This window comes from Hippoglossus hippoglossus, chromosome 14 (genome assembly GCF_009819705.1).
Source record: "Hippoglossus hippoglossus isolate fHipHip1 chromosome 14, fHipHip1.pri, whole genome shotgun sequence".
Lineage (NCBI taxonomy): Eukaryota > Metazoa > Chordata > Actinopteri > Pleuronectiformes > Pleuronectidae > Hippoglossus > Hippoglossus hippoglossus.
This window is the reverse complement of record NC_047164.1, coordinates 13,783,388-13,905,336: the sequence shown is the minus strand read 5'-3', so window position 1 is coordinate 13,905,336 and position 121,949 is coordinate 13,783,388. Positions and strand designations below refer to the sequence as shown.

The following is a 121,949-nucleotide window of genomic DNA, read 5'->3' as shown; positions in this document are numbered from 1 at the left end:
GTTGAGGCTAGAGTAAGTCTCCAAGAAACCAATATAAGTTAATGTAATATCCTCTGAAGTCATGGAGACAAGACTCTGGTGTGTGTGCGTGCGTGGCCGCCCAAGCAAAACATGACTCTGCGTTTCCTTTAATGGTGCAACGCCCTCTCTTGACTTCCAGGGGGCGACAGAGTAGCGCAGGTGAGTGACAGCGCCCCTGCCGGTCGATCCAAAGTTATGAAAAGCTCAGTTCAGAGGCGACTCCTCCCTGTGATGTGAGACAGACGCTGTCATCGATGTTTTAAATTAAAAAAATTCCGTGGCCCGCTGCATCCATCAAACTCGTGCACGGAGCCGCTGTACACACAGATGCAGGTAATGGATTATAGATCAGTCGTGTGTCTGACAGAACTTGTAAATACTCCAGAGGAGCTGTGCACTCCCACATCAAAAGTCCTCACACACACACACACACATACACACACACACACACACACACACACACACTAACATCGACGATCCTGCCTCATTATCATGACGCTCACATGAAGGCAATGGCGCATGGCTGCAGCTGCGCACCACGCTGAAGGTTTATTTTTGGAGAGCTCATTGCGCACGGAGGAAAAATGCGTTGCTGTAGACGTGACACGTCCGAGCTCATGGATTCGGACAGCAGGTTTTCTGGAAGTGGGGCTGCACTGATGGCTCGGATCGAAATATCCTCATCAGGCTGCTGCATGCACTGCTCAACTTCTCTGTGCACACACACACAGGAGCCTGCGTCCATGGCTGATGTATGTGCATATATATGCAGCAGGGCCACACAGGTATCTCACATTCAAAGCTCCTCCTGTGTTTCTTCTGCAAAACACGAGAGAGCCTGTAGGCGTGAGTCAAAACAAGAGAATATACGTGAACTAAAACAAATTATGTCCAGAATAAACAGACCACACCACACATTCTGCACACTAGAGGGCGCCAGTGACACATTAAATAATCTCAGTCGCTCTATCAGGTGTGTGTGTGTGTGTGTGTGGGGGGGTTAATCCTCCTATTCTGGGTATAATATATATTTGGAAAAGGGGCTTGTGGGCTTTGCATAGCATATCATTGTATATGAGCTGTGTCAAATTGGAACCTGTCCAGCGTTGATTACAGTTATTTTATTTCTATAATCTGATCACATTCATAGTGCGTACACACACACACAAACACACACACACACACACACACACACACACACACACACACACACTTACTCATACTTTGTAAACCTTGTTGTATTGCGTCCAGATGATGGTTAAATCATATCCATATGCTGCCTCCTCAGATTTCTTAGTGGACGACTCTGCACATGGTGAACAAAGGTGCAGGGACCTATAGGAAGACACACACACACACACACCCTTGTACTTCCATCATAGTGAGGACACTCATAGGTATAATGCATTCCCTAGCCCCTTAACCTAACCTTAACCATCAAAACTAAATGCCTAACATAAACCTAACCCTAAAAGCAACACTTAACCCTCAAACAGCTCTGCACAACCTTAACCTTAACCTAACCTTAGCCTAAACCGAACATTAAAACATGTCTTGACCTTAAAATTGTGTGATTTACATTATGGGGACTTGCTTTTTGTCCCCATAAGGACGGCAAGTCCCCATAATGTGACTATGTAAACAGATTTATGTCCCCACAACATGAGTAATAGCTGGACCACACACACAGAGTGAGAGAGAGAGCGCGAGAGAGAGAGACAGAGTCTTGATCGCCCTGCGGACTGTCATTATGTGAGCCCAAAAAACACAGTTTGCTCATGGGGTCAGTACCAAACGTGAGTGGTCATGTTTTTACAGTATAATCAACCGTTCTGATGGAGTGTCATTTATGCAAAGGAGGAGGGTTTGAGGGGCCACAGGCGAACAATGGATGTGTGTGTGTGTGTGTGTGTGTGTGTGTGTGTGTGTGTGTGTGTGTGTGTGCCACTCAAAAAGTTCAACTTTCTGTGTCCCTACCTAGTGAGAAAGTGCAGCAACTTGTGTGTATGATTGTTTGACTCTTAAGTGCTTTCGACTCATTTGCTTGATGAACATGTTTGAAAATTGCTCACTGAGGCTGCTGCTCGCCAAAGAACAATTTACATTCAGGAAAACAAGCAGAAATGTCTCGTAAAAAGTAAACAGCTATACGACCACAATACAAATATGAGCCGCAGACTCCACTGTGTTCATGAAAAACAGACAAATCTGTAGATTTTACTGTGGAAAAAGGGAAAAAAAGAGATGAAATGTTTAAAAAAGAGGTTTGGTAGTTTCTCCAAACCCTGAAACTGTTATAAACGTTTGCCTGATTAAAGAGGAGCTCAGAAACGCCTGGTGAAAAGACTCCGCGTCTCGGTTTGTTGACCAGATGACTTTTGGTGGACGCACATTTTTTCCACTGATGGCAAAGATTTACAGTGTTGGGGTTCAGGGGGCGAGAGGGAGCCGGGCTGAGTTAGGACCTGAAGGTGAGGCCTGGGAGCGAGGTTAAGCACAACACTGTGGCGTGAACCCATCAATCTGAGTTCAATAACCCATCTGGTGATCAATCACGCTGAGCAGGAACATCTTTAACATGATGTTTGCCATACCTCATACTTCAGACACACACGCACAAACCTTTTTGTCTCAAACAAAGAGTGTCTACTTCTTCTTTTCGACTTTTACCGCAATTTGATATTTTTCTTCTACGTCTAATTTTCCCTCTAGCGTAAACTGGTCCCTGACTCATGTGGATTGAGTTTCAGAATATGGGTGATTCACAGGGAGAGAGGATAAGAAGCAAGAAGGTCACACTCCTTTCATTTCCTCACAGAAGGCAACGGGCACATCTTAGCGGAGTGGAAAACAAAAGGCTGCCACTGGGGAGATGGATGGCTGCTGTGCGTGCGTGTGTGCGTGTGTGCGTGTGTGCGTGTGTGTGTGTGTGTGTCTGTCTCTGTGTGTGTGTGTGTGTGTGTGTGCTGAAAGCTGAGACAGAGCAGGAACCAGCAAAACACCTTTGCAGGGGCCGGTCTCTCGTCCTGAAGGTGTTGACGTCCATATTCACATTCTTCATGCCGCTAACGCCTCAGTCGAAAAACATGATATGTTCTTTGAAGCCTGATGAAGGAGAAGTGGATACCTGCTATTACATGTGACTTATGGCTGTTTTGGAGTCATAATGTATATATCGACAAACCATTTGGCTCAGAGAATGATCCATTTTTATGAGCAAACAGACGCACAAAGGAGCAGGAGGAACATGGATCCATAACTGTGGCTGGGGCCAAAATACATTCCTCAATTTCTGATGCAGACATTTCAAATAATGATAATGAATGGACATGATCCAAAAATGACATTGATTTCGAACATGACAGCCTCACAAAGAAGTGAAAAATGTCCCAATATTTGAATACCCCTGCTGCAACAAATAAAAAATAACAATAAGGGACAGCAGGGGCCTGTCATCTGAAGGTTTACGTTGATTTAAGTGGATTAGGCTCATCATGAAAAGTACAAGACTAATTCCAAGTCAAACTGCACTGCAGCACGATGGAATAACCACACTCTCACAACCCTATATTTGATCAGGTGGGTCAGCTAAGAACACACTCGTATTTGCAGCAATGGCCTGCCCTCACAGGCTGCAGCAAAGTCAACAGATGTATTGTAGAGCAGCGGGGAGCGACAACTTTTCCCAAGCCATCACATTCGATACGAAACAGAGCGGGAGCGCAATGTGCCTCCTATCTCTCCACACCATCACACGGCGGGCACAGCTGAAAAATAATCTCAGCTGGCTGCTGGGTGGATTTTCACCAGAAAATGCTGGGCCATTTGGAATCAAATCGTCTGCGAGTCCTCTCCAGGAGGGAAATCTTGGCACAGGAGCGACAATCTCAGATCTAACTTTCCATCTTCGAGCCGCTGCTGCACAGGAAAATCAAAAGCAACTCTGCAGATTCAGAAAGAAAGTATTAAATCAGTCAGAAAAAAAAGAATCTTCTTTTATATGTTAAAGGGGCATTCCAATAACTTTACGATTCAGTTGGCTTAGGAATAGTATTGAAAGTGGTGGTACACTGGAAACTGATTGATATGTCCTCAGACCATATTGGAGAGCAAAAGTGCTTGAAGCTGTTTCAATAAGGGTCACACTCAAATGTAGAGTGATAAGATATGATGGTCGTTCCAATACAGGGAGAAAGGTGCACACTTTCAAATTCATATTTAGTGTTTCCCTCGTTTTACACAAACACGGAAAAAAAGAAGTGAAGATTAATCATCGGACGCAGCTCCGTCGGGGGGAGGGGTTTCTGAGAAGCACTTCTGGTGGTCACCTTGGATATTCACATCAATAACAAAGTGCCAAAATACAGAAAAATTTTTTTTTTCTCTTGTGCGTTTGTTATTTTCTTTTTATTGTTTTCCTTTTTTTTCACTTTTATGTCTTTATTACATGAAATATATTCAAGAAATAGATATAGAAGTGAAGGTGGAAAGGTTTATCTTCTTAATTAAGGATTGTATTAATTCTACTGACTAAATAAAGTAACAAACTAAATTGGAGCTTAGTGGAATGCATAGATCAACCAATGCCCAACAGTCCCCTTATGAATCCACATTTAAATTCACTTGATCCAGATTTTTATTTGGATCTGCACCAAAATACACACACACATAAATATCAGTCCCCTAAAAAGCCAGATTTTTAAGAAGATCCTTGAGTTATTCTCTCTCAAATCAAGGAAAATCTTGATCCACACTAAAATTGTATGGCTTTTTTTCCTGATCCGTACCACATCTTTCCAGTAGTTTGGGTGTAATCCTTCAAACAAACAGACAAACAAATGCAGACGAAAACATAATCTCCTTGACGGATGGATGTCGGAGCAGACACCGCTCATCTGTTAAAACATAAATAACCCCGACGCTGAAGTCGTCAAGTTTGACATGATTTAGGTTTGAGACATAAATATATTTTTCTAACAGAAGACCTGCATCACAAAATGGAGAAGGTTTGGAAATGAATCAAACAACAGATGGCATTGAGTTGCATTATGGGAATTGCGTGATCCAGTCTAGAGTTTGACCCATACTTGGAGCTAAAATTCAGCTGTTTGGAATTTGACAATTAATCGGTCTCTTGTGAGCCCCCTAAAATTTATGGAAGCGCAAAACTCTCAGTGGAGTACGTCGTCAATCAATACACGTTTAATGCAGGATCACACTCTGACTTTCCGCCGTGTTTACTGCTCCAGACGGACTGAAACCATTTCACATCACATTCACCCTGCCCCCCCTTTGTTTTCAAACACACAGGTACCTGTCCCAGTGGTTAACCCCCATCCACCACTGCCATGCACCCACCCACCCACACACCCGCTCTCCACACTTGAATGAACACAGGAATGCGAGGGGAATGACACAATCCCACCAAATGCTAAAACCTGGCAGGGCCCGCTCCGCTCTCTCCCGACTCGACAGCGGCCCTAATGAATGGCCATTCAGAAATGCAGACAAAGCTGAGCCTAGATTTGTACTATACGCTGGGGTCAGGGGTCACGCAGAGCAGTGACAGAGGTAGAAAGCAGAAATGAATGCCCATCTCTCGCTTTCAAACACCCAGAAGAAGAAAAAAGAGATTCATACAAACTAAAACACTCTGCAGAGTTAAAGAATGCTCAGAGGAAGAATTGTTAATCATTGTTATTTTATCTCCACCACACAGAAGCTCCACTTGTGCTCGTCTGTAGTTTGTGGACCACACGAGAGCAACAGAACAAGAGTAATGAGTCAGTAACACAGAGATAATCAAAGTACATTAATCAATGAATCTAAATACTGACTTCAAGCCCCGGCTGCTTAGCCTGCATGCATGCTTAAAGTAGCTTTGGAGATAGGAGGAGAGAGAAAGGAAGTGTGTGTGTGTGTGTGTGTGTGTGTGTGTGTGTGTGTGTGTGTGTGTGTGTGTGTGTGTGTGTGTGTGTGTGTGTGTGTGTGTGTGTGTGTGTGTGTGAGGGAGGGAGAGTTTAAGCTTATGCTGCGCTATAAGCTGCTCTCAGCCCGAGGCACAGGAGAAGAAAAGAACATCTCTTCATGATTAAAAAGAGCTGAGGACCAGGAAGGGAAACATAGGAGAGGACAAGCTCCAAGGCCCTCAGGGGTAAAAATGAAAAAAGAAGTGTCTCTGGAGGAACAGAAGGCAGGAGGAAATGCTGCGAGACGGCAAAGCTGCAAAACAAGAATGGGGACCGAGGTACGACTCTCGCCCTCGCGGTCTCAGGTTTCCTTCTCATTCTGAATAAATGGGGCGATGGGAGAGATGAAAGGCGCGCTCGCGACAAAAGCCACAAAGACGACAGAAAAGGAAAAAGAAAAACCCACCCCCGTTAAGATGTTTTACTTCCACATTTGTGCTGTGATGTTTGACAGTCCAGGCAGAGGCCTTATCTAACCCCAGATAAGAACAAGACGACCAAGGACCACTCTGTTTGGTGCAATCTGTGAGCACTGATAAAAAAACTCAAGCAGTCAAAGAAAGTTTTGAGGAAATCTAGAAACGTCCTTGTGTGATGGTAACGGTGGAGCGGCTTTGTGGTGAGCCATCGTTTGATTCAGGACTGACACAAGACAGGTAGATCTCATGCTGTTAGGTCAAATAGGGACTCCCTTTTATATACCATGACAATATGATGATGTACATTCATGCTTTGTCAGCTTTGGTTCCACTTGACATTAGAATTCAGTTGAGGCTGAATGTCTTTGTGCTTTTCACATTCAAAAGAAGCTGAAAGAATTGAGTCCTTGGTGATAATCACTGCTGTGCATCTTTATTATGAATACTGAATACAGATTAGCGTACACACAGGATGGTAATCAAAACATACTTTTATATCTATTCATGATTTCATAGTTTAACTGAGGTCTTCAATATGAAGACCGCATTTCCCACAATCCTTGGGGGAATCGCTCCCACTCTTGCGCGACAATACCAGTGTTTCTGATTAAGGCCTTACAGCAATTTGTTACAAAAGGAAGAGAATGGATGATTTTGGCATCACACGCATTTTGATCACATTTGGTCTTTTTTTCAAGTAGCAGCACAATCATTTTAAAGCAACACTATGCAACTTTTTCACCTTAAAATAACAGCACCAAAATTCATTTGATGGTTCACTGACTGGTGCCACCTTCGTCCCTACTCCTCACCCTGAATGCTTGTTCTGTGTGACCTCGGTGAAGCAGGTACGATCTCCTGCGAGACTGGGAATATGCAGAATCTGTCAGGCTAGTTGGACCAATCACGTTTGAGCAGGCTTTTGGTTGCCAGATTTTAAACAGACCGTGTGGCAGAACACATTGACTGAAATATATCTGGCTTTTTAATTTATCTGCATTCATATGCTGAAAGGGGTTAATAGAGATTCGCAAAAATGTCATCTGGAGCTAAAACACATCTAAAAAGTGATAAAAGAAACTAATAGGACTGTAAACAATGTCATTCATAATTCACCGTCATAGAATAGCCAATGGGCTCAGAGATTGCTGACTGATAGTCGCAGTTTAAAAAGTCAGATTTAGACACAGCAAGTTCAAGAGGAATGCTGCACTGTACATATAATTACTACAGTACAAGTAATTACAAAACAGTGTTTATCTCCAACATCCAGCGTGTAAACTTTTAAAATATGAAGGATTCTGAGCAGAGTTTGGCGGAGCACTTATGGTTCATGGGTATTGTTATTATTATATCATATTATATGAATTGTTGTTGCTATCATTAATAACATCTTTACACTCTTGTTTTCATTATAACTAGTCAGAGCTGAAACCTGATGTTGCACAACTGTTCCTGGTCTCTCGCTCCTCTCTCTCCTCCCCCTCCCCCCATCTCTCTCTCTTCTCTCCCCTCTTTTCCACCCATTTCTCATCTCCCCCCCAGTTTCACCACAACCGGTCAAGGCAGATGACTGCCCACATTGAGTCTGCTCGATGTTTCTTCCAGTTAATGAGTTTTTTCTCCACACAGTTGCCTAAGTGCTGCTCATTGTGGGAACTGTTGGGTTTCTCTCTGGTTTTTAAGGTCTTGAGATAATGTATATGGTGATTTAGAGCTATACAAATAAAATTGAATTGAATAATGTCCACCGTTCTGTTGTGGTTCAGTTCAGTGAGTGGTACAACACAATCAGAGCTCCGCTCAACAAATTGATAGGCTTTGGTTTTTCTTTGCATGAAAACCACTCAATCTCTTGGACACAACACCTAACAGAATTAATCACCACATGTGCCTACAGAGGGTGCTATTGCTCACTAAAAGTTACACAGTGTTGCTTTAAATTAGCATGTGCAGCGAACATTACATCACAAAACCTTTGGTGTGCATTAAGGGGATTTGAATTTATGCTATTCATCACATTTGATTGGACTTAAATGTGTGAAAATTGCACCTTAAACCTCTTGAAACTTATTAGAAAAAAAGTCTGAATAGGAAAAAGGAAAGTTAACAGAACGATCAACCATAAAACAAAGCTTAAAGAAAAAAAAATCCACACTGGCACAAAGAGGAAACCATTGAGAAGAGTGTTGCAATGCATTTTGTATCCAAAGTGGCTGCTTAAGCTCCATTTTCCTGATTCACTGCAGGTCTGGGAGCCACCCGGGGAAAATTACACCTGACCCAAATGTCAAAAAGGCTGGTATTATCCTTCAAGAGATGCAAAGTCTTTGAGAAATACTTTGACATTTTGAACTCCAGTCCATTATTCTTCTTCACCAAGCGCATGTAATAATGTGAGTGGGGGGGGGGGGGGGGCTCCTGTTTGCTAATCAAACAGGAGCTCAGCAGTGTTGTTAGCATTCCAGCCTGAAACCAATGGATACTGCTGACAGAAAGCTAACCCGTTACCCAATCTAAATGTCAAGAAACAATGTTTGTACAGCTAGCTGAGCAAGAGCAGATACATTTCATAGACGGCATGGCAAACATCTGATGAAGGAAAATATACGCTAAACTTCAAAATGTCAAAGCAAACCCTTTACGGCACATTTACATGAATCACCCACGAGATTTCTGCTTTAAAAAAATTGGCATTTAAGTCCACAAAGATGACTGAATGGCACTGGAAGATGGAGAATACAGAGTTTAAAAATTGTATTAGTTAACAAATGTGCGAGGCCAGATTGCTTCCTTGGTAAAGAAAAACCAATTCGACAGTGTTCTCTGGTCTCTGAGTCCACTTGGTCCTTTGTTCAGTCTGATTATAATAAAAACGGAGCTGCCGGCAGAATCACAGGCAGTGGAAATAACCGAACACACTCCGAGTGAGAAGCGTGGAGTTACTTAAGAGATTACAATTAACTCTGAAATGACAAAAGTGCTGATATGTGTCGCGTCTCTCTCTCCGCTCCTCACTGGCTGCTGAGCTTGGAGAGGGGAGAGCCAGACTGAGGAAGATGAGAGGAGTCTGATTAGGACGAGTTCAGCACTCTCCAGAGTCTGCATTACACATCACACCTGAGCAAAGAGGAGGTAATGTGGAAATCAAATGGAAGAAAAAACTAAAAGTACAATCCGACTGTTAAAATGTTCAGTTTTGATGTAGTTGATGGAAGTAATAATGTAATCCAGATGGATTTAATGTAAGACACCCAGAGTAAAAGCAGTCCTCATTCATAATTACACAACAATATGAAAACAGATGAATCCTTGAATTGTCACTGGCATTTTTTTCTTTTCAGTCTCCTTTGGTGAAGCAACGTTTTATTGGGTCGAGAACCCGTCAACTGCCAGTTTTCAAGACGCCAAGATACTAGAGGAATTTGTAAACACTGATCTGTCTCTCCTCTTGGTTTAGCGCGTTTATTCTCTAATCTCTGGTAGATATAAAAACACTGAGCACAAACTTTAAAAATGAGTCATTCTGCAAATCATCAGCTTCTCTCCCTGGTCACTGTGGGTGACAGGGACTCGCCAGTCTCCAGACGACTCCCTCATCCTCTGGGGGGGGAAGTCATCTTGAGCTAGATATTTTTTTTTAAATCTCTTTTTCATCCTGGTCATGAATAAATTGTGCCAATCTCTCTTGGAGTCCGTGTTCAAAGTGGGTCACAGGAGAGGATCCGGAGTGCTCTCAGTACATGGGCTGCACCTGCGTGCTGGTGTTCACGTCCAGGTTAGTGAGGGGTGAGCTAGAAGGTCACAGTCGCAGTGCTCTTGTTTCGAAAGGTCATTGTCTGGATGCTGGAGAGGATTTTCCTCTGATGGCCGGCCAGAGTCACACCCATGTGGAGGAGATCCCTGAACAAAGACGAGGGGAAAAAGGACTAATTAGGAAGGAAGAACATACAGAAATGAAAGATATGATTTAATGGACATAAAAGGGATATTTCAGTCAGGAAATCGTTGCTCTCTGGGCTTCAATAGTCGTTCACACTTAACTTAAAATCGAACTTCAGGGAATCGTGGTCAGTTTTTCAGGAAATTAAGCTGAGTTCACGCTACACACCTAGATTTGCTGTCTTATTATCGATAATCTCACAGTGTTTGTGAGTTCATACTACATGACTGAGTGGTGACAGGGGGGGTCCCCCGCTACACCATCTTTCACCAGGAGAAACCCTCAACTATCTGGGCACCGAGCTACATTTAAACACGACGAAGAGAAGAGAATCGGACTGATCGTCCTGTTCCTCTGTGTCAAGCTGCTACAGAATGACACATCCGGCTGGGGGAGAGGTGAAACTCTTCAGTGGTAAAGAACAGAGAGCAAGCCAGGCCTCGTTTTTCTGTCTGAGCCCAATGCAGTTAATTCAAGCTGCCCTGACTTTGTAACCATGTCCCTCACGCACATGGTTATTGCTTCGATTTCCATGATTACACACGTGCAGTTTAAAATCAGGGGGCACCTCACCCCTACTTGGACCCTCACCACCTTCACCCTGTCCCTTGCTCTGATTGTCTGGATTTGTCACCTACTCCGACTGGAGGTTGGAAATCTGATCAGAGTCCGGGAATGGCCCCTAATCGTGTCTTTGAAGAGTGAACACACAGCCAATGGCGACTGAAGATCAAACGAAAGCAGCACTTTCGTCTGCGACTTGCAAAAACTCGGGCCGGACTGAATAAATCAGGCTGAAAATCCCAAAGTGTGAGCTAGGCTTTAATTACTGTCGCCACCACAAGTGGGCCTGGCTCTCTGACCTTGTGGGCGAAGCAAAAAATGCTCCTCCAGAGATATTGTAAGTCTCATTTTAGATAAGAAAACTCTCAGTAGGTACTGACTGTGTGGTGATCTGGGCCAGCTGGTCCACGGAGTTGAAGCCGGCCTGCAGGAAGCTGTCTTCGTAGCGCTCCATCTTGATGGCCCTCAGCCATTCCCCCACCGAGGCGCACGACGAGAGGGCTAAAGGTGCACGCTGGTCCAGCAGGCTGTAGGACGGCCTGGGGGAGCGGAGAGGGGGAAACAAAGCAAGGACTTACACACACTGTCAGCACAACAACAGTGAGGAGCTTATACATATATATCCTGCAGCAACATTCCTGCTGACACACAGGGGTATAATCTGACTGTGAGTGACTGACAGGGACTAACAATGGGATTTGTCAGGGGTGGAGGCTCCTCTGCTGTATGCGTCCAGCCCGACAGGCAGAATGTGGAGGGAGGGAAATGGGCACAGCAAGAGGCTGACAGGTCCCAGCAGGACATTAAGAGGGAACATAAGATTGGGCAGTAGGAGGGTCTGGCGTCTGTCCCGTGACTATCAGGAGAGACAAACCTGGTTCCTCTTTTTTACTGCTCATTCTCAATCTGCATATTTACTGTCACCGTGACCTCATTGTCTGTCAATCAACCACACACATCCGCACTCTCACCCTGCTCCCTCCTGGGCGACTATTTTCAGTGACGCGGGATTGCGGATCAGCTTGTCCAGAGCGCTGACGAGGTCCGTGAAGCGAGGGCGTGCCGAGCGGTCCTTCTGCCAGCAGTCCAACATCAGCTGGTGCAGGTGGGTGGGGCAGTCGGGGGGTGGGGGCAGCCTGTAGTCCTGCTCTATGGCATTGATAACCTAATGGAGAATAAAAAGAAATACAAATCAATGCAACAACTGAATGGTATTTAATTCAGTACCGAGTAGCTCGGTGGGCCAGAAGATTAGCAAACGTGCAAAGGGAAGAACAAATAGAGAAGAGGAGAAGGCTGAAAATCCTACTTAGATTAGCACTGTACAACTGTTGGCAACAAGAGACATGGTGAATCCGACTGATCCTGCTGCTCTTCAGCTTGATGTGTCATCCTGCTCACAGAGTGACGCATCAAGCTGGAGGAGCGGGGACACGCTTCAGTGGACATCACAGTTGTAAAGAATAGAGATTTTTAGCAGCTTGTAAATGGGATTGGAGTCTGTGAGGTTTTTGCGACCCATCGGCCTGCGACTCATTTAAATGAGTTCACACAGCGACTGGTGACTTTCAATCCTCTTGCAAAACTCGTCGGCAACTGGCAAATCGGCCTGAAAATTGTTTACTGTGAACTAAGCTTAAGACTTACAAAAATGTTTACTTATTCCTTGTTAAAAATCATTACACAAGCTGTTGTTTTGGGAGAAGCTCAGTTTCGTGTTGTGTCCAACTAAACCCTGAACTTACATCCTGGTTGCTCATGTCCCAGTACGGCCTCTCTCCAAAAGACATGACCTCCCACATGACGATGCCATAGCTCCACACATCTGAGGCTGAAGTAAACTTTCTGAAGGCGATCGCCTCCGGTGCTGTCCAGCGAATTGGGATCTTACCTCCCTGGGCAGAAGAGGAAAACAGTCAATACTGCAAAACTTTACTAGAAAACAGTCAGACCGAGCTCTGACAAGGAACGCGAAGGGGTGAAAAAACAACTTAAAGTTTAGTGATGAACTTTTACAATTGTAACGTCATGTTTCAACATATGTTCCCATGTGAATAAATTATTATTAATAGAAGGGTTTCTCAGGCAATAACTCGAGAGGATTGTCATCTCACCAGAGAGCTGGTGTAGGTCGGGTCGGACGAATTCTCCTGCAGGAAGCGAGACAAGCCGAAGTCGGACACCTTGCACACCAGGTTGCTGTTGATCAGGATGTTGCGGGCGGCCAGGTCCCGGTGGACGTAACTCATCTCTGCCAGGTACTTCATGCCGGAGGCGATGCCGCGCAGCATGCCCACCAGCTGGATGGGCGTGAACTGGCTGTCGTTCAGCTACGGAGGAGAGGAACACTTGCATTAGGGCTGGAGTGACGTGGGTGGCGTGTTTCAGTGTGTGTTCTCTCATCTCACACTGACCCGTAGAAAGGAGTCCAGAGCTCCGTTCTCCATGAACTCTGTGAGGATCATGACTGGACAGCTGGCCGTGATGATCCCCTCCAGGTGGATGATGTTGGGGTGCTGGAACTGGCCCATGATGGACGCCTCAGACAGGAAGTCCCGCCTCTGCTTGTCAGTGTAGCCCCCCTTTAGTGTCTTTATTGCTACGTAGTTTTCCTTTTTCCCCGGAACTCTCAGTCGTCCTCGACACACCTCCCCAAACTCTCCTGCAGCCGAACAGACACATAAACACATTAAGCTGTTTTCTTTAGCTGCTCCTGACTTTATTGGGAGCATGAGTTATCTTCAGTAAAGCTAAAGCCCGCTGGAAGCTAGTGGTGCCCTTTGGTTTGAACGAGAGCTACTAATACAGCTAACATATTTATCAGTTAATTGCTTTTTTTGCTCGCCAATATTGAGTTTTGTCTAATAAAGAACACAGACAATGGTTTTAAATGTCACAGAAGCAATTTAACTCTGTAAGTTATATATTTTCATAATGTTATTTTGAGGGGGAAAAAAAGAAAAAACTCAGTCTGTGAGTCCAAAGTTTATGAACAATGAGAAAAAGCATGTGGCTGGGGCTTACCGGCGCCGATAACCTCCTCAATCTTGACAAAGGAAACATCGATTTCCTTGGCAAATTCTCGCACCGCCTCATTAGGGTCCTCGTAGGTGAAGGGGTCGATATAAACCTTGACCCCTGTGAGCGAAAGACAAACAGAGTCGTGGGAAAGGAAAAGGAGAAATGTTTGAGAACTATGAGCAGAGCGTGGTCATATTTAATATGATTTCCTTGATGTTGATGAATACGTTGCAAACTGCTGCCAAGGTTTAGTTTATTTCAGAGTGTGTGTGTGTGTGTCCTTGTGTTACCTTGGCCAACAAGGTACTGGCTGTTTTTGTCGCTCAGTTCTGGATCCTTTAATCGGCTGTGTCTGCTGCAAGGAGACAGAGGTCGGGATAAATAAAGCAAGATTTGGGTGGCAGTGAAAAATGGATTGTCAGACTTATTCTTGGCAAACGTTTCTAATGCTTTTTCAATAGGATGCAAATCAATGATGTAATAAAGTGACTCTTCAAATGGAAAAAACAAAAAAAAAGATCTTAGTCCTGCTGTCTAAAATAGTAGATACATCAAAAAAACGAGGTATATTTTGATTTGGTGTTGAAAATTCTAGGATGTGAGCCAGCAGAGCAAAATATGATAATTTATTGATTCCCCTTTGGGAATACTCAGGGCGCCACGCACAGAGATGTCAAAGTTCAGCTCAGCCACAGACCACTACCCTCTAGTTGATGGAGATCCAGTGTCGTAAAGGGCGCTCTCACTCTTTTTCCAAAAACACAGCCATCCTTTTATTATATTTTGACTGAAACGCTCCCTTGATGTGAGAATGCTTTTGTTGACCTTAAACCGGCCCCAGTGATCTAAAAAGCACAATGCATGATGGTTTGTGGTGATGATGAATACCTGAGCTAACCGCTGCGGTTCGGCTCTTTGACACAAGCAGCTTCCATTATAATTCTGCTGGCAAGAACTCATCCTCCTGCAAGCCTGTAACAACCCTGTAGCTACTGGATCCCTGCCTTCCTCCATTTCTCTCCCTCTCCCACCTCATAAGCCTAAAATAGCAATAATGCACCACCCTTGGTTAGTGGCAGATCTGGGCCTCAGCCACTGGTCTGTGTGTGTGTGGGTAAGTAACATGTGTGTGTGTGTGTGTGTGTCTGTGTGTGTATATGTCACAAGGTCACAGCTATTGTTCTCCTGTCCTGTGGAAACAGGGTTGGGACGCCTGCATCCTGTCTCTCCCTGCCCTCTACCTCTATCGTCATCTCTCTCCATCTCTCTCTCTCTTTCTCTCACACACACACACACACACACGCACACACACACACACACACACACACACACACACACACACACAGACACACTTTTTCTCTGTGATGGCATCCAACACTGTTTACTCAAACAATGAAGCCTAAGGAAAGTGTTCTAATGAGCAGGATTACTTTTAGCTGTGCAAGCAGAAGACATCATGAGCATTGCTTTGTGTCTCACAGAGAAAAAAAAAAAACTGGTGTGAGTAACGGAGGCAAACCCACTCTTGATTAGATATGATTTGTATAAACAAGAGAACAAAGTGGGGCAAACTTGTAAAATTGGGGTCACGGTTGTTACTGGTTTTCGATTTCCCCCGTTTTATTCCCATTTCCTGTTATTCCGTCTGCTCCTCTTTCTCTTGCTCCCTTTGCCTTGTTCTCACCGTATGCAGTAAGCGGCCACAAAGACGAAGGTGACGAGCAGCAGCATCCCGGCGGCGATGAGGATGCCAGGTACCAAGAACTGGGAGGCAGAGTCCTGTCCTGAAAAAGGCAACAGAGACGGAGAGAGACAAAAGAAAAAGGAACCCGACAGAAAGACAGAGAGTTAGAGAAATGTAACGACAGAAATCATGACAGGAGGTTTATACTGGTTGTAAAGAAAAGTATGAGAGGGAAGGTAAGAACATGACAGGAATTTATAATATTGAAGAGGCTGAATACAAGGACAATAACTCAATACAAGGACAAAGGCAATAAATTCATACAAAAAAGAAACTGTGCAGGGCCTGATTATGCTGAAAAGAATTCGAAAAACAAAATAGAAAAAGATGTGAAAGTTATCAAGTCTTCAAGGAAACAGGGTTTCTCTTACCATCGGGCAGGGTGCGGAAGATGGCTGCAGGACTGAAGCTGCTATAACCGGCCTTGGTGTGCACCCGCACCTGCACTTCATACTGAGCGGCCCTGCGGAGGTCCGTCAGCACGGCCTGGTTTCGGTTACTCTCCATGTAGTGGCACTGATCCTCACTGCGCCGCTCCTGAAAGAAAATGGACAGAGTTATGCAGACTGGAGGTGAGCGCAGAACAGGAATAAGTGAGGAAATGACAGAGATCACAGTAAAAAGAACAAAGAACAGGGAGCTAAAAGGATCATCTATAGGAATTCAAATATCCTATGAAAACGGAATAACTGCAGACTGGTGATTTGAGGTTTATTCAAACTGACCTGAAATAAAACTGGATCTTCACCTTCTACAGTACATTAATCCTGGGCTATTTTGTCTATTTTTGATATTGCATTTAAATGTCTCATTAAAAAAATTCTTCAGCAGAACATTGTATTTATTACCAGACAATTAAATTTTCACCTTGATTTAGTACACAACATATCGGACCCAGAAACACACAAGAAGCATGAGGTGATTTGATCCCACTGGTGTGACTGCAGACTCCAGAGGGTTAATCAGAACTCTGTTCATTTATATGTTGGGGGGGGGGTTTACATTTGTTATGATTTCATTCCTAAAAAAGAATCTTGTGCCTCAGCAGCATCACGAATCACTGAAACAAACTGAAATTAAATCTTTGTTTTGAGCTGCAGTGTTTCATTAACTTTCTCAAATATTTGCAGTACATGTTTGTTTGTCTGTTTTGGGGCGTGCGCGAGGAAATCCATATCAACCGCTGCCACGCCCTGTTTCCTACATCTGCATTGTGGCAGCGAGTTTTCCAATCCTGAGCTTTAGTGTGGCGTGAAAAGAAACGAATGAAATCTGAAGAGAGAGATGTGGTCAGGGAGCTCTCACCTTCTCACAGTAGCGTAGCTGATACTGCAGGATGGTGTAGTGCTGCTGAGCTGGGACTGACCAGTGCAGAGTCAGACTGCTCTCTGTGGAGTCACTCTTCCGAATCACAGACACCAGCGACGGCACTGCACAGACGGCACAAGAATAATAAATAACACGTGAAACTCCAGACTGTTTTAATACGTTTCCACCTCCTCCTTTTCTACCATCTTACCGTCATGGCTTGAAGTGATGTTGACGCTTTCACTGGCAGGGTCCTTGCCGCTGACTGGAGACACCCCATTGAGCGCCTGGATGGTGAAGGTGTAGGTGGTGTGCGGCAGCAGGCCCCACACCTCCACCCTGCGACCCAGCAGGCCCTGCTGAGCCGGCCGGTAGCTGACACTGTCTCCGCAGGGGAGGCACTCTCCACCGGGCGGCCTGCACACGGAGCACATGACGGCGTAGCTTATGTCGGTTCTGCCCCCGTTGTCCAGGGGCTCGTTCCACTCCAGGCTGAGGGTGGTGTCGTTGATCTTGGTGCTGATGCTACGAGGGGCTGACGGAGTTTCTACAGTGACGAGGAAAGAAATGCTTGAATTTAGATCAGGCTTTTACCGTATTATTAACACGAGGAATTAACATCATAGCTGTTTTAACAGAAAAAGGGAACAGTTTGGGGAAATCCACTTTTTCAGACACGAGATCCGGAAAATGTCCAGACAATGGGGTCTGGAGTTTGCCTTTCACATATGAAGAACACAGCAGGAGATTGTCGTGGTCAGACACGTTCACAACAACAGGAACATTTCTGGAACAGCAGCATTAATGCCAGACCCAGGTGATGCAACTTGTTAAACTGATCAAATACGATAACATGTCAGTTTTCTCTTGTGACTAAATGTCTTCAGAAAACATCAGCAGTCATCCCCCACCCCCCAACCCTCCACCCACTGTCACATTATTCAGTTAAAAATGTCATCATGTTTAATTTTCCAGTTGTCGCTTACCCTGATGCAATCACGCCACATACAATTTCTCCATCAAATCAAAGTCTAATCTCTTCTGTGTCATTTTGCTGCTGCTTTACCTCTCAGTGACCCACACAGTCCATTTCTTTACGCTTTTTTTCCCCCCACATGCGCCGAAGACGTCATTATTCGGTCTGCACGTCGTCACCGTGCAGAACGATTGCTTAGTGCCACAACGGGAGTGTAGCATGTGTTGCGGAATTGAACTGGTGCAATTACGTTTTGTCTTTAAGTGGATGATAATGACCGCTGTCTGAAAACCATACGAAGGCAGCTATTGCCTCAAGCCAAGCATAACTGAACAGCAATACCACTCAGCCACCGAGGATGAGTTTCTGTTCCTGCCAAGGAGACAAAGCTTTGTCAGGGAGCCCGCAGGTAACTTAAGTGCTAATGCGTGTTCTCAAGTGGGGCAACATCAAAAACAATGGGAGTGCACATGAATCATGGATTTGGGGATTTTTTAGAGGTGAGGTTTTATGACTTAACATCGAGAATCTACTTCATTAAAATCACAGAGGCTGCCACGTTCATGTAGAACTCTTATTTTGAAGGGGAAAGAGCCATGTGATTTACAGATGGGACGGCTTGTTTACAATTTAGCATTGAAATTGAAAATGTAAGTGATGTGCAGGCAATCCAGTACAAAAACAGAATACATAACAGAAATGGGGAGATTAAGAGATTAATAATTAAGATAAGGCTTTTGTAATTAAAGTTATCAGTCATAATGAAATTGGTGGATGTGAATTCTAGTTGGTATTAATGTCACACCTGCAGAGAACAGAGGACGTCAACAGCCCAATGTCTGAGTGTCACATCAGTTTCACTTCCTCTTTAAAGCCACTGCAAGAGAATGCACCTCATTAAAAAGCCCCTCCCTTTCAAACGCCTAACATGCCGCCGAATTAACATTCCTGAATTGGCATGGAGGTGTCACTCGAGAGCCATCAATGCCTACTTTAACTGTGGAGAGAAAAAGACCCTGCCCCCCCGCCCCCCCCCCCCCCCCAACAACCTGTCACAAAAGACACGCATCTCAATGGCCGGCACTCACAGAAACAGGAAACAAAAGAGGTTAGAGGAGCCTGGCCAACGACACCAGGGGAGAAGAGAAACAGCCCCAGAGAGTGTAAACAACAAAGTGAAGAAGAGGGTGAATAGGTGAGAACCAACAAGCGTTATCTTTGCACCTTCATGTTTGCATGTGGATTCATGTGTTAAGTGCGGCTGACGGCATACTTACTGGTGCATTGGGTGTCGGGAGCGTCAGTTTCGGCACGTAGGTATCCGTGCATGCGACACGCACACACCGAAGCGCCCCTGACGGTGGTGTGGCTGAATCTCGGACAGCTTATGCACTGTCCCTCTGTGCCCGACTTGTACTGACCCACCGGACAGGCTGAGAGGGGAGAGCAAATGAAGACAAATTACACACGACACTGCACAAGCTCTTCAAACCCGCCGTGTCCCAGACGGACCTGGGTCAGACTGAATCCACACATCTGTTTTTAACAGGGTGGTTGTGTGAAGGTTGGTTGCAGACGGAATTACACAATAAGGGTTCTAAACTGAAGACAATAACACTGATATACATCGGTCAGTGAATACACACACACACACATCGGTATGTTGCCTATCACTGGATTCATCTGATCATATCTGAAGAACAAGATCAAACAAAGTCTCCTCACTTAAACCAAAGACAGTACGGTGATACTCAGGATATAAAGACACAGGGAACTTAACCAATAACCTTGTTTGTTAGTTTGCAGGATTACTCAAAAACGACTGAACCAATTTCCATGAAATTCTGTGGAGGGGTGGGACACGATCAAGGTAGTGATCCAGATAAACGGATCCTATTCCTGTTTGCATCTGCTGTCACTTCCTGGATCTAGGCTGAAAACTAGGGGGACAGTTTTCCATCAGGGCTCCGAGGCACTGGAAGGAATTGCCTGAAGAAACAAGGCTGTCTGAGACGGCATCTTCTTTTAAACCTCGGCTAAATACATACTTTTTTCGGTAGGCTTATTCCTGATGTTACTTGGGGTGTAAGATTATTATTGGTCTTTAATCTCTATCACTATCATATATATATAATTGAAGTTATTATTATTATTGTCTTATTATCCGGGCTGTAACAATTTTCCAAATCCTCAGTTCGGTGGAAGTCAATGGATGGATGGATAATAGTCATTGGTTGTCCTCGTCTGAACCTGTTCTCCTCTGATACACACCGGCACTTGTCCTACACATGAATATGTAATGAGCTGTCGTCTTGTGGCGCCACACATACGTGCGCCAACACCTGCAGTGTTTACTATTCTGGCTTCAGAGGCTGAATGAGAGCAGCATAACAACAAACACACTCTGTGACCAGCGTTTTCACACAGGAATATCCCACATGTGAGAAAAGTCACGGGGGGGTGGTGACACCTGCTGAAAACCTCACCACCTCCATTTTGTGACAACTTGAAATGCATTTATTTGGGCGTCATCCTTGTAATCTATATTATGTAACTCAGGTAAAGACATAGGGACAAATGGGGAAATCAACCCCTCCCATGTAGCGGTATTAATAGCCAGCTACAGCTTTACTTCAAAGATATGGTTTAAATATACTAATCGAGCTCATCTGAAACACTAAATCAACCCGACAGCTTTCATAAATTTGAAGTTGGAGGGTTGTGTTTGACGCAGGAAGTACATGCATTGTCTATGGGAGATAATGGCATTACAGCTAAATTAATTTCATTTTAAACCTAGATGTCAATTTCATTTTCTGAAATGACCGGCCTATGCTGCAAATTAACTGTTCAGTCTTGCTGTGAAGGCAATTTCCCTTTATGGTCTAGAGGGTCCCCCCCCCCCCCCCCCTTCAGCTGTCTTCAGCAACAGAACGCTGGAAATGCCAACCCCACTTCACCAGAAGCAAAATGTCGCAAATTATTTTCAATTTTTTTGCTATGAAAAATGATTACGCCTCCCACAGAGATCAAACTGAATCCCACCTTCAATCACAGACAGAGAGAAACACACATTTATTTCGAGTCAATAATTTTCCATGTTAGGGTGTGTGTGTGTGTGTGTGAGGTATTACTCATATTGTGGGGGCCGAAGTCTGTTTACATGCTCACCTTATGGGGACTTGTCATCCTTATGAGGACTTAAATTGTAAGGTTTGAGGTTAGAGTATGTGTTATAGTATACAGACAAGTATCAGGTATGTATAGTTTGAGTATAGTAAATGAATGCCAGTCAATGTAATGATTGTGTGTGTGTGTCTGCGTGTGCGTGTGCGTTTTCACAGGGCTTGTTAATTGGACTCATTAGACGGAGCTGCTGCTGAGCTCCTGAGAGAATCTTCCTGCTTCTTACTTCTTTTTTTTGGTCTGCTTTTCGCTTTGATGTTCTCAAAGCGATGTGATCTCTACCCCAATCGCCCCCCCGCCCCTTCACTACCTTCACCTCCTGTGTTTCTTCTATCTCAGCCGAACCACCCGTTGTCACAGCGGTGAGCCTTTGACCTTGCTCTTCCTCCACGAGATAAGTGCTGCCCCACCTGACCTCTCTGTGTCCCCTCCGTGTGAAAGCCCCTCGCCTCCCTCATTTAACTTCCTTGGTCTCTCACTTCCTCTTCAATACGGCGACCCTTACTCAGCCAAACCCACTCTCCATTGTTTTCTTGTTTAGTCCGCCTGCTCTGCTGCCTACCTGCATGGCCTAAATGTGCCTCATTCTTACCTGTGCATAGCGTTTGTCCCTCAGTGGCCTCATATCCTGCCAGGCAGGCGCAGGAGGTGGTTGGCTGGCCCACCCACTGGCCATCTTCCCCGCAGAAGAGCTTCGGAGGGCGAGGTCGCGGCCCCTGCTGGGCGGCGTGCTCCACACACACACCCTGTGCCTCTTGCACAAGCATGCGGGGAACAGTCTCGGGGAAAGAGGAAAGAGCGCTGAGCAGGGGAGGACACTTTTTGAAGAACACCCGGGCAGAGAGCAGGGCCATGCAGGCACCCTGAGCCTGGAAAGCCAAGTAGAAACCTCTCTTGGATAGAGGGCCGATTCTTAAGGTCTTCACATTGAATTTCCGCTCCCCGCCCTTCCTCAGGAGAAAGTCTGCAGCCACTGTGTCCACCTAGGACAGGAAGAAAGAGAAAGGATCTTACGTAACGTCCAGATTCAAACTCACAGGATTCAGTCGTAATGAGGGCGGCTTTACGTGTTTTAGTCATTTTTTACCATTAACTGAAACATCACATGTGCTTTACATTATTGAACATTTTCCAAAGCGTACTGCTGTGATTTCAGATTGATTTACTACCTTCCTGGCACCCATTGTTTCCCATTTGTTACAGTGCGCTTTGAAGCTCCACTCGCAGAGAGTTGGAACTGGCTCGAGAGAAGCAGTAATTCATCACGGTGAACATTTCATCCCTTTTTATTTTTCTGTCAGAGTCACATTACTAAGTGGTAATGAAGACGAGGAGCGGGGACAGCCTCGAATCCTCTCTTTAGCGCTGTGTTCCACGGTGCTCTGACATCAGAGGTTTGACGAGGAGACGCTGGCCAGCACAGTGCTTAAAGACTGTTTCTGCTCCAATGAGACAATAATGTAACTAGGATATAAAATATAAGTCACAAAGTGTTGACAATAGAAAATAAAATACCCATATCAACTATTTTCTCTGTGAACCGATTTCAATATTGTAATGAGCTGGGTGTGAGCCAACACACCCAGCTCATTACCGTTGGGGGGTTAGAAGCCACTTTACGCTGAGGAAAATGTTAAGACATCATTTACATTATAATATTAACACACCATTATATAGACAAACAGCTAAAACGTAAAAAAAAAATCAAATTCTAAATCATATTTAATCAAAATCAAAACCCAAAAGAATGTTGGACCAGTGAAGAAGTCATATTTTTTATTTGGAACTAATGCACTTTACATGCCATTTTAGAAGATGTGAAATGGATATACCAGCAAATTCATATTGCACATCCATAAAGTTCGTTTTTCATTTTTTTTTTTTTTTAAAGAAAGGTCAAATGCAATGCAGCAGAGGAAAAATACCAATACCAATTATTCCTGATATGAGAGGGATTTTGAGTATGACTTTTTTAAAGCCGTCATTGCCTGGTGAACAGTCACATTATTATCACTTACTTTCTAACATAAGGTGTTCGTTTACAAATGTAGGTTTGAAACTCAATCCAAGTTAACTTTGGTGATGACATCAGGGTAATCTTGGATTGAGATGATTAGAGCTGCTACAATTAGTCTAGTAACTGATTGGGCAGAAAAGTCCCATTCACATTCAAATTCATCACAAACTTCCATCCCATAAACAGTCAATTTAATATATTTGGGTTCTAACAGTTGTTCACAGAAAAGACACATTAAAGTCATTGTTGTGGACTTTAGGTCATTCTGAGTGACTTTTTATTTTCACAGTTTTTTAACATTAAAACCTAATTGATCAATCGATATTTATAAACTGATGTTCATATGTAAAATAGGTGGAGTACACCTTTGATTGAGATTTAATATGTCAAATATAAATAAAAAAAACTTTAAAAAAACGTTCCTTCCTGAAACGACAGTGAAAATATTTAAAAAAAAATACAAGGCGACTGTGACTTCTCAGATGATGGACGTACCTTGGTGTAAGGATTCTCCATCCAGGGTGGGTAATTGGCCGTGGCCTCGTTGGAGTCTGCCTGGAAGTAGTAGAGGTTGAAGGTCTCCTTACAGCTGCGGTGGTGGGTGCTCCTGGAGGAACACTCCAACATGGTGAACCGCAGCTCCACGTACACCTGTGATGCTCCTCGGCGCGGGATGAAGCCGCTGCGCAGCCAGTGGCTGGACGAGCTGTCGCTCTGACAGATCTCATAAGTCCTCACGCTGTTGTTCTCATCATCCAAACCGCTCACTTCCTCCCACTGAGAGGAAAGAGGAGAACAAAGTGTCGTCAGGTTAAAATGACATCTGACCCCCAAAAACTTTTTTGTGAGACCAGAGTATATATTTAATTGCCCTATAAAAACCTTCACTATCGTCTTTTTATAATGGGTCACCATTAAAAGTCCTATTAATCATAATAATGTTGCAGTTCGTTGCTGGCCCTGTGCTGTAACACACCTGTCAGACCTCTGCAGGACAGAATCTCGCCTGCTGTGGGTTTTGATCCATCCCAAATTTGAATCTGGGTTGCTAAATCATTCCTCCCACTGAGCCGCGGCTCAGCTAGTGGGAATACGAGTCTCACTTGTCAAACAGAGCACAGGACTGCTCACAGCATCCAAGGCAGACACAGCTTTCACCCCTCAAACACACTTTTAGACTAAAATGTGAGAATACAGAGGGGATATCGCAAATATGTATGATCTAAAAAAACTCTACAGAAATCCACATTTGTTGGGGAGCCAAAATACAACTGGAAAACGCTTTCATGTTTGACTTCTGAGTCAACGGCGAACATGTTCACCACCACTATGTTCCCAAGAGTGGGAACCAAGCAGGAAATTAACATACTTGGGGCAGAATTTAGCAGATTTTGCTGAACTTGAGGCTCAGAAATTCAGTTATGTAAATATGTAAATCTTTAAAAATCCATTTGCAGACGATGTGTTGAGAGAGGCAGAATACTGGTCTGAATGAATTACAGAGGGGCACAGCACCGGGAGCAAGGTTTGAATCACTTGAAGGGAGAATTTCCCTTCTAATCCCCACAAATAAATACTTTTGGACTTTGGCAGCTCATATGTCTGAGAACAAAATGTTTCCTGTGATGAAGATGCACAAAGCGTCCCACAGGGCTCATCCGGATGCGACAGGAAAAAAAAAAGAAACATTTACAGTAGAGAAATTATGTTTGAATGCAAATCGGAGAGAGAATTATAAATATAGAGATGCACGGTTTTACACAATACATCAGTTGTATGCAAAAGGCTGAGATACCACAGGGCAAATTTTGTTACGCTGAAAAGATCTAAAAATAGCCGCTGCAGCAAACAGACATTAAAAACGATCCTGTGAATGTTGTGCAGCGAAACTTTTGATTTCATGAGCTTAGACTAAATCAAATATTCAACGTGTGTGTTAATACACGTGGCGGGGTTAATCCTGTGTGATCGCTGTTCACAAAGGACCTGATTCCGCAACTGTAGCTGGATACACATCACCGTTAAGCCATGAAATTATATTTATGATTTCATTAAAATGCTATAAAACGATTACACTGGAGGTTTGATGTGAATTTAAGCTTTATTTGGCCTCCGAATAAAAAGCCCATGTAACGTTTAACGATGATTAGGTATTTTGGAAACTGAACAGCCACAAACATCTACTATGAAGCCACAACAATCCATGAATCCTGAAAATAAACAACCACGGTAATCCTTTACAATCTGTAATTTCTTATGCAGACAGTTTGTGGCATCCCCCTGCTGCCGCCTGTCCACATCGACTACATCAATGTTTCATACTCAATCGTTTTAAGTTGCGGTTTTGATGATTTGAGGCTTTGAATAAACCGTTTTCAATGGTGACATCTGCAAAAAAGCATTTTAGACAATTTTTCTTCGCATCTTAATCAAAAGCACAGACGCGTTTGTTGAGCATTTCAGTCCAGGTCCCCGAAATCTCCCCCTGCCAGCTTCACTGTTACCAATTTTCCTTCTGAGACATAAGCGAGTTGAGCAGTTTGGGTCACTGGCAAAAAAATTTATAATACCCTAGCAACCACTCTTCAGTTGATCAAATTACAAATATGTCTTTTTCTGGCTGCACTATTCAAAACTGTGGGCAGCTCCAAGGTTGATGGGATAAATCAAAGCATCTGCTTTCAATATACTTTGAATCCCACATTCACTCTGGCGTTTCCTTTATTCTGTCAGTTACCAGCCATATAAGGAACTCTTTTATAGCCCAAGTAACAAAAGAACAGCTGGAAGCCAAAAATCCCCCAGTCACCACGAGGTCTGTGTTAGGAATACAGATAACATGGGGAAGCTGGGGTTACATACCTCGGGTTTGGTGCGTGAGAAGATGGTCCATTTCAGATCAGATGTCTCCGTCTTAGTGTTCATCAGGACCTCTGCAAAAGAGGATTAAAATATATGATATATCACTCAGGAGGAAAGAGAAGTATTACACTTATAACACACAAGTGGGACTTAGATCTGGCTTATACTGGTATAAGGGTAGAAGATAGACTTTCACCACTCGATTCCATCAAACATTCCCACTCCCCTAAAATTGTCTTTTCTCTCATGTTTGTTTTTATCCCCCTTATGTCCCCTCTGTCCCCAGAGACACATCATGGCTGCACTGAACCTGGTGAAAAGAGTCGGCTTTTGTCAAGGGAGAGAGAGTCACAGCAAGAGGTGGGAACAAGAGTATCAGCCAGACGTGCACAGATACACACACACACACACACACACACACACACACACACACACACACACACACACACACACACACACACACACACACACACACACACACACACACACACACACACACATAAAAGATTAAAGCCTTTCCAGTCACGATCTGTGATAACAGCAGAATTGATTTTTTGTAATCTTTTGAGTGCGAGGGTGCCAGCTCACAAACAATCTGAGCAGTTCTGCCACGATTCACTATCCCAATAATATCTGGGACCTGAGCTGCATGTAACTTGAAGCACAGCAAGGTGTGGATGCAGCGAAGGGACTTCTCACGTGTGGACATCTCCCCCCCCCCCCCCCTCCGGCAGTCACCGCAGATTGTCTCTGTTAAATTATGACTGATATTTATACTGATGGTATTCTGGTTTCTATCGCAGACCCGACTTTTAGAGCCGTACATGCCCCCCCTTCCCCCTTCCCCCTTCCCCCCCAGAAGCTCATCTCAAGGGTCAGGCAGTTTGGTTTTTACCAATAAACGGGATTTAATGCGGCGCTCCTGTGCACCACGATCAAGGAGAAAGTGGAGGCTGGAGGAAATGGGGGTTTTCAGTGAGAGTTTATCATGGAGGTTATTAAGATGTTTTGTTGAATTAGGCTCCCAGTATGAGGTTCAACAGTAAAGTCAGCATTCCATAACCCACCAACACACACAGGTTTTTTTAATAGCTTTACTTTTCCCCAATTGTGATTTTTACAGGTTTGTATTTTTTAGGGCTGCAGCTATAAGTCCAAAATTATATAATAACCCTAACCCTAACCCATATAAAAATAAAAATGTTCATAGCAGCCGATATCGATAATTAACACGATCAATGTAAAAAAAAAAAAAAGACTGATCTTTGCTCCTGAGTGAAGGTTGTGGTTTTAAACTCTTCTTTACAGGTAGAGAATGACAAGCACTTGATAAACAGCTAAATATTTTACAAATCTCAGAGCTGAGAGGCTATTGTCTGTCGATATATAACAGCCTCAGGCGGCAACAGACCATATTTTGGGGCTTGCTGTGTAGACAGTAGATAATCAGGCCTGGATTCTGTCTTCTGTTTTCGCCCTACATTGTTTACAGCCTGACTCGTCTCTTTTATCACACAAGTCGAACATCTCTTTGCACAAAACACAGACAGCACAGCAACACTTTTGTGGGTGTTTTAGATCCAGATGACATTTTGGCTAAGCTCTATAAACAGCTATCTGCATATGCATACAGATTATTTAAAAAACAAATAGCTCATTCGTTTCGGTCAATGTGTTCGGCCTCTTTTGCTCTTCACGTGGAGTATTTATCTCTGAGCAACCAAAGCCTATTCAAAGGAGATTGGTCAAACTAGAAACTGAACCCAGAAGCTTCTGGCCCCAAATCTTGTCCCTCACCTACAGATTCTGCATATTCACAAGTGGAATCTGTTTCTGATTAAATCTGAGGTTGATCATGTGCTTTACCTCCTCACTGTTCTTGCACAATGCATAAGCAATATATCGCTATTGATATTATACTTCATATACATAACATGATACACTCAAATCTATAAAACAGATTTGGAATTTTAATGAGATTCAGTTCTTTGTATCGTTGCCTATTGTTTTTTAACTGTAACTGGCAAATATCATGACCATAAAAAAAGGATGTGAAAAAAGGCTTCACTCTCATGGTCAGGGCCAAATTGTTGCTTTTCTCGACTGTTTAAGATGTGTTGTCTCCACCGCCTACTTGGTTCAACATGTCACTTTGTTCCAGAACATCTGCTCTGAATACATCCTCGTCTGATGTTTGACACAGATCCAGTGATTCCGTCTGTATTCACCCAAATGTGAGATTAGACGGCTCGGTCCTTTTTTAAAATAAGATCTCTTCTGCTGGTTTATTAAAAGCCTTTCGATATTTGCCAACATCCAATAATACGGGGGTACATTTTCAGAGATAAAAACTTGTAGTATTTCACTAGAATAACTGCAACGCCTACAGTTACTAATCTCTGTGATCCTGTGGAAATGAGAGGCAATCATATTTATCACTTGCCAACCCACATCCCGATGAAACACACATTAAGGCATAGGGAAAAAAACGAGAGATAAAGAAGAATCTGACTCTCGCTTCCTACTGAGACAAATATTGTAGCTGCAGCCGTCCAGAGACTGATGTTAAAATGTGCTCAAAGATCAGATTCTGCTGACAACAGTAGGCTATTCACGATCATCTATTCAGGATGATATTTGGATTATTCCAAATCAGGTAACATAGGGTAAATCTATTTGTTCTTCCATTTTGCTTGATGCTCAACTTTTCCTTTCCCTCGAGCCGTTTTTCAGACATAAACTTTGGAGAATGTCCACACAAGTGTGTCCAGATCTTCTCTGGACTTTTACATATAACGGAACACAGCAGGTGATTGTCAGGGTCAGACACGTTCACAACAGCAAGAAAATGTCCAGAACATTGAGGCGAGGGTTGGCGTATAAGTTCCACTGCAGATATTGCTCATTTTTTGGATACTGCACATCTGCGTAGACGCATCAGAAGCTCCTCAAATTCCGTTGCCTTTCAAAGTCGAAATTTTCTGCCGCGTCCTCTACCTGCATGACACCTCTTTTTTCAGTTTTGTGTCTGTTGCTTGTTAGAAGCATCAACAGGACTACTCTCTCGCTGTGAATTCTCCTGAGAATGTCTGGAGTTGAGTCTGAAAGCAGCACCACTGTTACAGTCAAACCACACTTGATCACAAGTCACAATGTCTGCACAAAAACTCATAAAAATACATCCTTTGACAAGCTCATTAAATAAATACTCCCTCCTCTTCCCCAACGCTGCTCCTCCTTCAGAATAAAACACGTTTAACTGCTACACATAAACATTTTCATGCAAAATAATTAACCATAACAGAGCGAGTGTTTAAAGTGGACGGCATCTCGTGTTGTCTATTAATATCTGCGTCTTTATATCTTTGTTTTTCCCATTAACGTTTTCAATGGTCACTCAATCACACCCACAGCTGCTCACATCTGAGCCCCTGATATTTAATACATTCACCATCAGGGAGCAACAGACACACACACGCCACCCCCCCTCTCCACCCCTCTGTCGACAGCGAATATTACTTAAATTGTACTTATGGCATTCCACCTCAGTGTCGTTCCCTCCCTCCCATCGACCTCTCTCAACGCACGGCACACGGAAGCAGCGACCCTGACTTCACTAATCATCGGTGCTACATATGCAGCAGGTCCGTCATTATGTCACGCTGAGAGGTAAATGGTAAATGTAGCTTCAATCACCGACGTCTCCCGCTGCACTTCCACCATTTCTCCCTGGAAAGAAACACACACACGCTTCTCGCCCTCTTCCACTCCAAGACCGCAGCAGCCCGCCAACAACAATCTGAGGCGGGTGATAGAGAGGAGGAAAGGAAAGTCTGCAAAGAGCGGAGGGGGAAGAAAAAAAAAAGGGGGACAGAGGTGGATGAGGAGGATAATTGGGTGGCACAATTCAGGCCGGTGCTTTCCCCGCATTTAGTCTGCCTCGAGTTCACTTCAGCATAATTTCAAACACCTTCATAATGCTAAGGTTCCGGTGTGAAGACTTTTCATATGAACACCTGCCTCCTTTTTCTCATGGTGATTTTTTTGGTGGGGGGGAGGGAAAGAGTGGTAAAGAAACACTCTGCCCCAGGCTTGGTAATCACTGTTTATCGCTGCTCTATCATTAAGGTTTATGAGACAGGATGCGTGAGCGTGAGTGTTTCTATTGCATGCGAGGCCTTGCCTTTCACTGAAGCAGACTCAGGCTTAAGCCCCGTTAGAGGAAGCCAGCGTTTCCCCTACATTCTTCCAGCAGAGGTGGCCACCCACTGCCGGAGAATTGCCCTGAGTGCAAGAAAGACGTAGGAACAATGAAAATTCGTCATCTGGTCATATTTAAAAACCCAAACAAAGAATTGTACAGTAATTACAGTACAATCGCTGGCATTAACAGACACCAGACGAGTCTAAACTGACACTGGCGCTGGCAGCAGGACCAGTGCTGAGCCTTGGAATTATAATCATGAAAAAATAACAGTTTGAAGATATATTCTGGACAGACTTATAAGCCAATTTTTGTTTTCAAGTACAGCCAGCGCGAGGTGAGTGTGGAGAAAATAGGTTGAGGCATCAGTATTAACATGATAGAGTTTTATTTTTAGCAACACACCATGTTGGGAAAACACAGCAGAGGGACAGGTTTTAGTTTTTTCATGAAAAGCAGATAACAGTGGAGGGTGTTGTACATGGTTTCTTTTGAAATGTAAAACAAGGCTTTGTGTTTTCCGACAAAAGGAGAGTGAAACAAAGCAAAGACAACACCCTTGTTTTCTACACAGCTGTCATCAGGCTCAACAAATGTCCACAAACCCGAGAGCAGGAGGCCATTTGACCTGAAGCCCCTTTTTCTTAATGTAACTTCACATCTGTGTTCATTTCTACACCGTGTTCTAGTTCCCTCCCTATTTTCTACTTTCTCTGGGGTTCTGGATTGCAAGTGGGAAATTATAGGCCTACGAACATTTGCCCTGCCTCAGCTACAATTAGACCTCATTTTAATTAAAGAAACCGAGTGCCAATTACACTCATACACCTAGAGAAATCCAGACAGAGGGGAAGAACGGGGGAAATGAAAACGAGAAACGTAAGAAGAGATGTTGGAAGCTTTGGGATTTGTCTATTTGACAATATTATAGCTACATTCATAAGGCTACTTGCTCTTATGTGTATTTTAAGATCCTAGTGTGTTAACATGAAGCGATTCCAGGCATGGTGTCATTATGATGTATTTATTGAATTATACAATGATACCATTTACATGTAATACGTAAGTGACTTATCAACCATTTGAGTCATTCAAATGCACATTTTTTTATCATAAAGTAATCAAATCATTACAAGTAATAATTCATGAATTGCCGTGTTAAGGATTTCCATGTGCTTGCACCACATTTGTTCAGGGGTTTGGGATTGAAGCTGCTCTCTGCCGAGGCTCGAAATAAAAGTTTTGTCCAGTTTCTTTGAGTCGTGAAATAAGTCTTTGATAGGAGAGTTCGTGTCCTCCAGGTTTTACTCAGAACCTCATGTTTCGGGGGATGAAGCCGCCACGTGTTTTAAATTTTGCAAAGCCAGTACCCTGAAATCAGACATGCTCGAGGATTATTCTGGTGCCTCAGGTAACTTGATACTTTCACATTTTAAATTAAAGGAATACACGTTGTTAAATATAATTATTTGCTGTCTTTCCACAAATTACACAGGATTGTTGATACCACTCTCATGTTTGGTTAGCTTAGCATAGCACTAGACTACAAACAGAGGGAAACATCAAACCAAAGATTTTTTGTTTTCTTTTAACTATGAGCCCCAAAGCTCACTAAAGCTCTTTTCAGACATTAACTCTGGAAAATGTCTGGAAAATTGGGTCCGGACATTCAGGCGAGGGGTTGTGCCTGAGTGTAGCATGCTGGCAGCAGGACATAAACAGTTACAACGTGTTTTTGTTTAGAGCTTATCAACAACGTTGTCTGCCTTTGTCATCAAAAGCTCTTGAATCATGTCTTTTTCCAAGTTTACATCTTCGCATCTTCTACGTGTTTGGATCCTTTTTGTTCATCATGAGATAAATTGTATTCGTTGTCACTTTTGCAACCGTCGCGTCGTCATGTTAGAAACCTCATTCGGCTCACTCGAATATTTTCCAGACATTTTTCTGGCAGGAAAAGCTCTGGAAAATGCAGCTCAATTAACAAAGGTTTATATTGCTGGTTACACCCAAACATCTCTGTTGGTCAGAGAGTTTTTTAGCTTTAGACAGAGCCCTGCTGTTTCCCTATTTCCCTGATTTTTTTGCAAAGCTAAACGGCTGCTTGCTGTAGCTTCAAGCTAATCGTAATTTCTTTAACTCTTGTAAATAATTGTATTTCTCAAAAGAATTTCTCATTTTCTCTCCATAATAGCATTAGCAAGTGCAGGTCAATGTACCCACACAGCAAACTATTTGTCAAATTTTAAATGTTTCTGTATTAAGAGTGTTTGATCCATTAAAATTGCTACAAGAAACGCATTCAAATAATCCTTTTGCATGCGATTATCACCTTCATTGTACGCGAGGAGTGATCACCACCCAGCTATTGTTGGTTAAGCTTCAGAAATGCTAATGCTGAATGTCCTTGGCACTCAGGTTATCTACTGTAGTGCACAAGAAGAATGCAAATGAAATGAAAAAAAAAAAAATTTCCCTTCACATGTCAGCTCTACATTGTTTTTGTGAGTGTAGGGCATGAAAGTTGCGTGTGTGTGTGTAAACCGTGTTTGTGTATCTTTGACAAGAGTTGTGTCTAGTGAGCTTAGACCTCAGCTTCCTGTGGTTCCTGTCCCTTTCCCGTCTCCTGTGCAAGTGGGGGCCAATTTAACTCCTGCCCAACTGTAAAATAATACCCTTGGCTACATTAAGTATGTGTCAAGGAGCGACATGACAGGAGCTGAAAGTAGCAAAGGTGAGATGTAAGAAAATGTGTACATGTTTAACACGTTTTCCCTGTCTTGTCTGTAGGGGATACACAGTGTCAGTGCAGCGGCTGGTCTCTGTCCCAGGACAGGATGTGACCTACTTAGGCAGGAAGCTTCACACTGGACAGAAACCAAAGATGCTACTGGAGAGGATCAACACTGCAGTGAATCAAACTGACTGACCCAAACCACTGAGGATTAGGCACAGGTCCGTGTACCTGCCCTCTGAATGCTTTCCATTAAGTTTACACGGCCAACAGAGATTCACTAGACAGAATCATTACATTAATCATCTCCACTTGAAGATGGGTTTCCCACAAGTGCATCATTCACTCACACTCACATGAGAGATCAGAAGACTTCTACCCCTGAGCTAATAATCAATTCAGTACGGCAGTTAAACTGTTTTGACTTCTAGTTATTGTTCAGCTGCACACGTGTTCTTGTCTTCGGGCAAAACACCTTTTTAATCTTTTCAAATCCTGGCTCTGCGTTTAACATGAATCCATCTGTGGATCATCACAGCATAAACAAATTAACAAAAGCTTCTCCCCTGGTGTTGAACCACAAAACAAATGCAGGTGCATCTCTGATCCAATGCTATTCTCTTTATAATGAATTGTGGCATATAGTGAAACGGGAAAATGTTGCATTATTGAAGTCACACTAGTTCAAAGAGAGCGTTTACTTTAATCAGAGTGGTATAAAAATGTTTTGACCCTGACGTAAAATGAGAGATTTAAGGTTAAGAGGATATGATACATCTACTTGGTTCTGCGCCGCCTACGAGTAATGAGTTTCGACCTTTAGTGTCAATTCCTCAACGGCACTCGTGCATCGTGGACTCAAAGGGCCTTTTTCCCCCCTTGGACAAACAAAATTCACACTGTGGAGAGGCCAGTGATATTCCCAAAGAGACTACACTGGATGAATAATGGCCACTATGTATAGAGAGGTGACTTGTAGGAGCATTTGGCAATAGATTTCAGGGTTATTATAGGAAGTGTTTGCTGCCGGACGTTTGCGTACAATGAGAACTGACTGATATTGGCAAGGAAAAGCAAAAGCAATCGATTTTAAAATTTTCTTCTCAACAGGACGCGAGGAGAAAAAAAAAACTGTCCTTTCTCCGGATGAATTGTTAATCATTCAGAATTCGATTCTAAGCAGACACATTAAAAATTTCAAAACAAATACTTTTCCCACCAAATCCATCATATGTGCGGTTGATTAAACACCTGGCTTTACAGTGTACTTCGGTTCCTTCGGCATATTGATCTGCCACTGAGTGAATTCAACTCCAGCTACTTCCAATTAGAGAAGCTGCTTTTCCTCAAACCCTCTTCAAAAATAACCCCACTGACTGGCTGCTTGAGAACGATTCTTGCAGGCTACACCAACTCCCTGGTGGCTTCCTGATACCGAATCCTATAAGAGGAGGAATAAATTCCAAAAAATAAAACCTAAAAAGACCTTTATAAAAAAAAAAAAATCATTACATTTTGTGAGAGTATTCTGCACTTTTCAAAACCGCTGCATTACCACGAGCCATGCAGCCTTCAAAGGGGACCTATTACGCTCATTTCCAGCTCTATATTTTCACTCTGAGACTCCACTAGTACCTCTGCATGATTCACAGTTCAAAAAAGTCATAAGCAATATTAGCTGGGGTCTCCTTACAGAGCTTCCTTAAAAGAGCACTTTCCTCTGATTGAACATCCAGTGCTTGTGAGTAGCGCCTCATCCTCTGACCTGTTCGGTGGTTCTGAACGCAAACTGTGAATCAATCAATTAACTAGTCACTGAAACCCCCCCCCTTCTTATTTTTGCATTGACGACAATACTACAAACATTTGGACGTATCGGACCTTTAACATCCGGAGATATTTTTATTCTTCCAGTTTCAAGTCTGTCGTGTGTTAGTAACGTCGTCAACACGCCGACTCGCTCTATGGAAATGTTCTGGAAAATTCTCACAAGGGTTCATTCGGACATTTTATCGATATTTTACTAGCTCTTACACACAGAAAAAATGTCTGCAGCAACGGACTGAGAAGATTTCAGGTAAAGTCCAGACTTCAGTGAAGGCCTTAAAGCAGCTTATGTAACACAGCACAATTGATTTGAAATGGAAACTTCTCAAATCCACCATATATATGTTCGAGCCCAAATCCAATCCAGAATATGAGAGTAAACAACAACACGAACAACCGCAGTAAATATTACAGGACGTCATTGTTTGATAAATAGTACACACTTTAAATACTTATTGTGGAAAATATTGTCGTATTTACTCTTTCAATCACAATCTGTGTATTTAAAAAACCTTTGTATGCCCCGCTTATTAGTGTAATATGTGAGAATTTGGCTAAAATGGTGACTGAAGGAGGAAACCCTCTGTTGCTATTAAAAAGTTATTATGGATTTCGCCAAACGATTGTATAGAATACCTGCTCTTTCACTTATTTGAATGCCGGAGTATGTTAAATGACTATAACACCAATTAAGTAGACTATTATGGGAGAATGAGCCGAGCCTGGAGCCGACTTCGGGATAAAGGGAAAAAAAATAAACCACTGGAACCAAGCGTTCAGAGCAGTTTGACGTCTGTGAACACGTCTCGCAGGGATTTCTGTTATATACATTTACCTCATTATTTGAAACTTTGGCAACGTTTAATATGAACATCCAAAACTGTAATATTATATATGTATGACAGAAACTCAGGAAAGGCATAATAGGTCCCATAAGAATACTGTGAGGTCAAATTCAGCAAGGAGTTGGGATCATACCCATATTAAAAAACAGATAAAGCAGTGGTGTGTGAGCTATTGGTTTTTTGTAATATAAAGAATGGTCTTTATTGAGAGGTAGAGTTACAACTATCACTTATTTCTTTTATTACCGATCATATATAACCCTATTTAATTAACTATTAATTTCCATTATATATTACCAAAGCCCAAGACAATGGCTTCAAAATGACTTCTTTTTGTCAGACCAACACAAAAACATCAAATCCTCACATTAGAGCAGCTGGAAACACAAATTGTCGGGAATGATTCACTTAGACAAGGACAAAAATAACTAAATGAATTTGATTATGAAAACAGTTGGCCATTTAATCCTCTGTCAATCAATGAATCCATTCATTGACTGATCATTAAAGCTCTATCCACATTCTTTTCTCCCTCCTGAACCCCACTCTCAATTTCTCTCTTCCATTATCGCACTATGTTATTTCTTCACCTTAAATTGCCTTCCCCCTCTCAGATGACAATTATTATAATGAGCCCCATTAGCGCCAATATCCTGTTACGATGGAAAAACGTCAATCATTTCATATTATGCTTTATCGTTTACTGTGTTGTGCCACTAAAACGCCCTTAACAGCAATATTCTACATCATTGGAATGCCGTTTTTGTGTTCTTCTACGCAACACGGATTAAAACAGGGGAACTTGCTTGAAGGCAACACAAACATAAACACGACGAAGAACGGGAGAAAGACTCGGCCCAGTAGAGTAAAGCTAAAACGAGAGGCTCGCACTGAAACAAGTGGCTGCTTCTCTCACATGTAGTTCAGGAATGACAAGTATGGCCTGCACCAAATACACATACAGTCCCCACAATAGAGTCACTTATGTGTAAAAGTACAGTTGAGTGCTCAAAACAATCCTAAACTCAAAGGTAGCCAGAGAGTTTAGCCTGTGACAGAACGTATAGCAAGAAATCATGAAGTCAACATCTGTGAAGACATCGTCCCAATTTACACAATATTTATCACACACATCTTTCTCAACTAATCAAAATCAACTCCATGTGTAGGATGTAAAAATAAATAAAATATATACAAAAGATATCAAACTCTCTCCGGCAATATTTGTGTATCCAGTGGAATTTCCCCCCCACTACACTAAATGCTACGTTTTCTCGCTGCTGTAGATGGAAACACATGTTTCAAGTTAGAAAACATGTATCGTTTCTCTTCACCTTGATGCCACCAGACTGAAAGGCGAGTGCCTTGCTAAATGGATGTGTGCTGCACAGTACATTTCAGCACTTTGCTGTTTTAAAAGACATTTTCTGTGCTCATGTTCTTTGCAGGCATGCGTTTAGTGAAAGGTTTCTGCCTCGGTGCTGTCGAAGGCTACAGTCTGTACAAAAGTAGAGGAGAAAAAGGAAATGAGAGGAACAAAGACTCAAAGCTGATATACTTAGAAAAGCTTTTTTTAACATTTGGAAATGACACTGTGGTCGTTGATTTATCCTCAGTGTGATGTGCTAGTCAACATCACTGAAAGCATCTAGATTTACCCGTCTGACTACAAACAGACAAAAGTCAGACAATTTCAGTTTGGTATTTAAAAGAAAAATTGAAATAATTTTGGAACGAATTCCGAAACTCAAAAGCCACTGGCTCAGTGACACAGGTCAAACCGCCGTTGGGGTTCTGTCTGTAAACATCGGCATCAGCCGACCCTCCTTTGGACCAGGGTCAGCCAGTGCCAAGCTTTAGTGAACTAGCGTTGCTGCCAGGAATGGAAAGATATGTGTTGTTCAAATGTCATTTATAGAACCCTCGGGAAAAAAGAGAAAGGAGAAGAGAGAACTATACAGACCAAGAAGAGAAACTGAGACTTCATGTGGTAAATAATTTAATGTGATTCATGTTATTCTGAGGTTTATGACTGAAATGTTTCAAACTACACTGCAGAGACTCGGAGTCTCGGACAGTGAGAAGCCAAGTGACGGCTCTTTCTATTGAACAGGTCCAACGCAGGTCGGACACACATGTTCCGCAGACCTGCATCATACGCAGACCTTCTGTCTGAAAGTGGTTTCAAAATGAAAGCTGTCGATAAATCTGTGGGTTTGTTTTTAGTTCAGGTCTGACAACTTTATAGAGTCACACTGCTCTATGCCTGGAAACTATCACACATTATCAGACTGTGGTCAAAACTGCCCTCTGAAAACCAACTAGCCTAAAGTTAAGTTATCGACTTTATGGAGGGCTTGAGGGCAACTTTTTGTTGGAGAGCTGTGTGTCATCACCACGGGAGTGTGCAGGTGAGGCGCCTGTTTTCAAACACTTTTTCAATCTCTTTACAAAGAGGATTTTCATCCCCCGTCTTCTCATGTCCACGGGAAGGCCTGAGGTCGGGGTCAGCCGTAGACTGGCACCCCTGCAGGACGGACCCTTTGGAGTCACACAGAGCTGAAATCTGGGATGATCTTCCCAACCAGCAGGGGAGAATGCCACCCCCGTGTTTTCTGTGTCTCTGGATAATTACACCAGCTAGTTCACCAGTTAGAAGAGTATCGATTGACTATAAGCACGTGTGTCTCCTCTGTCATTTAACCATGAATATAAAACTGGGTTCCGTTACGAAATGTAGAATTTTTGACCTACAGAGCTGGAATGCAATATTTCACTCTGAGCAGCAAATCCACTCTTCTTTGAGCAGTAAAAGCGTGGAAATGTGAGCTTACACTTTATGTAAAATAATACATAACAGGTGACCTATCTTATTTCAAATCCGGTTTGATGAAAAACCCACATTGCGCCAACTACTGCTGTGATACATCTACGACCTCTCCGTGAGCCCCAAAAATGTCTACGGCTGTACTTAAAACAAGTTTTTTATCAAAGCCTCCACTAAAGCACAGTCTACAATTCATTTTGGGAGAGAAAAAAAAAATCATGCCAAAGAAAACGCACGCACACACACACACATACACGCACGCAGCTTTCAGTGACTAATCTGCAGTGGGAGGTGGACAGCTTGAAGCTAACAGTGCAGACTCCAGCTAAATAAACCATCTAAGGATTGACACATCTATGTGGAAATACAAGGGAATAGACAGGGAATTTTCTCTTTTATTCTGACATATCACACTTTCATGTTCAACCAACAACAGACATGCTGAGAGCTAATTCTCATCATCCGTACATGCATTGCACCTACAAGCATCAGGGTTTGTGCATCAGAGACACTCACACATATATATATATATATATATATATATATATATATATATATATATATATATATATGGACACATCGTTGGATGTGAAGCCATTTATTAGAGCACAAAGAGCATCATTTTTCACCCTCAGCCATTTTGTGTTTTCATCAGGGGATGACTTCAGTCATTTACAAACACTTTGAATTCCAAAAACACACATTTCTCTAATCCCCCCAATAAATGAACCAAGATTAATAATACAATGCCTCTTTTGCATAAGGCTGAAAAGAGATAGAAATGATGTGCAACTGAAGCAATAATGATATGGGAGAAGGCAAACAGTGAAAGAACATTTTTCTGTGCAGCACTCCTTCAAAACAAGAGTTCAAGTTGCCAGGAAAAGGTGTTTAATGATTCTTTAATTGAACTGACCTATTCCTTTATGGAGCCTGGCTCCCTCCTGAAGCGTGCACACAGCTACGTGCAAGAATGTCTCTGTTATGCTGTATATAGCAGAGCCCACTTGGTTCAGTGCGGTGTATGAAAGCTGGCCCTCGGAGACGTGAAGCCGTGTGCATGCATAAAGGTGGAAGCAAATGTGCACGTGATCTCTCCAGGTTGACGCTGAACCAAGTGAATTGCGTTTTTAACTTAAAACTGGGATATCAAACACAAGATGTAGGTCAACCCGTGATGCAGGGAGGAGAGAAAATATCCCGAACATGTCGACTGACAGCGCATGCTTGGAGAAGAGAGATTTTAGGTTGCTTTTTTTAATCAAGTCTTGCACGTTCAGGCTCAGACGTCTCACCAGCTCCATGCTGCCTCATCCCCTCCTTCGATTTTTGACAAAAACATTGCGACAATGCCGCGCAGAAAATGCCTCACAAAGATTTCCCTAATACAATGCTCAGTGTGCCTCAAATAATGGATGTGATCAGTGTGCAAGATAAAGATTGGGCTGAGACAAATACCTCCCCCTTCTCTGTTGTTGTCCTCTAATTAAAGACCTTTTTAATGTCTTTATTATAATCACATATTCCGCCCATCATATATATCTGAGAGATCTTGCCCCAGGTGTGTATGATTACAGAATGCAAATAGGCAATGCACACACTTTGCTCATTACACGGTGTGCAGACATGCACCCTCCCTGCCCTCACTGCATTTGCTCTTTCTGTTTCATTGACTCATGCAGGTCTCCCCACCTCTCCTTGACTCACTTCAAAGAGAACCTCCATCCCTCTAAAAGTGCCATTCTCCTTGGTGCTTATGGCTGATAGGCTGTGGCCTCATTCCCTCTCCGCTGCAGCCTGTCCCCATTGTGTCCCACTCTGAGAGAGTAGCGCGTGGGTGGAGGACAGACCGGCTCTCCAAAGTGAACGCCTGACATGGATGTATGGGCTGGGGGTGTATCCTCTCACCAAGCTAAACTATCGTGCACCTGCAATTCCTTGCTGCCATATGCATCCTTCTCTAGGGGGGGGGCACTGAGAGAGAGAGAGACAGGGGCTGAGAGCACTTGTGGCACTTGGATGCCTGTTTAACTCTTGAGGAAACTAATCATCGGATTGAGGTACAGAGGATCATGGGCTACAGGCTTTCGGAGAGAGGGGGGAGGTTGCTTTAAATGCAAATCCCTTTCTTATAAAAACCGGTTCCGTTTAAAGGGATTTCTGGGAAACGATCCACATTTCCACGGCAGGGGAGACAGTCAGCAGGAGAAAACAGGATAGCACCAGTCAAACATCAAGGAGACAGAGGACGTGGAAAGAGTAGCAAAAGAAAAGGCTACATGTCTGTGAAAGAAGGGATTGGGGCTCAAGTGAAGCCTCTTAGATAAAAAACATTCTGCAGTTGAGACACTTGAGAGAGTTTTAGTTTAGATTGTGAAGCATTATGTTATTCGCTGCCATGGAGGAGTCACGAGGTGAAAGAATAAACAACACACTGGTGCAAAATATGAGAACATCCCCGTTTTCTGAGAGTACTTGAGGGTTGATCTCAATCTTGCCTTCCCTCTAAAAGCAGGCAACTATCTGCAGAATGTTTTAAGGAGGCTGCTACATTGTGGTTAGCAGGTTGGAGATTAGCAACATGGTGAATATTGCAGCATTTGTTTAAGGCATGTTATAGATGTGCGTTAGCCTATAGCTGCTTCATTTCAATGGCTACCATTGACAGCACTGAGAACATGTGGGCATCTTTATCACCGCTGTGAAGGTTTTAATGTTTTCACCCCTGCCCGTTTGTTTTTTGGTTGGTTTGTAAGTGAGATTACACATCTAAACGGATTTCCACCACAAATGGTGGAAGGATGATGTATGGTCAAGAAAGAGGCCATTGTATTTCGGTGCAGATCTGGATCAGGAGGTGGATGCAGGATATTTAGAAAAAAATTCTTAAAAAATGCAAGTTAAGTTGTTTCTCAACATTTTCAATGATTTCTCTGTTCATAATTCATGGACTGACAGTTTTGAGGATGTGCAACTTGGATTTTTATTTGGATCTGCACCAAATAAAAATCTGGATCTAGTGAATTTTTATGTGGTTTCATAAGGGGATGACCAATTTACTAAAGTTTGTAAGAGACAGGAAGACCCCTCACCCCTATTTCAACACAAGCAAAAAAAGTGCTGTTGATGATTTCCAGCCGAACAGCAAAACATGCCCGTGCTAAACAATCACACTGGCAGCTGCACGCTCTTGTTGCATACCATGCGAAAAAATGACTTGTAAAAAGACGGAGGTAACAGCTGCAGAAACATACCATATTGGAGATCAGAGACACTCCCCCATAGCCAGAGCAGAGGGAGATGGATTTACAAAGCTGTTTCTCAAACTTTACGCTCTGAGTACAAGTCTACCAGCCGAACGTAAACAATTTCGCTGAAGGGACACAGCCTCAACTTGACAGCAAAGCTCAGCAGACAATAACACGTCAACTTCAGAGCCTTTTCCTCCACCGCTCCTCATCTACGGTCAAGACGCATGAACCCAGTGTGTTTTCCATCCACTTTTTTGTATTCACATTTTCTATTTGCATGTTTTTCTTTTTATCAAGTTGAAATACTGCAACACCCATTTGACACTTGGATGAGGTGGGAAACACTAAATGTATTTTTTCAGGCAAAATAGGATGAAGAGGCACAACAGACACTTTAATGGCGTATATTTTTGTCACGGTATGGGAAAAGTTGTTGACATTAACAATGGCTCTGCCCCAGTAACATGACAGTGAGAAAGCATGCAAAACACCAGGACCCTGAAAACACAGATTTTATTGTTTACAGCAGTGCTTCTGCTGCTTTGACGTGCCAAAAAACCTGTGGCGAACAAAAACATCATGAGGAGACCTGATTTATGTATCAGTTTGATACATAAATCAAAGATAAAGGTCATATTTTCATGGTTTCCTTTCCATTCATTTTTAACTACACTGCTGCCCTGTAATCATGTCTTCTAGTTGCACCCTCTTCCGCAAGGTTTTCACTCCACCTCACCTCTCGATCATAATATCCACATGACAGTTGTAGATGGGAACACAAATACAATAAAAAACACGTTTACTTTTAACAACTTTTGTAGAATTTGGTTAAAATATGCATCAAGTTTGGGTAAAAAGTTGACTATTGATATTAAAACAAATTATTATATCTCAAGTGATCACACAGTTGATTGAGTATGAGTAAAATGCCCCAAAAAAAACAAGCCATGGAAAAGAGACAGAACATCATTAGTGCATCTGTTTTCTGACAAAGAGACTGCGGTGCTTTGTCAATGACAGCATTTGGAATTGGTAAGAGAGAGAAAGTGTGTGTGCAAGGAATGAAGAGGGGCAGGGAGAAAAACAAAATGGGTACTTTATGGGTGTGTGGGAGGATAGGGATCCTTCATAGCTTACATTTATAAATTCAAGTATGTTTTAAAATTGTAGTGGGGCTACATTAGTGAGACTTAATACTGGATAAACCTATGTCTTTTCAGTTTAAGGACTCCGTTATACTTTTCTGCACATTATACACTTTTATATGTAAAGTGAGGTAGGGAAAGAATGTGTGTGTGTTTGTGTGTGTATATGTCTTTCTGAAGTTGTGAGGACAAGCAGACACCTGTGCTGGGTAATGTGGAGCAGTAATGCTAAGGTTTGCGGCACACTTGTAATAAGACCTAGTGGTGCTTACCAAAATTGGAGAAACCAGTATATGACCACAACTGTTGTCGTTGTTTCTGGTGCATGCTCATTTCGGAAAGGGGAAGTAAGCTGTGTCATCTTCTCCCAAGCACTCCGTTGTTTAAGTACACGGATATACAGAAACAAGTATTTGAAAGCGTCATTTGCATGCAGACAGGTTTTAGGGTTGAGGGTAGAATTAGGTTTGGGTCAGGATAAGGGTTGGGGTTAGGCATACAAGTTGTGATAGTTCAAGTTTGGGTAAGGGGCTATAGGGAATGCATTATATCAGTGTCCTCCCAATCATAAAAAGACAAGAATGTGTGTGTGAGAGAGACTAAGGTTGTTATTAATTTCCAGCCAAAGTAGTTATCTGATCAGGAGGTCTGTGTTTTAATCTTGGTGGAGACAGAAGGAAGAGAGATATATGTGCCGAACCAGCGAGTGGCATGCGTAAGTGAGTCATTTATCCTTCAGTTGGAAAAGGAGGAGAGATTTGGCAGCTGTGAGCTTCATCTGCCCTCCCATCAGTTCATTACAAAATTCCCTACTAGGTGGAGAAAAGGGGGGTGGGGGGGTTGATCCACTGTGTGTTGGAAGAGGAGCAGGCCATTACCCAAGACATGGAAATCAGACATCTTGTTCACACTTGGCAAGACAGAGATGTTCTGGAATCAGCCGACAAGACCCCCTCAGCCCCCTCATCTACCTCCCTGTTCTCCACACTGTGCCAGCGCTGCACCTGTTTGGAACCAGCTTCTTCTAAAAAAAACAGCGAGAGCGAAACACAGCAAAGTCGACTGCGACTATTCTGAGGTATTTTCTATTTTTGATCATTCCGCCAGCAAGGACCTGCAGGACACAGCTTCCCACACACAGATTTGAGGTTAAGTATCTCATATGTTCCTGAGAAAAAGATTGAAGAAGTGAAACTCGTAAGCAGAGTAAAATTAAGCGTCTGGGAAAATCCCAGACTTCTCTCTTGAAATACAAAGTCAACAATGGCTCCCCCCCCCACAAGAATTCAGACTCTGCAGTAGCTGCAGTGACATCTTCTTTTGTTGGGTGTGTATGCACAAGCACCAAATCCAAAGCTTGAAAAGACACTCAAGAAATCCATGGGTGATGACACACACGCTACATCCCTGTGTTTGCATAGTCTATATAGCAAAAGCCACACTGTAAATCCCCCCCTGTAAGAAGAGAGTGCAACAAAAATGCAGCGTCCAGCCTCAAAACCAGACGTAGCTGACAGATTTGTGTTCCTGCCCCGGAGTAGGTGAAGTCATGCATGGTTGTGGAGCTCCGGTTTACAACAACTGTTGACTGGAATGAGCCAACTTCAGGAGAATGTTCATTGTATAAGCGCTCATTGTTTTCAAGGCGAATTTATTTTATTGAAAAACAGCGGTATATGTTGGAAATTAGCCAGAGAAAGTGTTGGTTCGTCAAGTCTTTGTTTTATGAACTCATTCTTCATTTAGCGATGCTAGATGCTAGCGATGCACTGGAAGCAGCGGTGTGTGAGCTCACAAACATTACCAACCAGAGACTGTATATAAAGATGGACGACGCGTCTCCACTTTCTCCCACTATCCTGAAATGAATGATGTTCAAACGTGTCATTTAAAATGTGACAGCATCGATCCTATTAATACACCAGTATGACAAGAAAAAGCTAAAATGACAGAAACCATCTTTAAGAAAAAAGTCTCTGATGTTTACTTTGACTTTTTAGTTTTGCCAATGTCCCGTCAGCTAACATGGAGGAGGCAGGATTTATGACTTCGACTGCAGCCAAGATTCTTTGGCTTCAGTTTTGGGGAGTAGTCACGTCGTCCATCCTCGGTACCAACCAGTAAAAAGCATGATGGAGATCAAACAATTTTCTTCACAGGCACACAGCAGCAAGCAGCCGACACAGCAGCAAGGTACTTCCAAAAAACGCCTGCAGTTCAACAGCTCCTTAAGAAACCCAGTTGTGATCCTCTGATCCCCAGTAAACACAGTCCTATTATTTCCACCGTTTTCTATAAAAGCCTCTGCAGAAAGTTGCATCACCACGATTTTTACAAACTCACTTTCCAGTTCACTCTGTAGAACCGGAAAAAATTCCCCATTAATGCCAGCGACATTGCAGGAGGGAGAAAAAAGAAATAAACACCTAGCCTCGTGAAACTCAGCCCTCCTCCCCTGCATTAAGAAAATGATCCCCACGCTGGCCTGGTAGTTTCACTGCCTGATGATGCCGAGCCACACTGGCCTGTAAAAACCAGACAACCATCATTTTCTTAGGGCATTATGACAGATCATTTCAGTCTTGTCTGTGTTATTTGTCCCCCCAGGGTTCACGGCGCAGATCCAATTTGACCATTAACGTCAAATCTGCTGGCAGAACCTGATATAAATGATGATCCACGTTATATATTTGTTTCAAAGCACTGGAGGTTTTTTCCTTGAAGTTAAATGTAAAAGCTTAAGTGTCTCATCCAGTTGTCTACGTCATCCCACAAAAATCACTCCAGCCGTGTATTAGCCTCCACGCACTGAATGTTTTAGTATTGATTTTTAGGGTAAGGGGGTTAAGGGCCCCCCAAGGAAGCAGCCTAGGAACCTTTTGATGGCTTTTAAGTGAAACCTAATAGAGACACACTCTTAGATCTGACCTCATTGCAGAAATTAGGAGAGAAAAAAAACAATCTTGTCTTTATTTATATAGGTGCTATTTCCTCTTTTTCTTTTATTTAAACTAAAAGGACGAAGCCGCTCTCTGAAGAAGAAGGAGAAGAAGCACATTTCCACACTGACATTCATATCGGGGTTGGAGATATAAATGCAACACTAAGTACCTCTAATCAGTGTGGCTGCAGTCATATCCTGCTATGATATTTCTATGATGATTCCCCATGGATTTAGGTCAGCTTCTTGTGTGATGTTTGCACAGCATGCTTTTAAAATTCCTTGTGGGTTTTTTATTGCACTCACTCGTGGAGAGGAACAGGATGTAATGCTATGGTGGCCCTGAAGTGCAAATGACGACTACACATCACAAAAGACAACAGAAAATTAAAAAAATTAAGAAAACTAATTGCACAACATGACGACAAATTACAAAACACAACCGTATTAACTTCTAACTAGTAAAGTTTGGTACCTGGTATCAACAAGGCTCATTGCTGATTGGATGGAAGGACCGTCCACACGTTTTGTGATTTGTCATTGTGCTTCCTTATTTGCTGTGTGTTTTTCTGTTTCACAGTTGTGTTTTCCTATTGCGTTTCTTTATTTCCTTGTGTATTTCCTTATAGGTGCAGTTGCGTTTTCTTGTTTGCTGTTGCATTTTCTTATTTAGCATTGAGTTTTAATTATTGTGATTAGTTCCTGTTTTCTTAGTGGCCAATGTGTTTTCATATTTGCCATAGTATTTCTTTTATTTGCCGTTGTGTTTTGTAATTTATTGTTGTGTTTTTGTATTTATCATTATGTGTTCGTATTTAACGTTGTATTTTCAAAATGCATCATTGTGTTCCCTTATTTATCGTTGTGTTTTCTTAGTTATTGTAATGTTTTGTGACTTTTTGTGTTTTTTATAAACGCAATTGCGTTTTCTTATTAGTCGTTGAGTTTTGTGATTTGTTTCTATATATTTTATGATTTGCACTTCTGGGCTACCATACAAATAACACCAGTTGTAGCCACAGAAAACCAGTCCATGCAATGGTCAGCGTTAGAAGAAGGAGGCTCACTCACCTTCCTCTGCAGAGACCAGGAGGATGCAGCCCAGCAGCAGGACGATGCTCCGGTGTGTCACCTCCATGGCGCACGATCACAAACGAAATGCTCGTGTTTCTCCGTGATTTCCAAAAGACCAAGTGGCACCGGCGGCTCGGCTGTGCGCACTCACTGACCGCAGACCTGTCCGCATTTAGAGTGGACCTGTAGTGTTCATGTGGGGGAGCCACAACACTGCAGCAGAAACACACACACACACACACACACACAGTGGAGCTGTCAGGAGATAGTGGCTCTGCACTGTTGTTATTTACTCTCCGGAAACTTCTCCTCCGCGTTGTCCAACTTTGACTTTGTGGTGGAAAAGTCTGGACAGAAAACTAGAGTAGGGGGAACAAAGCACCTCCTCCTCCTCCTCCTCACTCCTCCGTCAGCAGTGGGGGCTCATGCCTCAAACTTGTTGTGTCCTCGTTTTTCTTCAGGGGGGTTGGGGGTGGGGGGGTTCAGCTCCACACGACTTTTCCCCAAATCTCTCTCTCTCCCTCCTTCACCTCAGCTGGACGATCGCGCAGGTTTGGATCCTCCGAGCAGAGCGCACGATAGTCCTCATCATCACACCTCCTTTCCACGTCGTCCTCCGCACAAGACCAGCTTTCTGGGCTGCGGGGGTATAAGAGGAGAGGATATCCAGTAAAGGTGGAGGGATGCAGCGCGGCAGGTCAACCCCGGCCTGCTGTTACAGGAGCGGTGGAGCAGAGGCGTGCGCAGGCTTTACGCACGGCGGTATCCCCGGTGGTGCGGTGTGGTGGCTGAGCGAGGGATGTGCTCATGTGAGCCGCTGGTCACCGACGCTTCACCACCGCATCACACCCCGGAGTCGAATGGCACCGGCAAGCTCCGCCCACTCCCGTTGCCATAACAGCAGAGTCAAGAGCACGTGGTGAGAAGTTTCGCTTCCGGACAGCGTCTTCAAAGTAAAAGCTCAATTATAATATAGCCGCGTCTCAATTCAGGGGTTGCATCCGTCCTTCGGAGGATGCATTTGGAGACCCATTGCGACCACTATGGCTGTCCCATTTCAAAGGCTCCCCCAACTGCGGTCGACAAATGAGTCCTTCCTTCCTTGACAAACGAAGGTGCCCACAGGTGGATCTTTCCAGGCTCAATTCTACCCAAGGAATTATTGCGCTTTATTGACAAACTGTTTTTCATAGAGGGGCATCAGAAACACCAAGGAGCAATACAAATATCTTGTCATGTCGAATTTCAGCTCTGTTGCTAGGCAACAGTGATAAAAGGCAGGATGAGCAGGTGACCCTCGATCATGGAAATCCTCTGTAGACCAGACCTTCTCACTTAGGTCCGACCTTTGTAGTCCATGCAGCCTAAGTGTCCTCCCAAGGATGCAGCCCCTGAATTGAGACACCGCTTATCTAACTAGAATGACACTCAGTAGGAGCGCATATCTCTGCCTAGGCCCAATAAAATCCCCTTAAATTCAATCAAGCTGCACCAAATCGTACACATTCATAGATTTCAGTCCCATATATAATACCTGAAAAGTGCTCTAACTCATAATATTAAGGAATGTGATGAAAGATTTCTAGAAACATAAACTCCCTGGCAGAGGTTGTATGGATTAAAGACATTTGTGTTTGCAGTTGTGTTTACTTAAATTTTCTTTTCTCAAAGGGACCCTTTCGATTTTGAAGGCTATACACATTCATGCAACGTCCTGGATCAACACTCATGGGGGGTTACTGAACAGGCCTATCATCCATAGGCACAGGGGGCATCCACGAATCACAGGGTCATCTGACCTACACCTGCAAATTATCCCAGAATAGTAACCACAAAGAGATGCAAATCGGCCAAAAAGAGGCATGAAACAACCAAAGGAGACACAAAACAACAACAGAGACATGCAAAACAGCCACAAAGACATCAAAACTGAGACGTAAAACTAAAGAAATTTCTGCAGAGACACAAAATGATCACAGACCATGCAGCTGTGTTGTTTGTGGTTATTTAAAAACTCTTTTATGCCTGTAGTCTTGTTGTTGAGTTGGAAGTGTGGGGAGCCTTTTATATGTCTGTTTCCATGGCGCATAGTATCACAATTCATCTATTGTTATAATATTACTATGGGTCTTAATTAGCAATAAGATAAACTTTATTCAGATTAGATTTATTCACAGTAAATAGGCCTACAAAAAAATTCTATATACACATTGACACCCATACAATTCCTTTACCACACTATTGCATGGAATAATTTCTGCCACTGTGATAAAATGATTTTCTGCATTTGTGCTTGTCCATGTAGACTTGAAGACTTTAGTTTGCAGTCATCCACATAAAACCCACTGGTCCTATAAGTTCAGAAGCTCCATATCTGTGCTTCTGAAATCTTTCATTCACACTCTTATTTATACTCCTGCAGGTAAGCTTAGTCATCCAGTAGCGAGCCCTCATTTTAAATGTAACTGCAGTACAACCAAATGGAGCTTCTTTTCACATAAATCACACTTCATAGGCAAATAAAATATGCTTTTATTTTGAAAAGTGATCCATACAACATCCGGTGATAGTTACATTATTTCCGATTTTCTTTATTTCAAAATAACAATGAGTGCTGTGTACAAGTACTTGCATGTTGTACCTGTAAATTGTTCTGAAGATAAAACTGCAGGTTGAGTTAAATGTACCAGTGTTGGACCAGAAGAAAAGCAGATTGTAAATGTATCCATTATACTGACAAAAAGCAAATGCATTTAATTAAAACATGTCTGATATAACTGCACATTGAAGTTGACTGAGAGCAGCACATCTGAAGAATGAAGGCCTTTAAGATCCGGGATGATTTCTTCTAACCACACACGCAGCGTTTGGTCTCCTGCTGAGGTCAAAGAAGCAGGAATCTGCAAAATACAGATAACACACCACTTGACTCATGATGCAACGCTGCTGCCACGTTCGTTCATTTTTCATGCAGTACGCATAATTAGCATTTCTGACCCTCATTACAAAGAATTAGCTCGCTTGCATTTGTGCCACATCACAGGCCATATTGAAACACGCACGTTTTATGACATCTCTCTCTCTCTCTCTCTCTCTCTCTCTCTCTCTCTCTCTCTCTCTCTCTCTCTCTCTCTCTCTCTGAAATGTGCATGTTTTTTTTCTTCTGCAGCATTCTGAACATTGCATGGTCTGTGTGAATGAAAGCCATAACATTACCGATTCATTACATCAGTGTTGCGGAACAGCCCGTTTTCTTATTTAATTAATGGGTGTTCTGCTTCAGGGAAATTGAACGGATTCACTTTTTGAAGATCGGGGGGGAAAGACAGCAGCATAAATGAGAGGATATGCAAATTTTAGGTCTAAATGACTAAATGTAAATAAGAAATTAGCAATTCATGCTCGCTAACAAGGCCAGACCAGTGTTTGATTTTGGCAAGGCGAGACCAGTGTTTCTTGTTTGCTTGTTTCAACTTGTGCTGTTTGTTTCTTGTGTCTTATGTCAGGATAATTGGGCGAAACTCCAAATTGCATTTAATTCATCCACGCTATTGATATCGTCACATGGTGCAATGCTGTATCCTCTATTTGTTTTCAGTGGGAAAGAGAATGAGATCTATTCATATACTGTATTGCCCTTTATATACATACTATATATACCGTGAAAATTGTCTTGAAAGTAAAGACAAGTACGATCGATTCACAGAAAGAGCAGTTTGGCTTTTTGCACTGTTCTGTCGCAACTGTCAATTTTTCCATTCTGTTCTTTTGTTCATATGTTAGTGTGTAAGATAAGTGGATAGACACTCAAAACAGCATGCGTGAGGGGCCGATGCTCAGGGGCTCTCAGCTCGCCAAAGCTGTCACATTTTCGGTACGCAGTGCATGAGATTCCTCTTCATAAGCTTTAATCAGACTCTTACGTCCAGCACTGGCAGAAGCTGCAGTGGGAGCTTCAACAGGAATGTAATTGTGAAACAAACGACACTGATAAATGGCCTCGGGACGTAACATTTTTTTATCGTCACGTCGAGTCTATAATTCGTAGAAATCTCTTCTACAGTGTAAGAGTGAAAGACGGAGGAGCTTTGAGATCAGAGTGACCTGCCGACAGGGCCGTTCTTCAGCGACTTCGTTCACAACTGTGCTTATTTCTGCAGAGACACCTGAATGTCACCCCAGTTTTATTGATCATCACAAAGCAAAGCACTAAAAGTCCGCAAGAGGGTACGAAAGTTTTTGGAGTCGGTGTGTAAACATGATTGACACAACGTGAGGTTGATTTTCATTTTTAAATGTGTGACAATTCCAGATAAAAAAAGATGGACTTTGTTTGAGAAAGAACTTAAATGGATAGTTCACCCAAAACGTATCCACTCACCATTATACCGATGGAGGAGTGGGTGAAGTGTTTGAGTCTTTCAGGGGTAAACAGCATTGCAGCCAAATCCAATACAATAGAAGTAAATGGTGACCACTTCTTCAAACGTAATAAAACGGCAGAAAAAAATATTTAGGCTTAAAACAAGGTGTGAAGGGTGCTGTTTCAAGTAGAATTTGTTTGCTATAAACCAGCATGTTAGTATGATTTCATTAGCATTTAGCTCATGCAACCGCTATGTGTAAGTACAGCCTTAGATGGCAGCATGGCTGACGACTCAGGCTTTCTCCCCACACATCCACATTATGTGAGTAGTGTTGCATCGAGAGTTCTGCTAAGAGGCTTGATGAGCCGCAGATTGAACCACCAATTGTTGTGCAATAAGTGGCCCAACCCCCCCTCTACCTTAGTGTTAGCCATCCCATTAGAGTTTGTACATTATTTCTTTACATGGTGCATTGAACAAACTGTGCCTCCTAAAATGCAGCTACACAATGAGAAGTGCACCCATATGGACCCGTAACAACCTGTAATGGCACAAGACACACAATGGGCTTAACAGCTAAAACATTTTCTGTGTGAAAGAGCTTCTTTCTTGACTCATTACAGAATCACCAGATATACATTTTCTTTTTTTGACCCCAGTGTCCCCCAAAGACTGAATGTTGGCATTATCTCTTCATTTCCAGAAGCATCTAACTGGTTAGCAAAAGTGTCTGTGGTATTTTTCTCTGGCACATTCAAAATGGCACTTATATATTCTGCATGCAGTCATACTAATTTTTGGGATCATGAGTTATCATCGCTGCTACAAAAAATGAAAGTGTGCATTTGGCGTGGGTGACATTTTAAGCCCTCTCGGGTTAAGCTCTGCCCCTGCAGCTTTAAAAGTGACACCAGAAGGCTGCATTCTAAAAATGATGTCATACTCTTGGATTGCGAAACAGAAAAAGCAAAAGTCTTTGTCATTTTCCATTCATTTCAAGGTTGTTAAATGTTACCCTGCACAAGGTAACACTCCTTTGAAGCCAGTGTGCCATGTTTTAATAAGCGCAATGGGTATGGAGTTGACATTTTTCCTCAGAAAAATGAGAGCGAAAATGCCAAAACACCTTCCTCAATCCATCTCATGCAGATGTCTTTTTGTGCTAGTGTTGGCTGCAGTGTGGTGTTTTTAAATAATTGCTAATAAGAGTAAGGAAAAAGACAGCAGAACCCATTAAGTTTAATCTGCTTTCAAACTGAGAGCTCTGGCACAAAACCACAGGAGTCTGTATTATCTCCGGCTGTAAACCAAAGAAGGCACTTCTTTTCAGACCGGCACAAAGGAGCATCTCAACGGCAAAAAACCCTGCACCACACCCTGCCGAGCACCTCTCTGAAGATGAAGCCTCTAATCTCGATGCAGTCAGCGTGATAAGTGGATAAAAGAAGAGTAGAGAAGTTGCTCGACTGACATCATCTGGATTTACTAACAAAGCGCAAGATGTAAACAAGAGCGGTGAACTCGAGATGTCCTACACAAACAGTTTGAGGGGAACCGGCTTCGACCCGATGAGCTGGAGAGCGAGAGGAGGGGATGGAGAGTGGCGGAGTGGAAGATGCAGCAGGCAAAAATGAATAATAAAACACGAACATGGAAGTATCTGTGTTTGATCCTCTTCTCCGGGCTGCAGCTGTCATGTTGTAATGAAGCTAACAAATGATGCTGACAACCTCCTGTGTGGAGCCAGTGTTGGGTAGACTGATTGAAATGTCTCGGTAAAGTCGAAGACTAACGGTATCTGTTGCTTTTTTTCTTTTTTGGAAACTGAGCATGTCCGCTGTGTAATCATCCTGGATTCTCAGGATTACCTTGACCAAATAATTTAGTCTGTGCAGGAGAATATAGACACACACATCTGACAGCTCAGGCAATGGAAAGATAGAGACATTTAGCAAGTGCAATGAATTAAAGTGTGTGTGGAAAAACTTTTACTGCGTGCCACTACTCATATGTAGGGCAGACAGAGGATAGTTATAACATTTGGCCGTATCTCAGATCTCTTCAAATCCACTGCATTCAAAATGCTGCACAAACTATTTATGTTTGCCTGCTAATAAAAGGTGTCACTGTTATCTCTGCAACAGAAAATGGTTTAGTCTCAAACACAAACAAGGAGTGAGATGTTATAATTCACCACATGGGTGTTGTCGTGTAGCTGTAACGTACACTGGGGTAAAATGTAACAGGATGAAATTAGGTCAAAAACTTAATAATTAATGATTTTTTTATTTAACACGTTTTAGCATAACTGTTGTTATGTTAACTGTGTGTGTGTGTGTGTGTGTGTGTGTGTGTGTGTGTGTGTGTGTGTGTGTGTGTGTGTGTGTGTGTGTGTGTTGTTGTTGAATACATTTTTGCTTCCTGTTAGATCTAACTCAGACTCTGGGAGTCTTGTACCCATAAAGTAGATTCACATTCAGCTAACAGCTAAAGCGTCAGCACCAAGAAACTTACTCATATGTTAATAGACAGACAATAAACACAAATTAAATTGGATGAGTTTAACTACAAAGCAGTCAATGCTATAAAAATAAATGAAGTAAAACGAAGAAAACCTCCTTACCTCAAAATTAAGTGTTTCCCTTTAGAATTAACGACTACTTACTTATTATGTGTAATAAGGACTAAACTTTGCATGTTTAGAGTGAATCTGGTGATTTCTAACTTGTCCCTGATTGGAGGAAATGGAAGTGTTACATATAACCCATGTTACAACCTCTCCTTCATATTTGAGAAGGGCCTCAGCACTTAAGGTGATCATGTTGAGGGGTGTGTACTGTTCAGGGAGGACTGATGCTTGGAACAACTCAGGTCCCTACAGGTCCGCTGGTAATATTGGCTTTCAGTTGTGTGAAGGGTTTGTGTTGCTGTGTAACGCTTCACTGCTTCTCCCAGGCAGTATATATCCAAGTGAATGGGTTTCTTTGAACGCTTTGAGATAATTCTGGGTTGAGTCTCCTCTTCAACACTCGCATGGCACACACGTCAGATGTTCTTTTCATCTAAATCCCAGCCTGTCACTGCAGCTCTGGACCCCAGCAGCAGGCAGAGAGAGGCATCACTCCATCACCAGCCTGTTGTCAAGCAGGCTGTGAACAATCGCTGGTAATCCTCGCAACTTGACAATCATCGGGATCCCGGCAAGAGCTGTGACAGTGAAACATTGTCCTGCTAATTTCACCGCCAAGGAGGTTACGTTTTCACCCCTGTTTTTTTTTTATTTTATTGGTTTATTTGTTTGTAAGATTTCGCAAAAAACTACAAAATTATTTATCACGAAACCTGGTGGACGGATGTGGTATGGCTCATGGAAGAACCCATTAAATTTTGGTGTGGATCCGGATCAAAGGATGGATTTCTCAGGGAATAACCTGTGGATGTTCATGAAGTAAAAATCTGGATGTAGTGAATTTAAATGTAGTTTCATAAGGGGACATAGAGATACACACTCTACACAGTGTACTTCTAGTTTCCTAATTTCTCTGTTTGGTGCGATATTTGGTTCTTAACAATGGCTTGGTTTAAGTGACTCATACGGAAGCATTAATTCATACATGGTCCTCGTATACAGGATGCATGCGATGGATTGTTTCTGCGAAATGCAGGGTTTTGTGACCACATGAATCACTGCCATGATAAAGGAGAGAGTTTATCCAGTGAGTCACTTACTTAATCACGAGGGAATTTGAAGAAACCACATCACTTTGTCAAATTTTCGGTCTCGCTCTGGGATCCAACTCGGCATTCTTCCACCAGGTCGTGAGTGGCTGCATCACCCTGGTGTGCGGCACAGACACTTGTTCGCGGCTCAGAGGAGGATGACAGAAACATGCGAGTGGGAGTAACCCGATGGCTGCGAGGCATTAGCCGTTTGCAGGTTTAAATCCTGTTTCTGTTCAGTGATGGATGTTCTCCCCTCTCTCTGTCTGATCCTTCACGTCACTTTCAGCTGAAATAATACAGCAGAGACCAGCCTGTGGTCAACCAGGTGATTGATGGTTTGCATTTTTGGAGTGAAACCCCACAGCCTCGCAATGACCCTGAACAAGATGAGTGGTTAAGAATTAGATTCGATGAGATGAATATTTTACCTCCTCACACATTTTCCCCCTTAAGTATGTTTGAGTTGGGAAAATAATCTCATTCCAAGGCTCCATATCGGCGCCATTCAAACAGGTGCAACATCTCAGGGATTTAAACTCACGATTGCTGCAAAGCCAATGAACTGGCCAACCAGCAGGTCAGTGAGTAACAGCTGGTTTGTTTTTCCTCTGTAGCAGCGTTAATGTAATTTAAATTTAAAAGACCAATAACTAATTCTATAACTGTATAAAATCGAAGAAGTAGTTTGCACAAAATCCCTTTGCTCATGCGCAAATATCCATCCATCCATCGTGCTTATCCTTTAAGGATCACAGGGAAAGCTGGAGCCAATCTCTGCTGACATTGGGTGGAAGACCGGAATAGACCCTGGACAGGTCGCCAGCGTACCGCAGGGCCAACATACAACAACAACAAAAAACAACCATTCACACCCACACACAATTTAGTTTCCAGTTAACCTAACCCCAATCTGCAGGTCTTTGGGAGGAAGCTGGAATACCCAGAGAAAACCACTGCAAACATGGGGAGAACATGCAAACTCCACACAGAAAGACCAAAGCTGACCCGCGAGTCAAACAGGTGACCCCTCATGCTGTGAGGCGACAGTGCTAACCACCGCATCACCAGGATGTCCCTTCATGATGATTTATAAGAACTGTAACCAAACAGAACCAGAGAATACAGCAGTTCCTGCTCTCTCTCTCTCTCTCTCTCTCTCTCTCTCTCTCTCTCTCTCTCTCTCTCCCCCCCCCTTTTCACCCACCTCTCCTCTCTCCCCCATTTCTCTCTAAAGGAGGTTACTCCCCGTTAAAAGGGAGGTTTTACTCTCCACAACCAACTGCTTGCTCATTATGGGAACTCTATAATTTTCTACGGCCTCCTTTGAGATAATATGTTTTGATTTGGCGCTATACAAATACAATTTAATTGCATATGGCGAAATTAGATGCAGGTTTCTCGGCATTAAACAAGTTTGATCTTGTGTGTGTGTGGCACCTGGATCAAGCTTGTATTTTCAATTGAATGCTAGATTGTGCCTTATTAGAAGTCGGGGGGGGGGGGGGGGGGGGGGGGTGAGCAAGTACAGAGGCAGAATCATGTCAGCCTTGTACAAAGCCACAATATCTTCATGTTGACATAAACACACACACAATAGCATAACATGAAATCAAATGGCAAGGATCCTCATTGTGTGCTTTTCTAAGGAGAAAATGGTTCCCCCTGATGAGAGGAGGAGAGGTGGGGGGAGTGAGCAGCAAATAAAATCCAGAGCAAGTATGTGTGCAGCTGAGAGCAGCTTTTGTAAGAGTCTGGAGCTTGAATAGAGAGCGAGAGAAAGAGAGAAAGAGAGAGAGCGCCCTCCCCTGGTCGTACTGCTCTTTCCCTGCAGTCGTCCACTGTGGAACTGGAACACATGAAGTCATCACCACAGTCGAAACAAAAAACAAGACGGCTGAGTCCACTTTCAGAAAGCATTTTTAAATTCATTTTATTATTTTATAGCTAATTTACAACAAGCGCTTCACTGAACTGGAACATTTTATTTTGCTTGATATTTGTCATCGTTAAATATATTTTTCTGCATCAGTTGTCTCTGTGTAAGTTCGTAATCAGTCTTTTCTGTAAAAAGTCATATATTTTTATAAGGAATATCACACTATGATACGGATGGCTGAGAGAGATATTAAGAAATACATTGAACCGTTCAAAGAAAGAAAACATATTATTCCATTCATGGATGTTTCATCGTGTGTTGTCGTTTCTGTGATTCTCTCAGTGTGTAAATGTCAATGGATGTGTGGACGTGCTGATATCTGTGTGTGTGTTTGTGTGTGTGTGTGTGTGTGTGTGTGTGTGTGTGTGTGTGTGTGTGTGTGTGTGTGTGTGTGTGTGTGTTTGTGTGTAGATGTTGTGTGTTTGAGCAGATAAACTGGGCTGTGGCTCGGATGGACTCTGTACCTGCATCGATTCAGCAGTGTGCTGAAGCCACACTCCAACATACCTATTATATTTACAGCATTTCTGGCCGAGACCCAAATAGCTCTCTCAATGTGTAAAAAAATTAAATAAATAAAACACATAAAATACACAGACTTGAGATGGAACCAGTGACAGTTCTAAATAAATAATAAACCATGAACAAAAACAGAAATCCAAACTTGTCATTGACAGGCCTCAGCTGAGAGAAGCAAGTGAGCAAAATATAAACAAACAATAAATATGAATACGGTTACTTCCATCGACACTTCCACCTTCACTCTTATAATTCAGGACCAATTATAAGTAAATACAAACACATGCTCATAAAACCTCAGAGTCCCTTTGTTTTCCAGTCACCATCTTTTTCCTGCAGATACCTGTAGCATATAATGCTGTCAGTGCAAACTTCATAAATACTCTTTATAATCTTAGACACATGTATAAACCATCTTCATTGCATAACATCATAGGAGTATTGCAGTACATCTTCATGTGCGTGTCTCACTCTCGCCCTGGCGCACACACACACACACACACACACACACACACACACACACACACACACACACACACACACACACACACACACACACACACACACACACACACACACACCATCTATTTATGCATTATACATTTTATAACCACCATGTGGATGTTATAAAGATAGATATTTCACATGTGGTATCAGTTATACTCTGTGTACATAACACATGAGCTTTCTTGTCACCCCCGCACACACAAGCTGCAAACACACAAATGCACACACACAGTTGCACACACACACACACACAGCTGCATTGTAAATGTGTCTCAATTCGTTGTCAACGTACTCCAGAACATGTCAGATACTTCAGCTCAAAGCTCTAGAGTGAGGTCTGCTTTACATCGACTGGACTGAACGCTTCACCTATTTCTCTTTGCTGTGTTAAAATGGGAACGTGAGTAAATCCAACAACCAAACAGCAATATTACCCAAAGAAATCAATGGAATATTGTTTGTAGATGTTGATTTTTACAGACTTAGTCACGTTAGAAATTGTCATAAAAAAGATATATATATATATTTATATTTATATTTATATATATAGGCCATTTATTTGTTAAACATGACTTAGCTTTTATTTTGTGTGGACACGAAAGAGAGAAAGAAGCAGAGGAAAAAGTGGAAGAGAGAATAAAAGAAGACCTATTCCTCCCACACAGAGGAGTTTCCACACATGAATGTGCACAAATGCGCACACATACACACAGACGCACACGCACATACACGCCCGCGCAAGCTCTCACAGACACACACACGCACACGCCATGGCTTTTACTGTGGCCACTGGAAACAGTGTGTACGTCTGCGGCTGAGGGATTCTTTTGGAAGAGTGATCGGTGAGTTGGCTGTGGTGCGATGAAGCTAACAGCTCTGCTGTTTGTGCCTAGAGAGATAACATTCATCCTGGATTCTGACTAGCAGGTCAGAACAGCCATTCCCCCTGCAGAGGAGTGTGCTAGGTTACAGCTGAGGTTACAACTCTGTGTGTGTGTGTGTGTGTGTGTGTGTGTGTCAGTGGACAAGTGTGGGTGTGTGTGCTTGTGTGTGTGTGTGTGTGTGTGTGATAGCGTGTTGGTGCGTTGAGTGTGTGTGCATAAGAGAGCAGAGGCTAAACTGGATGTCAGAGCTTTACTGTGCTCAGGACTGGCCTCTCATGACCATGTCTCATGACCTCGTCTCTCTTCTCTTCTTCTTTCTTGAGACATGCTTAAAAAACTCCTCCACGATAGGGAGGTGGTGAAGAAGAACACAGCCTATTTACTCGCCTTTCTTTTTACCACTTTTTTTTTTTTTTTTTAGTCTGATTTTCCATTGTTTTTCGTCTCCTGTCTCCATTGTCTTTGAGGATGCATGCACAAATTCAGCATATGAGTTTTTATCATTATAATTATTAGAACTGCTCGTTAAATAATGCCTTGCGATATTCAACATGGGTGACTGAGCACGTGTCAGTCTTGGTCACTACAGTGAAATTCTGAGTTCACGCCCAGAACCAAGAGGAGATTCCTGTTCTCAGTCGTCCCCCTCTCCTGTCGTGAAACAAGGCAGAGCTGACAGGAGGAGGAGGAGAGAAAGCCAGGAGCTGATATAAAAAGGGTGGCCAGTGTCTTTTTGGGGCACCTCCATCTCAGACATGGGCGCGTGGAGGTGTTCAGCGTGAGACATCCGAGGGATGGGGAGGTTGAGGTGGTGCTAATACTACCTCGGTGTCCGTCCCTGCTGCGTCACCCTCTACTCTCTTTCAAGCCCTGCTCAGACCTAATGTCTTGTGTGTCCAGCAGGTATAACGTGTATAGATGCAGATGACATGAACTGCAGCTCACAAATGGCATCAAAATGCATCAGAAATCTCTCAAGCTGTGTTGTATAATTTGATTCATATTTGATTTTAAAGTGTATTGAAACAAAAAAACACGCTAACATTGTTTGGCATCGCTAAATAAACCTTGTTCAGGATGTTTACATCCCCAGTTTTGGCTGCACAGCTGTACCAAGATGCATTTTAATGCTAAATGTGAAACAGGACCTCAAGACTCAGTCGTGCCTCATTAAATACTGATTTAGTCTTTTCTCAGTCGAATAACACATAGCTGTGTTCACGTCTGTCTCAGAGTCTCTTTTTTGGTATCGTTCTTTCCCTCGCTGTGTCACTTCCTGTGTTTGTCTCTGTTTCTGTGTTTGTCTTAGTATGCATTTGTCTCTCTGTGTCATTCTCAGTGACTGCCTAAGCACTGACTTTGCTGGAGGACAGACAGGCAGGCGAGGCTGGCTTGGCTGTGAGGGTGAAGGGTGGTGTCAGGTCGGCGGTTGGTGAGGGAAGGCCGGTCGGGCGGGGCGGGGTGGGGCGGGGGTGCAGCATCACAGCCTCTCCCGAGTGGGGATCCAGATGTAAGGCCCTGATTGCTCCTCGATCACTGTCTTTACTTTGTGATAGACCTCTTCAAAGCTGTCCCCTTCCACGACAGCTGCAGCAGGATGTGTCGGGGAGGGAGAGACAACAAAAGAGGAGGGGAGGGGGAAAAATGGCACAGGCAGTGGCAAAACAAAGGGAAAAGAGAGACAGCAGGAAACATTCAGGAAGAGGGGAGGGGAGGAGGGGGGGCAGAAAGAGATGGAAGTTTATCAGATGTGTTTGCAAGACGTTGCGAGGAATCATCAGTTAAGATACATAATGAATATTCACTTTGATCATCTGTGCAAAATCTCAATGTTATACAAAAGGCACATTCCCATTAAGCATGTATGCCGACAAAGTGTCTTACACATTTATTCCGTCTCACAGGTTTTCTTTTAGTGGCTGATAAAATGTCACACGTGGCAGCTGCTCATGATCTCTGCGCTGGATTTGTCAGAGAAACCTAACGTTCATTTCCTGGCGACTGCTGTGATTTGCCCTAAATGTGTCTCTTAAATGTTTTTTTAAAAAATCCCGGAGTCCGCCAGGAACCCATTCATTTTCCCATTTAACTCCTTCAGCAACCGCGGGAATATGTAAATGTGGAGCTCATCCATGTGGAGGAGGAATTTTTTTCATTTGCATTTGTGAAACAATTAAGTGACATTATATAATGCTTTTTTAATTCATCCACATTCATATTAAGATGGCTGTTGAAGTCTGGACCATAAACACCTGCAAAAAGTATCGCTGTTTGTGTTTTGTGTGGAGAGATGCTCGATTCGTTTGGACTCGTGTGATAAATGGAAGTTGTTGGACTGTTATCGGCAAATGGAAGATGGAGTCTTGGCCTCATATATCCACCGTCTACACCGGAAGCCCCAAATTAGTGTCCGTTGCCCCCAGAGGCTAATTCGTCATGAGATTGTTGCTGATGGGCTCCAGGATTGCAGGTGTATAAGCTCAGGTTTACCATCTGGTGCTGTCACATTCCAAACACTAACCCACTGGTAACTGGAGTGTAGACAGAGTCGTGTTACCTTGTGTACACAGAATTTCTGCGTGTGCTCACCTGAAAAGCACTCTAGAAAGTCTTGTTCTAGTTTTAGGGCTCGGTCCATTCCTTTCCTGGCCTGCTCCTCCGTCAGACGAGTATTGATCTCTCTGTTAACATCACATCACAAAAAATCAATCAGGGGAGGGCGCTCTTCAAAAGTTGATGGTGGACGACATATTCAGTTTCTGATGACCATTTATTTAATGAAATAAGAACTTACAGGACGTTCTCCAGCGACTTGGGCCGTACAAAGATGGCGATGGGATGAAGCTGAGCTGCTTGTAGTCTGCGCACAGCGTTGGCCGATACATCCAGGATGCAGTGTTTCCCCTGCTGCTTGTGCACACGTGCAGGGAGAGAAGTAATGAGGATTAATAAACACACACTGTTATTTCGGTTATGACTTCAAAACTGCCAGTTAATTAAGAAACAAGCCACGGGAGGTTTCGGCAAATTATTCAAAACATTTTTTGTTCTTGTTCTTTTATAAAACATTTTATAGACACAATTGAAATCAAAGTTATTTATGATCACCAGTTAATTCATCAAATTTAGCATTAATGTGCTTGATCCTGTAAACACAATGGAAGTTATTGTTTAGCAATCAGTGGAAGTAATTAAAACCAATGACAACAAAGGACTGGGAAAACAATAGATAAAATGTTATGTCTTGCTATTAATTTTAATTTCGCACCTGCTCAGCCACCTCGCGGACACTCTGGACACTGGTGCCATACAGGTGACTGTTGTACTGGCCGGCCTCGATGAACCGATGGCTCTGGATGTCCTTCTCCATCTGTTCCCGCGACGACACAAAGTGATAGTCCCTCCCATCCACCTCGTACTCCCTCTTGGGCCGCGTGGTGTCTATCGAGCAAAGAACAGTAAACTGTCAAAGCAGTGCATTAGATTACATCACTTAGAATCTCAAAATTAAAGCTATTATATCTCTGAGAAGGGGACACATTATGCAGATATAAGCCTCAAATGGCAGCAGGAGGCAGCACTGACATCATATTATGGGCAGAGAATTAGTGAATCAGTCTCTGTGACTGACAGAGCAATTACTTACGTGGGACACAAGATCCAAACTTATCAGGGAACTCAGACAACAGGTCGTCGTTTATCCTGTCCTTCACAGGACCCAGAATGATGATGGGCCTCGCGTAATGAACTTGGCATGAGGAGAAAGAGAGGGGGAGCGTTCAGAAGAGTGCAATTTTATAACAAAGGCCTAAAGAATGAGCTTCTTCCTTGTTGACATTACCTTCCACTTGGGTGACTGTCTCATAACTCTGTGATGTTTTATCTCTCCCTGGAGACAGAGCACAGACACATTCAGCCAACTTTCTTTTAACCAATATGAAATTACATTTATTTATAGCTTTGTGTGCATATGTGCGTTTGTACTTAGATTTAATGACTGTGATGTGTTTTAAAGCGACACAACGTCGATTTATACCTTTAAATAACAGCTATCATTTTGATGGTGCACAAACTTTTAAAGCGCTCCCCGGACGCCTGCAACTGCGTAGCGTTCTGTAACATTACGGCATACATCACACACCAAGAACCAGAGGCGGAGCGAGCAACTACAAGCGACAACTATCTTGCAATTCTCGGTGTATAAATCACGGCAGAGCTACAGTACAAACCGAAGAGGGAGTTTTCGGAGGAAGCGAAGAAAAAGAAAAGAGAGAGTGACTGAGCAAGAAACGGAAATTCAGGGAATCGTTGGCGAGAGCTTAAAGAGACCAAGGGATGCAGGAAAGATGCTGACCAGGTGTTAGTAAGTAAGTAGTAAGTCATAACCTTTGCTTGTTTGCTGTATATTGTGCTGGTTGTCTGTTTCAACTTCAACTTGTATTTACCGGAGTGAATTACGTATCCCACCTGCAGGGGGAGCCTGAGTGTAGCTGTGTGTGAATCTTTCTATGTGTAGCTTTAAAATGCTGGAGCTAATACATCAGATGGCACCACTGACGAAATAAAAAAAGACCTGCCTGTGAAGGTGAAGTGTGCTTTGGACCACAGTCTGGAGGAAAATGGTAATGAGGACTGCTTGTGTTTATATTTGGCAGTATCTGTGACGTTGGCAGGGAGGTATTTAAAGATGACAGCGATGCCAAAGAGCAGGGTAGTTGTAGAGAAAGGACGGCTCTGAGTCTGCAGTTATTGACAGTTTTACACATTCGCATTGGGCGATGCTACTAGCACCTTCAATCGAGGTATTCATCTGGTAATGGATGCACAAAACAGGAGCCTGCAGAATGTGAACATGTGTATTATGTTTACAAAAATACGAGAGAATGTCAGAATGTGTAAATGGCAGCTTGCAAAGTCAATGTAGAGAACATCCATGCTTCATACTAGTTACCTTGAGGGCCCAAGCTGTCCCGACCGTGGTCCTGCAACAGAAACAAGAGCAGAGATTTACACAGGGGGAGACGGTTTGAGAGAAAAGGCCTCTGTCAGTCGACTCTGGTGAGTGAACTCACCCTCTCTTTGGTGTTAACACGAGACCACTCTTTTCTTTCCACCCTGGAGAGACAACGAGGAAAAACCAAAACATTAGGAGAGGAAAAGATCAAAGTTAAAGTCAAAGTCAACTCTGTTGTCATTTCGGGATTGAAATGCTGTTTTGTCTCTGATCCCCGGGGTAAACATATAAGTAGACAGAACATATAAGTGCGCACATATTAACTACTCGAAACACAGAACACAGTACGACATAGTACGCAGTCATAAGGTCATAAGGTTCATGGGGGATAGAATGAGAAAGATGGACGTGGTTGAGCAATATAACATGACATTTATCACAAGTGATCAGGGCTCCAATGGGTTTTTGCGCCTGGTTATATAATGAGACTTATAACATGTATAATTTTGTTCAATTATATGAACAGTCAAGCTAAAAATGACAAACTACCTACTAAACTTTTCCATAAATCACTGTTATTTGCTATCAAACATAAAACCGTAGATACGTGCAAGCTCGTTGATGAACAGTGTGTCTGACCTGTGCTTGCTGGGGATGAAGCCGACCTCCTCAGCCTCGTTCTGGGGGCTGACTTTACGGGCCTGCCACCACTCCTCATCCCCGCAGTCCAGCACATGCAGCACATCCCCGAACCTGAAGCCCAGCGCTTGACTGAGGAAGCCACAGTCCGCAGTCTTGTCATAGTCGAAAAGAGCCCTGGGTGAGGAGATAATGTAAATAGGTCACTTCATAGAAAAAATGTAATGATGTTACCCCTTGATCACCAGTCACACTGTTTAATCATCATCATCATCATCATCATCATCATCATCATCATCATCATCATCACCACTATCTTTTTAAAGAAATATCCAAATCCGATATGTGATTTTTTGAAGGCTGCACCAAATGAAACATTGTGGGTGGGCGCTATAACACCTGTAACCTTGTATTGAACCCACACTTTATGTTAATTTGAAGGTGAACAGGAAGACTCCAACGTTACAATAAAAATGACACATTAGCAGAGAGAAAACTGAAAGGGACATGATGAAGTTTATCAAATCAAATGACAATATATGACTAATTTTTCCATCACCTCCATTATTAATGTGGAAGCATTTTCACCACCTGCATCTCTTTCGGTTATCGTTTGTTACTTCCACCCCTGAGGCTACTCTGCTTAGATGATGAATGGCAATTCTGCGTTGTGAAGGATAAATGAAGAATGTAAAGATTAAAGTGGGAAATGATGATAAATTGTTTTTTATCGCAGATCACATCAGTTTGGATCAAATCTCATTTAAATTGATCAAATCATTCGATAATCCATCTCTCAATTTTTCATTTCACGTTCACTTTGCCCCAGTGTTTATAATTTGGATTTGTCTTGTCAATTTGGTTTAATTTTTATACCATATTTTTCTCATATGAACTGTTTGACCTACATAATGATTCAATAAATATTGGAATTACGTATGTTTTTATTATTTTAGTGGAACTTCATTTAATTTTTTTATTTCGAACATGTAAATAAAATAAAGAAAAATTATACAAACAAGTAAAAAAAAAAAAAGTCAGTTTACAAACTGACGAGACATTTTTTAAACCTTAATGATTTAAACTACATAAATAATAATAATAATAATAATAATAATAATAATAATAATAATAATAATAATAATATATAAAAGGAGTGAGAAGAAGAACAAACTTTAATATCATCCCTTCTCCATAAATTCATTAATTCATCTATAATGGCTGCTTCTCTCTCACAGAACCACTAAGGGAAGGTAAATAAAGGTATTCAGGTAAACTCACGACGCGTCCTGGCGGCGCCACGATTACGCAAGTTGCGTAAAAGTCGCGGGAGTTACGTATTATTAACCGGCGGCTACCACAGCTTCGTTATCAACAAACACGCACGTGTTGTCTCCGTGACGCTGCAGGAAAACCAGACGGACGCGGGAGACGCGTGTCTGAATCATGGAGGGAGTTGTTATGGGCGAACTTCTGTCAAAATGGCGACAATAACGCAACACATTGTCTTCACCGTCGTGGACCATGAGGAGGAAGCGGTGGAGCTCATGTTGCTGCTTCGAGCTAATTGAACACAACCGGAGAGACCCAGACAATATCCGGACCGTGCCGAACAGGCGGCCATTGACAGCACTCCATGGTCCGTATGTAAAGCTCCACTCACACAGGGAATCAAGCATGAAACTCTTCTGAAGGTAAGACCATGCTCCAGATTGTATTCAGTGCAGTGTGGTGTATGGTTTGACAACTGGACACTGGCCTTTTCTGTTTCTACTGGTTGCACAGATTGTGTGCGGATTGTTACGACCTTACTTTAGTCTCTCTACAAACTTCATTTACTGCTGTCACCTTCTTCTGTCGGTTGGTTTGATGTGACCTCCTGACAGGGCTTTGATGTTCAGGGGTTTGAAACAGTGATGTGCTGCCACAGCCAAGAGTCTATATCTGACTTGTATTGACACAACTGGCTGAACAGGTTTGATGTGCATGGGATCAGCTTCCCAGCAATTTGGGATTTTTTTGGTTATACAAATGGCAGCGAGTGTTGAATGTTTGGATGTTGCACATGTACGAGTTTTGAACTAGCATATGCAGCAAGTCCATTGGATGAAAGTGGTTTTTAAAGGGGGTTTGAGTAATTTGGTGTATCAATGTAAATTGTATTGCCATAATTATTGATGTTGTATATAGACGGATCTCTTGCTATATGGAAGTCGAAGGATTCGTTTACCACAGTTTCACCTATGGGTGTCATGTAGTACCAAAGCCTCTGTTTCTACTGTTAGAGTCAGACCTGATGTAGAAGCCTCTCTTTGGGTTGCTCCTTAGCGTCGTGGTCCCCGAGCCCATGCTGCTGTTCATCAGCTGTTCCCTCAAGTCGTGGATCTTTGCTTCAAAGCGGCTGTACTCTGAAACAGGAAGACAAACACATTTACACTCAGACACTCGAAAGGTTTGCTTCGTAACTGATGAAGATGCATCCATCCAACTCATCTAACGGTATTGTACTGAGCAGTAACCTCGACTTCCCTTATGTAAACGCTCTTTAGCTTTCTGCATAGAACCAATATGAATCCTTTTATGTAAAGTCACTCACGGCCAAGAAGTGTTATGGCACTAAAACCTTAAGCCTTGGCTGAGTGAATGTAACCAATAGTAGTAGACTTCCTTTTGTTTCCAATAGAATTTTCAAAATACCAATTCTAGCCCACTACTTTGCTCATTGTCTACATTTCTTCTTCATCTTTGGATGTTTGAGATATTGTGCACAGACGCAAACTAGCACACAGAAACTCTTTGCTAGAGATTTTAAATAAATCTCGCAATCCAACAAGTGGTCGCTGATTTGACATTTTCGGACTAATTTAAAGTGAACATTTTAAGTCTACATTTCTCTTGAATCGGTATAGTATGTGAGAATCTATATGCATGAAGGTATGTTGTTATGTATGACAGTTGTTGCTGTACCATCGGGCCGATACTGAGCGATGATGGTCACTGTCTGGCCGGCGTTCTTCAGCGCTGCAGCTGCCTGTTCATGTGTCGCCATGCGCAGGTCCACGCCGTTCACCTGATGCACACACACACACAGCATGAAAAATCACTTAGTGCTATTGTAGGATGCGTGAATGTGCTGCGTGACAACTTTATACAGATAAGTGTCTTTACACTGAGGATCTGATCGCCCTTGTGCAGCTCTCCGCTGAGGTCCGCTGGCCCTCCTGCCAGGATGAAAGAGATAAAGATTCCCTCTCCATCCTCGCCCCCAACAATGTTGAATCCCAGACCTGTGGAGCCTCGGTGGATCAGAACTCTGCGAGGCTCCCTGATTAAGACAGAAACATATTGTGTGAATAAAAGAGTGTAGATAAACAAATACTGTTAATCAAACCACCTCTGCTGCAAACACTGCTAATAATAACCAGTGTACCTGAGAAAAAGCCAATGGATCATTGCTCACCTGGGGATGTCATCATCTCCCATCATGCCGTGCAGAACCGGAGAAAACCGACTAGGTGAGGTGGGAGTAAGGGCTTGTGGGTAATCTGAGCCAAGATAGTTGGGGTGGCTGAGTTCAGTATCCATATGGGAATATGCTGGAAGAATAGCACACAAAAAGATGTATAATATTCCAGAGGGGTGCTGTACACAGATATGCAATATCAGCTAAAATAGAAGTTCAGACTTCGGGCTGTTTGGCTTCTCTACTGAGTAAATGCATTTGTGTAATGTGATATTTTTTATGTGTAGTCAGAAAAATTGTTGTGTATTGTGTTGCGAAAGCCTATTGCAGTTTTTGTTTGTTACAAGTAGTCTTTCATCCAGAGGCGGATTCGTGTCAAAGGTAAGAAGAAAATGCCCCTGAACCAGTAAACATGAGCTTTTCATTTTCTTAGTAGTCCCACTGTCATCTCCAGTGATTTACAAAGAACAGCGTTTTCTCTTGACTATCAATGACTCTTGGATTAAATATGAACAATTCTCTCACATTTTGTTCTTGGAAATAATTCTATTAAAATGCAGGGCATACATTTTTTCCGATCTGATTTTATCTCGCCGTGTGTGTCAGGAGAGGGGCTTACTGCTGGTGAGGTCTGGAGGGTTGTAGGAGTTGGTCAGGAACAGGTTGTTGGGCTTGGCCACCCTGAGGTACACCACCTCGGCTGTGTTCTTCAGAGCCCCCACCGCATCCTCGTGCATCACATCCTCCAGACACACGTTGTTCACCTGAGCGTTAGCAGCAAGCAGGGAAACAAAGTCAGCGTCAGTTGCAACAGACGGCAGCTGTACTGAGGACCAGAGAAACACTGAATCCCTCACACTGACACTTTCATATTTACATGTATGACAGTCGCTGTTCTTCAGAACAATCAGATCATCCTAGTGATGACCTGACTATTAATGGACTGTATTTATATTGTACCTATCCATTCTTATTGACCGCTCAAAGCTATTTACACTACAAGTAACATTCAGCCATTTGCACAGACGTTCATACAGCACTTCTATATGCATCACACGTCATACACACACTGACGGAGCAGCCGCCAGGTCCAATTTGGGGATTCAGTGTTGTGCTCAAGTAATGCGGACTGGAGGAGCCGGGAATCAAACCTACTACTTTCTGTTAGTGGAAAACCTGCTCTCCTTAGCCACAGCCTAGCAAGAGGCACGACAAAATATATATGTTAATGCTAGTTTAAAAAGCCTCAACTATTTGGTGTTATTATCCATAATGATCGACTATATATATTATAAATGCATTACTCTTCTGATAAATACATTAGTAGACAGTTCGTCAAACTACAGAATCACAGTTCAAGTCACCCTATGACAGAATTTATTACGGTAATCCACTACATCTGTTTTAAATAGTGAGCTGGTGGTTTCCTGTAAAGATCAGATGAGATAAAAACGTAATATGTTCCACTGCTGTCATCATATTAGCATTTTTGCTAATAAATTCATAAAATTACTGATTGTATTTGTTAAACAGTTTCATAATCAGCAGAAGCATGTTGCTATATTCCATTCAGGGGCAAAGCATTAATTAGCCCAGACACCATTTAATCAAAACCAAGCACCATTTTGAAGTTGCTGGCATCGAGCTTGTCCTCAGCTGCTATGTCACAGTCTCCCTGTTCTCCAGCAGATGGCAGTAGTGCTGCTTGTGTTTTATTGCAGCTACACCACAGTTTAACATTTATTCCAGCCTACACATCTATTCACATGTAAATTCAGGACATGAGAATAACAGCTGTAATTTATACAGGCCCCCGATACTTCACTGCTGCTAATGCACACAAGTGTGTGTGTGTGTGTGTGTGTGTGTGTGTGTGTGTGTGTGTGTGTGTGTGTGTGCATGTGCGTGTGAATATGTGTGTGTGTGCGTGTGAATATGTGTGTGTGTGCTTCAGAGGTGAGAGTCTGAGGTTGTCAGTGACGCAGACGTGTGTGGGCTCATATCTCTGCATGCTGGAAGTTATTACATATGATTGACTGACCGCTAAGATCTTGTCCCCGATCTGCAGACGTCCGTCTTTATGAGCCGCCCCGCCTTCAATAATCTTGGTGACATAGATACTGTTATCTCCTGGTATGTGCTGGTTTCCAACACCTCCGGCGATGCTGAAACCCAATCCTGGGAAAAGAAAGCAATGAGAGAGGCCGAGGAGATAGAGGGGTTAACACAGAGCAGATTTGTTCAATCCAGAGGGCACAGTTTAGCCAGGTAAAAAGCCTCCCCGAGCCCACACAGAAGTGTTGATGCAGTACACTGATCCACACTCCCACGTACCTTTAGGCCCTTTGATGAGTTTGATTTCTGTGACTTTCTCAGCCGCCGGTTTTCTGCGGAGAACGTAAAGGCGGACGATAGCACCTGCCTCCTTCAGAGCCTCCACAGCTTGGCTGTGTGTCACCTCCCGCACGTCAACATCATTCACAAATAAGATGCAGTCGTTCACACTAAGAAACAGGGAAAGCGACAGACAGTGAGACACAGTGGGAGGGAGAGTGAAAACACAGCGTTGAGTTTCTGTGTTGGTGCAGAAATCGGGTGTAATCCTGCACCAGACGAGGTCAGGAGCAGTCACTTATCGCTTTGTTGGGGATCCAGTTTCACCACCGATGTCTCGCCTTTCCCCCAGCCCTCAACATACAATTCTAAAAGGGTATAGACCCTTGCATTGTTGATCTAGCTCCAAGGTAAGCTGCAGCATACAGCTCTCTTTGGGTTAACCGTTCTTGAAAATTACAGCAGGAGGAGTTGAATTTTAAGTGACAGCTGATTTTCGAGCAAGATTTTGATGAAATGGCTATTTTCAGTAACACACATTCTTCCTCCAAGGGCCTGAATACTCCACTTATCACAATTCCATTCATGTGTTCAAAATCGATTTCGCAGCCCTGAATATCATAGAGTGTAACATTTTGTAAGACTGAAATGATTCTTGAGGTTTAACCACTGCGATCACTGAGGAAGGCTCCAAAAGAAATGACTGCTGACGTCTTCATCCAAGGTTTTGTAGTGACAAAAGTCTGATGTGCACATTGTTTGTGAGGCAATATAAAACACACGCTCATGCACACACCCACTCACACACCCACACATATCTGTTAAAAATCCAAACTTTATCAAGGTATAAAGGACAATTTATCTACATGCAGTATAACATTTTCAGCACTGCTCTCTCAAACATCTCAGGGTTGTTTGTTCTGATTTTCAAGGATCCCTCGCATGAATCATTCAAAGTGGAAGAATTACCCTTACGGAAAAAATGTTTTTGTGTTAAAATTGACATTGTGCAAACAGTCTGAAAGCAACATGACGTCCGTGGTAGTTTCAAGATATTTCAGACAGTCATGGTCATGAAAATAACAATCTGCATTCAGGCAGTTATAAGGGTTTTCTCCGGGCACTCTTTAAACTCTAACGCCAATTCAGATGGACATTTATAGGTCAACTGTAAAGAAGAGGAGGAGGAGGAGGATGCCTATATGTACATGTCTTGTTTATGGCAGTGTAATTGGGAAAACTGCTCATAAAATGTACTTTTTCTTAGAGCCTGACTGATATGGATCTTTGGGGGGGGGTGGTTCTGATACTGTGATAAGGGAGTTCTGATATATTGGCCTTAGATGTCATTATCAAATCCTTATGAGAAAGAAATGAAATTGATATTTGAATGTTTAACCATAGACTTTATTTACAATGTAAAGAACTGGAGTTAAGACATTTTAAATATATATATTTTAGATGTCAATATAAATGCACCTCATTTCAGCATTGTTTATTCTGTAAAATATAAGTTTTGATATTGGCACATATCGTCAAACATAAACACGGATGCTGATTCGTCTGTGAAAGCCTCATGTTGGTCGATGAGCCCTGTAAATGGGTCGGGCTTTACTGTTTTTATTCAGAAAGACCAAGTCTGAACTGCAGCCTCATGGGAAAACAAATGTGATATTGTTGCATATTACACATTCTTATAACAGAATATGCCATCCATTACATTTATTTGGTAAGAACACTGTTTTCAAACAACACTACTTTCAAAGAATCATTTTGAGTTGAGGGACACAAATAAATTCAAGATTATAGTTTGGTTGGAGATTTTGAATCAAACAGGCAGGTCCTCTCTGATATAATTTGGGTGTTGGGTGTGACAGACACTCAATACTGTACTGTGGTACAATATTTAGGACACGAAGGAGGGATGTTCAAGTATTTTTGATAGAAAAGTGACAGGTTGTCTATAGGGGATTCAGTGACAATACATTGTGAAGAGAAATGGATCATGAGGCCAATAGAGCAGCATTTTACTCATGTCAAACCGAGTTGGCCGGGCATGGACGTCCCATGATTTCATATATCATGGACTTGGGAACATAATGCAAACGTTCAGACTGACTTGGTGCTTCCTGTAACGCAGTATGTATGGTTTTTACCTCAGCCGTCCGTCTTGAGCCGCCGCTCCTCCGGGTATGATTTTGGTGATGAAGATGCTGGGGTCATCGCCCACATGAGGGTTGTCTGTTCCCCCCGCAATGCTGAAGCCCAGGCCTGAGTTACCCTGCAGATACAAAACCACACAAAACAAACATAAAGTTTATTCATCACATCGGGGACATTTGACATGACCGATCATGTATAATTAGAAGTAGTAAAAATTTACTCACTCTCTCCAGTGTGATCTCCTCATACTCGATTTCCCCTTCTATCCCATTCACCTGTCGGAAACAAACAAATGTTAGTTCATAGCGTCAACTGGAGGACATTCGATTTTGAGGTATAGTTATTTTTGTATTAAACAGTTTTTTACACTACAATAAGAGTCTAAATCCTAAAGTCAGTTATGTTGGTTCAGCAGTTTCCCTCTGGGCTTCCTGTTGCTGAAGTTGTGGATCTTCCCTTCAGCTCCTCAACACAGCATCATAGTCACTGAAGCTAATTACAGCTTCCCTTGACCAGACTGTCCACTAAGTTTGATCTGAAATCGTTGTACGTGTGGTACCTGGTTGATAATGGCGGCACTATTCTCTCAGTCTAATTCGTCTTGTGGCAGGACAACTTAGCTTCACATCAGCTTTACCCCCGTCCCCGAGGAAGAGTGAATTCAAACAACTTCAGACTTCGCTGTTTTGGTGTCTGACCTAGAAAACAACTTTTCCTAGTGCTGGAGTGGCGCAGAAATACTGGCCTGCATGCGATTGGAGGCTTTTCTCTGAGACGCCTCGTTCTCTAATCCCTCACTATTCACGTTAATGTGTGCATTCATTTTAGAAACGGCCTAATTAAAGGATCGAGTGAAGTGATATCTCTGTTCTGTCAGATGTGTAACAGATAAACTGTATTTTAATCGAAAATACAAATAATTATTGTCATCATTCAGGTTAAAGCAATGAGTGACAAACCTACCTGGATGTTGGGAATGTAATGGAACTACTCGTAATACAGAGTGAATATGAAGGCAGTTAAGTGAGTTATGTGGTTGAGCCTGACATGCTAATACAATAAAAGGGAGATTAAACATAATCCTTACATATGGGGAACCGTCGAGCGTGTCGGTGTTCACCACCACTGGAGGAGTATTTCCCTGGAGACACACAGAGAGGGGAAACGTCATTAAGAAATGATGGCAGCGAGTCGGAGATGACGCAGCTCCTGGATGAGCTCTCAGTATATCCCTGGAACCTACAGTCACAGCCAAGACTGATGGCCATTTTAGCTCTCAGCTGTGATAGCACTATTCTCACTCGGCTGGAGAGCATGGCTTCAGGAACGTTTTTTTTATCATCCACCCGTGATCGGCCCTCTTATTCCTGGTGTCAGATTTGCCACGGCTACCGGTCGGATGACAGTACGACTTGTTGTACTGATGCTAAATGGCCATCTAGTGATCAGTGTGGACGTGGGCGTGAAACCTCCTGCCCACCAGTCCTTTAGAAACGGTGATTCATCTACTGACGGCACATGGTGGCGATCTCCCAGCACACTCCAGAGGATGACGAGGAAACGGAGAGGCAGTGACAGACAGCACAGTTTGTCCCATTATCCTCAGTGAGCACAGTGCCTGAGTTATGCCTGTCAAACTTTTGTCCAGAACCACGTTACGTCCATTACTGTTTGCACAAAGCGTAAGGCCAGTGTCAACACTTCAGCAAGTTATTCATCAGCATCAAAGTGATTAAGGAAAAGACTAGAAACGACAGCAAGTCAATGAAAGGACAGGATTTCTGGCACTGATGCGGTTTGGGTTTACAGCACCTGTCTGTTGGGTTTCACTGAGGTGTGACACACGTCTTATTCCTCGCCTCTTAATCCCAACTTTTTTCCTGCTTCTTTACAGGATTTAGTCTCATCCTCAGGGTATCTGATGTTGCAAGATGTAAATTATGTGCAGTTCTCTTTAAAGAACACAGTCTGACTCTCTATCTAAGTGTCTACATCTATTATATTACCTGTCATTCTTCGGCACCATGCTGATTAGCATGGGAAAGACCCTGTGCTTCTCAAGTGCTTATAGAACTGCAAACAGCAGCAGAAAACCAGCCTGCTGACCTTCACACACCTGACGGCTCTGAGTCCACACAAACAACTATGCTACCAGTCCAACGCACACAAACAACTACGCTCCCAGTCTGACACACACAAACAACTAAGCTCCCAGTTCGACACACACAAACAACTACAGTCCCAGTCCGACACACAGGAACAACACTATCCCAGTTCGACACACACGAACACCTACATTCCCAGTCCGACACACAGGAACAACTCTATCCCAGTTCGACACACACGAACACCTACGCTCCCAGTTCGACAGACACGAACAACTAGCTCCCAGTCTGACACACACAAACAACTATGTTCCATTCCGACACACACAAACAACTACGCTCCCAGTCCGACACACAAGAACAACTCTATCCCAGTTCGACACACACAAACAACTACGCTCCCAGACCGACACACACATACAACTACACTCCCAGTTCGACCCACCCGAACAACTACGCTCCCAGTCCGACACACAAGAACAACTCTATCCCAGTTCGACACACACGAACACCTATGCCCCTAGTTCGACACACGCAAACAACTAGCTCCCAGTTCGACACACACGAACACCTACACTCCCAGTTCGACACACACGAACACCTACGCTCCCAGTTCGACACACACGAACACCTAGCTCCCAGTCCGACACACACAAACAACTAGCTCCCAGTCCGACACACACAAACAACTACGCTCCCAGTCCGACACACACTAACAACTACGCTCCCAGTCCGACACACACTAACAACTACGTTCCCAGTCCGACACACACTAACAACTACGTTCCCAGTCCGACACACACAAACAACTACGTTCCCAGTCCGGCACACACTAACAACTACGTTCCCAGTCCGACACACACTAACAACTACGTTCCCAGTCCGACACACACAAACAACTACGTTCCCAGTCCAACACACACTAACAACTACGCTCCTAGTTCGACCCACACAAACAACTCTATCCCAGTTCGACACACACAAACAACTACGCTCCCAATCCGACACACACAAATACACAACCCAACTAAACACACTTCTAATTTTTACCCAGCGATCTTTATGTGATGAAATTGTTTGTTCGTTTTTTCACTCCGTTCCTCGTTCTGTCTTTATAGAGAGTAAGTTGTAATGGGAACATGAAGAAATGCTCACTGTTCTTACAGATTATTAAAATGATTTGTATTTTCTTTGCAAACAGAACTGGGCTCTTAACATTCAGTTCCCACTTTATGAAGTGCACATGTACAAACTAAAGCAACCCAATGCTTCTGCTCCATAAACTCTACTTTTACGAGGCCTGTTATGCTCTTTATTTTATTTTTGACCTATAGCTGTTAATTCACTTATATTTAGCATTGAGGCCATGTTATTGATGGCGTTGTACTGGGCTGCATTATATTCCCAGGTGTTTTTAATATTCACCTCATGAATGCAAATGGAGAGGCTAAATTTATAAATAATATAAAACCCTCTTAGTATAATATAGCCCATACAACACCACCTTTAACTATAACCTCAGTAATAATTTAATTTAATTTACACTTATTCCCAAGGGTCATCAAAATTGGAAACTTTTAAAGCAAAAAGTAGAATCTGTATATTACAAGTATTTTGGGTACTTATAAGGAAAAGAATCAGACATTTTAAGAATAAAGTTGTGATATTGCGAGAATAAAATCATAATTTTAGGCTACAAGTAATTTTAGAGGTGATAGAAGAAGATCAGCTTGTCACCCGTATTAAAAAGAAGAATGTTGTTGTGAGCTGAGTGTAGTTTTCACAAATAACAAAATACTTAATCTTGTGGATCATCAGCACCACATTATAATCCATATCAGGACTTTGTATAAGAAACTTTCTATTTTCATTATATTATGACATTATTCTTAAAATCTCTTTTTGGCCCTCAATACATCTTAGTTTTTTGTTAGACGATACATATGCAGACAATCTGAATTACAGGTGTACCTAATAAATTGGCCACCATATCGCTGATATGAGTTTGAGCTTTCGTGTGCTTAAAAAGCCAGAAAAGAAGGATCATTTTATATTTTAGTAGACACATTTGTGTCAGTAATTCTTTTTTTTTTAAAAGAAATTTATCAACTGATAAAACCAAACTTTTGCAGATCTTAAATGATATCAGATACATGTATCAAATATCGGTATGATGAACAAATATGTTTTGTACAACAGAGAAATTGATGTCTATGAATATCAGTGCAATTTTCTCTTGGTAGTTTTCAATAGAACGTTTTCACAGCAGACATTTTGAGCGTAGTCATAGAAAATGTATTAATTGACTCATTGATTGATAATAACAATGAGTCAGCATGGATGTTGCATTAAGTTGAATGATTCCTGCTGAAATAATTGTGGTTGAAATCCATTTTTGCACAACACAACTATCAAATGCTCCAAGTCCCTTTTTTCTTTAGAAATTTAGAAATCGTCACTGTTGAATGATATTAATCATATCTTCCATTATAAAGAGAAACGGTCATGAATATACAGAAAGGTATGAAGACATAAACCCTCCCCTAGCCCTGCACAAAATGCCAGCAGAGCTCTGCTTTAACCTAACACTGTCCGATTGTAAGAGTTGCCTGTGCAGAGCTTCACCGTGTAGCTGTGTCCAACGGGCCGTGCTGCCGAACATTACGTCAAATTCATCCTTATCTGGAGACAGAAAATAATGAGTATAGCCAGTAGAAATTCAAGTCTAGTGCAGGCAGTTTCCCCTGGAGGGATTTAGACAGAGCCCTCTCTCCCTCTTTCTGCTCTGTCAAGTCTTTCGACATCAGGGTTGTTAGGATTTACAGTGTTGGGCTGCTCTCGCCTACCTATATTTTAGCACTACCTATTCAGCCACCCTGTCCTCTGCCATGTCTCCACAGGCAACACCATCACCCCTCTGCACCCGGACCTGTGCCTCTTGATGAATTCATACCTAACAACGGCCAGAAAAAGCATATTCAGCAGCAAATGAAACACATTTATTGAGATTTGTCTGGCTAAATTATTCCCAGATTTTACTGAGTTTTTGAGCGATGCTGTGATGTAATAATTCCATAAATATTCATGCGTGCACTGAAGCAAAACACAGAGCACCAAAGGTATGAAGCAATGTGTTTGAATCGATTTCTTTTCTCCCTTAAGAATTGAATAAATAGAGTTAGTACAGGCAATTTAGCAGTGGAAACCTCAAGCTGCAGGCTATATGCAGGCTGTAGCTGCACACGGTACCGTATCCGCTACCTCCTGCTATGAGACTCACAGGACACTCAAACTATCTCATCAATCCAGCTGCTGCTCTGCGCATGTGCACCTGCAAACATGCACGTCCTGCCAGACATGTTCTGTGCACGCACTCGCACCACTCGTCGCTTTCAGGCTGCCAATAATATTGACAGTCACCTGCTTAGTTAAAGGGAAAGTTCACCCAGAAAAAAGCACTCATTATCTACTCACCACTATGCCAATGGAGGGGTGGGTGAAGTGTTTGAGTGCACAAAACACTTTAGGAGTCTCAGGGGTAAACAGTGTGGCAGCAGAATCAAATACAATTGAAGTAACTAGTGGCTAAAGCTTCAGACATAATAAAACAGAAATAACATACCATGCCTCCATACTGCTGGTGTGGTGTCATACAAGTGTCCACAAGCCCCGACATTCATATTCGACTCGAAACAAGGTCATTTACATTGCGTTTTAAGCCTAAAAGTCCATCAGGAGTGGCTTTGCCCACTCCTCCTATGGGCATAGGGGTGAGTAGATGATGAGTTGAGACATTTCAGGGTGAACTATCCCTTTTAAGCCTAAGAATATTTAAAACACCATGCGCTGTCTCAAGTTGAGATAAAGTGTGCAAAGGATACTTGCAATGTCACCAGAGAGGACGGCGAGCCGGCTCTGGACACAAACCAAAGGTTGCATTAGCGGCTTTAATGCTGCATGTGCTGCACACCTTGCTGCGGCTTGAAAAGCCTCCAACAGGTAAAAGCCATCCGCTCAATTAACAAGACACTGACCTCTAAGTGAAATACGCAATGTCAATCTGAAACAAACTAAATCGACAGTAACATTCTGTTGGCATGCATTACCTTCTCCAGACTGACCTTTACCTCAGAGCTGTGCAGGGATAAGAAGACAAGACTTCCTGTGAAGTGTTTTGTAATATGTAGCTGTGGTTTTTGTGAGGCATCTTTAATGGCTGTTGATTTTACAACCTCTGTTCTAGTTTGTTGGTTTCAGTGCAGGATGCGATGGTGGTTAATCTAGATCTGTCACATCATGCATATTGCTCATCTACTGGCTTCCTAGTAAACCCCTGGTACATGTGTGGAGTGCAGGAAAAGGTGGTGGCATGCGTCCATGAGGGTTTGTGTGTTGTAGGGGTGTGTTGTAGGATCAAAGCAGCACCTTCATCATCAGAGCAGTAGAACATATCTTCATCTCACTCCACCAACAACCCACTCAGCCTGAGCAGGATTTGATTAGTATGACCACATTTGATTTCTTGTGATTCACCAAGTTTAAAATATCTATCTTGGGCCCTAAGTGTAGCCACAGCCTTGACCTGAGCTTTGTATCTGTGCTGGTAGAAGACAAACCCTTGTTACCAATTAGTACCACGATAATAACACAATCCAAAACAAGAATGGCGCTCGATAGAGTGAAACCTCTACCAAGGCCCAACAGTCCCCTAATGAAACTACATTTAAATTCACTAGATCTGGACACAGTATCAGTTCCATAAGATCCATGACTGAGAAGTCAACAAAAAAGTAGAAAACGCCCTATCTCACAATGTTGAAGAAAGAAAGAAAGATTCCTGGATCCGCCCTCTGATCTTGATCTAAACGAAAGTTCTTCCTTGGGTGATGCCACCCATCCACCAAACTTCATGGAAAGCGGTTTATTAGTTTTGATGTAATCCTGCAACTAACAAACAAACAAATGCAGATGAAAACATAGCCACCTTGGTGTTGGTAATAATCTATCAGCACATCTTTTGAGCCACAAAGCACAATATAATTTTCGTGAAAGATTTCTCAAATATATTGAAGTACAACGATATTTAAAAATAAGACATCTTTTAAAAAGTTCCTACCATCTTATGGTGTCGATGCCTTTTGGCTTTCCGCACATTGTTGAGGAAGCGGCTGCCCATCTTTTTGGCGTACCACACGGACATGAACATTCTGCTTCAGTTGCCAAGACTGAAATCGTTGTTGTGGATGACTGGGGAGCAAACGCTGCTCGCCTCTAAAATTACATACTGAGGGTGTTAAAGTGAGCTCTCCAAGTTTCTTCTTTTAGAAATACCACAAAAGCATAATTGCAAAGAGAAACATTAGGTCTAGACTCTGCCATAACAGTTGGTGAGAGACCACAGATCATCCAGATTGCCTAATAGCTATGTAGCTATTTTAACTTAACATGGGTCCTTTGAGCATAATAGCAAAAATCCCATGCTTTAGACACAGGATACACCTTTGATTGAGATTCTAAGAATTACAAAGAGAGGACAGCCCAATTAGTATCATCCTCTTGGTGAGCAGGTGCTGGAGTCTTCTGTGGAAGCCTAATATCCTCCACCAAACAGAGGCTCGCATTTGAAAAATTACTCATCACCAATGAAGCTCATTATCTGAGACGCAGTTGTCCTATCTTCGGAAATCACCCATCCAGAATACAAAAGAAAAGGGCCTTAACAAACAGATCCGTCCATTCTTCGTCGTCTGTGGCAGTGGACTGCGATGGCGGTGCCTCCCCTGCTCCTGGTCTGTGCTCAGTGAGAATGCAGTTCATATTTTCTGCTGCTACTGTACCGTACCCCTCCCATCCCCGCTGCTGAGGGAACGGGGAGCGAGCAGGAAAGTTTGATGGCAATTACTTAGCTGTCTCTCTGCATAATGTCTACGCTGGTGATGTGAGAGGGGGAGGTATTATACTTTGGCTGGACGTGGAAGGACAAGTGGCACAGAGTGGCCCGACTCCTCTTGCTTAAAGAGGGGACTGTAGGCCTGCTAACCCCGATTCTGTAGTGAAACTTCAAAATGGTAGTGGCAGAGATTGTGAAAGAAATACAGCTTGACATCTGACATTTTTCCTGTTCTCAATTTTCCTCAGCTGCTTACTGGAAAAGGAGAAGAATTCAGGTTTAAACCCACAGTTTTTTCCCCTTCTCACTCAGTCTCTCACTTTCTGAAAGACCGATGGATTGACAGGTGTGTAGTATACGCTGCATATGCACACAAACACACAAAGGCGTGCACATTTAATAGACTTACCTAAGGACACGCTGAAGGACAAGCTGTCAGCTGACGTTCTCATTTTGTTAAATAAAATCCCTCCATCTACCCATCTAGTTTTCTCACCCTTCCAATTGCAAGGCCCCCTCTATCTGTCTTACTCCCCCCCAATTCAACACGAACAGCTCTCTCCTTCTCTTTCCGAGTGCATTTCTTTTTTTTCTTCCTCTCTGTCTCGCTTCCCCTCTCTCCCTCCCGAAGGACCTGAGCTGCTGCTGCTGCACAGTAATTACACCAAAGCTGCAGGGACATATTTAAACATTTATTAAAGAAAACTAAGGAGGACGGAGAAAATGAAGATAGAAACCAGATATGGCTCAGGCAAGAGTGCAGAGAGGGGAGGGTATGATGGAGAGCTCCTGGGAAAACTGAAAACATTAATTGAATCCATACATTAGAATGAATCGTCTGTATGCAAAGTGTCATGCACATCTTGGAGGAGTGGTTAACTGTTTTGTCTGAGGAGGGTTTTTGCACAACATATATAATCTCTGTTGTGTCTGTGGTGAGAGAGGACAGACGGTGAGATGCATTGTTTCTCATTTGAAGAGAGTGTAACACACACTGGGAGCGGTGTGGGGGGTTTTTCGGTCAGCACTTTGTGCCTGCTGCTTCTCGCTCGCAGCTCGTCGGGTGAAGGTTAAATGACAATGTTGTGTAATATTATGAGCCTAAGAACTTGGATCTGCCAAGATAAATGTAGGCTGCTTCATGTATTGTTAAAAAAGTCAGTGAGTGAAGTGGCATGAACTTCCATTCCCTTTACTAGCTCCATGTTTTAGTGCGTTATTGTCACAGTCGATGCTGTCATGTGTATTTGCAGGGTTTAAACTATCAATCAATTTCCCCCCAAGTGGGACAATAAAGACAACATTGAACCTTGAACCTTTAACATTTTTTCAAAGGGAAAAAATAATGGTTTTGGACAATTGTTTTTCTCATTACCTCAGAGTTTGACACAGATGCCTTCATTTTTTTTCTATATTTGAAATTTGGAAGTATCCTGAATAGCCAATAATAACATGCACATGGGACTTGCTGTAAAAGTAGGGCAATACCTTTTTTAGAATTAGAATTCCTTCATTTATTATCATTGCACTGAGTACAATGAGATCAAGTGGCAAACTTGTTGGTGCATTAACACAAGTCAGACAACACTTAAAAAGAGAATGTATATGAACATATATAAACAAATAATAAAAAAAGAAGATATAAACTGATGTTAAATGTAACTTCAAATATAGCTCATTGGGTTGGAGAATACAGGTTTAGCTTTGCTAAAAGCATAATTAAGAGGTTCAGTTGATAACTAGAACGTCTATCATGAATCATGTTTTCCTTGAAATGCTCTTGAAAACCTGTAAGGTGCTGTTGACTGTGAACATGAAGATTCAACGCTGACTTTGTGTTTCGAAACAGCACTTTTAACACTTTCTGTAAAAGATCAACTGATGAAGCCTGCCTCTTAAAATCTGATATATAAAATGTTGAATAAAACTTTGTGTTTGCTGTCAGACAGAACAACTTTGAGTCTGATCACAGCACATGATGTCAAGGAAATTTATGTTGCCACATAATAAGAGGAGGACATGGCTCCGAAGACACGAGGGAGGATTCATTAATGTGAGAACAGATCAATATCAGAAGTTCTGCACAGTGTGGGAAAAAGTCATTTCTAATTACATTATGCCCTAAGTTTAAAAAAAAATATATGTCATTTGAAGCTAAAGCACCTCTTTGCTAAATCATGTACATAACCCAAAGACCTCCTCTTGCTTTGCCAAACCGTTGCAGTGCTTCCAGAGACAATCCTACCCATAAATCAAGGAGGCCTGGAGTGGTACTGGCAAAGCCCACGCCATTAACGCAATAAAGAGACAGTGTGACGACACCACCTACACATCAACGACAACCACGCGGGCTCTACGGCGGCTGCACAGACATCCACACACAGATGGGTTACATCCCGGAGGCACACATACCGAACTGGCGTGGAACATTGAATGCATGCATATGTTGAGTGAAGGAATGTATATGAAGACATTTTTCTGCCTGATGACTTTATACTGAAGGGTACAGATGTCGTTGTTGAGCAGTTTAATTATAAGCAGGCACTATTAGACGGGGGGGGCTGTTCAAGGTCAGGGCGAGCAGACAAAGTCAATAAAATGATGTATAGTTACAAGCGTAACAACTTGTTCAACAGAGAGTGAAAGACAGATTTAATAGTTTAATCCTTCTAATGATCCTGTGTTGTCCCCTTATAAATCCTCAAAGTTCACTTCTAACTCGCTTCTGTTTTCAGATTTTCCGTGTTTTACACTTCAGTTTATATTGTTTGCTTTGTGCTTACGTGTGATTTCCTCTGCCGTCGCCTTTTGTCTTGCGAGATAGACACAATCATGGTCGCGATTCATGGCACATAAGCCTTATACAAACTGTCTGATCATAAAAATGGTTTATTGGGAAAGCACCGCAGCCATCTTTTCAAGGTTATGGAAGTCACTGCACAGTCTAACACTGCCCCCTACAGGTTTCAGCCTGTCCTGCAACGAGATTACATCTACCTGTCTATTACACCCTCATGCTATCATGGCAACATTTAAACAGTGATGCAAATTAGGATTCATTTAATTTCCACTCATTTCTCATAGCTTCATGGCCACTGCTCCACTGATTTACATATTTCAGGATAAGTGTTTGTGCAAAATGTTGCCCTGAGGAACTGCAAAGCCACTTGCACGTCTTTACACTGAAATAGGAACCACGTTGCAATGCATTTCCTTCCCTGCATAGTATCTTTGCTGCAGGAAAGCGATAGCATCTTTTTTTCCTTTAGAGCGTGGCGGCAGAAAGATGAATATAACAGGAATATTATAGTGTAACGAAACCCAACATATAAAAACTTTTCAGTTGCGTACATGAGATTTCACGCCCTAAAATAGTTATTGAGTGCAAGTGGAACAAATCTGTCAGACAAAGGAGATTTGAATGACAATGATTATGAGCACACTGATATCATCGGGAGACAGATAAAATGGCGGCCGGCCGTCTCTCAGGCAGAACGCTGAGTGACACAGAGGATGAGGATTGAAAATCACACTGATGATGAAATCGATGACTGATGATGATACTGTTAACTTTCGGGGTGACGGAGCGGCACGGACCGCTGTGCTCTTACCAGTGTGGAAACAGCTGAGGTGTACATTGGAGTGTGTCCCGTAGACATCAACACAGGCTGCAAAACAACAGAAGGGAGAGGGTCATTTTGCAGGGTATGCGGAGGGGCACTGGGGAAGAACAACGGTGTCGTTTGTGTTTTTCTTTAATAATGAGAGCTGATGCTGACAAGTTCATCTACGACACACATTTACATCTGGGTTTAGAATAGAGTTCCATCAAGTCAGCAGAGCTCACACAAGGACTGCGGTTGATTAATGTGAACATTGATACTTCAAGGTTATTCCCTGGACTTGAACTCCTGGAATGTTAATGCAAACTAGAAAAATGGGGGTGTTTTAATGACCTGGCTGTCTGTGAATCTCATATGTCCATCCATCCATTACCTATACCGAGGGGGGGACAAATCCCAGTTGACATTGGGCAGGGTACACCGTGGACAGGTCGCCAGAGTGTCACAGGGCGGATATACAGAGACAAACAACCATTCACACTCACATTCGATCAATTTAGAGTCTCCACTTAATCTAACCCCAATCTGCATGTCTTTGGACTGCGAAAGGAAGCTGGAGTACCCGGAGAAAACCAGGACCAGGGTCATGTGTCTCTGTAGGTATTTACAGATATTTAGATCATTAAATCTGTTCAACGGCAATTCTATAAACAAGTCACTTGCTTGTATTCATTAATCTGCTACAAAGTAAACCACAAATTAGGAAAAATGATCAATAATACAACACATGGCACACATCGTGAATATGTTTGATAGCATTGATTTCTTGTTGATGGAATAATGAAAACACATCTTTATGTCTGTTTATGCAGAATAGAGTTCTGCACAGCTGAAGCACAAACAACACACCCTGTGTCTATGAATTGGACCAAATAGCAGCAGTGTGAGAATTTTCACATGTCAGGAGATGCTTTCCCTCCCACTAGAACAGTTTTATATTGCAGTATAAAGTATATTATTCAAGTGTGAATGTTGGGACAGATGTATTTGCTGATCCTGCGCGGGACTACCCGGGAGTTGGGTTCATGCTGATCCGGATATTTACAGATTATGTCTGCGCCTCTCTTTCCTCGTACAGACGTCGTCTTTTATGTATAGTTCCTCTGGAGACTTCTGTGCATTGCTCAATGGTGCATCTACCCCTCCTAAGACTTTACTAGTGAGGAGGTTCAAACAGGCACAGCAGGGCATTGAAAGACTCAGACACCAAGCAGGGAGAGGTGGGACTGTGTAAAGTGAAGGGGAAGAGTAAGATAAAGAAGAGACGATCATGTAACCAGGAGGCCCATAGCTGAGAGGACCCCCAGCTGACTGAGAACTCCCTTAACTTTCAAAAGTTAAATAGTTTGGTTGGAGACTACAACGTGTAAATGTGTGTGTGTGATGTGTTTGGGATGGTGGTGGGGAACTTTGTTTACAATATTGATACCAAAGAACAGTTTGAAGATTGGAATGATGTGGCTTGGTATCATGTTGTTATTTGGGGGGGTGGGTTATTTGATGTAGTGCCCCCCAGGTTTTGCCAAAGTCCCCTGAAACGCTGCATATCACTGTGCGAGGAAGCAACACACTAGTGCTTAAATCATCATCATCATCTAGCCTTCCTCTCTTTGTCACAATCATCATTGTAAGCGACTCTTAATCAAAAATCTTCATCAATCACAAAGAGCAAAAACATAATCCTCATATTCTTCATCATCCTCAGACTTATTAATTTACTACACTCACTGCAATTAGAGCTCATCAAGCATAAAATGTTAATACCCGCACGTCTTGTATTACATATGAGAATACAGCAAAGTACACTATGTTCACATGAGTGGGTAAAAAACAAAATGGCTCCTCAGCCAGTCCACAGTCATCAAAGCCTCGGACTGCTTTACCTTTTATATATGTGTGTTTTCTTATACATATTGTTATTCATGCAAACAATTCACTTTGAACTAAGTGTGTCTACTCTGGACCTTTAAACTTCATAGTGCGTTCAGCTCTCCCTGAAGAGAAACACAAGACTTCATAAATAATGGCAGCATTCCAGAAATAGAAATAGGGCCAATCCTGGTTCCCAAACATCGTGAACAACATCAACATGCTCCCTTTTATGTGATTGGAGAAAATATTCTCAAGATGGAATTTTGCTGCATTGTTCATTTTTAATAACAATGTTATTATTGATTTTCTCGCCGCCATTACACGTTTATATTTTGATTTGTTTTGATTCAGTGAGCAGCAGATGGAGGAAATATCCAATGTTAATTTATGATGCAGCTCCAATTTGAAATCTAGTCATATAAAATCTGTGTATTTTATGTAAAGTTGTACCTGTATGTCTGGAGGGGCAATGTGAAGAAAAGGCCTTGCACACATTCCTCCAGACAGAAGTGATTTTATAGTATACACTTCCAAAATGTATTTTTTAAAAGACATAGTCCCAGCACCAAAGTAGTGAGCTAGTCGCCAAATATACCACTGAAATGTTCTTGCTTATTTTGGACTTTGTAATTTTCAGGTACATGATTTCAGAAAATCCATTAAGTACAGGACAGTGCATATTACATAATATACAAAACACTCTTCATTTGCATAGTCTAAGATTTCAATATGGTGACATGTAGTAATTTCACATGAACTCATAAATTAATTTACTTATTGCTGATGGTTGGCAAAACAACATCAAGACTCACGAAAGCTCCTTGGCCTAAGAGAAGTGTGATAAGAAAAATGCATGAATAATACCGAGCTAATTAAGGAGAAAATCCTGTTATACAAACACCACTGACGGATGAGGGGTGGTCAACAAATTCACTCTGCAACTTGTTTGAGCTCCTTCCATTATCACTGATCACTTCAACAGCAGCTATCCAGCAAAAATGCACTTTATTCTCTGATTTCAATGAAACACATTGGGAGTCAGAATAATCGAGACTCTTCAGGACATGGACGTGCGGTGAAGCCACAGTGAAGAGCAGAAACGTGACACAAACATGTCTTGATGAATCCTGTGCGTTTTCTAATATCTTCTACTTATGATGCCTAATGAAGATCCTTGATTCCAGTGTTTACCTCGTAGGTGTTGACTGCCTACACTTTTAACACTGCCTTGAAAACAAAAACAATTAAAGATCTTACCCGCTAAGCCCAAACAATAGACATTATTATTTCTCATCTATAGTTTGTGAACTGACAAAAGGTATCAACTGTCGTGATTAAATTATATTTTTTATTATTGTCAACAAATCTCATGAAAGGCTAAAACAACAATTTTTCTCTTTCTCTCCATTTTCCACTTTCTCTATCGTGTTTGTGCCTCCCAGTCAATAAACACTCAATGGACTGAAAAAACACACAAAAAAGAATTTTGAAAAAATAAAGTTGGCAATTGTTTTGCTATAACTTGTTAGCATCAAGCTTGAACTAACTTTTTTAATTTTTAAAAAGTTGTTTTTTAATGTACTTTTATTAAACAGCCAGTGACTGTGGCTTTAAGCAAAGGTTCCTCAAAAAGGACTTAATAGAGCAATGGTTGGGGACTATTTTTAGAGGTGGATTAACACTTATTATTGAGCTAGTGAATATTTATGGCAGTTGAAAAGCTCATGAGAGAGTGATTAAAAATAAACTGCAATGCCCTCATGTTTATTTAAAGTAAGGGCCATTTCAACTTTGCAATGGCGTGGCTTATTCATGTGATATTAACAGTTTCTGGACAAAGGAGGTGTGACACAGAGGATTTAACTAAACTAGACTTTGGCTACATGATCAATACTTACAGTCAGCAGATATGATCCTCTGTTTGTTGTCTCAATTAAATTTGCTGTATGAAAAATATATAATATATCACACACCTAATCTTTTAATGACATGTATTCAAAGACTTGTTACAGATACTAACTTCTTGCTTTTGGTTAGTAATTATTATTTGGCATAAAGTGATATTTCCTCTGTGTGAACTCAGAGTTCTACCGGCATAGTCATCATTTAGAAACTCTGAAGGCACAAGGCCTCTGGGAAATAACTGAATCACTCACATAATGGATGTGAAACACTGGAGGTCAAACATCACATTTACATTTTTCTCTTAAACAGACTTGAATCACATTGTAATGGTGTATTTTAGAGAAAGGACATAGTCTCTCTCCCTGTCAGCCGGATAAATGGTGCTTACTGATCCCCTGGTGAACAGCAAACTCCACTGGGACAAAGGGAGTTTATCAAACCAGCAAGAAAGGTCAGAAGGGGACATCTCTCTGTGGAGATAATTTCATTGGGCTTGTGTAACAAAGCACATGATACAAGACACTATATCATATATTTTTTTATTGGATCTCCCTGATTGCTACAGTACATCACGCCTAAAATATCCCTGAAAACTGGTCCAACAGCATCATACATTATATCAGGCTGACACGTGCAAACTCGGCTGTCACACTCTGTGTTGGCTGCAGCAGCTGCTGGACTGACACCTGACAAAGCAGCTCACAGTCACTCAGAGACATACGGACACTGTTAGACCAAACAACCATGACCAAACTCTGTCTGGGGCTTGTTTCTCTCTGTTCTGGTTATAGTCGGTTGAACTTTTCCTGTTAGCTGATTTCAGCGGTTGATTTTAGATACTGGTGATCAGTGTAATCGTAGTCTCCTCTTCTTCCTGTAATATTATGGATACAGGTGCAGCCATCTTGTGCACAAAACTTGGAGCCAGATTCTGCACAGTAGTGATTGTGCTGTTAAGCCATGGTATCGAGGTCACCCTGATATGCACATCCGAATAATCGCACGTTAGTTTCAGCTGTTGATCATGATATGTCACCCAATCTTATGGCCTCAAATAACTTATTAAAACTGCCTGAAATGACAGAAACCGTCTTTGAGAAAAATGTATTTAATCTGTAACTTGACATTTTAAGTGGCAGAATTCAAGGCCTGTACTACAGCTCCCCACCAGGGGGCGACTGAGGCACTTTGGCTTCACTTTTGGGAAGCAGTCATGTAATTTCTCTTTATATACAGTCTAAAAGCAGTAAGTGACCTTTATTTGGAGTGTTTTGCTCCAGTTGCAGTTTGTTCAGTTTCTGTCCAGATGAATAAGGAGCAGTGAACAAAAAGTAACGGAATATAATCAATAACGTGATGTGTAACTCGTATGATACACTGATATGATGATAATTCAAAATTCTGCGGCTGTGAGAGTTAGTTCTGTGCCATTTAACATAATGAATTGTTTCTAGTGTCCCAGTATGACGCCCTAAACAGACTCTTCAATGCCACCACTCAACTTTTCAGTTTCTCTCAGCACCAGCAAGGAGAAGTCTCCATGGCCACCATCGCTCAGGCTGAACACGCTCTGCATGTTTTAAATGGAGGCTGTAAAGCACACTAACTCATTCTCTCTGCTCATTAACAGAGAAGATTTTAATGGACATATCTGCTCCCCAGCGACTTCACCGTGCAGCCCTGTGGGAAATCTGGAAACGCTTACCCCTCAAAGCAAATACATACAGGAGCTCTAATGTCTTAATATCCGGTGAGGCTGTTGAATAACATGTGTGGGCATATGAGACGGATCGTTATTAAGTGAGCATTAGAGCTTACACCTGCTCGCACTTGTAGCTACAATAACTACAGTGTGTAATCATTATTGCACTGCAGGCAAAGTGACTGTGCTCGTGTTCTGACTGATGTCAGCTGTATCTTTGGACTGTGTGACCAGTAGCTCCTGTGTCCTCTGTGTCGATGCCTCCTCTCTGTCTCATAGAGAGACATTTTCAAGGTGTAAGACATTTGTCTCAGGTGAGAAGAACATGAATAGAACTCAATTGAAGGCATTGCTCCGCCAAGGCCGAACAACCCTGCACACAATCGTTTAGTTCTTATGGTAGAATTGTAAAAGAAAATAGGAGGAGATAACCTGAATTATTTATTTTTCATAAAACATAGTCCCAAACAGTGGCCATGAAACCAGTGTAACATATACTCTAAGAGAAAATAAACTTATCATAGTATTATATATGGGGCCAATATAGTAGCAATTTTTATGTGTGTGTGGAGAGTTGTGTCACTATCTCAATCCATGTGTGTGTAATCAGATTTGTAAATGTGCAAATCTCAATACACTTCCAAATCTCATTACACATTTATAGATTTTTAACACGTTAACAAATCTGATTACGCACACATGGATTGTGGTACAGTTACACAAACAGACACAGACACACACATATAATATTGCTACAATATTGGTCCCTTATACTGTAGCTACACTTATGCCACTGTTGGATCTTCTAACATTTTACATTTGCTTTACACAACTAATCGTAAGAAATTGTATTTCATCAGTCAGTGACCACTGTAATCGTTACTGTTGTTATAATTCAGTTAGGATGAACTGATTTCTCGCCTGATCCTGTTAATGGTTCCAGTGATCAGATTACTCAGTCCTCAATACGTCTATAGTTCCCACTTGCACTTTGATTTCCAAGCTGTTAAACTCTAATATCAAGTTACCCAATAAGCAGGTCAAGGGCCAGATTACCTCATAAATATATTATATACCCATTAAAGTATTTACGTTGAAAAATATCAGGATTTCAAAACAGACAACATATTGAACGTATAGATAACTTTAACAAGCTTAGAGCATATTATGACTCTAAATGTACAAAACTTTGCTATGATAAAAAATCCATGTGGTAATTGAACAGGGGATATTCTGAATTATTCATTTGTTAGCATATTAAGGGATGTAATTCGAATGTCTTATTTCACTGGGATTTGTTAAGATATCACCTCGATCCCTAAAATCTATACAATTACCTACAGGACTAAAGCAGCTGACTTCGCCAATGTCACGACTTAATCGGGTCAAAAAAAGCTCCGTCCTCTGCTGACTGACTGTATTAGTGTTAGCTATTGATCAGCAATGTACATCACAGAGTGTGTGTGTGTGTGTGTGTCCGTCCTACCTTGACAGGAGAGATATGCGTGTGTGGCGTGTAGCCATGTATGGCCTCCATGGCAGCAAGGTTCTTGTCGCTCATATGAAGCATCTCTGCACTTTTTCCTTGAGCCAGATGTGCTGGACTGTGCTCCAAGGGGGGCGTCTCCTCATCCTGGTACCTGTACTTCTACACACACACACACACACACACACAGATACAAACAAGACTGTTAGCACTGGCAGGTCTGATGGAGCATGAAGTTAGTTTATGTAATTCAAAACAAAGAATAGTCATCGTGTTAAGCAATGATAATGTTTAGATCACAAATGGAAATCCACCATCAGCCTCTCATTCATGTCTCAGCTCTTCTAAACACATGACAAAATGTCAAATTCACCCAACCCCCAGAGCAGTGTGTCCATCACAGATGAATGCGGACCGTTTTATATGCATATCTTCTACCACATAACATGTGCGACGCCTCCATGTGCAAAGTGGGGACATGACATAGAACAGAGCCTCAGAATGTTGCCATTGTGTTGAGCAAAGTGATCGTCCTCCACAACCACATGGAGCAACTAGAGCCTGTGACTCATAGCAGCTCTACAGCAGCAGATCATGCAGCTTCTTCCTCGTAACCTCACTCCCCTACCGATATCCCACACCTGGGCAGCCTGCCAGCAGCCCACTGTGTTCGCCACACATGGTAGGCTTCATTCTAGGTGTGATGACACAAAATATGCACGCAGCATTTTCCATCACAAACGCATCAGAAGGTGTGCAGCATCACAGTGGAGGTCTGCCACACTGTCCTGTGTGACAGCGCTTGCGTTTTTCTACTCCCCCTAAAGCCCCCCCCCCCACACACACACACAACATGCACTGCTGCACTGCAGATGTGAAGCAGTCCGGTCTGAAGACTGAGATATTCTGAGAAGATCATCTGAATTTTGGCTGATGCCCTGATGGCCAACCCCGCCACTCTCCTCTCGCCTTTCTCTTTTTTTTGTTTGGGAGGCAGACGGAAAGGGAGGTGCTTCACCGAGCCCCCTGTCTCAGACGGGGCTGCCTAGCAACCAGAGCGGAGCAGAGATTGCAGTGCCATGGTCGGGGCTGCCAGCATCGGTCCAGGATCACATTACACTGAGACAGCAAGAAAGAAAAGGAGTGAAATAGAGATGAAGATAGAGGAGAAAGTGAGGGGGGTGGGTAAAAATGACAAAAAAAAAGTGAGTCTGTCAATAAAAGGGAAGCAGAGAACAGCAGCGTGGGGGTGCAGTGGAGAGAAAATGAAGTTGTTGATATCACCCTTCCATGATTACAGGTTTATGAGAAGGAAACCAACGATTTTTCTTTATTTCGCACTGCTACATTAATACAAACATAGATAAAAGATTATGTACCTGTAAACCACCAATTACATATTGACAATAGAATACCGAGCTGAACAACTGCTGCATAATTGCTACAATTAAACCTATATCTGTTCACCTTTTATTCAATAACAACAATCACAATCTAAAACTTGTAAAGAATAGTAAACAACATGAATCACAGCTCAAAGTAGGCCGAGTTCCTTGCTGCCTCCCCCTCTCCTGCATGACCAACGTTCATGTTGCCATGTCGCCTTCTGTCCCACTGGTGGGGGGATGTGAAAGTCGGTGCTCTGGGTGCGTTACAACATGTCCTTTCTGCAGAGAGCTAGGTACGTCTCTTCTTACCGGCACATTGTATCATTGTGCAGAGTAACTCCACGTTCAAATATACTGAGCAGCGTCCGAGACTAATTTATCTGGAAGAGGATGAATGCTAGATTGATATAAGAGGCTCAATTATGCAAAGAGAAAAGTACTGTTGATGTGATGTAAAAGACTATTTTCAGATGTTTCTCACTGAGAGTCGAAGCCGAGGAGGACGCACTTAACATATTTCCCTGCTAGTTAAATATTGGTCGTTGTGTTTCAGATATAAATCAGTCCCTGATTTAATGGTCACTATGAGAACAGGCAGCTCTGAGTCCTGCGACAATCAACCACGAGAACTTCTGCCCAAGATGATGATGCCTTCAGGGGCCAGTATGCTTGTCAGATGTATGGTCGGGTATAGCTTCATAAACCCCCTTCCCCCAAACACCTATACGCCGGCATATAAGGGGAGTCTGAGGGCCGGGTTATACTCTTATCATCAAAACTAGGTCATATAAGATCATGTTGGAAATCAATATCGTTTATTGCTGTTCTGAACACTCGAGCCTGAAGGAGAAGGGAAATCTGGCCATGGAAGAGAGCGATGCTATCCGAGCATCCAAGTAACACTTTGGGTGGAGTATACAACCATTTGTGTCCGACTGACGACTGGACGATCGCACACACTTAATGTTATGATTGGCCAGATGCTACTTGTCTCTCCACCTCTCTATCCGATTCTTGAAAACTATTTCTGTTACATCCGAGTGTAACACGATGAATGCCTTCAAGGAGAGACTCTTGGAAAATCTGCACCATTATCCCAGCGTTTAAAATGAAACTGCATCTCCTCACTTTCAATGACAGCCGGGTTCACACTCCACCCTCGTGTGTGGCCATCCGCATCAACTATAAACTGAGCTTGTGATTTGCGAGGCGGCCGGACGACAAGTAGAACAGGGGTTATATTTTTTCTCTGTCAATAAATTTGAACACAGGGTTCATACGCTGCACAATTTCACACTAATTCACTCATCGTGATATACTGTCTGGACTTGGCTACAGGCCTTTGGTAGTGCAGTGTATGCGACTCCCGCCAAGCCGGTTATGTTTTTACCTGCAAGTGTTTGTTTGTTTGCTGTTACTTGGCAGGTTTAAGCAAAAACTAATGAACAGATTATCACAAAACTTGATGAGAGATTGTGATATGAGTCAGGGAAGAACCCATTACATTTTGAATTGGATCTGGATCAGGGGGTGAATCCAAATTTTATACCACATTTTTCAACATTTTTGTTAAATGTTAATTCAGGGATCGTGATTAAAAAAAATCTGGCATGTATAGGGGGCTGCAATTCATGAGTGGTGCAGATCCAAATAAAACTCTGCATCTAGTGATGTGACTGAAAAATACACATGTTTAAATCTAGTATGTAAACATGTTAACATCAGCACTAGTGTCAGGAGAACATCAAGCAAACTATAGTTGCTATGATACAAAGGAATGTTGCACCACAGGTATGCAATTAATATTGGTGATATGTCTTCTCTGTGGTTCAGCCTGAACTATTGCAAGCAACTCTCTGATGAATAATTACCCCCATTTACTTTCTGTATGATTTATAAGTCATTCAAATAAGCACCCAACAATTACCATACACTTAAATCTGACTCAGTTAGGTTTTATGAAACCCAATAGTTTTACATAAATGCATTCAAAGGCCACAGAAGTATCAATGTCTCTTCTAAAACTTAAAGATGTTTTCTCTTACAGTGCAACAAGAGACTGATTTAAATATTATAGAGGAATTTCTTCTCTTATGTTATGATCTGTTGTCTGCACCCTCATGCCCACGGTTACATCAACACAGGCCTGGATACATAAATGAAAAACTGGAATGGAATCATGTCTGTAAAATTTGTTTTCCTGAAGCAGGAGGGTTAAAAGACTATAACAATTAAAAACTGCTTGTAATATACAAACTAAACCCACTAACACCTCTAACAGGGGTTATTGTATCATTGTATATTCATGGAAGGCCACCAGCACATCTGTAAGGAATTACTCGGTTGGAAAGGTGAATATAAGGAGATTATTTGCTGGCCCACCTGTACTGTAATAATACTTACACATCGGCTAAAGCAGCTGCTCCTTCAATGGTTCAACTTAATGTAAAGCAAATGTCAAACCCTATCTACCATCATCTCTGTTTGTAATTCAAGGACCAACGTTGAGCTTTAAATTGCTGTTCATTAGGTAATGGAATGAAAGCTAATCTCCCCTCTCAGGCAAATCATTTCAAAGATACTTAGACTCCAAATGCACTCGATGTGCAGGCTGTGACACGAACCACCAGCAGCTCTTCAGGTGCAAATCAAAGGTCCCTGCAGCATCTCCACAAAATTTAAGCTCTGGCAAGTTCATCTATTTGCATTTTTCTTTAATGATAATGAATCCTTCTTTTTTTTTAACGTTTGGATTAATTTGAACATTTCCTGCTTAGATGAACTCAAGGGGATTTTATGCTGAGTGATACAGTAAGTCTGCGTGTCACTTCACAGCGTCCTAAGAAGGAATTACATGCTGGAGTTTAGTTGAATGCAGGACAGTGCATGTCAGTGATAAGGTAGGTAAATGTGCTTGAATTTAACTAAATTAGAAAATAGATGCAAATAAATAGATGTTTGAAATTGAACAGAAACATATACATCAAGAATACACAAGTGATAATTAATAATCAAGAAATACATAAATGCAGTTTAGCACAAGTTTGGTATCGAGCTCTTCTGTTAGACTTAAACACACGTGTTTCTTTGGAGCCATGCAGCCATTTTTACCTCCGTCAAAGAGGTTATGTTTTCATCTGCGGTCTGTTAGTTAGCATCGATATGCAAAAACTAATTAACTAACTTTTTTTTGTCCACTTTGTTATGGAATAGGCCATTTTTCTATATTTTCTTTGATTTCTTAGAGAATAATTCATGGATCTTGAAGAAAAATGGGGCATATGTAGGGGACTGATATGCATGACAGATCCAAATAAAAATCAGGATCTAGTTAATTTATATATGTGTTTCTTCACAAGGGGACTGTTTGGCCTTGTCGGAGATATGTTCTCTACTATGGGCTATTCTAGTTTTTACATTTCAAATCCACATCTTGATGTCACTTGCCTTTTTAAATAAAAAAAATAATAATAATTCTTTGGTATGAAAACATATTTTACAGTGTATCTCTTGTATTAACCTGTTTAAACTGGGATCCAGGCTCTAGTTCATCCATCAATAACGCTGTAAAAATGAGTTTACCTCCCTCCACATACTGTATATAGGCCAGAACACCTGCTGGATGTTATTGGAGCAAACGTTCACACCCAACTACTTTCAAGGCCAATGCAAGGAACCGTGTCGCATCTGCCGCACAGCATCATCCCTCATTGTCACTTTGACAGAGCATCATGAAGGTTAGGCTCTCTGATGGTCATCTGAACTTCATCATCTCCACCACAGTCCATCAGTATGCAGCCCTTGTTGCCCTCTTTGTTGATTTTCACTCTTAAGTTTCTCCTCACATGCCAAACCCCAAACACAGCTTTCATCTCATTTGCATTATCACAAATGGACCTAACAGCCCAACTGTTTTTCTTCATGCATATGTGTTTGTGAGCCTCAGAAGACAGGGAATTCACTCATCTTCTTCCGGTGCTCACTTTCAGTCTATCCTCCAAAGAGTTTCAACACAAGACTTGGACAAGTGTTAGTATCTTGTAGCTATGCTGCAACAGCAGCAGCAGCAGCAGCAGCAGCAGCAGCAGAGCTTTACACTTACCATGGGGCAGAATGCTTAAAGCTTCACCAGGCAGGATTTTAATGTAACAATGCATCCAGTCAAATCAAAAAGTGGGGCTACAACAAAGACAAGCTTCTTATCCCCCCATGGAGACGCTCTAGATTCCCCCTCTTTCACCCTAATTTAAGCTGCTGTTGGCTGTAGTCGCTCTAATCTCAATGTAATGCTGAAAGTTAACAGTGAAATACAAAGCTCCTACCTGGGAGTGTATTTACTCATTTATAATATATTACACATTTATTAATTTATATCAGAAATCAAGCTCTAAGGAAAGCAACATAAAACGACTCCACCTCTGTTAAAAAGGTGTGTAATTGTAATATTGATTAGCACCTCGACTGGTTCAGTACATTTTCCCCCAGGGAGATCAAGGTTCTCAGATTCTCCTGTTAAAACTTTGATTAAACATGTAAAAACACTTTCTGTGCTACATGTTTTAAAGCTCATTACAGTCCAAGACTTTCTCTAAGAATAAAAACTAAAATCCCTGAAGTGCTCTTGAGCTTCTGTCACCATCTGTCATATGTCATAAAAAATAAAGAAAACACACGTTGTTTCTCTCCTCGTACTTAAATGCTCAGTACTGTTTTAGAAATGCAACATTTGGTCTTCAGCCTGATTAATTCGCTTGTTAATTTATGTTCATCCAAGTCAAATTGATGAGATCCTGAATATCATTTCTGTGGGATGAATCATCATTGATAAAAACCCACACAAATGTATCATCCTGGAATTTAATAATCAGATTAGAGTCATAGATACAGTAAATTGTGGTGTATAGTGGGTGCTTGGCTGTCGTCCTTCTGGTGCGGGTTGTGTGCGGTGGGGGTGGTTTTCGTACTGACTGTCTAGAGCCTGTTTTCACAGGAACCTCGCGCTTGTTTCTAAGACAAGATGGGAACGATATGAAGATGATGTTTCAGGGAATCTGACGATTGCCTGGATTTCGTAAGTCTCCATTGCATCAAACTAGATAAAAACCACCTTATCCTGATGATGCAAAATAATGGACTTAAACTTTGTAAAACTGGCCCCTAAACATAACATAAAAAATTTAATTCGAAGCTATTTTATATTGAAGTTTACAGTCGAGGTGCAAATTATTCCCCTCACTTCTCCTCACAGGTCTCACACACATGCTCCAGTGGTCTTGATTATTTCTTCCCCTCCCCCTCCATCCACACGAGCATGCACGGGCCATTTTTATGCTGAGTACATGCGTTTTTATGTATGTTGCACTGGAGGCCATTTTAACACACAGCACTGAAAGACTGGTAAATGGTTCTACACTGGAAACAAACGTGCAATTATAGCAGTAGTGGGTATTTCCTGTTATCCTGTGAGATTGCCTGCAAACACAGGTCTGCAGCACTGCTGTTGGCCAAAATACTTGTTTGTTATTTGTGTTATTCACACAGTAAAAGAGGAATCAGAGGTTTATCTCAATAAATAGCTCACTCCTCAAATCCAAATTCATCGCAACGAGACACTTATGATCTATAAACATACGTTTTAACAATGAAAAAGAAATGTCTTTATGATTTTGGCTGTAGTTTTATTTGTTGAACAATAAAAAGAGAAATTCTGTTTGTGTTTTGCTTTCTATGAATGCTCATGAACTGAAGGGCGAGTTACTTGGATTCTGTTTGTTCACCGCACTGAGACTGAATGCAATTTTAGAGGTCATTGATGCATATCTCTGCCAGATGCTTCGAGAGAGTGAGTTTAAAAAAAGATATATATATATATGTTATGTCCTTGTCTGTACTGTTTCTAATCAGGGTGAATTCATATAGAAGGCCTGTCAGTTCGTTAGTTACCTTTTCTTTACCTTTTGATGTGCTCACCTCCAGGTTAATGCACAATCTGTCTTGTGATAATATGCAGATTGAAATTTATAAAAGATCATGTGTTGACAAGGGTGAATGTTTGAGTTCTTTCAAATAAGCCATCGAGACTCTTGCAGTGTGGAAACTCTGTCACCTGTCAGCAAATAAACTTGTCTTAAAGAAGGAGGAAAAAAGCAGTTTTCAGCCAGAGAGACAATAGCCAGAAGTAAGCGAGTAAGTTATTGTCAGGCATAGCTCTGGTGAGTGGGCCAATGAGGGGGTGGGATGTATCCGTTGCATTTTTGGGAAGTGTACCCTGCTGCTGCTTGCTTTTCCAGAATTACCAACCCAAGCTTTAACAACCACTCAAAGCGCTTTACACGACAAGTCACATTAAAAATATTCTTACACACTTCCATTACACATCATTCACACTCTGGTGGAGAAGCCACAATTTTGTCTTGCCAAGGGACACTTTGCCATATATACTGGTGGAGCCCGGGATTGAACTACCGACCCTGTGGTTAATGGATGACCCACTCCAAAGCTGCCATCTTGTGAGGCTGCTGGAATCCATGGTTGTCGTAGACGGACGAGGGCCATTCCTGTACATTGCTGTAGTTTTGTGTTATACTTCCTCCTGCAGTAACACATTTGTCGCACACACAACACCAGCTGCCGGACATGATAACAGCTAAGCTGGGAAGAGCACGTAAGCACGGTAGTGATGATGGTTCAATCTTGCACCTGAACTCTGCACATTGTTGCTGCTGCCGTTCTCTGAGCTCACGGTCAGAGTTCACTGCTCTTCATAAAGGAAGAAGCCACAAACAGCAGGGTGACATGGGTCAAATCCATAGGAAGGAAATACTGTAAAGCTGTACCAATAGTTACAGTAAGGATGTGAAACGTAAAACCACTGCCTCACATACAGGAATACAAACTGCTTATTGCAGTAAAGAAAGACACACCACTGCTTTAATACTGGCCTTCTGATATTTTCTCCATCATTCCTCTAAATCATTTGATTGTCTGACTGGTAATGAGTGACAGTGTGGTATTTTTCCAGTAAAGACATCTCAGCTCTCTCCGATCCTCAGTGAGCCGATCATCGATCCTGATATTGAGATGACGGCATGCTGATCCCTGAGTCGTAAATCATTCATTGCATTAATGCTCCATTTTTAAACTCAATCCTTTAGCCAGTTTACATTGCGTGCCCTTCAATATGAGCGCCGTGCTGAAACGCAAACCTTCAAACTTCGGCGAGGCGGCGCATCTTGATTAAACGTCGTGAGGCCATCAATGGGCATTAGGCATGAAAGAGCACATTAAAGTACCGCTGAAGGCTTCCAGCCACAAAAAGAGTCTTTTAATTAAGATCCTGAGTTTAAGATGAGTGAGAGGCTCCGTGCCGGGCTTTGTTTCGGGACAAAGGTTATTCAAACAAATAACCTTGAAAATGAGCAGCTATTGTGACATACGTGTGTAGCAAACTTACAGTACTGCTGGAGAAAGCAGGGAATTAAACCAAGCAGCAAAACCAAGAAATGGGTGCAGGATACAGAGGAACAGTAAAAAGAGAATCACATCCCTGCAATATACAGCATCCCGAAAGATCTGGCTGAAAGAAACCGGCACCATGAGACTGCAACAGACTGAACACAAGCTGTTTCCACCTGCAGGACATATGTGAACCAACAAGGTATTTGGGTATTGCACAACAAGGCAGAAGGTAATCTTGAATCTTTCAGGTGATTAGCATGTTTCAAAGGACAGAAGTAACTGTGGCAGGATAGAGGCCGCGAATACAGCGATATTTGATACTCAAAAACAAAGTGTCTGCCGTAAGATGAGCGGAACCCCTTTTATTATAAACCAGATCAGTCCCGATCAGCATTACACTACCAAGCACAATTCATCTTAATTGAGCCATTAATCCCATTTTGAAATCTGCTTTCATCACAAAATTAATGTTTGATCATGATGACTGCAGCTATTTGAGTCTGTGGGAGTTGAGTTTTGGTTTACTTTTCCACGAGGAAGACGTGTCTCGAATGGAGATACAGAGGAAGAGGATGTGAGCCAGGAGAGTGGTGTGGATACACATGGGGATTATGTGCGCTAGTAAAACTCAGCACAGCAGGACCACCGTTTTTATAAAACCAGAAAGCAAACACCCACTTTAATTTAACAGCAGTAACTTTCAAATATATAAATTGGCCTCGTCTTAAAAGAGGAAATGTAATACAACAAGAATATCCACCTATTTCATATGTACTGATTCGTAATTGATGAAATCCAGGAATTGTAACGGATGGAACACAAACTAATATGTCGTAGTTCAATCGACAGACAAATGATCCGCAGCTCTGCACACTTGTACACATCATTTTGGCAAAGAGTCGCCACAAATCCTGGAGCGAGCCTATTTGGCTTGGTGAAAGTAACAGACTAGAGTGCCATGTGTGAGGGAACTCTGAGCTGGCTGCCATACTGGAAACACCTGAAGCTGAGAGGGAGGGAGCGAGGATCTGGGAGGTGATGTACAGTCACTGGATGAATGAACGATCGTGCTTCTTTTGGTTCGCACATTTTAAACGCGACGGCGAGATACAAAGTCCAAATCCGTGCCGTAAACACACGGCTATAAGGTGGGATTCATCGGTAGGCCACAGCAGCAGCGACACTGCCCCTGCTACCTGATTTCCTGCCGGGATTCAGCCTCCATTGCAGCACAGCCTCCCTGATGATGAATGATATGTAAGTGGCCCTGAGCAATAAAGTAAATTTCCCAAGGTCACACATGTTTGCTTTTCCTTTGATACAAAACCAGAACGTGAACCATATGTTTAGCTCCACCATGACATGCCCCATGGAGGGGGAGTAGAGGACATCTGATGTTGATTGATGTTTCATTCATTAAATATCCCTACCATCGACATATATGGTGAAGAAGCGCAGTCATCAAACACAACCACATCCTGCCAAGCATGCTATATGGAAATCAGCCATATAAGCATGGGGGGGGGGGGGAAACCAGGAGCAGGCGGTGATGTAAAGGTATTGCGAGAATAAGCAGGTGCCTGAGAACATATGGACCAGAGAGGAAGCCGTAGGTGCAGAGTGTGATCCCTGTGCTAATTGGTGGTTGTGTAAAAAGGGAAAACGCGCGGTTCAAATCAGCCATAGAAGGCGACGCGATCACAGCTGTGGCTCAAACGGAAAACCCCGCATTTGCAAACACGCGCCTCTGTCTGATTTTAATCTCGTTACACGTTTGAACAAACTCAACAATACAGATTGTGCATGTAGAAGAAAAGAGAGGGGAGAGAGAGAGAGAGAGGAGCTGCTGCTTGTGCTTCTGCTGCAAACACCGCGGCCGCCGTGCGTGGCACCGTGCCCCCCCCCCCCCCCGAGGGTTGCTTACCTTGCACCCGAACATGAGCGACAGGGTCCGGTTGCTGCAGATGACCTTACACTGGCACATGACCGGCGACAGACACTTCAGACTCCTGACAGGCAGAGACATCAGTCCAGAGGCTCACCCTCCTCTTCCTCCTCCTCCTCCTCCTCCTCCTCTTCCTCAACACAAGACGGCACAGATCGGCCGCAGCTCGTCGCTCCGCCGCCACTCGCCGAGAGAGAGACGCATGGACGGAGGAGGTCCGCGGAGTGGGGGTGGAGGGGTGGAGGGATGGAGAGGGACGCCCGGTACAAATGTGACCGTGTCGCGGTGCCCGGCTCCAATAGGCGAACTACTTCCGATCCCCCATGTCTGTTCCGCTTGTGTCGCTATACACTGTCATGTTGTACAACGCTTTAACACCGGCAGCATCATTTACTATATTCTATAGCCCCCCCCCCCCCACCCACCCACCCACCCGCTCTCTCTCTCACACACCCCTCTCTCTCTCTCTCCCCGTGTGTGTGTACATAAATAATTATATACAAAGCTGTGCAGAGAGAGATAGCGCCACTTGATCATTAATCCCTCGAGGCTAGAAGTGATATTAAAGTATGGGGGAAATAAAAAAATACATTCTCCTCAAGGAAGTGGTAACTTGGAAATATTTATGATGCCCCATCAAACAGTCTCTGGTTTACAACCACGTTACAGTCAAAGATAAGCAGGTTACAGTGTGATCACTGCGCCCCCTGTTGGAGCAGTAGAGAAAAGAAGAAGAAAACACCACAGCAGCTGTCCAAGGTGCTGAAATGTTAGTGCACAGCCCCCCCGCCATATAAAATGTTATATGTGTAGAGCCAAATCACAACATACATTATCTTAAGGTACTTTGCATAGTTAGGTCAAAACCTTCCTTTTAGGGTTTCCTTCCTTCCTTTGTAACCTCGAGCCGAACCAGACTCAATGTGGGCGGCCATCTGCTTTCGGTTGGGATGCGAGGAGAAACATGGGGGGAAAGAGGAGAGGTGGGTGGTAAGGCAGGAGGACATGTGTCATTGAGCTAGAACCGAGCGTCATTTACCAACAGCCTCGCACCAGGTTTTTGTCAGTGTTTGAGCTCCTTTATTAAAAATAAAGCAAATAAAAAGAGACAAATTGGACCTTTGCCCTACACATGAAGGCTGAATCCATTCACAACAACAGATTTATGCTGATTTGTGATGTGCATGTTACAAGTGTGCACAATCGATGAAAAGCAGTTATCCAACATTTAAACGTAAAGGCCCGACAGTTGTTGAACAAATGTAGGAGTTCATCAAATTAGGACAGAACGTTAAAGTTAATGTGTCTCTCTGAAAGTACACATTTAAAATTCTGCCTAGAAATGTTTTTTGATCAATTGATGTGATTGATGCTGTGACAGCATTTATTAGGAATAGACTTGTGTTCATTGGAAAATATTTTTTTCACTTCACGCTGATATAGATTTCAGGTGGCTGCTCAAAGCTGAGCAGAACTAGCTGATGAGTTTGGCTTTATATAATAAACCTAAATTAAAATTGTAGAAATAAAAGCAGTATTTTAAGAGCTCCAGATAATCACCAATACCAATAATGGGCATCTTCCTTTTTTCTTTGGTGTCATAAAATTATAATATTTTTATTATATATAAAAGACTTGATGTCTTTCACAAGTAGAATATCTCATTTAGTTTTTATTTGAGTTTTGGGACTCTCCACTCCTGTGTGTGATTGTGCTGACGTCGTGAGCCCACAGGGTGGAGTGAGAGAACCAGGTAGGCCAGATTTAAATATTGTGCATTCATCTCAGGACCGACTGCGGCGCCGGGCTCAACTCTCCCGGGTGACGTCAGCGTTAAATCGAACACGGACACCGCTCCAAATAGCCCAGTGTGCAGCTGATGTTTTTTTCCAACCATATCACCCTCTCAGAGAGTTGGGGATAGCCTGGGAAATCTGCAATGAGCTTAACCCGTCAGCAGGTTTGTCAGAGGGGGAGGTCATGAATCTCAGCACAGGGGGAAGTACACTAGTGTCACTTTCTTTGGGAAAATATCCTTAACAGCTGAAACTGAGCTCAGTCTATAAATCAGTTGATCAATACAATCAATACAGATATGATTTTAAAAGCACTCTGTACAGTAATATGACTTCCAGTACAACATTGTGACTATTCTTCATAGTCAGCTAGAGAACGCTCAGTCTTGGTCGTGTAATGAGGTCGTGTGTTTGTGAGAATCGTTTTTTGGATCTTGTTACCTCTTCACACACATTCATACTGTGCATATATGTGCAGTATTTTCTCACATATCACACCTCACCTACACACTGCTGGCACACTGGGTTCTGTATCTTGCCCGAGCACACTTCGGCACATGGAATGGGAGAGACGGGGATCAAACTGCCAGACCTCTGGTTAGTGGACAACCCGCTCGACCTCCTGAGCCACAGCCACCCCACCAATGACCCCACTAATGAGGCAAAATGTCATTACCACCAGCATGGTTAAGGCTAGGTGTGAATTGGTCATGGTTAAGATTAGGGATGAGGTTTTGGTTAGGCTGTCCACAGTGAATAGAAGCAGATGCAAAGTCCTTATAAGGACAGCTGAGCAAACCTGTGTGTGTATTTCAGTGCGTGGGCATAGCCATCTCCACAGTGTTTTCTCAGCACTCCAGATATATGACGTTTCTCCTCGCTGTAGGTTTAACTTTATACTTTGACACTCATCTCTGATCACATAACAGTTGAGCAGACTCTTTTTTTATTCTTTTTTCGAAACCCACAACAGTTTTGCGTGGATGTTGCTTTCTACAAAAGAAAACTCCTGAATGCCCTGAATTGCAGCACTGAATTGATTTTAAAATGGGACTCTGGCACCGACTGCGCACAGACTCACAAAGGGCCAGCTCTTCAAAAAAAACACACAAAGGTGGTTCCGCACATTTTCTCAGCGTCCCACTTACATCAAACTCCAGCGTGAAAGCAAGTTATTGAGCTTGCTCAATGAGTAGTGATGACAATAAAATATCCAATCAGTAACTGGCCACAATGCAAATGGAAAAAAAAAACATTCAAATCGTATTTGTCAGCTGTAGCGGGGGAAGGAATTTCTTAGAAACCACGTTTATTTGTCACTCCACCCATCTCTGACATGTATAGGAGCAGCAGGAGGGACGTCATGTTAGCCAAGGCCTGACTGTATAGACAACATATGCTTAGGCTGCTCACAGGTATTTCGTATACAGGCCCATTTGTAGGATTTATACAACAGATGCATATAAAATCTACACCTCTTCAATCATATCTTTTGATTCAAGCATCATTTCCAGACTCAGGTGCACACAATAGTAATACATAAAGAGGGATATGACTAACCCTGCCTATCTCTAATCAGTATAGATACAGTATCATTTATATGGCGATCATGTGCTGTAAGTAGCTTCACTCTTCCACTACAGCCGTTATGTAAGCGTGGGAGTCACATGGAAATCTGAACTGTGGTGTTCCAACGTTGAGTAAAGCATTAACATCCTAATGCAGCATTGTGTGAAAGAGAGAGATAGAGATAGAGAGAGAGAGAAAACGATAGCGAGCGACCCAAAAGAGATGGAGTGTTTCCATGACAACATCTGCAGGGGGGGTGGGGGGCGTCAGATCCCAAACAAATCGTCCACTTGCCAGCAGCTTTTTTTTCGGTCCCCATATCTATAACATGGCTGCTGCTATATCACAGGTGAATGTGTATGTGAACACGTGTGTCCTCATGCTGCTACGACATGCGGCACCAGTGAGACACATGCCGGCGTTCTTCTCCTTTCTTCTTAACTCACAGAGAATATGAAGAAGCACTGTGACTATAAGAGTAGGCTGCTATAGTGCTGGCATAATTCACCACAGGCTGTTACAGCAGCTTACCGAGCCTGCGAGTGCCAGAAATTGTACTAAGCCTAACACACCGTAGGTAGAGCCAGATGTGTCACACTTTCTCTTCTGCTGGCCTCTCTAGGTGTTGGGCAGTTATTTTTTAATCTTCTCATCATCGTCAGTGGTTGAGAAAATACAGACTATTAATGCTTTACCTTTTATGTCAGTGATAAGGGAAATGAATCAAAGCCTGATCACAAGTCCAACACTGAAAAATATCAACTTGACTGCATGCACACTAAGGTATTTGATCTAGACACAGAGATTCTTGTTTTATGTTTCTGCAGTTTGAATGTACTGTGTGTTCCACAACTTTAGACTATTTCTGTTTTTCAGATTTTTAAAAATGTCTATTCAAAGGAAAGTTGCTATTCAATAACAAGTCCGACTCGGGACCCACACTGTGATTGAGGTATAATGTTTTTTTGTGTTAATTTTTGTTTGTCAAAAACATGACAATCTTCACAGATAGAATAAAGTTGGAACTCCCTTTTTGAGATATGCATTTTTACATTGATCCTTTATGCCTATCTGCTAAACTGTACACTATTTTTTACATACATGTAAAGCACAATGTAGTTCAGCCCATATTTGGAGAATTGCAAACCCCACTGGAGTGACAATGATAATTGCTTTAATGGCCCAAATCAATGCAACATCAATAGGGGTTGTCTTGTAATGAGCATCTCATCTTTTAGTCCAACCACAGTTATTTCTTAATGGTTTGTTTCAGCCTTCATGGTGCATTTTTAACATTATTGATTCCACAGCCCAGTGTATTCCCACATCCTTTGTTGTCTCCTAAGAATAACCCAGACCTTTGTCTCTTTTGTGTTAGTAAAGGGAAGAGCAGAACATATTTAGTCTATGTTACTGCATGACAACATTTGCAGTATACTGATTGGACTCTTTGTCTAAACAATTGATGTATACGTGATGTTTTCACCCTATTATCGTCCTTATTTTTAGTTTGCATGTCCTTTTGCTACATAGTCAAATTTACAGAGAACACAATTCTAAGGGATTGTATTCGCAGCCATTCATACCTACCACCATGTAAAGAAATTGGAGTCTCCAAATTATTTCTTAATAGTGGGTTGTCACCAATTGTGAGGAAAAAAATCTGTCTCACAATGAGCCCCCAGGCTTCAGCCTTTCATTACCCCGAGCACTCAGCTGCTCTGACACTGAAATAGTCTCAGTGCAGTGCAAACACAACTGGGGATCTATCTGAGACTCTCTTACTCTTCTACTGAGTAGGAAAACACCCGAGGTGAGAATTATAGTATTCACACCTACACCTGCTATATCTGGTTTCTCTCTGCTTGAATATCTGATTTCACCTGTTCTGTTGTAGAAAAATAATATCATACAACATTGCTTTTGTAAAAGAAATCACTACTAGTAAAACATGGAGGACTAAAATGCAACAAAGTAGTACTCGCTTTAAAATGTCAAGGAAACATACTGTATGTCCTCATTCCCCATAAGTGGCTCTAGGGCTGGGCTCTTTAAAAACAACAATACTCATTGAAATATCATTTTCATCAATAGCAATATAACAAAAGTACAATATATATCAATATATTGATTATGCATTGTGAAAGCATAGTGAGGGGTATAATACATATTTGTTAATGTTGTATCTCAGATTTGGAAAATATTTTGCTCTTTATCAAGTGTTTCTCATCTACGTGGATAAAGAAGAGGTAACAACCACAACCTTCACTCAGGAGCAAAAATCTGTCTTTAAACTTAAAAATAATAATGTATTTATCGTGATACTTTTTCATTTTTTATTGTGATAAAATTGTTTTCCAATATCGCCCAGTACTAAATTGCAGAGTGATTAAAATCTTGCCACAGTTCAGCTGCAGGTGCAACAGCAGCACTCTGAGTTTGCTCTACAGGCAAACTGTAACGTTTCACATCTGATATTCCTGGTTCTGTCTCGAGCAGAACCATCCAGCTGTGTAAATTGAACATGCCAGAATGGAGACATCACCAGCAGTGATGACCTGGAGCAATGTGTTATATATGCATGAAGTATGGTGTGCACGGTGCAACTTCAGCACACTTCAAAAGAAGAAAAAAAATTAGCACGGGTATTTCTCTTGTTTTTCTCCCTTTGGAAGCTGCAGACATGTTATGAGAGTTATTAAATGGTTAAATTGAGCTCTCGGGGATAATTATCTGCACCACCCTCAAATGGGATGAGAACATCTACACCATAATCATGAAAGCCTTAACGGATGATCTTCTTCGTGTGACAGGCGAAGAATGTCTCACAGCGACTACACTGGTCTAATTCTACACAGCCATCACCTCACTTCCTCTATTACAGTCTGGTTCTGCCGTGCCTCCTCCCACACTAAAGACAACCGCAATGTACCGGGACCACCCTCTGCCAGCTGTCCTCCATCTGAGACTTATATATGATGTGTGATCTGGAAAAATGTGCATGAGAAATGACCATCCTGTCTGCTGAAGCTCCATAACAGCACCACAATCTGCCCATTATAAACCAGAACCACCCACAAGCTAAAAAAATCTTTCTACCAGCATGAGAACACATTAAGGCCTTTCTCTACTGCAGATGCTTCATTGAAAGGATATTTTTCCTATAGTACACATGACCTTCATTTTACTAAATATATCCGTCCAGTCAAGGAACACAAAAACTACTACACTCATGCCCGGCCAGTGGGTGGCGATAAAGTCTGCATCAACGATCCCTCTAAATACCAGATTACAACATTTTGAGCATACTGAAGGAGCTTATTCCTCTTTGGTGGTAGAAACCTCAAAACCAACACAATAGTAGGCCATCAATTTATACTTATATCTTTGATTATAGTTATTTCTACTCTTGCATGGAGCTATTGTAACAAACACAATTTCCCCCTGGGATCAATAAAGTATTTCTGGCACAAATGTTATTTGTTCATGTGGAAAGACGATACGTTGGAGTTGCTGCTTAGCGTCACATTACAATAGAAGGTGATGAAAGCCCTGGAAAACATTGACTGGGACACCTGTTATACAAAATACAAGATGTCATATCATGGTTTCCCAAATGCTCTGTTTTACATTTACACACAGACACACACACGTATTTGTAAATCTGCATTTTAGTGACTTAAAATGCCGTGTGCGTGTGGACGAAGGATCCAAACTCAAAGGAAAAACTTTGTTGTGCTAAATATCTGAATTAATGTGGACACCATGCTCCTCTCCATCATATTTAACCTTAGTATCATGTTAATTCAATGACCGGCTCTGATGTACGTGCTATAATATACTGTATAGTCACTATATGACACTAGATATACTTCAATTTGCATTGACTAGCTCCTTCATTTGTATCATGTTTGGTTTATTTCATGCCTTGCTAGCACTTCACCAAGTTACAGCAATTGTAATGAACAGCACTCAAATCAGTTTCATTTAAATTCAGACTCTTCACACAGCTCCTCTATTTTAATTGTTTTAATCTAGTCGACACTGTGTGCTGTACATTGAAATAAACATAAGATTTGATCAATTACAATGTTTTTGTTTAAAAAAAAACACTGCCGGATAAACAGCTCTCCTAATGGAAAACAAAATGCTAAGTAGAGCATGATGAATAGAGGTGGGACGGACTTACATTCAATTATAATTCAGATTTTTGATATAGGGCGATTTGAAATACAAAACTGTTTTTCAAGCGTAATCCTTAAATTTAAATTCAAACAGTTAAACCACACATTGACACTGAGAGATGTTTGCCAGGCAACACACTGCAGATGCCTTTTAATGAGTTAACACTATCACTATATACCAACAAGCAAGCACCATCCACATGTAAAGGGACATCTTTCCTCATTGTGTTTTACCATAGTGTTGAGAACCACTGCCATGTTTTGTGGAGCAGCCTGAATCTTTTCTCCGTCCACCTGAATGGCATAAGACATGAAACCTGCCTCGTTGGAATCTATACATTTTCAGTCATGCTGATTGCAGTAATTGAGTTGCAGCAAGTAAAGACCATCTGTAGGACTCAGTCCACAGAACCCTGAAGCAGCTCCACTGCTGCTGCACCAACAGCTGTTCACCTGAAGCTCCACTCAGTACGCTGAACCCAGAACTGGAGAATCAGTTGTTGACGTGAACACACTGGCCCCGTACACACCTGGTATTAACATCTGTCCTGAGAGATCCCATTACAAGTGGCCAGCGGTAAGTACCGGCATTAACATGATGTTGTGGTCAGTGTTGACATTTTGGCGATGGCCACAAACAAATCAGCATGTGGGCACAGATAAGAGTACAAAAATAGGTTCAGTTCATGGTGAAACTGCAGCGGGTCAGAGGATGTCGGCTGAGTAGGCAGTCCTTTATATGTGGCCCAGGATGCACCCCCCTTCAAACTGAAAGAAATGTGGAAAACATGTGGCCACCTCTGAATGTGGTCTGGCTATCCGATCTGAGTGCGTTCACCCTGTACTTAGACCTGTCCACTTGTGACCGGATCACAAAAACCATATGTTAAAACCAGATGTGTACGTGGCCACTGTTGTCCTCATCAACACCCTCACTTACGTTAATGAGTCCCAGTTGCTGCTGCTTCAGAGCGCTGGTCACCTGTTTATTCAAAGTTCATCAATATAGAACGTATCGCACGTCCAGATCGCACAAAAGTGAACACTGAACTTCCTTGGGCCTTAACAATACACATGCCAAGTGAGATTTCTGGAATATGAAGATAGATTACATTATATTTACTGATGAGTGCTAGCCCCCTTTAAGTTTTGATATACTACTATGTTTCTTCCGTTTGAGGAATACTTGAGAAGCGGGTAGCATGAAGAGCCAGTTCTTGGCCTGGTCACAAGTACCACTCATCGACACCACACTGTAGATCAATAGTCCAAGTGAATATAATACCAGGGACTTCATTGACAAGGTTTTTCTCTCCAGTAATACAACATTAAACTTTTCTGCTGCTTTAGAGTATGCTGAAAATACTCGGCTGTAATTAGAGATATCTTCTTCTGTGAAGCCATGTGTAGCCAAAAAGATTGGGGGGGGATAAAGTTGATATGTTTAGACCAACTGGCGCATGCATCTCGCTGTGTGTCCTTTCTCAAACTTTCACACTCATTGTAAAAGTAGTTTTTTCTGGAGTTACCTCTGATGAAACGCAAAAAAAAGGAGGCTCAGGCTACCGCTGATAGCTTTGGCTCGACAAGTAGCGAGCACAGCAGGGTGCCAGTCTGGTCGGCCATGGCACCGCTTGTAGCCAAGATGATAAAAACAGAGCCACTGGGTGCCAACAGGTAGAGCTGACTGGCAGTATTCATGCCCAGTTGCCCACCATAGCCGTCTCAAAGTGAATCATGTTGGCATGTGTTTTACACATGGAGTGTGAAAAAACGAGTACTTGTGAGTGTGACTTTGGAAACTGGATGAAAGCAACTTTGACAAAAGAACCAAGAGACCAGTCTGCTCAACTGAGTAAATGCCTCTGTAACTAATACTGTATTTATATGGCCAATAATATAAATGTATTATAGTAGTATGTGCAGTATCAGCTGACCATACTGTATCTAAAGATGGACGACATGACAGCTCCTCAAAAGTGAAGCCAAAGTGTCTCGGTCACCACCTGGTGGCTGGCTGCAGTATAGGTCATAAAACCTGCGTCTTCCATGTTAGTGGATGGGACACAGACAAAAAGTCAAAAGTCAAAGAACTTGATAAATATATTTTTCTCAAAGATGTTTTCTGTCATTTTAAGTTTTTTGTTGTGGTACACTCATGTTCAATTAAGTGCAATTTTTTCTTGTAGGTTTGGTTTTCATTGAAACGTCATGATTGACAGCTGAGACCTAGCTACCGCTGCCCTATCCCCTGATTGCTACTGCACAGCCTCTTGCTACAAATGTGTGAGATTGCTGCTTTCGTATCCTGGGATATTTTGGCTTCATTCTTGGATAGTGGGAGGAAGTGGAGACTTGTCCGCCATCTTTATGTACAGTCTGTGGTTACAGTATGGTGTCGATCATTGTAGGGTTTGTTGACTTTGAGAGCCTCACACGTTGACTGACGGATGATGAATAAGTCGGCAGAAAGACAAATATCTCAACAGTATAAGTGCCATTTATATTGTATAGTTTTCATGGAAGCCATTGAGAAGCATTGAAGATTTAAATAACACTTATAGGCGGCATTGATAGCAGTGACTTAAGAGCACATAGTAATTTGCAGTTTACAATAATTACCCAGTGTGCTAACTAGTAGGGAATGTTGGGTTGAATACAAGCTGATATCACTATTGCAGAAAACCACACAATAGATAAATGGCTTCTCTGTAAAATGGTAACTAATTGTAATTATCTGCCTTTTAAAAAGAATGTGAACAACAAATAAAGAAACCTTCACACTACATTATTATCCATGACCTTACATGAGCTCCATTAGCCCTGATGAATGCTGTGTCATGTCAAAGCTGTGATGGTCAGTTGTTTTCCAGCTCTGTGCAAATGTGTAAAATCACCTCTGCAGAGAAATGACTCATGACTATACAGACAATCTAATACCTGTTGGATGATCAGGACACATGAGGAAAATACCTCAATGTAAAAAGGAGCACAGCAGGGAGACATACATCTGATGGGACTCTGCCCTCCTGTCGCTGATAGGTGACAGGGTGTCAGCCAATCACAGGGCTTCAGAAGACATATGGCACAGACGTGCAGCGCAAATTGAATGTACTTTTCTGTCACAACAGTTTTGTGACATCATGACGAGCAAAGAGAGAGACTTAATGATTTTGTTGGGAGTGTTTGCGGCCAAGTTGTGCTGTTAGCTTGCCAAACATGATCTGAATGATATGAAGTTCATCTCTCTCACTGTGATTATGACCGGTTTAGTGAAACTATTGCAGGATCATGTTGACTTAGTTGCAATGAGACGGTCTTAAACTGTTATTTACTTTTCCCATTTTCCCTCCGCCAAGTAGTTATGTTTCCACCTCGTCCGTTTGTTTGTTGGTTTGTATCTATGTTTGTTTTTTTGTAAGCAAGATTAAACAAAAACAACTGTAGAACGGATTTCTGTGAAACTTGGTTGAAGAATGCAACTTGAACCAGGGTCAATTTCGATGTGGATCCAAATCGGGGGTGGATTGAGGAAATTCTACGTGATTTTTCAATATCTTCTTTTATTTCTCCGAGAATAATTTATGGATCTTGATGAAAAAAATTTGAAATGTTTAGGGGACTGATATTGATGCGTTTGTGCAATTTGGTGCAGATCCAAATAAAAATCAGGATATATTGAACTTAAATATGGTGTTTATAAGGGACTGCTACTTTGACGCAGTTAAGCGCTCTACTGGGACATTCTTTATGTGTTGATATATAATTTTAGATCTCGTATTGAGACATTATTAGGCATGATGGATGCAGCACATTGGATTTGAAATCATTATGCCATTAAATCTGTAAAATCTTTTGTATATATATATTTGCAAAGAGGCCCCTGAGACAGTCCAGCATATAATAGCAGGGTGTAAGATGCAAGCTGGAATAGGGTATATGGAAAGGCACAACCAAGTAGCTGGAATAGTGTACAGGATCATCTGCACCCAGTATGGACTAGAAGTGCCCAAATCCAGATGGGGCACACCACCGAAGGTGGTTGAGAACAACAGGGCTACGGTCTTGTGGGGCTTCAGATTCCAGACTGACAGACAGCTACTGGCTAACCAACCAGACGTAGTGGTGATCGACAAACAGCAGAAGAAGGCAGTAATAGTAGATGTGGCAATACCAACTGACAGCAACATCAGAAAGAAGGAACACGAAAAGATTAGGAAGTACCAAGGGTTGAAAGAACAGCTGGAAGAAATGTGGAAGGTCAAGACTAATGTGATCCCCGTGGTATTATATTATAGGAGCACTGGGGGCTGTGACCCCCAAACTGGGAGAGGGGCTCCAACAGATTCCAGGATCAACTTCTGAAGCCTCAGTCCAGAAGAGCGCAGTCCTAGGAACAGCAGATACTGTGCAGAACCCTCAGACTCCCAGGCCTCTGTTAGAAGTATTTTTAAGGTATTCATTTATCTGATTAGTCCATATATATAGTCTAGTTTTTCAGCCTTACACTGGCCTAAACTGGTCCTTGTATTGACAAAATATAAATGTACTAACTACAACTTTTTTCCCAGTCCACCACAATTGGATGGACACAAAACAACACAAATATTTAATTGTCCAAGAAATTATTGACAACACTGTGTCCCAACAATGAAGTCAATACAAAATTAAATGATTCTCATTCATCACAGCCGCTTACAGTTTAAATCTATTGCACTGAAACTGACAGCTTGTGACAACAATTACTTTTGTAACTAGAATAGCCCCCAGTAGAGCCCATACCTCCACCAAGGCCCAATAGTCCCCTTATGAAACCACATTCAAATTCACTAGATCCAGATCTTTATTTGGATCTGCACCAAATTCCACACTCTCATAAACATCAGTCCCCTTTTCATCAAGATCCATGAATTATTCTCTGAGAGATCAACAGAAAAAATGTTGCAAGACGCCATTTCTCGCAATGCTAACTCTTCTATGGATAAGTAGTGCAAATCTCTGTTAGTTCACATACATGTACAAACACACACATGTATGTGGTGTTTTCTGGCTGTTCAACTACATTAAAGGCCACGACTCAACCGGCCTCATCACGTCTACTCAGCTAATTGGAAGAGGACTGGAGGAGCTCTGGACGTCTCTTACCTGCTTGGTGCTTTTCATTATCACAAATACACACTGCAAGTATTGCACAACTTCATATATACATATCCTGTATAATAATAATGGGACTTAGCTGGATGTTTAACATTTAGCCATTATCTCAACCCTAACCCTAATTTCTGTGCCTAACCCGGATGTTTTTAGCCCTAAAACAGACATGACCTCATTCAAAGTGAGCAGGGTCGATTTAATATCTACTTTGTCAGTTGGATAATATTCATCATCTAAGGACGACACTGTGCTGATGTCTTAGCATCCTCGCGAGGGGAGAAGTGCACAAAATTATGAATTACATCCTAATATATGTGCCTAACCCTGATGTTTTTAGCCCTAAAACAGACGTGACCTCATTCAAAGTGAGCAGGGTCGATTTATTTATTTATTTTTGTCAATATGATAATATTCATCATCTAAGGACGACACTGTGCTGATGTCCTAGCGTCCTTGCAAGGAGAGAGGTGCACAAAATTATGAATTGCACCCAAACAAACAATCCAAACCCGAGGTAAAACCACTGCATACGTGATGCTGTGATGCTTCATTCAACAAGTCTGCTGGAGTTTCACTCTGTCTGCATGTCTAAACATGCTCACAGCCACCTACACGCCCACAAGTGCCAGGCCACATTCATACGTAATACCTTAAGTGCATGATTAAACGTACCCAGAACACACGTAGAACGACCGCAAAAAAAAAAATCCTGACACACATATCACTGATTTATCTATGACAGTGGAGTGGACTGCAGGCATGTTCGATGTTAATATGCACAGATGTACATGGAGGCATCCCTCAAGCCTGCCAGAGCGACTAGCCTAGACTTTGAGCTAACATGCAAAACAGAGGCAGCAACAGAGCGACGGAGGAGGAGAAGAACGACACAAAAAACGAAGAGGTGGATTTACCTACCACACACGGGCAGAGGGAAGGGAGCTTAGTGCGGCCCTTCATGAGCGAGAGACAGAGGAAAAACAGCCTCCCAGACACCCGCAGTAGAGGAGGAGAGGGATGGGGAGAAAGAGAGGGAGAGAGAGAGAGAGAGAGATGGGAGGCTGTGAAAGGGTAAGGGGAAATAAAAAGAAGAGGGAGGGGGGAGTGAGGGGAGGGGAAGGGGGGGGGGGGGGGGGGGGAAGTGTCGTAGCAGGCGAGGAGAGAGAGTTTTCCTGGAAGACGGAGTTGTTGGTGTTGGATACGTCTTGATGTTAAAGGATTGGGTCTGAACGGCGAGGATTGGCAGCCCGCTTCCAGCCGTGACTCATAAAATATGTTTGTCACTGCCAGTGAGTGAGGGAGGGGAGAGAAGGAGACATGGCGACAGAGAGTAAACCACGTATGTTATTTTATCTTTCTTCTCCGTCTATGAAATAAAGCGTACGCTGCCCTCCACGTTGGTTGTTGCGCTCTCTCCCTATGAATCATTCTGACACACATTTGCATCATGAAGCACTCGGATGCATAAAGTGAAAGCTACACGCTGATCTCTGAGGGACGCTCCTCTGCCGTCATGTCTGTCATGGGTCAGAGTGGTTCTGCTGCTCATAAAAACAAGACAGCAACAATATCAGCCATCTTCATGTTTTGGCTTAAGGCAAGATGAGTGTCTGTCTGCAATGTTGAAATGATTCATCCAATATTCAATATAGGAAGGATATCAATTAAGTTCTTCTCTGTTTCATATTATGAATCAAATTTGACCATTTTATGGAAACTACTTCTTTTACTATTTTGTGATATTGAATTAATAACAATTTATTTAATAATAGAAAAGTCCCTCAGTAGGGCGCATATACCGCCTCCAAGAACAAACAATACTACACTACTACAATACTACTACAATAGATATATCTATTGTCTATCTAGCTCAGGGATTCTCAATTTCTTTGAGAGAAAATATTCCCAGGACCCCTTCATGTATAACCCTGAAAAAATATGACATATCATTTATTAATATCGTTATTATTTTTTACATTTCTTCTTAGTTATGTGAAAGAGGAACCCAAGAGAAATGTCTTAGAAAGATATTGGGCATATATCGAAAATATTTTCCCCTATATATCATGTTCATTTTAATGGATGAGTCTGGAAACCTTTCATGGACCCCCTGGCAGTGTCTCACCGACCCCCAAAAGTCTGCAAACCCCCATTTGAGAGCCAGATAGCTCTTAAATAGGAGAATTACAGCAGCAAAGAGGTAGCAACTAAATGATCTCATAATTATCTTAACTCATCCATCTTAACACCAGTAATTTGTCTGATCTTCATCAAGATGGATACATTATTTTCTGACAAATGATGAGCATGTTTAAAAGTCCAGGATTTATATTCCTGTTACTGGATCCAACACTGCGCCTGATCCCTCCGAGTTTGGTGCAAACTGGTTCAGTGCTTTCTGAATTATCATGTTGCCAAACAACAGACACAGAACACAAGAATATAACAGACATATAATACTCCAAAAGAAGCTGGGCACTCATCATTATTGAGATTATCATTATTTAATCTTTACCTGTCAACATTCAAGCTTTCATTGGTTTTAGCCGAGGTTCTATTAAACATTTAAATTAAAAATAATTATCAGACAACAATGTTGGTTCTTTATTGGTTTAGTCCCTTGATGAGGAATAAAAGTGATTTTTTTTTTGATACATCACTCTCTAACACCGTAGTCTAATGATAAATCAGGGCAGTATACCTCCTCCGTTTATTCATCAAACATTTGCCTAAGTGAATGTAAATCATTGTTTTATCTAAAGGTGATCATTAATTAGTCATCATCTTCAAGTTGTTGTATTCTTTTAACTGTAACATGAAAGTAATTTTAGATTCTAAATGTATAGGCTTGACACTTCATTCATGTGATGTCACTCTGCTTTTACACAAATATTTACATTTAATGTGACCTATAGTTGCCACTGTCCTTGGCTCAATAAACTGATCTTTTTCTACCCTAAATTCTAATTTCTATTCTCTCTTTTTTTCTGTTTTGTGCAACTACTACGCCAAAATATGGATGGATTAGAAATCTTCCTGTAAAGTACACGTTATTATTGTAGTCTTTTTTCATAGCTGTATTGGCTGTAGCTCAGACACACTTGACTAATTTCTACAATAATATATGGTTGTACCATTTGTTCAGTCAATGTAGTCAGTGTTGTGATGCTAAATATAATTCAGTATCCACCCTGCTTAAGTATCTTAATTGTCTTCGTAATTGGTGTAATTGGATGTACTTCCTTTTCTCTTCCTCTCCAGCCTCGTCTCTTTCTGCTACGCGGCTGTATTAAGGGCAGAGAACAAACAAGTAAATGCACCATGACCCTATTGGACTGCTTTACAGTGGACTGCTGTTGGGTGATGGATGGGTTATGACACCTGCAGAGGTTAGGCCCAAAGCCCTCCGAAAACCGCAGCGACGCACCGAGCGGTGGCTCCCGCTCCTGCATCAGCTGCACTGTCTGTGTGACTAAAGACAACTGGAGCACGTCGTGACATTTCCATCTGGAATGAAGCCTGTGCTGCGAGAGCGGTGTCGATCGCTGTGCAACCCGCGGATTCCAGCCGCATAAGACCAAACGTAAAATTTCTATTCTCTGCATTCACGAGCATTCTCTGCACCGCCTACACAGAGGTCATCCTCCTACCTGCACACTGTGGGCTCTCTCTCTCTCTCTCTCTCTCTGTCTCTCTCTCTCTCTCTGTCTCTCTCTCTCTCTCTCTCTCTCCACCTCTCCCTATCTCTCTTTTCCTCTCCTCTCTCTCCCTCCCTTCCTCCTTTCATCTCTATTCTCTCCATGATGATACCCCTGCCATGTTGTCATGGCAACAATCGGGCCCTGATTGCTTGGTTGCTAGGCAACTGACATCACCTATAAGAGGAACATGAAGATACAAAGCCAGAGACAAACAAATCACAAAATAATAATAATATGTGCGCTTGTTCGTTACAATGTTGAGCGCTTTCAGTGTCATTAGCTCATATTGTGGTTTCCATTAATTTTATTTAATTTTTTTCCAGGCATGTAGGCAGCAAGGTGTATTATAATAGTGGGAGAGCATTTAATTCAAACATGACTGGTATTCTGGGCTCTTTTTCCCCCAAAAAGCAGGTTAAAAACCTCAGAGTCCCAGAGGAGAACATCACAGGGGTCTTTGAAAAGAGCCTGCTCATTAAAAACTAATACAGGCTTCAGCAATTTCCTATTAATTGCTAATAATCATTGGAAAAAACACAAGGTCTCCTATGCACTCTAAGGCTCGGGCTAATGTAGCATAATGTAGCATCCGAGCATCATGGACAGCACCAGCAGCTGCGATTTGACAGAATCCCTCAGCCACACTGTCATGGACTCCTGTGCTGTAGTTATACAACTTTCCACAAGGTGTCATTGTGTGCTGCATTGAAAAAAAAATATGATCACAGCACGGCAAGACAATCTGATCCCATTTGCAAGGCTAATGCGAGTGCTATTCATATCGATGATATCAGCATCTATCACTCTTGTTTTTCGTCATTTTTCTCCTGCCTTCCTCTTTTCTCTTCTCACCTTCGCTCGCATCCCACCCCACACATACGCAAGCACACACACACACACGCACGCACGCACGCACGCACGCACGCAAACACACACACACACACACATACACACACACACACACACACACATTGGCAACCACACTCTCATTACATAACATATTGCAGTTAGTTTAGTTGTGTCCTTTAACCGAGGTGCCAATTGTGTGCTCAGGTGGTTTTATTACAGGCGAGAAGTTGACCCACCTTGACCTCAGCCCTCTACCCAACGAGGCCCACAGGACCTTCTCTATTGAAGTTACCCTCCTGTTAACATATACATCATCATCTCCATTGATTCATAGTCTCATTTACAGAATCTGTACACCAATCTGTTGTGTGCCCTGTTCAGTCTGTGCCTATACACGTCGCTGTGTCAGAGCGCAGTTGTCAGCCACAGCCCTCCTACTGGTTAGGCCTTCTCACTCAATGTGTGAGGACAAAGTCTCCAGCCCAAACAGTCCATGATGGATCTAATCTGTCACCTGTCATATGGACAGTTTCAGGACGGACAGCCATGCTGACAGCCAAAACACTGAAATTAAGCGGCTGAGCATGTGAGCAGGACCGACTAGAGGATGGCAAGTAGGGTCCTAGATTTTGCACAAACAAAGCCTACATGTTCGAAATGGATAAAGATGCAACAACACCAAGTAGCAATATTTAGCCTATCATCAATAATATATAAACATTTGAGGTAAGGAATGTTCAAAAGCAATGTTAAGGCATTAGTCATATTCTCAGTGGGTGAGACTGTACAGCAGAGTGAGGCAGGAGACAGCGAGGACGGAGTGGAGCACAGATTGTGTTGTGTGCGTTTGACAAAGAGAAGCTCTTAACAGCCTCGTCTCTGGCGAAGGCTCCTGATGGGGGTGGGCTTTTTAAAGCAGTTCAGAAAGTAGAGGCTAGCATCACACTGGCAACAGATTGGTAGGTTACATAAAATGTCTCAGGAAGGTTTAACATGCCGTCAGAATACCTTCAGTTCACCTTGGTATTTCTTTCTACAAGGTGTTTAATGCCATATGGAGCCATATAGAGCCATCCTTCCAAAAGATATGCCTTCATTTGGTGTTTCAATGATTGGAGAGAGCTTTCCAACATTTCCCTCCAAAATCTCCATTATGTGTTCAATTGGGCCGAGATTTGGTGACGGCAAATGGCCCAACATGTGATTCACATCCTTTTCCTGCTCATCAAACCACTCAGTGACCTCTCGTGACCTGTGGAGGGGGTCATGGTTGTCCTGGAAGGGGCCACACTCTCATCAAATGTAAATGTGATCACTCAGATCAATTTTGAAATGGTTTGCAGTGACCTTTCTCTCTGACAGAGACTCGCAAGTGGACTCAAACTTTTCCAGCAAAATGCCCTCCACAGCATAACAGAGCCACTGGACGCCCTCACTGTGAGAGGTCAGGTATTATGGCCTGTCCAGTTCCTATAGTGTTCAGCACACTTATCTAGAACATGGTGAAGGATGGACGACCACATCTGACCATAGTCACTTTTATCCACGTCTCTATAGAGCAGTGTCTATGGGTTTTCCACCACTGAACTCTCAAGTGTGCATTCGTCTTTGTAATGAATGGTTTATTCACTGCAACTCCTCTATAACAACCCTGTCTATGAAAATGTCAACAGACTGTTCTGGCTGTCACGTCCGGCACTGACATTTTCAGTCACATGAGGAAGAGTTGCTCCTTTTCTTAACAAATCACACTAATGCCCGAGCATCACGGTCGACCGCAATTTCCCGCTTCATAAACTGATGTATTTCCCACAGGTTTAAATGCAGAGTGGGGTTACTGTTCCTTTAAACACTAGCCAGTTAAGCATCTTTGTGTCTGAAGCTCCTGCCATCCCTGCCCCGATAATGAACCTTCTATCACTTAGATCTTTTCCTTTGAGCAAATATTTCCTTTGACAAATCAATATCAACAGGATTTCTACCACAGAGCAGGATTGGATTTTGATTGTTTAATTGAACCGTGCACTTTTCCTTTGTGGAAGTATATTTGCATCTGTCTTGTTACTGAAATCATTTATCGTTTATCGTTTTTCCTCTAATATATCATCAATCTCTATTTGTATAGATAATGACTGATGGGTTTGGATTATGGCTGAGCAATAAAACAATAATAATAACAATATAACTTATATCAATATAACAAAGGTCCAATATGTATCGATATGTTTCTTATGCATTGTGTAAGCACAGTGAGGAGCTATAACCCATAACTGATCTACCTCAGATTTGTAAAATGTTTTTCTATTTATCAAGTGTTTCTAATGTCCAGCCCTAAAGTTTGCATGAACTCAAATATTAAGGAAGACATCACCAATGTTAACTGTGGTGGCTCAAGGAGCTCGAGGAAAAAAAAACATATTTTCACTAGAGCCTGCCCAGTCAATATTTTTGGGGGCTGATATATATCGGCTGATAAGTACAATTTTTTTTTAAAGAAATGTATTTGAGGATAGAAAATAAACACACATTTTTATAAATAACAATGTAAATATCTGTTATTGTTCTTTCTATGAAATATCAGCAAACATAACCACTGATACTGATATGTCTGTGAAAAGGTTATATCTGCGGATTTTTATTGGCCAGCTGATAAATCCATTGGTGTTGGTGAAAATTATAGCCCATTCACAGCAGTTGCAGCTGCTTGATTCCAGTACCTGCAGTAAAAAATAGCACAACACAGCACAGCAAGCCTCCACCTCCTGTTTAATTAACCCTGACGAGTTTCCTAAGACTTGAACTTGCATCAATTTCTTAACTCGAGCAAGACTGCAGTTACAGTTCTGGGTGCAGAAGCCCCCCTCGTGCTGGAGTGCAGGATGCTCTGCGGTTTGTGTGAGTTCAGTCTGATCATGTAGGTGTGCGCCTTTCTTTCAGGGAAGCAGTTGAATGTGT

General features: G+C 42.3%; 2 protein-coding genes across 5 annotated transcripts; both read right to left on the bottom strand.

The window, feature by feature from the left end:
- Positions 1-6,820: 6,820 nt before the first annotated feature.
- Positions 6,821-47,738, bottom strand: ephb4a (eph receptor B4a). 3 transcript variants are annotated; one of them, XM_034607624.1, is made up of 17 exons: positions 46,876-47,737; positions 26,031-26,101; positions 23,664-23,945; positions 21,744-22,134; positions 19,243-19,398; positions 17,201-17,536; positions 16,987-17,111; positions 16,053-16,218; positions 15,622-15,721; positions 14,228-14,292; positions 13,941-14,054; positions 13,331-13,578; positions 13,031-13,246; positions 12,662-12,811; positions 11,888-12,081; positions 11,297-11,455; positions 6,821-10,312 (listed from the first exon to the last, which is right to left on the bottom strand). In XM_034607624.1, the coding sequence occupies exons 1-17, from the start codon at positions 46,940-46,942 to the stop codon at positions 10,204-10,206; spliced, it is 2,949 nt and encodes a 982-aa protein (XP_034463515.1). In that variant the 5' UTR covers positions 46,943-47,737; the 3' UTR covers positions 6,821-10,203. The 3 variants fall into 3 exon arrangements, with proteins under 3 accessions (XP_034463515.1, XP_034463514.1, XP_034463516.1); XM_034607623.1 differs by having other exon boundaries at positions 13,941-14,057; positions 46,876-47,736; XM_034607625.1 differs by lacking the exons at positions 6,821-10,312; positions 11,297-11,455; positions 11,888-12,081 and having other exon boundaries at positions 12,581-12,811; positions 13,941-14,057; positions 46,876-47,738.
- Positions 47,739-60,060: 12,322 nt separating this feature from the next.
- LOC117774915 (disks large homolog 4) lies at positions 60,061-102,157 on the bottom strand. Of its 2 annotated transcripts, XM_034607620.1 has the most exons (22): positions 101,721-102,157; positions 90,951-91,112; positions 83,974-84,030; positions 73,455-73,508; positions 72,592-72,642; positions 72,361-72,485; positions 70,205-70,374; positions 69,912-70,048; positions 68,490-68,634; positions 67,868-68,003; positions 67,576-67,732; positions 67,375-67,477; positions 66,701-66,815; positions 64,408-64,584; positions 63,887-63,929; positions 63,766-63,796; positions 62,656-62,703; positions 62,461-62,562; positions 62,083-62,255; positions 61,609-61,721; positions 61,404-61,495; positions 60,061-60,401 (listed from the first exon to the last, which is right to left on the bottom strand). In XM_034607620.1, the coding sequence occupies exons 1-22, from the start codon at positions 101,820-101,822 to the stop codon at positions 60,295-60,297; spliced, it is 2,400 nt and encodes a 799-aa protein (XP_034463511.1). In that variant the 5' UTR covers positions 101,823-102,157; the 3' UTR covers positions 60,061-60,294. The 2 variants fall into 2 exon arrangements, with proteins under 2 accessions (XP_034463511.1, XP_034463513.1); XM_034607622.1 differs by lacking the exon at positions 83,974-84,030 and having other exon boundaries at positions 101,721-102,072.
- Between the last annotated feature and the right edge of the window lie 19,792 nt (positions 102,158-121,949).

Bases quoted from the DNA above. Each gene is read 5' to 3' on its own strand.
- ephb4a (XM_034607623.1), bottom strand. From the start codon at position 46,942: ATGGAGGTGACACACCGGAGCATCGTCCTGCTGCTGGGCTGCATCCTC. The intron at 26,102-46,875 runs GTGAGTGAGCCT...CCTCTTTTGCAG, and splicing joins CCTGGTCTCTGCAGAGGAAG to AGGTCCTGATGAACACTAAG. The intron at 10,313-11,296 runs GTCAGTACCTAC...GTCTTTGTTCAG, and splicing joins CTGGCCCAGATCACCACACA to GGATCTCCTCCACATGGGTG.
- LOC117774915 (XM_034607620.1), bottom strand. From the start codon at position 101,822: ATGTCTCTGCCTGTCAGGAGTCTGAAGTGTCTGTCGCCGGTCATGTGC. The intron at 91,113-101,720 runs GTAAGCAACCCT...GTGTGTGTGTAG, and splicing joins CGCTCATGTTCGGGTGCAAG to AAGTACAGGTACCAGGATGA. The intron at 67,733-67,867 runs GTGAGCAATGAT...TGTCTTAATCAG, and splicing joins GGAGATGATGACATCCCCAG to GGAGCCTCGCAGAGTTCTGA.